General features: G+C 41.5%; 3 protein-coding genes across 5 annotated transcripts; 1 reads left to right on the top strand and 2 right to left on the bottom strand.

Annotated features, from left to right (window-relative positions):
- Positions 1–31143: 31143 nt before the first annotated feature.
- On the bottom strand, positions 31144–53493 carry efnb2a (ephrin-B2a). 3 transcript variants are annotated; one of them, XM_029530944.1, is made up of 5 exons: positions 53361–53493; positions 45466–45749; positions 36715–36807; positions 36076–36186; positions 31144–34701 (listed from the first exon to the last, which is right to left on the bottom strand). In XM_029530944.1, exons 1-5 carry the CDS (start codon positions 53471–53473, stop codon positions 34301–34303), a joined length of 1002 nt encoding a protein of 333 aa, XP_029386804.1. In that variant the 5' UTR covers positions 53474–53493; the 3' UTR covers positions 31144–34300. The 3 variants fall into 3 exon arrangements, with proteins under 3 accessions (XP_029386804.1, XP_029386802.1, XP_029386803.1); XM_029530942.1 differs by having other exon boundaries at positions 31144–34707; XM_029530943.1 differs by having other exon boundaries at positions 31144–34694; positions 36057–36186.
- A 4317-nt stretch (positions 53494–57810) lies between these two features.
- Positions 57811–65475, bottom strand: arglu1a (arginine and glutamate rich 1a). The gene is made up of 4 exons (XM_029530640.1): positions 64920–65475; positions 62245–62470; positions 59353–59436; positions 57811–59073 (listed from the first exon to the last, which is right to left on the bottom strand). The coding sequence occupies exons 1-4, from the start codon at positions 65249–65251 to the stop codon at positions 58909–58911; spliced, it is 807 nt and encodes a 268-aa protein (XP_029386500.1). The 5' UTR covers positions 65252–65475; the 3' UTR covers positions 57811–58908.
- A 46877-nt stretch (positions 65476–112352) lies between these two features.
- On the top strand, positions 112353–115574 carry LOC115061440 (uncharacterized). The gene has a single exon (XM_029529749.1). It carries the CDS (start codon positions 112353–112355, stop codon positions 115572–115574), a length of 3222 nt encoding a protein of 1073 aa, XP_029385609.1.
- The last annotated feature ends 28605 nt before the right edge of the window (positions 115575–144179 follow it).

The following is a 144179-nucleotide window of genomic DNA, read 5'->3' on the forward strand; positions in this document are numbered from 1 at the left end:
GTCCCCCGACCACCTAAATTTAGAAAAGTTAAAAAACCCAAATTAAACAGAACAGGAGCTAAAAACAAAAACCTAACTGTAATTAAAACAGGCACAAATTTAGTCTCAAATAACACTGCGATCAAATGTGGACTGTTGAACATTCGATCATTTTCATCAAAATCTCTACTAGTTAACGATCTCATAGCTGATCACCATATTGATTTATTTTGTATAACTGAAACGTGGCTGCAGCAGGATGAGTATGTTAGCATTAATGAAGCTACACCCCCAACTCATGTTAACTTCCATATCCCTCGTACCGCAGGTCGAGGAGGAGGGGTGGCTGCAATATTTCAGTCAAGCCTATTAATCAACCCCAGACCAAAATCTGGCTGCAGGTCTTTTGAAAGCCTCACTCTTAGTCTCTCCCACTCGGACTGGAAAGGTGAAAAACCAGTTCTGTTAGTTACAGTATACCGTCCACCTGGTCCGTACTCAGAATTCCTATCAGAGTTTTCTGAGTTTATATCAGAGTTAGTACTTAGTACAGATAAAATCATTATTCTGGGAGATTTCAATATACATGTTGATGTAGAAAGCGACAGCCTTAGTTCTGGGTTTCTTTCCCTACTAGACTCAATTGGCTTTTCCTAGCATGTGAATGAACCCACTCACTTTTACAATCATATCCTTGATCTTGTTCTAACTTATGGCATTGAAATTGACAAGCTAACAATTCTTCCCCAAAATTCTCTCCTGTCTGACCATTACCTTATTACATTGAGTTTACTTTAATGGGCTCCACAGCATTGAGGAATAAATTCAGCTATAGAAGATGTTTATCTGAAGCTGCTGTGGCTAAATTTAAAGAGAACATTTGGTCATCATTCCCAACAATGCCATATCTAAATTTAAATGAGGACTTCTCCCATACGCAGGTTGATGACCTTGTGACTAGCACTATGGCCACACTGCGTTCGAATCTTGATAATGCCGCCCCTCTCAAAAAGAAAGTATTCAATCTGAGGAGGATGGCTCCCTGGTATAGTTACCAAATCCGTACCTTGAAGCAGACATCGAGGAAATTAGAAAGAAACTGGCGTTCCAGTAAGTCAGAAGAGTCTCACAGAGCCTGGAAAGACAGCCTAAAAACTTATACAACCCCAGGTTTCTCTTCAGCACTGTAGCCAGGCTGACAGAGAGCCATAGCTCAGTTGAACCAGTGATCCCCTTAGCTCTAAGCAGTAATGATTTTATTAGTTTTTTTTCAGACAAAATTCTCATGATCAGAGAAAGAATTTATCAGCTCTTGCCTACGTTAGATAAAAATCCCCTTCTGAAGACGGCAACTGCTGAATCAGCTGCGGCGCCTCATTTACATCTGGAATCATTCTCACCTCTAAATCTCTCAGAGCTAGCTTCTATAGTTTCATCATCCAGACCGTCAACCTGTCTATTAGACCCAGTACCAACTAGCCTCTTTAAAGAGATCTTTTATGTAATTGAGCCGTTCATTCTAGATTTGGTTAATCTGATTTTATTTCTGGGTTATGTACCTCAGGCACTTAAGACTGCGGTCATCAAACCCCAGCTTAAAAAGCCTAATCTTGATCCAGATGTTTTGGCAAACTATAGACCCATATCGAACCTTCCATTTATTTCGAAAATCATTGAGAAAGCGGTAGCAAAACAACTACACGAGCATCTGGATGGGAACAGTTTGTTTGAAGAGTTTCAGTCAGGATTTAGAGCCCATCATAGCACAGAAACAGCACTGGTTAAAGTCTCCAATGACATTCTAATGGCCTCAGACAATGATCAGCCTCCATACTTCTCCTTCTAGATCTTAGTGCTGCATTCGACACCATAGATCATAATATTTTACTACAGAGACTGGAACATGAAATTGGAATTAAAGGAACTGCACTAAAGTGGTTCAAATCCTACTTATCAGATAGACATCAGTTTGTTCATGTAAACAACAGCTCCTCCTCATGTACTGTAGTCAGTCACGGAGTCCCGCAGGGTTCGGTACTTGGACCAATCCTCTTTACGCTTTATCTGCTTCCTCTAGGCAACATTATCAGGAAACATAGCATCAATTTCCACTGCTACGCAGACGATACTCAGCTGTACCTATCAATGAAGCCAAATGAAGTCAGTCAGATAGTCAGACTGCAGGCATGTCTTGAAGACATAAAAGTCTGGATGACTGGAAATGTTTTACTTCTCAACTCTGACAAAACAGAAGTTATTGTACTCGGTCCTAAGCACCTCAGAAAAATACTATCTAATCATCTCATCAGTTTGGACGGCATTACTTTGGCCTCCAGCTCCACTGTAAGAAACCTTGGAGTAATTTTTGACCAGGACATGTCCTTTGTCCCTCACATAAAGCAAGTTAGTCGGGCAGCTTTCTTCCACCTGAGAAACATTAGGAAAATCAGAAACATCCTTTCTCAGGATGATGCAGAAAAACTAGTCCCTGCATTTGTAACTTCTAGGCTGGACTACTGTAACTCATTACTATCTGGATGTCCAAACAAATCTCTAAAAGGCCTTCAGTTAATTCAGAACGCTGCTGCACGAATATTAACAGGAACTAGGAAAAGAGATCACATCTCTCCCGTGTTAGCTGCTCTTCATTGGCTGCCAGTAGAATATAGAGTAGAATTCAAAATCCTTCTTTTAACGTATAAAGCTCTTAATGGCCAAGCTCCATCGTATCTCAGAGAGCTCATAGTTCCTTACTGTCCTAGCAGGCCACTCCGCTCTCTAGATGGAGGTTTACTTGTGGTTCCTAGAGTCTCCAAGAGTAAATCTGGAGGCAGATCGTTCAGTTATCAGGCTCCTCTTCTACTGAACCAACTCCCAGCATCGGTCCGGGAGGCGGACTCTTTAGTAACTTTCAAGACCAGGCTTAAAACTTTCCTGTATGACAGAGCGTACAGTTAAAAAGTCCTCTACTCTTTAGGTATGCTGCTATAGGCCTAGGCTGCTGGGGGAAGGACTGAGCTTCTCTCTCTCTCTCTCTCTCTCTCTCTCTCTGTCTCTCCCTGTCACCCTCTCTCCCTCTTTCTCTCTAACTCCCTCCTTGCGTGCGCTGATAAAAACCATCCTTCTTAAAAAAAAAACAAAACAGTTTCACCCAGTTCTAAGCATTTATACTGCATTTACTAACCATGTTCTGCCAAAGTCTCTGTCTCTCCCAGTTCCTCTCCTCTCTCTCCCTGTCCTCATCCTGCAGGTGGTGACTCATCTCCATCCCATGTTGTTGCAACACCTGCTGGTCCCATATAGCATGAATTCTGTATTACAGCTCAACTCCATGAACTTCATGCAACAACATGTTCCTGCCTACACCCCCCCCCCTCCAATGCCTGCCTGCCTGTCTCTCTCTCTCTCTCTCTCTCTCTCAACCCAACCGGTCGAGGCAGATGGCCGCCCCCCCTGAGCCTGGTTCTGCTCAAGGTTTCTGCCTCTTAAAGGAAGTTTTTCCTTGCCACTGTTGCCAAGTGCTTGCTCATCGGGGGATCTGTTGGGTCTCTTTAAATAAATTTATAAAGAGTTTGGTCTAGACCTGCTCTATATGTAAAGTGCCTTTATGTAACTTTGTTATGATTTGGCGCTATACAAATAAATCTGATTTGATTTGATTTGATTTGATTTTTCCCCACTTTTAGATACAGTCTATGCTTGTCTTTTCACTCACATTATCTTTTTTTTTTTGTATAGTTTTTGTTAATAACACATTAATTTACGAAATATAAAATAATGTCATATTTTCTGAGAGCTTTGGAATATAATTTGTTAAATGCCCAGCTAGCGTGAGCAACAGTGACTATGAAAAAAGAGATAGATAGATGTGATAGATTGATTTTAAATTCATATTGCAGTGAAAACAGTCATTAAAAACAGTTAATTGGATCGGTCATGGGAGAAAGAGTAAAAAGATAATGCATTTCTACATAGATGAGCTTTAAATGTGAAGTTATACTCCATTAAGTGTTAAAGTGTGATATAAAAGGGTAAAATGGCTAAAAACAATGTTAAAACAGTTATGAATATACCTACCTTATGAGTTGATTTGTGATCTCTCTTGAACTCTTGAACCTTAAAAAGGCGTTTGGGATTGATTAGTTTTGTCTGCAGAAGTTGGAAGGGGCAGCTCATGTCTATGATGCTTAACTCCTGATGAAACTGCCAGGAGGAAGCGTTGTGTCTTTGTCTCATTTATATTTCCACCCCTGGAGGTATAAGTATTTATGTTCTTGAACATAAACAGATCATTTATAACTAGTTTTATATGATATGATTGTTTTACAACTATGTATATAATTTATGAAGGAATACACTCCAGGGGAAGCCTTAGGTCCAAGTCTCATTTAACACCTATCAAGTTACAGACTGGACGAATACAATGGAGTTGTTGGGGATCAGGCAGGCTCAGTGGTTGTTTATTTGGAAGCAGAGTCGAAACCAGGTCAGATAATCAAGCAGAGGCACAAAGTGGGCAAAATCAGGCAACAGGAAACGGGCAGAAATCACAACAGGGGGTCACTAGGACAAACAATGCTGGAACACTTCTGATTATCAAAAAGATGACAAAACAAAACAGGAAGTGACACAACAAAGACAGAAACTCCACTTAAACCCTAATGGCACTGAACACTAAGTGCCATTAGAACCTTAGAACATTAATTTTACCCCGACTTGGCCCTCCCGACAATTGGGCCCGACTTTGTATTCGGACCAAAATTGGGCCCGAATGTCAGGCCAGATTATCTTCTAATGTGAGTGGGTGACAGATCAATCTTAAGCCCCACGATCAGCCTTCCCGACAATCTGAGGTGCCCCAATAATTTTTAAACATGTTTGATTTTTATCGGGGTGATTACGCCACTCATTTTCACTGATGATGATAATAGCCAATCAGAGAGAGCCGAGGGATTGGAAATGATCATCGGAAGTAAAATGGACAACCCATGTTGTCCATGACTCCCCAACCACTTTTTCATCCAGATTCTTTTGGCCTTTTTCCATTTTTCACTGCAAATAATAGTGACAGCCAGCAGCAGCGCACTAGGGTCCATTTTTTGTGTTTTTGTTTACATTTGCTTCCTTGTGAGATGATCTAGGGTCACATGGTGCATCGCTCTCTGGTCCGATAATCTTGATGAAATCCTAGAGTGTGTTGGTAATTATTTTAAAATCTTGTAGAGTGTGTGTGTTTAAGATTTAAGAGAAGATAGTCTTATAAGATTCTCCTGTTGTAGTGAAATATCTCTTTGATGCAAGCCTTTGATGCAAAGGGTGGCTCTGCCTGCCAAAGATCTGTCCACATGATCTTTCTCTCCACCGCTTGCTCACATCTAGTCCAGGCGCCTTGCTGCCTCATTCCCACTGCTCTGCTGGGGTTTGTCTGTCCCAGCCTGACCGCTCGATTTCAGAATCTTATAAGGTTTTGAAAATCCTGTATGAGCCAGTCTTTACAAACCTTGGCAACATTCAGTGTTCACAATAGCCAATTCCATCCTTTTTGCAAAATCCACTATCCAATCCAATCTACTTATCACTGTCAGGCTGGGACAGACAAACTGGGACCCACAGAGCAGACCAGAGGCAACAAGTAGCAAGAAGTAGTTTATGAACAGTCCAGGTTTGGTACACAGGCAGGCAGAATAAGCAGTAGCACGAAAACATAAGGATGGCTAGGAAGTCCAAAAGCAGGCGAAGGTCAGAACCAGAAGATCAAAAACACAGGCAAAGGCACAAAAATGCAAGGCAAACAGGAGGCATAAGAGAAACAAAAACTAGTCGAACACTGGATATCAATACACAAGTAAAAACATACCTGAAAGCTACTCACAAATAATTAAGACAATCTGACAAGGACATGGAGGAAGACACTAGGTATATATACGCAGGGGAACAGCCAATAACTTCTCCATCAATGATCCGGGCTGGAGGAGGGGGCCTGGCAGGCAGGCTAGTCCTGACATGCTGGGGTAGCAAACATGAAAAGTATAGTTCACTCACAGGGACCTATGAAGGCTGAGTCTCACAGACACAGGGTTATTCACCTTAGAACTAGAGAATGGGCTGACAAAGTGGGGGACCACCTCCATAGACTCTACCTTGAAGGGCAGTTGTCAGGTGGATATCCACACCTGCTGTCCAGCTTGTCCAGCTTCTTTTGCGGTTGGCAAATCGCTCCAGGGATGCAATGATGAGCCATGGCCAAGGTGGATGGGACTCTGACCTTCTTCTCCAGAGCAGGAAACAGGGGGTTAATATCCAAAGACACTGGAACGGGGACATGTCTATGGAAGTGTGTTGTGGGCGTACTCCACCCACAACAACCTTGCTCCAAGAGGTGGGGTTCCAGGAGGCAAGGCAGCGGAGTCCAGCTCCTGGTTCAGCCTTCGTCTGCCCATTGGTCTAAGGGTGCTGGCCAGGGTTCAGACTGACAGTGACACCGATGAGCTGGCAAAACGCCCTCCAAAATAGTGCCACAAACTGTGGACCCCGGTAGGAGAGGGCATTCCTGGAGAAACCAAAGACTCAACAGACCTGTGACATGAGCACCTCCACCGTATCCAAGGTGGAGGGAATCTTAAGAAATGGTGTGAACCACGCCATTTTGGAGAAACGCTCAACTACCATGAAAGCCACAATGTTGGCATCGGGTGGTGGTAGACTGGTCATGAAGACATGTCCAACCAGGGCTGCTGTGGTACAGGGAGGGGTTGGAGGAGCCCAGAGCCGGGGGTGTTCTTGCTCTTATTTTGCTCGCGGGTGCTGCACGCCACCAAAATTTTATTGACATCACTGGTAACACAACCTACCACACAGATCTCGGGGATAATGGTCTCTGAGTCTCTAGGAGTCAAGGCACAGGGGTAGAGTTTGTTGGGTTAGAGACGTCCACCTCCACCAGCGACTATTGCTTTGGGGTCAGGAAGGGTCAGTACAGGTGCGGCAGCAAAACTGTACTTGAGGCAATAGAATGTGGCCTCAGCCTGAGGGGACCAGTGAAATTTTACCTTGGAGGAGATGAGTGCATGTAAAGGGGAAGCCATCTGGCTGAAGTTTTGGATAAACTTTCAATAAAAATTTGCAAACCCTAGGAAGCGCTGGACCGCCTTTCTGGAGGTGTGGGCCACTCCTGCACCCTCCCCTCAGACATCACAAACCCCGGAAAGGACACAGTCGAAACACGAAATTCACATTTTTCAGCTTTGACAAACAGTTGGTTAGCTAACAGCAGTTTCAAGATCTGACAAACATGTTCCTTGTGGGAAACAAACACAAACTTATTCAAGCAGTCTCGGATGATATCATTCACCATGCCCTGGAAAACAGCCGGGGATTTGGTGAGTCAAAACGGCATCACTAAATACTCATAGTGTCTTGAGGGGGTGTTAAAGACTGTTTTCCACTCACTCGAAGTGGAGCTTGTGTTGGGTGATGAACGGCCGACAATCCCCTGACTTCCCGGACAACCTCTCAGGACTGGACAGCTGGAGGTGAGATGGGGAGAAAGCACCCTCGCCAGGGGGTGTGTTAGTCCTCCCATGCTGTAGACCAATAGTCAGATGGCTCAGGTGGGATGACAGTAGGGAGATGGCTGGAACCTGGCGCTTTTTGGATTCTGCAACTTCCCACCTCAGGGAAGCCATCTGTTCCTTGTGTTGGCAAAGCCACCGGCCTTGGTTTTTCAGGGCTTTGTGGACGGGCACTGGATCTGCATGGTCCATGGTAGTGGTCAGATTGTACTGTCAGGCTGGGACTGACAAACTGGGACTCACAGAGCAGACCAGAGGCAGCAAGTAGCGAGAATAGTTTATGAACATACCAGGTTCGGTACAAAGTGAGGCAGTCAGAATAAGCAGCAGTACAACAACACAAGGCTGGCTAGAACGTCCAAAAGCAGGCGAGAGTCAAAACCGGGAGATCAAAAACATGTGCAAAGGCACAAAAATGCGAGACAAAAGGGAGGAACAAGAGAGGCAAAACTGGTTGAGCACTGGACATCAAACATGTGGAAATAATGCCGGAAAGCTACTCACAAGTGATGCAGACAATCTAACAGAGACATGGGGGAAGATACCGGGTATATATACACAGGGGAAATGAGACAGATGAATGGCATGAGGGCAGGGACAGTAATCGGGGAGCAAGGAAGTAAAACAAATGAATAAAACGTGCAGACTTAAATGGACATGTAAGCAAAGGGAACAGAGGGGATGAGTAAGTGATTGTCAGGTCCTAGGGGTTTTGTTTTGTTTGTCACTTCCTAACACTACTCTCCTCCCTCGGAAAATTCTCCACTACCTAATTTCATTTACTCCAGAATTCCTCTTTCTCTTCTACCTGGCATCCTACTTGTGTGGCGTAGACATAGATCACATTTAACATTATGCCATCAATTTCTACTTTTGAGCACATGATCTTGTCACACTCCCTCTTCACCTCCAGAACCCTTCCTTCAATTTCACACCTACAGCATTTCTCTTTCAATACACCATGATATAACGGTTTACATCCAGCTCCAGTGTTCCTGGCCTTTCCTTAATACACATCTACCTTTCTTCTCTCCATCACATCAGCTACCTCTCTCCCTTTACCTGTCATAGTCCCTACATTTGGTGTCCCTACTCTCACCTCTACTCTCTTATACTTCCTTCTCTCTCTGACTCCTCACACGTCTTCATCCTCTTCCCTGTCCAGCCATCAGTATCACAATGCTAATATTGCCCTGCCAGCTAACATCACCAATGGCAGTCATTTTTATTTTAGTTCTCGACTAATCCAGTATAGAGGAAGCATCTATGACATGGTGTGGGTACTTATTTGGGTACCCACACCATTTATCTGGGCTTGGGCCCGGCACAAGGATGAAATGGTTCCACTCCATTCCACTTTGCACCATCAACTACTATCATTTAACTGGTAACATAAGTAATGGAAAGAAGTATTATGGAAACGAAATAGATAAATACATCGTCCAGGGTATGGGGAAGCTGGAGCCCAGCTGACATTACCCATGCCCCCCTAACCCCTGTGTCTGTGGTGGGGAATGTGGGGTGACTCTGAAATACAGTCAAACAACCACTCACATTCAACTCTGGGCTACTTTTAGTAACCAATTAAAATGCATGTCTTTGGACTGAAGATTGAAGTTGAAGTGCCTAGAGAGAATCTACACAGACACAGTGAGAGCAAACTACACAAAAAGTACGCAGGCCGAGGATTTAAACCTAAAAACCCATTTGCTATGAGGGAACAATGTTAACCACCGGACCATTGTGCCATTCCCATACACATTTACAATAGGGGGAATAAAACACTACATCGCTGGCTGCTTCTGTAATGGTAAGCAAAAGAATTGAGATGCTCAAAGGTATACATTGTTTAAGCCTGCACTGGCCAATATAATCACCATGAATCAAATGAAAATTCAGAGCGCACTAACTCACTCACTCACCTTCCTACCACTTAAGCATTTCCAGGTTACAGGGGGTGATGAAGGCAATCCAAGCCAACTTGGACACCCTGGACATGTCGCCAGTCCATAGCAGGGTCAACACATAGAGACGTACAGAGACAACCACTCACACTCCAGCTTTGCATGTTTTTGCACTGTGGGAAGAAACTGGAGCACCCAGAGGAAACCCACGCAGGCTCAGAGGGAACATGCAAACTCCACACAGAAAGCCCCCAGGCCTGGGAATCGAACCCACGACCTTCTTGCTGTGAGGCAACAGCGCTGGATGTAGAGCTTTTTAGTCTTTTTCATGTTGTTGTAAGTAAAAAAGCTCTGAAACCCACTACAAATTATTTAGCAAAGTTAGTGATTAACTTCTGAACACTGAGGTGTGTTAAGCAGCTTATTTTATATTATTGTTCCATATCTGCTGTATGTGTTTGCATAGAAGCAAGAACAACTTTACAATATCAACAACTTTTTAAAGTAGTGAGAACATCTTTTGATGTAGCTTAAAGTGCATGCAGCTGAAAATAGCCAATTGTATTATCCATAGGAGAAATTAAGACAGCTTGTCAACTTAAGGGCCAAACAGCTGAGTTCATATTTGAATAAAATGATAATTAAGGAGGTGCGCATGTCATCCCCATGTCAGAGCACAGGGAATCCGAACTGGTTCACGCTCTCCATTTTGTTTTGTCGCTCTCCCTCTGTGTTTCTCTCGCTCTCACTGGCCAGGCTTCTGAGAGCTGGGGCAGACAGACTGGGTCTTTGACTGGAGTAGTGATGCTATCTCTGTGAGTTGCACAGGCCTGGCATTGTTTTCTTCCTCCTCTCTCCTCTCCTTTTTCTTGCCAGGTTTTCCTGTTTTTCGTGCAATTTCAAAACATGGAGTAGTATGAGGTGGAAAGACAGAGAGAATCAACAGTTGTGATTCTCAGTGGAAGTCAATGAACATAAAGGCAATGTACAATGTAGAATACAATGTAAATCTATCAGCATATTTCATCAGTTGGAACATACACCAATCAACCATGAGATTTTGAAATCTAACAGGTGAAGCAAAAAGGACTGATGGTCTGGTTACCTTGGCACCTATCAGTGGATGGCATGTATTAACTGAACATTCAGTCCTGAAGTTTATGTGTTGAATCAGGACAATCAGGACCTACCAGAAGTGATCCAATGAAGGAGAACCACTGAACCACACAGTCATGTATCATTAATGGTCATTGTGAGCTAGACCATTTCGTCTGATTCAAGACCTGTTGGTAATCAAATGAGTGTTCATGTTAATTCCACTTGCAGGATAACAAATCATTATATTTAGGTCTGTATGTATAATGGATTCCTATTGGTAAGCAGGCATATAAAGTCTGGCTCTGACGTCAGCACTTTACCGGTTTTTACAGCTCATTCAGTTAAAACATTGTATAACATGAATCTCTGAATGCAACAAGCTAGTGTGTCAGTAAAAACATAGACATAGCTTTAAGAATTGGAACAGATGAGCAACAGTAAACGCTGATTACATTTAATACTTTCCACTTATCATACGTGCTATGTCCATGGTACACATGGTTTTCCTATTGAAAGCTAATCTGACAAAATTTCTTTGACAGAACACATTTCAGCAACGTTGCTGAAATCCTAGCTCTTATTTTAGTCAGTATCATGTTATAATAATTAAGAGGATCCTAGTCACCATATGAACGTTGGTTACATTGGCAGGTACCACCAAAACTCACGCAACTGCCCCAACTGAAACCTTGTGGTTGATGTCTCTTTGCCCAGAGATGATTTACTGTAGAAACATTTTGTAACAAGAATCTGTAATGTCTTTCTGATAAATCTGTCACCCCACATATTTTGGTTCATTTCACCTATCCACCCATTTTCCTTTGGCTTAGTCTGTCTTATTGGCTTGGACAAAACTCTCACAGTTTTTCCCAGAAATCAACTGAAATAAACATTAGCAGCTGTCTGGGAGCAGTTATCCAAAAGGAACTTTGTACTTTATATACTAGCTATAATAGCCTTGGTGTAAACACTGCACAACACTCCAGTCTGCCTCTAAATTATTCTCAGTGGAGCACCATGTTTCATCTCATGGGTGATATCACAAATCAACTTTTGGTCTTGTTGTGTATGTATTTAATAAAAAAGCTCAACTCAACAGAGTAATGTATGCAAACCCTGTTTTAGCCTGGATTATTTTCACTTTAATGTCACACAGTCAGGGAAAGTGATTTTTCTCTGCACAGACTTTGGGGATTTTGACACATCACTTTATGAGCTTACCATCCCTGAGATACGACACACATTACTGAGGATGATATTTATAGTCAGCTACATATATGAGCATATAATGTGATGGATATATTTTTAAGTGCTTATTAGAAAAGATGTAGCCTCCAGCAATGGGAACTATGCTGTGCACAAAGTTATTATCACATATATGCAATAATATACAGATAAATCCGTGATCCTTTTTGTTTCTCTTCTTGTAGCATTCTGTTGTGTCCATTGTTTTTCTGTTGTTTTCTGTCTTTCAATATTTCTGTTTTGGTTCTGTCTGTGGATGGATAATTTGATTAATATCAGATTTCATTCGCAAAACATCGATTATCAAGTGCCATTATTTTGTAGATGACATGTCAAAATCTAGTTTGTATTTTGCCAATATAAAACACCTTAACAAAACAACTAAAATGAAAAAGAGTAACATTCAAGTTCCTGCAAGCTTTTCATCACTATTTAATTTTTAGAGATCATATGGAATCCGTTTTACTATTGACTGGGGAAAAAAGTCAGAAGGAGCAGACAAGACAGGAATAATCATCACAGTGGGTCAGTTTTCATATGTGCAGATTTTATATGAATACATGCCTTTCTTTTTAGAGGGGGGGGCATAAAAATAGTCCCCACGACCCGGAAATGGAAAAACAGTAGATGATAAAAAATTGTTCTGTTCTCTTTTTTCATTCTTTTATGGCTGCTCTTACCAGAACAGCATGTGTGTAGCTCAGCCATTAAAAAAAATACTTTTCATTTGCACCTTCTACACTGGTGAGATTGTACACACTGCCTGGTATGAGACATGCATGTGATGTAGAGATTTAGCATCTCATTCATGATGCCTGTGACTTCCAGGTGAAATAGAGAATAGGGAAAAGACTTGCAATTACATAATAATTATAGTTTTCTCTACAGTTTCAATGTTCAGGCGGATTCCATGTATGGCAGACATTAAAAACAGACAGACAGTAGTAATTTTGTGACATATGCTACCAAAAACAAATCAAATCACTAATTTTGAAAAATATACAGTATATCTAACATCCAGGTAACCACTCACACATAAACTGGTTCAGCTTACACTGTAATGCATGTAAACTCTGGAAACCATTGGTGAGGCGACGTAAACCTGTATACTATTTAAAGACCATCAGGGAGCAAGTCCAACTCATTGTAAAAAGATATCAGATTGCATTGAAATCTGTGTAAAAGTGTGCCTATTTCTAGCATAATTGATAAGCTCAGTAAATGTTGACCTAATGAGTTTATGGTCTCAGCCTGTAGACTAAGTCATTCATTCATTCTACCACCATTCAGTCTTCTACCACTTATCCATCTCCAGGTCGCAAGGGGTGCTGGAGCCAATGCAAACTTGTACTGTGTGAGGGCAGGCTGGTGGAGATGCCAGTCTATGACAGGACCAACATACAGAGACCAACAACCACTCACCCTCAGGATTTTAGAGTATCGAATCAACCTAAACATGCATGTCTTTGGATGGTGGGAGGAAACCAACACAAAGACAGGGAGAACATACAAACTCCACACAGAAAGACCCCAGGGCAGGAATTGAGCCCGCCACCTTGTTGCTGGCATACTGGAGCCTTAGTAGCCACCATGTAAAACATAATGTTAAAACTGGATTTGTATAAGTTGGCAGAGCTTCTTCAATGAGAAATCACAGTAGTAAACATATTGATCAAGATTCAACTTCGAGAAACTATTAAAAATTGTCTGAAATTTTAAATAATTAACCAGGTTGTAGTTTAATTTTTGAATGACAAGATATCCATCTCCAACATCCAATTGTTTATTACTCTTCTTATGGTTTGTGCTAAATTTCAGTTCTGTCTTTCTGTGTATGTGCATGTAGCACTATCAACATGCATATCTGTACCAAAGAGGAAATTAAAGCAAGCTATTGTTTTTGGATGTGCTATTCATTTGCCTGTCACCAAAATGATCCAAAACTGTTGCAGAGTCCAAAACAGATACATCATCTCTTTATATTTATGCAGGTGAAATCTATTCCACTCGGCCATTGTTAAGCTGTCATTTCTCAACGTACCCTGAACCCTGAGAAAAGATGAGAATCTGTACCTTTGTGCTGCAGTCAAACACCAGTGAACATGAGTTCATGGCAAAACCAATATGGACTAACAAGACTGAAAACCAAAAATAATCCCTTGCTCTGAAATTGACACCTTCAAGATTGACTGAAAATTGCAGCTGCCTACATTGTCAAACCAAATGCCTCATGGAGAAAAGTTCTTTGGTCAGACGAGATAAAGTTTGAGCTATTTGGCCACAATGACAAGAAGTGTATTTGGAGGATTCAAGGTGAGGGTTTCAAATCTAAGAGCACTGCAACAGTTGCCAAGCATGGTGGTGATAGCATCATGCTCTCGGGCTGTTTTGTTGCCATTTGTACTGGTGCATTGCACAAAGTAGATGGAATAATGAAGAAGGAGGATTCCCTCCAAATTCTTCAAATTCGCCTCGAATCAACAGCTAGATGACTGAAAGTTAGACACAATTGGATGTTTCAATAGAAATTATCCCAAACATCCATCAAAACCGGCTTTGGAACAGATAAAGCAGGCTAATGTTAAACTTATGGAATGGCCTTCAAATGCCCCAACCTCAACCCAATCTAACATTTGTGGACAATGCTTAAAAGCCAGGTCCTTGCCTGGAAACCAAGCATTTTACACTAACTCTCCCAATTTAGCCAAGAAAAGTAGTCAAATATCCAGCCAGAGTTATGCCAGATGTTGAGTACAAAAAGTGTCTGGTAGAAGTGAAAATCGCTAAGGACATTTAAGCAAAATTAGTGGGGCTGTGTGTAAATATTGTAGCCTGTATGAGTGAGAGCACATGTGTCAAACTCAAGCCCCAGGGTCCACATCCGGCCCAGGATACAATCATAATCAGTCTGTAAGATCGTTTCAGTTATTGAATTTTTAACATTAGAAAACCCAGGGTTTTCTTACCCCTGTCACAATGCCCAGAGGACAGCCAAAAGGCTTTCTGCTTAAAATTTACAAGTCAATGACCAACAATTAGCCACCTCTCTCATGTAAATGCAGCCATTACATCGGAATGTGGTGGACCACCATTACCACCTGAATGCTCAGATCTGGAGGAGGGTATGCTTGAATACAGCCTGGAAGCTTCAAACATCTACTGAGAGTTTCTGGTGTTGGGCTGTAGGACTGTAGGGCAATTGTAGCTGTAAATATATGTGATATGATTAGAAATACTATTTCTTATGTAGTCCATATTCAAGTGGCCTTGTTCAAAACTGCCATTGAGTTTTTAGTTTACATTTTTATTTGATTGTATTTTTATTTCATTTTATTTATTTTGAAGTGTTTTATTGCCATACTCCTGTTATATTCTTCTTGATAGAAATATGCTTATGTGTATATGAATGATATGTATATATTATATGTTATGTTATATATACATACTTTTTTTATAACCATGCAGCACTTTGTGCGACTTCTCTGTGTCCATAAATTTAGGTTCACACATCATAAGTGCGTACATATGCATTCCTGGTGTCACCTAAAGACCTAACTTTGAAGACGTGTATTACATCAACAATTACATCAACAAAAATTCCAACAAAAATCCAGTGTTATTGCAAAGTTTGACCCTCTGAAAGCCTGAATACAAGAGTGTTGTGCAGCACATCTCAAGTGTGCAAAGTTGACACAGGGGCTTAGAGTAGTTTAATTAAGGTTTAAATTGTTGACCTTTATTGCTAACAAACACAGAAAGTCTGGTGAAAACAACAAAGTAAGAAAATAAATAAATAAAAAGTAAAGATTGAAGGAAAATGTAAAAGCAGGCCAACTGGGTGTGTGTAGTGGAAGGTTGGGCAATGACTATACTAGGGACCAGAGGTGGATAAATAGCTCATTCATGGCACATAATAGTTCACTGACTCAGGCAACTAAGGAACAAAGATGCTGACGGTCTACAGCACTGAGCAAGCTTTGGACATGATCCTGAATGAGGTCAACCCCTGTGACTCCAATGGAGAAGAAATAACCCTTCAGCTGACTTCAGACTCTGAAATTTGCTCTGGTAAGATAAACATCCTATTTTCATTTGATGATTATGGCAGTTGTGTTTTAGAAAAAGATGAAAACAATCCAAAATCAATACAGAGGAGCTATACCTGAGATGTTTTGGAATTATAATTCAAATTATATCTTTGTGTAGATTTCTAACCTCGGTTGAGGTTTTCATTGCTCGCATCATTTGGATATTTCCTTGCTCACATCTCAAAATTATGATCACCCTACAGGTGAGGAGACTTCACTGCCACCAGAAAAGTAAGGTCGACTGGAGACCGACAGTTGGCCAAGAGAGAGCGCAAAAGACAGCACATTGTGGCATGAGGAACACCTTGGAAGGCCTCTCCATCACAGACCAATTGAATCCTATGCCACAGATGGAGAGCCAACTGCTTTGGTCAGAAAAATGGTGTTGAGTCGCTTACAGAGTTTCCTCTGCTTCGTCACTCTTGACATGCTTCAAACCTGTTCAGCATGGACTGTTCAGCATGGACACCGGACAGAGAATGGCAATTAGCTCAGGGCCCTCCCTGAACTAATTGCCATCGTCCTCCTGTGGGGAGTGATCAAATTTCCATCGCTGCGAAACTGGGACACCCCACTGATCATCAGCATTATGGCCCGAAACTGCATCCAAGACATCATGAAACAACTACACTTCGATGACAAGGACACACGCATTGAACGGGTTGAGACCAACAGGTTTGCTGCAGTCTCTGATGTTTGGGGGTCTTTTGTTGCCAACTGCATCAAATTTTACAACTCAGGAAGGCACATCACCATTGATGAGCAACTTTTTCCAACAAAGACTCGCTGCTGTTTCCTGCAGTACATTGCAACAAAACCTGACAAGTTTGGCATCAAGTTCTTGGTGGCATGTGATTTGGAATCCAAGCGCATGTGCAATATTATCCCATATCTTGGCAAAAACTCCAGTCGTCCCACGAGGGAGAGACTATGAGAAAATGTGGTGATGAAGCTAATGGAACCGTTTATGGACAAAGGAACAGTTACCACAGACAACTTCTTCACATCGTCACTTGCGCAACAACTGCTCAGCCAGAAGACCACCCTCCTTGGCACAGTCAACAAGATTTGTCAGGAGCTTCCAGAATCAGCCAGAAAGGCTTTGGACCACAATGAATGCAGCACACAGGTGTTTCCAACCTCTGGTCCCACACTGATGGTTTATGTGCCCAAACTGAAGAAGAGCGTTTGCATCCTCAGCAGTATGCACATTGTGGTGGAGATTGGGGACACCCAGATAAAAAAGCCAAACAGTCACCAACTACAACAGCAGGAAGTGCGGTGTGAATGTGATGGACCAGATGGTGCGAGAGTACTGTGTGCTCAGGAACGTGGCGATGGCCTGTCGCTGTATTTTACAACTTGATTGACATTGCAGTGCTGAATGCACGTACTTTATCAGGCATGCACTGGGTTCAAGGAGAGACGAGTGGACTTCCTTGTGGAGCTTACAAGTGAGCTTGCTCAGTCGCATGTGGGAGGCAAGAAGGTGAGTAATGAAAACCTTCTTCGTCAACAGCCTCCCACACCTGGCAAAGGAAAAAGGGCAATGTGCCAGGTGAACTGTTGGTGCAAGAACAGTAACGCCACTGTTCACTGCGTTGATTGCTAGTATACTTGTGGCAAACAATGTGACAGTGCCAAATATGCTCAGACATTGCAGAGGGTTGAAGCGCTGAAACTGAGATTTTTGTTGCCTAAATGAACTGGGTGTTTTTATTCTTTACTATGATCCACACGCTGCACAGAATATTGTGTTTGTATTTTACATTTCCAATGTAGACATATACTAACAGACATTTCACTTACATAACACTTATACTACACTTCATTCATACAGTAGCTCTTATTCTCTCTTGATTGTTGAAAAAGAAACCAATACATTAATAAAGATGAAGAAAGAAAAGTGAAAAGACGACAAAACACATTTATCTACGGGATCACTAGAAAACATAATCTATCAGAGAGAAGTGAACTTAATTTCAGTAAGAAGGGAGTGTGATCACAAAAGTGAAAATATCATTACTAATTGTAGCCTGTTGAACAATGAAGTGATAAAATATTTTACTCTAGTTCTAAACCTCAGCCTCTCTCTCATTATATTAAAACACACTGATTTATTCAAGTAAAGGCAAAGCAAGAGCAGTTCCCTTTCAGCTATTGAGTAGAGTAGTTGCCTCATTTACAGAACAAGGTGACAAGCTAGGCTGTTCACACTTCAGTTAGGATATTAGTTCCAGACTAATCCAGCCATTTGGCTGCCCTTTGGGCTTTGGAGGTATAAAAGCCAAATGGCTGGGCTGTGGTAGTTCTAGTAAATGGCCCAGCTGTACAGGTATGAGGTGCACATGGGCCGCTCCGTCCTGGAGGAAGCGTGCAACAGAGCAGTACGGGCAATCTCCTCCTCCTAATCTGGGAACAGAGGGGATTCATAACCGAGAGAACAGAGAAATGGGGACATACCAGATGAGGCGTTGGGGAGTGTGTTATGGGCGTACTCCACCCAGGGCAGCCTAGCACTCCAGGTTGAAGGTTCAGCTGCAGAGATGCAGCCGAGCGCAGCCTCCATCTCCTGATTGACCCGCGCCATTGTTCTGTGTATGGTATCCAGAGGACAAGCTGCCAATAGCCCCAATGGTCTGACAGAAAGCCTTCCAGACCAGAGAGGTAAATTGTGGACCCCTGTCGGACACAATATCTGAATGCCGACCATGTACACAGAACATGTGTTGCACCAACAAATCAGCAGTTTCCTGTGCCGAGGGGAGTTTGGGCAGGGCAATAAAATGTGCTAAATGTCCTTCAAGAAGCGATCAATTACAATTATAACAGTAGTATTTCCTCCAGATGGAGGAAGGTCAGTCACAAAGTCCAGGGTGATGTGGGACTACGGCCAACTGGGAATGGGAAGACGCCAGAGAAGACCAGAACTGAGCTTGGTAGTGGTTTTATTTCGAGCACAGATGGAACAAGCTGCCACAAATGACCTGGTGTCTGCATCCATCGTTGGCCACCAGAAGCATCGCTTGAGATATGAGATGGTCCGATGGGCCCCCCAGATGACAGGTAAGGGGGGAAGAGTGGGCCCATTGCAGGACCTGAGAATGGGACAAAGAGACAATTAGGAGGTTCGTTACCTGGATCGGACTGTGTTGACTGGGCCTGGCGGACCTTGTCCTCTATTCCCCAAGTGAGAGCTGCTATGATGCAAGAGGGAGGCACGATGGGCTCTGGATCAGCAGGGGTCTCCTCTGCAGAAAACGTGCGAGACAGGGTGTCCGGCTTCCCGTTACGGGAACCTGGACGGTAGGTAATGGTGAAATTGAATCTCCCTACCAAGAGGGCCCACCTTGCTTGCCGAGCATTGAGACGCTGGGCCGTCTGGGTGTAGCAGAGGTTTTTATGGTCTGTCTACACTATGAAGGGATGCTCCGTGCCCTCCAGCCAGTGCCGCCATTCTAACGCCAGAACCACAGCCAGCAGCTCCCAGTTAGCGCCGTCATAGTTCCACTCTGGGTTCCAGTTTATGGGAGAAAAGGCACAGGGATGCAACTTATTATCACAGGGTGAGTGCTGTGAGAGGATAGCACCTACCCCGGTGTCAGATACGTCCACCAGTGACCAGTCAGGATGGATAAGGATGGGAGAGGAGATGAACTGGCACTTGAGCTCTGAGAAGGTTGCCTCGGCTTCAGGTGTCTAGCGGAATGGAACAGAGCACTGTTATAGTTTTTCACAAACCTGCGATAGAAGTTGGCAAATCCATTGAATCGTTGCAGCTGCTTGCAATTGGTGGGAGTCAGCCAGTTCGCAACAGCTTAGACCTTGGCTGGGTCCATCCTGAACTCCCCCTGTGAGATAATACAGCTGAGAAAGGAGGCAAAGGTGGCATGAAACTTATATTTCTTGGCCTTGACGAACAGCTTGTTCTCCAGTAGGCGCTGTAGCACAGCGCGGGCATGCTTCTGATGTTCCTGGAGAGAGTGAGACTAAATAGAAAAATACAAACCGGCCAAGCATGTCGCGGAGCACATCATTCACCAGAGCCTGGAAGACTGCTGGAGAATTAGACAAACCGAAGGACATGACCAAATATTCAAAATGACCCAAAGGGGTGTTGAAAGCAGTCTTCCATTCATCACCCTCCTTGATGTGCTTTTATGCAGGGTTCTGTAGCAGGCACACGGACTAATGTGGAGGTTAGAGCAGAGCGGAGGCAGTGGGATTGACAATATGAACTCCAGGACAGGACTTTTCCTAAGGACTAATAAATATGAAGGTTATGAAGTTGGGACAATTGGCAATAAAATGATCAGCTTGGCCACAGTACAGACAGGATTGGGTTTTCCTTCTATGAGCTTTTTCCTCAGGTGACAGATGGATGCTGCCTATTTGCATGGGCTCAGTCTCCTGGTGAACCTCGCGAGGATTTGACACATCACGGCGTGGACCGGGGAAAGTTCACTGCTCAGAGTGGTAGGTGGAGGGAACAGCAGATTCAGCACGTCACAAAGAAAGTTGATATCTTACTTTAATAGCTGATTTTATGACCTAATCCAAAGTACTAACCACAGAGTGCTATCTCCCTCCCGATGTCATGGTTGAGCCTGTTCTGGAAGGCGGTGATGGGTGCTGCATTGTTCCAGCCGGATTCCACTCCTGCACTTTGGAACTGACTCACAAACTCCCAAACAGTAAGCCGTCCTTGGCAGATCCTGGACAGCTGCTGGCCAGCTTGCTGACCCCGTATGGGATGGTCATACACCCGTCTTAGCTCCGTGGCAAAGGCATGGACATGGCAAAAAGCCAGAATGTTGCTCAAAGAGGGCATTATAGAAGTTAAGAGGAGGACCCTCTAACAAGTTAACCAGATAAGCTAATTTAGCTGCTTCACTGGCATAACGACTGGGCTTAGCGCTGAATGTTAACTGGTATTGTGTGAGGAATTGATTACATGTGTTGGGATTACCCAACACATGAGTATTTTGCTGGAGGGGGAATGTGAGATTCCGGGCCAGCAGAGCCATTAATTGGTCCAAATGAGGCAGCTGGAGGGGCTTGTTGTGCAGCAGGTGTCAGATCAGCGAGGGCAGGAGTGATTTTAAGCCGATTGGTGAGTGTAGTCAGGGCAGCGGTGACTTGAGCCAATCATTTTGTCACCTCCTGGAGAGCTTTGTTGTGGTGTTTCAAATGTGCTCTCTGGATGGTTACTTCCTGCTTGAGTGCCTCCTTATCTGCAGAGTCCATAGTGGCTGTATTGTACTGTTGCGGACCAGGTTCGTGGACTCTAAGGCAGAGACAGAAGGCAGATGCCGGGTATATAGAGTTTTATTATGAAGGGGCAGATGATGGGCAGAAGATGGTTGGAGGAGTGTGGCAGGCAGGAGGGCAGAGCCGAGCTGGGTGCAGGTGGCTGGAGTCAGGTGACGGATGCAGGTGATCTGTTGCAGAGTCTGACTGGAGCAAGGAGCTTAAGTAGGCTGGGGCTTATCACCAAACAGTGACACCTGGGAACTCCAGCACAGCAGACCGGCATCAGTAATAAGCGGCATCCTGCAGGGAGGGGGAAAAGACTAGGAGGCAGAGGGCATGACAGAAATGTTAAAATACTTCAGGTTATCCAGTACAGATATGGCAATTTTGACGAGTATGAGTACCATATGAGTAATACAAGTCAATATCTGTGATGCGCAATGCGTCATTCTCTGAAAGCAATGCCCACCGGAGGGGAAAACAATCGGTGGTACAATTTAAAATACAGTAGTCATATTAGAACATTATTTCAACATGTCAGATGCTTATTTTAACACATTTGCTGTGTGATGGGACAGGGCTGCATGCAACCTTTCTCATTCTCGCTTTTTCTTCACAGTCAGGTCAGGTCAGGGTATTTTTTTCCGTCAGCTCGCTCTTCTTACCTTGGTGTAATACAAATTAAGCTGTAAATAAAAATATATTGAGGCTTACAATGAAAACAGCAACTTCTGAGAGATTCTCAATCAGATTCAAGTCAGGACTCTGGCTGGGCCACTGCAAAACGTTAATGTTTTGGTCTGCTAACCATTTCTTCACCACTTTTGCTGTGTGTTTTGGGTCATTGTCGTGTTGAAATGTCCACTGGTGTCCAAGGCCAAGTTTCTCTGCAGACTGCCTTATGTTGTTTTGGAGAATATTGATATATTGTTCTTTTTTATGATGCCGTTTACTGTGATTAGGTTCCCTGTTCCATTGGCTGAAAAACAACCCCAAAGTATGATGTGCCCACCACCATGTTTGACAGTGGGGACAGTGTCCTTAGGGTTGAAGGCTTCTCCTTTTTTACGCCATATGAAGGATACATCTTTGTGGCCAAATAATCAAATTTTTGTTTCATCTGACCATAAAACAGAAAACCAGAAGTCTTCTTCTTTGTCCAGATGAGCTTTTGCAAAGGCCAAATGTGCTTTTGTGTGCCTTATCTGGAGAAGTAATGTCTTCCTTGGTCTGCGCCCATGTGCAGTGTCCGTTGGACAGTCTGCCTTGAGATGTTGCCATCAGCAGAGCCAAGATTCACCAGGATTGCCTTGGTGTTGATCCTTGGATTCTTTTTTACCTCTCTCACTAGCCTCCTGGCCAGCAAAGGTGTCACTTTTGGCTTCCGACCATGTGTGCTGAGATTTTCCACAGTATGGAATGTCTTGTATTTGCACTGTAGCCACAGGAACTTGAAAACGCTTAGATATGGCCTTATAGCCCTTTCCTGACTTGTGAGCAGCCACAATGTGCAGCCGTAGGTCCTCATTGAGCTCTTTTGTCTGAACCATTACTGTCCACAAACTTTTCACTTGAGTTGATTAAAACAGCTGTTTCCAATGAATCAGGGTAATTAGGATGCTTTAGAACAGCTTGGACTATTTGGAATGGTGCAGAACTTTGGATTTTCCCATAGACTGTGACAATTTGCAAAAGGTATGAATAATTTTGGACATGCCATGTTTTGTTAAAATGTAAATAATAGCTGTGAATTTTTTTTTCCCAAAATGAAGCCTCTTGTGCATTGTCTTATTATCTTCTGGGAGATGCCTTTTCATTTTCAATCAAGAAAAAACTTTCTGGTTGAATAAAAGTAACTTTAAGTCAAAATTTGCTAGGGGTATGAATAATTTTGGGCTTGACTGTAGATGGTTGAACAGATACAGATACAAATAGTGTTGTACTTGCTCATCCCTAATGATCACTAAGGTACAATAAAGGGTGATGGTATTGCTTTGTGGAATCTTATCATACTAAAACATGGAAACAGTAGTTTGAAAGAGGAAAGGCTATTTGAAAAGATACAATTCCTTTCTTACTTTGGCTCTGATTAAGCCTGAATAACACATGCAAATACCTTGCATTCATCCACACAATAGAAAGGGTGAGGCTAGGTGTGCAACAGGTTATGGAGGTTGTCCCAAGAGAGGAATAGAAACACCTTTGATGGTGTGTACATATGTGGTTTGGCAGCTCTGTGATTAGTTGAAGGTGTTGGCTGTATTTACATAACATAGCTTCATGTCAACAAAGTCACCACCCAAAGTTCACGATTAAGAGCAGTCAGGTTTGTAATAATCCAACACCTTCAATTTAAACTGAAACTGTCTCAATGGATTATAGTGATTCATAGTGATTAAACAGTGATCCATCTACATTACAGTGATTTGTCATGCTACTAGCAAGTATTATGATTGTATTGAAAGGTTGATACACCTTGTGCTTGTGTGCCAAAGAGGTCTGTCTTCATTCATGACCATAAAGTCTATTTTGAGTCAGTTCCACATCATAGTCCACTGTTCTTATTCTTATTATAAGATATAGACACATCCTGATGATTATGTGTTTACGCTCTCCACATAACAGAAACAAGGATTGAATTCCACACTCATAGTCATAAGTACAGTTGTATTACATATACAATGGGGCTCTGAACAATTCTAAACTACAGATATGTTGAGAGAGGTTAAGGCCCTAAAAATCGGACTACTCTGCAATGATAAACTCCTCAGTTTCCTCATAACGAAAAACCCATTACACACCCACGATGCCTCGTCGCCTCTCTCTGCAGTGCAAGACATAAAAGGCAGAAAGATAAAACAGAAACGTTAAATAGGAAAACATAAGGACCCCCTCCACAGCCCCACACCCCATCCCTTCCAATCAAGAGCGAGTAAGTAATGGAAGCTTCACATTTCTTTTTTCTTTTCTCTTTTTATTTCATGCTTTTTCCCTAATAAACAATGATGAGCTGAGCTCCAGCACTGTGGAGATTGTTTCATTTTCTGATGTTGCTCATAAACACAAGATTGTGAAAGACAATGTGGTTAGAAATGATGAATAAATAACCAGTGGCTTTAAAATCTTGCTACTTGCTGCAACTATTAGACAATAATGAAAAAAAGAAAAAATATGGTAAGTGCTTTTCAACTCTGAGGTTACATGCTCAATTACTGCAGGGCTGTGACACAATGCTTCTCTCAGGACTAACTAGGTGGCTGTTCACAGCTATAGCTTCATTGTTTCCAGCCATTGCATATCACATACTGGAGTCATTGAAAGAATAGAACCTGTGCAATCCATGTTTGTGATGCAGTAGCTCAGTAAATTTCATAAGCCTGAAAGGAATTGTGAAAATATTCTTGATACCTGATGCAGTGTCAAACTGGCAGTTTTTATTTTATTTCATTTATTTAGGGGAGATTGGGGCAGTTAAATGCTGCATGGTGATGCAGTGCATTGTTGTCTCAGGTTCCGGTTTGAAAGCCAAAGCTATATTCAAAGTGTACATAGCATGTGTGTCTCGATATGTGTACCCCACTGTCAGGTTGAATTCCCTCCATCCTCCCACAAGCCTCCAGCCGTACACATAATGAATGGAGGGATGCTCAGTAAAAGTAAAATGGACGATTGCTTTTGTATGTTTAGTATGGATGGCACAGAGGTGCAGTGGTTCGGGCTAGGATTGTCAGGACACTTGCACCTTTCTGTATGGAGTTTGCATGTTCTCTCTGTACATACATGTTCTCTCCAGGTAGCTATACGTATATATTGGCCATTTAAAAAGGAAAATGTTTAATTATGATACAACTTAACAGTTAAAACCTTCTCCACTCTAGCAACCATTACAACAGGTTTATGCTAGGTAGTTACACTGACGTTGACAGCTTCACACATGTTAAGTGTAAAATTGGCAAATACATCACACTCTTCTTGTCTGATTGACCACTCTGAGTTCTAGGTAAAGCCATACTCACCTACACCTACTTAACCAACACACACACACATTCACAAATTGCAAATTATATTAGCATGCTGCTAGCTTTAGCTTCTCTCTAGCTGTTAAAAATAGTCCTTTGCAAAAAAGCACAAAAATCAAAAATATCAAGGTCTGTTTTTGTAGGATTCCATTATTATTTTGATATTGTAAACGTTTCTATATTTGATCCATATTTATCTTCAATATTTGTTTAAACATATAGGCATCTGGGCAGTACAGCAGCATAGTGGGTAGTGTAGGCATAGTGGCGATGGACTGGCCACCTATCCAGGGTGTATCATCACCCAATGTGAGCTGGGATTGAGTCCAGCACCCCCTTGACCCAGAAATGGATAAGCAGTTGAAGATGATTTATGAATGAAAATATGAATATAGGCACCATGGAGCTTCCTTCAAACAACATTCGACAAATTCATCAGTAAAATTGAAAATTTAATCATGACAAGTAGTTTCATTAGCAGCACCCAGAAGAGTGGTGTGGCCTGAGGGCCAAGTTTAAAAAGAAATATCTCACATTAAGGAAATTTAAATAGCTTCTAATCACAAGAAAAGGAAGCTCTGATAACAGCTAGACATCTTTTACCTTGTTGGAAGGTTTTAATCACAAATACAGCAGAACAACTTTCTCTAAAGCAAAAAAAAAACCCAGTGACTTTGTGCTGATGCTAAAATAAAGCAAAGAATTTAAGCACCCTAATCTAGATTTGGCTAAGAAATTTGGCAAGATGGATGCTTGGCTATAACAGCTACAATCTTGCCTTTTGCTTGAAAGCCTGGTCTGCAGATCCTCTGGCTGAACAGTCAGAGAGCTGTGGTGGCCAGCTGATGGGCTACAGGAGCTGATTTGCTGACTGTCTGACTGGTATTAGTCAGTATAGTAAAGGAGATGTCTATCTGATTTTGGCTCTCTCTTTGCCGGTCTGTATTTTGGAACCCTGACTCATTAGCAGCACGGCTGGTTGTCTAGGCTGGCTGCCTGGATATATTGACCGACAAAACAACAAGACTGAATCACCAGCTAAGTGACTATTTGACAATATGCTGGTTCTGTGTCAGAGAGCGCTCATCATCCCATTGATAGGTAACAGGATCCATTAATCACTGCTCCTACTCAGTAGACACTCGGTGCTGTGTCTGCTGTAGACACAGCACCGAGTGTCTACTGAGTGAGCCTGGATCACTCTACACGTGGCAGATACATCTTTGCCTCTCTGTTTCTTCTGTTCACAAGGTGTCGTAAGACTGAATAAATTACCAAATCAAATTGCTTTTATTGTCATTATACCAGAAACTATACAACAAAATTTTTATTCCGTCCATACCAATCAAGATGTGTTAATCAGTCCATGAGTGAAGAGACAACCACACTTCACATTGATCACTGCAAACCCATGACTCATTTATGAATAGCACAAGGGACTGTTTTTGTCAAAAATTTGGCTATTTGAAAACTATAATTAAGATACAGTTAGAACCGCAAGGATGTATTGGGTTTGACCCAATACATCATTGGGATTACCTGGCTTTAGGCCAGGTCATCTGAGTGACTGCAGCTTCATGTATATGGCAGAAAATACACATGGAAAGTTCAAACTGTAAAACATTCTGCACTTGGATGTAGGCTGTTTTGTAATGTAGAGGATTAAACCTGAAATATAGCATGCCAGGCTGCCGAAAAAGGGGTCTCGTCCACAAGATCCAATTGCCTCCTGGGTTACTAATGTGTAATACAATCACTGTAGTGGAGAATAGTAGCTCTTACCTTAATACAGGGAATCAGCTGCCTTTGCTGTTCATCCAGAAAACTCTAGCTTTCTTGTTTTCTTTTGGCTCATATTTCAAACTAATAGTTAACTGCATAAAACAGAAATATTGAATATTTTCTTGCAGATTCACTGGATTCTAAGATGTCTTTATTCTACTCATGTCGTCATCTTTATTAAAGGGCAACAGCAATAAACCAGCCTTGTGTATGAATGATACATTTACAAAGCATGTTTTCAGGTGACCAAAGATTCCACCAGCTCTCTGATCTCTCTCTCTCTCTTTCTGTAACTCAGTAGTGGAAGCCAGCTAATAGGTTGTACAGGATAAGCTTATTTGGTGGCGTACTGGTTTTGGCAAGGTCCACTGTTACTTCAAAATGGCAACACCCAAAGCACATCCATAAGAACTGGACTATACCACTGACTATAAGGGAGTTCAACAGAATAATATATTCCTTGACAAATGTAGTGGGGAGAAATATGGAGACTCGCAAAATGGAAACTACTCAACTACAAATACCTCAAATTTGCACTTAACTACAATAAAATTACTTAATTGTCACCACTCCTAATACAATGTCCCAGGCTTCAGGCTTTAATATTGTTGAATTTCTTAAAAAAATTAAATCATATCATCCAGTGCCACCAGATGATTAACCCTCTTGTTGTGTTCCAGTCGAATCTGACTGAAGTTTGCACTCTAAAATAGTGTAGTAAATTTCATCCGTTTGTCATGAGGTTCCATGACTTTGTTCACACATGGCATTTGAACGCATTAAATAAATCTGAAATATTTTTTTTATAAAAATTTGTGTGTCTTATGGAACTTGTATACACCCATGGTGTTCCCGGTCAAAAATGATCGGCCATTGGAAAGGAATGGGTAAGCCTACGATTAGTGTATAAAACAAGCACATATCTACTCTCTATTCTCACACCTCAACACGCAGGTGTCTTTGAGCAGACACACACACATACACGCACACACATCTTATGCCCCTTTATGGCAACCCTCAGCAACATCCACACCAACCAGAGAAGGTGGAGTCAAAAGACAGAGGTGCCACTGTGTTCACTACAAAATAAAAAGACAGGCTGTGTGCCATAGATACAGTGGATACATTTCCAAAGAACATGCAACGACCTCAGCATATTGCCTACGATGTGCATGAGAGGGCAAAACTGAGGACCATGGACATGACACTATGGCACTGTGTTTTCAGAGCTACAATAGAACTGCAAATGTGTTCAAGCAGTGTATGGTTCAAGCTATTTGTAGCTTACTTTTGTAGTATAGTTGTAGTTTTCCCTGTGTTGTTTGTTTTCAATAAATAAATCATACCGGTCAGTTTTGCCCGAGAACACAAAAGTTGTTTTTTTGTGCCACAGTTTAGATAATTTAACTGGTTTCAAAAAGTGACTTTGGTAAACATTTCACTGAAGTACTCTGATAAAAAGTACAACAGGTTTCATCTTAGTATTATAGTCCAACTAATTTGTATATAATGTTTTTTTCCTTAAGAAAGACGAGTGGTATGAGCTCAGGTAAATGGGGCCTGTAGGACATACACAGCAAATACAAGTTCAAAACTTGTAATGCTTAGAAGAGCTGAAGTTGATAAAAATATAGAATACAACATTAGGTAATAATATATGTATTATTATGGATTTAAAATGGAATAAAATGATCCTGGTCAAAAGTGACTGGGAACACTATGAGGTGGTGGAGTTTTTTAACCCTGTTGTTGTGTTCGTTTTCACCCAATGTCCACCTCTCCTCATTCACTGGATACACAGTTTCCTTAGAAACCAACCTCAGTCTACCAGAGTGGACAGCACCACCTCCTCACCCTCCATCACCAACATAGGTGCTCCACAAGGGTGTGTCCTGAGCCCTTTCTTCTTTACCCTCTGCACTGATGACTGCATCAGCCCCTCACCCAATACTAGTACTCAGTACTCAGATGACACTGCAATAGTCTCACCGCTCAACAACAAAACCCTATATAATAGTATATCAAAGATCCATCTCCCGTCTCACAGAACGGTGCACAGACAATCATCTGAAGTTAAATGTAGCAAAAACAATGCAACTGGTTTTTAACTCCACCCATAAGTCTGTCAACATAGCTGGTTAAGTAGTTGAGACAGTGGAAAGCCACAAGTACCTTAGTCTCACCCTGGACAATAAACTGAGCTTTGAACTACACACCACTGACATTTATAAACGCTGCCAACAAAGACGCTCTTGCCATCTGTACACTCAGAGCACATTCAGCTGTCCCCCACCCCCTTCTGCAACTACTCTATAAAAGCATTGTCCAGCCCATCCTCCTTTACTGCTCTCCTTGCTTCTTCGCCATGCTGTCAGGCCCCCAACAAGAACAGACTCATCCAGATCACAGATAAAGCTGCTAAAATCATTGAACTCCCCAACCCCCAACCTCTCGGATCTCAATAGCGCAGCCACTGCACACAGAGCACACACCATTGCACCATCCCAGCCACCCCCTTAATCCATATTTTGTACTGCTTCCCTTTGGTCACTGCTAAAGGTCAACAAACTGGAAAAAAGTAAAATTCAGCAAAAGTTTCATTCTGAATACAATAACACAACTGAAAAAAATCACTAAAGAGACTATAATGTGTTAGATATGTGTGGTGGCGTGTACATGGTACTAACCCTGACCCCTGGGATCACAAGGTTTGCTGTGATAAGAGTAAGTGACATCAAGACATGTTTTGATCTGTTTATGCCATTGTCAATAAAGAATGCATTGTTGCTACGACAAACCTTGAAGGAAAAAAAGTCCTCCGCAACATGAATCCAGGTATTCCTAATCAATATCATTACATTGTGTTTTACAACATCTTGGCACTGGAATCTTTCTTTGACCTTGCAGATCTACACTTTGTCTTTTTTTTTTTTCTATACCTATGGTTGTTGCTGCAACAAGGAATTCCCAATACATGGGATAAATAAAGTTCTCATGACTTATTATTGGTTCTGCTATTCATTTTGTATTTGTATTAAAGTTCTAATTTTGAAAAAAAAGTCTTGATTTTGGCCTTTTTCTTGAAGTAAATATATATGAGTCGAAATTATCCCTGAACACCATAGATGTTACTATAGTTAATAGTATTAAAATAAAAACATTTAATTGATGTGTTCAAATACATCTCAGTAATAGTGAGATAAAAGAACAGCCTTTTGTTTATTTATATAATTCTCTTGAGGTTCATTTGACAATTTTTCTATGTTGAAATCATAGTATTGTTACATCAAGGCACTTTAAGAGGCAGAAACCTGGGGCAGAAGGTTGGTGTTTGGTGCTTGGTGTACTTTCACATAGAGCACATTTATAAGATAGAAATTATATATCTTGACTCTCATTTTGGGTGTTATTAAAGACCTGAAATGTTTAGCTTCTGCAAATATGGATCATTTATGACATTGGTTCTCAAATGGGGGTATGTGAGGTTTGAAAAAATATATGTTAAATGTAGCAATCAGTTCAAAAGCCCTTAAAAATGGTTTAGGGTATTTTTTAGCTGACAACCCCCTAAACGTTAGGGGGTACTCAGCAGAGAATAATATTTACAGGGGGCACTTCATCGATAAAAGGTTGAGAACCACAGATTTATCTCATCAGTGACTCTATACAGTTCAGGCCAAAAGTTTGGACACACCTTCTCATTCAAATGAAAAGGAAAGTGTATGTCCAAACTTTTGGCCTGTACTGTATAATAAGTGAATTTCACTCTGAGGTTTTTTGGAACAATGAAAAATTATTTCTTGATACTGCATGAAAACAGAGCAACAAAGACAGTCAGCGCGTCCATAGGAAAAACATTTTATTGAAAAACATTTCAGTTTGTAACAGACTGGTGGAATGTGTGTCATTTATCCTCACTTTGAATTGGTTTAGATTTTGAAAGTTAAAATCATTTTTAATAGCCTGGCCATCTCATACTGCAAAGAAGGGAAAAAGAGCTCTACAGCCAACCAGTAACCATGACATAACTAAAGAAAACCAGGTGTAGACATACAAACAATACAAATATAATACTGTGTTACTTACAAAGTGGACTGAAATTAAATGATAAAAAGAACAAAGAAAAAGAGAAACTAATTCAATAAATATTTATGGTCCACACTTATGGCACAAACTTGCAGCAGTCGGTTTGGCAACTCTCATCTTTTTTTTTTTTTTTTCAACCAAATTTCCATGGAAACAGTGCAAAAGGAGAGGGAGTGGGGAGGACATGGGCTTTCCCTTGCGCGCTAGCTAAAATACATAGCAAAAAATTCAAATTTTATACAAAACATCTTACTTTAAGAGATTATAAAAATTGTTTTATTGGGTTGTGGTCAATATTTACATAAGCTATTTACCAAAAAAGTAGTATGCTCTGTTTAACTGAAGTGTATTCTGGACTTTTTTCCCATTTACTTCTCTAAAAAGGTGAATAAGGCTATTGTAACAACCCAGGATCCATATACAATACAAACATTAATGTATTTACAGTTTCTTACCTACAGAAGTACGGTGCAAATTTACTGTGTCAAGTGACCAAGGGTTGACCATACGAGCAAGGCATTTACAGTAGCCTGAGGTGCTTCTCCTAGCCCATGTGCTAAGACTCCCACAGTATGATGTTTCATAACAAGTGGAACCAGTCTCGGTCACTGTTCAGAGAGCATTAGTCAAGCGGCTACTAAGAAAAGGACGTCAGATTTAAAGAAACTAATAAGATTGTCATATTCTGCCACAGACAGACAGCAACTAAACAGCAACATTTCTTTGTTGTATAAGTGTTTCGCTTTTCTCCTTTCCTCAATACAGTTCAGCTGTGATATACGCATATATGAATTTTAATGGTTTCATTTTTCACAGTTTACCTTTGTATTATATATGGTTAAGAGAGAAAGATTAAAATAACACTACAAATAATGCAGGAAATAAAATTTAACAGCAGGCTTGTGTGAAATACTTTGCTAGTTTTGTGTCATTTCTTTGTCGTTATGTCATTCAGTGGTTAAGAACACTTTCCATAGGTGTTTTTTTTTTTTTCTCATTATTGATTAAAAAAATAAATAAGAATTGCATATTTGCAGATTTTGTAGCCTTTGAGGCACAAACCTCAGATCATACAAGGCCTGGCTTTTCGGTGCAATTTGATGTTCTTTATGAACACATAACGTTAATAATGGCCAGATATATGTGGGTGACTGGCTGAAATCAGAATCATGATTCTAAGCCAATGATATAAATTAATGTGAAATCACTGAAATACACACTTGTTCAACAGGCACATACACACACACACACACACACACACACGTACAAATATGCACAGGGAATATGAAAGGTGAATATGAGGAGAAATGGGAGCACTGAGTGTTCATGAGAAATATCCTTTGGGAGATGCTACACAGAGTGAGTGTGGGAGGCACAGCCACTCTGTCCTTGTGTACATAATCTGAGCTATTTTGGGTCAGATAAATCTACTCCCCTTGGGGCCAGGGCCCATGCCAGTTCTCCCCTGGTCCTCCTTCGCAGGACTGAGCATTGTGTCTGTGGACAAGAGTTCATGAAATATGGTCCTCTCAGGTCTGAGAGATATCAAAAATTTAAAACCTAGATTGCATACTGTGCATTTATACCATAATATATTAACATGACTTCTCCTTCCTCTCCATTCTGCCTGTCCTGTGCTCAATGTGTATATCATAAATACATTTTGCTTTTTTTTCATGTTTGCAATGTTTCTTTTTTAAAAGTACATCTATTTTGTAACAAAACAGAAATCAAAAACTCACAATGTGGAAATGCTAGTGGTAACTGAGAAACAGTGAAAAAATTATTAGATGTCCCTGTGCTTTTTTTTTTTTGTTTTTGTTTTTGTTTTTGTTTTCAATGAGTATAGGAGAGCACCAGTCACACTGATTTTGGGCAAGCATAGCCATCAGTGGACTCCTACAATACAGTACCTGGAGCTGTTCAAGCCAGACATTCTAACCTCAACTAGATCTCAAACATGTTTTTCACCTGATGCGAAACAATGGCAGTAAGGCGAATGGAATTTTCTTTATTGCCCCGAACACTTTCCTGTGGAATAAGTTCAGGTTCCAGAGACATTGAGGCAAGCTCTTGCTACTAAATCTGAAAAGATACAGCTGCTCTCCCAACTCCAGCTTTAACTGTGTCTTTTTGGATCTCTGAGAGGAATGGAGGTACCAAAAAGGGGGTTAAAAGTGCTGTTCTATGTATAGGAAATTCCTCCACTCTTCCCAGGAGCCACCCAGACAGATGGTTTTACACCTTCTCAGGGTTGTAGGGCACAAATTCTAAAAATTGTCACTCCTTCTTTTAATGCTATCACCACTGCTTGCCACTTGTGTTTACATGCCACATATGGCATGTCACTTAAGGAAAAGAAAACCACATATGAAAACAAGATATGATAAGAAAACAAGCAAAAAAATCTGTCCACAAAACCTTCAAGTAATATTCCAAGTGTTGAGCAGTGAGTGATTTGCTGAAATTATCTGGAAATGAGGAAAAATGGTGCAATCTACACTTAGGCCCAAAGCGTTTACATCTACTGGTGGGACAGTGTGTCTGCAAGTGTGGGTGAATGTGTGCAAATGTGATGGTGAGCATGTGGGTAGCACGGTGAATGGGTGATCTCAGAGAGTCAGTCAGAAATGTCCCAGAGAAGACTGGTGTGAGAATCTCTCTTCTTTCTCCAGGTAAATCCAAACAGTCTCTCTAGTAAGCATTAAGGGAGGACGGGCATATTTTTGAGTTCATGGATAGCCCATTTCCTCCTTTACATCTCCTCCTCATAAATGTTTTTCTCTCTTTGCTTCTCCTTTTCCAAGCAGTAGTTTCTCTTAAGGGGAGCTCAAAAAATCCTTTTCCTCCTTGCATCTCAGGAAACCTTCAGATCCTTACATCCTTTCATCCTTCCCAAGGAAAACACGCTGTGTATATGTCTAATTTTCTGCTTCCAACAGCAGACAGTTCCCCAAAAACAGGGAGTGACACCAGGGAAAAAAAGAGACTTTTCTCTCTCCTTCCCAGAACTCCCAGAGAGTAGCAGCAGTGACAGCAGCAGGCTCCCCTCTGGGCCTGCACTCGACCCATCCAAAATGTGATGGCAAAGTATCAGCACAACTATGAGAAATTTAGAAATTGTGGCAAAACATTAGAGGATAGGAGGAGGAGCTGACAGAATGGGGGATAGAGGAAGAGAAAGAGAACGTTTATTTGTGGGTGTGCCAGCGGTGCCAACCAGAACCAAAAACTTGCTGTCTGGGGAATGCTCCAGTTTGTCTCCTGCTTCTACCTCAGACCTTGTAATAGATGTTGGCTGGACTCTGAGGTGGCATCTCCTGAACTATGTAGACTGGGTGGCCATAATCACCACTGACCTTCTCGTAGTGTGGGCAGAAGACGCTGTCAGCAGTCCTGAGCGGGATGATGATGTCACTGGGCTCTGAGCCATTATTGTTCCCACCACCCCCACTCCGTTTGGGTGTGGCCAGCGTGCTTAGAGACAATGTGGTGGCATGCTGGGGCGAGTGCTTGCGGTGCCGTCGTCGATACTTGAGCAGCAGCAGGACCAGCATGATGATGATGATGATGAAGATGACGCTGCCTGAGGCAATGCCAACAAAAATCGCCACATCAGAGCCAATGATGCTGGAGGATTTTTCATTGTTGTTACTTTCGGTGCTTTCTCTTGGTGCTACATCTGGCAGACAGAAGGAAGAGGAAGTGAGTAAAATGGTGACTTGACAGGTTTAGTTCCTATGATCTGAATGCTGCCACAGCCACGTTTAGGCTACACTGACGTGACTAGGTTTTCTTTTTAAAACCTGCATTTAGTCAGCAATGATGATTTGTGGGGTTAATGGAACCAGTATCTCTTCAAGGGTCTCTTACTATTCTTCATCATCTTTTGATAGTAACCTTGAAACTAGGCAAGCAGAACCTTATAGATTGACCTCCAAATGAATGGCACATACATATAATGTTCAAATACAAAATGACAAAAATGACCCAGAATCTTGCAAATAACAGCCCCAACCGAGTAGGAATTTATAATCCTATCATGAAATATTAATTATGAAAGCCAAGCTATGCCCTGACTCCCAGTGACTACAGTGACATCCAACACTTGTTTTTCTCTTGTCCCCAAACAGGAGTGTGTTCCCTCAGCAGGGGGGATTACCGGATGTCTGCTGTTATTCTTCTCGGCCTAAAAGTGCTGTGCTGTGGGAAGGGGTGTGCACACAGGATGGTAGGAAACCCAAAGAAAGGACCCTTCCATTGTATTGCAAGGAGATTAAGATACATCAAGTATTCTGCCCACAGCAATGATGTGCTCCTTGCTAGTGGCCGACATGGATGAGATAAAAAAAAGAAGAATGCTGAAAATGCTGAAAGAAGCTATTCTGGATGGAGGTTAAACAGCAGGGTGGCAGCTGCAGCTACATGCTCAATGTCAGATTGCAAAGTGTCATGCCACACCCACAGTGAATCAGGACGCAGGAAGAAGGAGCAGGAAACTGTTTATATAGGTCAGTTTGTTTTTGTTCTCAGGCCCTTCCGGTTTCTTTTTTTTTTTCTAGCTCAGTGCAGATTTTGCCACTGATTTTCTTCTTGGGAGGTTTTTAACTGCAATGTAACAGCAGAGATAAGAGTAGTCTGCATGTAGTTGCATGTGCGTCTATGTTATGATTCAGTGAAAGAAGAGGTCATCATTAAAAAGATGGCAGACAGCGATCAGATAATTTTCCTGAAAATGTCACTTAAGAGGCAGGTTCAGGCTGGAATGCAGCCAGTGTGGAGATACCTTATAGGTCCTTGAGAGGCTAGAGATTTGTATCATTTTCAACAATCAATTACAGACTGATGAATCACTGACCTTTCGTTCCTTAATTTTAACATACACACATGCACACACTCACCTCAGTGCTTCCTTCAACCACACAATCTCACTATGTAATCTGCTCTTAGCTGGGAGAACAATTGCATGCACAAATGCTAAATTGTTTCAATAAATCCTCCATTACTTTACTGCCATCACCTGATTTCAGCTCAGAGTTGGTGATCTCACCTGGTTTTTCCAGTACATCATTTGGATTGTAGGTGTCCTTGCTATCCGAGTGCTTGGGAGAGTAGGGCACTCTGGTGGGGTTTTCTTTGGGTGACAGAGGGTCAGAGGGATCTGAAAAAAAAAACAAAAACACACACACACACACACACACACACACACATGATTTTCATGTGTTTAGGAGCTGTTGGTGTTGTGTCTTAGTAACAACAAACCAATAATAAAAATGACTATATACTCAACTTGTTTTATGCTGAACCTCCATGCAGTTTTGCACTGACCCAGGATTGAATTTCTAATGACACTAGGGTATGTGTCACAAATTCAGGGTCATTGATCATAAGCATTACGCTATTTTGTGCATCCACTGCCTCTCTGATTTGCATGTCTGGAAAATCTTCTTGATCAAAGAACATACATATTTTTAGTGTATGTGAGTCACTCATCTTGTGCTAGATTAAATCTACAGCCCCTAACAGCCCCAGGTGTTGTTGAGACAATGGAGCTATGTCACACATCATCTCTCATTACCTTATTAGGGTGTTTTCAGTGTCTTGCAGAATGTTTGCAATAAATATGAACTACATTATGACTGCCATCTCACATAGGTACTCACAGTGGGTATTCAATTAGAGTACTCACTTTGTCCCACTTTCATGATTATTTTCATGGACTTTGTTTTGCACACTCCACCCTCCTGGTTGTCAATGCCCTCCATGGTGCCATTAGAAGTGGCTACAGCAGAAGAGAGAGAAAGAAACAAAGTTAGAATTAACTCACTGTTAAGCATAAAGGGGACCAACTCAGGACAAAGGCGCTGGATTAAGACATTTCTGCCTCTGTGAGCAAAAGTAATGGTGGGACAGAGTTGGCAAGTTATAAGTTACGCCTATATTGCCAGAATGGCATGCATGCACAATGTGCAGGCATTGCTATGTACAGTGTAAACAAGCCAAGGCAGCAAAATGAGGTGGGCCTTTTAACAGCAATGTTGTGGGATCTCCATTTAAAGGTGGCTGGTGTTAGCATCTGTTGCACAAAAGATGTGATGGAGAAATGATGTTGCCATACATGCCTGAAGCCTATCCAGTTCCCAAAGAGAACAGAGGCATTGTAAGCCCTCCAGCGAGCAAGGATAAGACTCATATGCTTTCATAAATTCACAGTTCATCATGTCAGTCGCACTCTAGCAGAATATTTCACATGCCCACAGTCAATTAGTTTGAGTAATTTTGATTGTAATATCTCTAACTGTGCTGATGGGCCTCATGAAGGAGGCAGTTAAATTGAGTAAGAAGAGGGGAGAGACTGAAAGATGGAGGCTACAATGACAATGGCCATCTTGGTAAAGCTACTAATGATGCTCCAGAGAGTGGTAGCCAGTTATTAAAACTGACTTTTGGATTTTAGAAGCCTCAAAATTCTCAGATCTCAAAGCCAAATTTGCTGCTACAGAGTAAGATAGATCAGCTGTCAACATGAAAAACATTCTGCAGTGAAAACAGGTAGATGAAATATGATTTTAAAAAACAGGCACTTTTCCAGAAGAGCTGGTAGAATTAAGGGATCAGAGGGAGTTGATAAATCCTTCGATAACCCGTTGATGGAAACTGCTTAAGTGCCTACACAAATTCAAACACCGGATAAAACAGAAGTAAACCCCTAAACACTTATGGGACAGTAGCAGATGTTGGGAGATGTTGGGACGAGCACATGCTAGAAATCAAGCATAACAAAAGCAGTTAATAAATGGGCTCCATAAGGTGATGCTGTATAGACCATTCAGAAATAGGCACTGCCCTTCTAATAAAATATATCTCTGTCATACTTACACAGATGTGGGCCACATACACACACAAGCGTCCTTGCCAAGTTTTAAAGCCCATAGGCTGGTTCTCTGGCTTTGTGCTTGTCTGCTTTTATCTGGACTGCCTCCAGAGGATGTTGGGCAGAACTGCAGCTAGCTCAGATCATGAGCAGGACAAGGGACAGGCTAGGAGGGATGCAGGGAAATGGAAGGAGGGGGTAGCAGGGCTTGTGGTCTATCAGGTCGGTAACACTGAGGCTAACGAGCTGCCAGGGCTTAGTGGCTTGGCTTCCCGCCATTGCACAGTGGCCCACATTCACTATGACTGCTTCTACCACACCAACTCCACTCCCCTCCCCTCTGCTTCCCCCTAAACCTATCCTGGTCTTTCCCCTCACAAGAACAACATCACATCATCTCCTATTTCCTCCTCCCTAGTGTGGCTGCCACTTTCTTCTCTGAATTACTTCAACCCCTGACAGACTTGCTGCTTGAGAGTGTTCCACTCCCTCTCCTCCCGCACCTGAAGCGTCTGTCTTCACCCGATGTGGAATTTAAAGGCAGGTGTTTTGCAAGGTCCCAGTTAAAATTGCCTCGGAAATTTCAGCTCTGCTTTGTTTTGCCACTTTCTTTGCCTACCAATTGTTACTTTTCTTTTATCCTACTCTTTCTCCCTCTAATTTACGAATAATTTTTGTACGAATCACCCTGCTTCAATAAGACGGTGATGGGAGTGGACACAAAGAGCATGTTAACAAGCACTTCCTGCCTCCCTCCCTCCTCCTTACCCACCATCTTGTCTCCTCTCTCCCCCATCTCTTTCTCTAGCTGACCTATGGCTTCCTAGTGGGGACTGAAAAGCACATTACAGACAAAGCTCCTTAAAGGATTGTGCTTCTGTGCCTGTGTTTGTACGCAGATGTGCGTGCATGTTCATTGAATAAACCTGTCAGAGAAACATACAAGAATTTTACAGTCCCGCAAAAGAACAATAACCATCTTAACATGATACTGACTGCTGTTCTATTTGCACACTGATAGAGTGTCTGTGTGCTTGAATGTTGGCATGCTCAAATACACGTGCTTGATAGGTCAAAGTTGACAAGGTGAGAAGGACAGTGACCCTCAAAGAAGATGAATATGGTACACATATAGCCACCCTCCTTCCCTCTTTCCTTTTGGCCTATTTAAGCATTTAACATATCCATACTCATGTAGAGGATAGATAAAAAAAAATAAAAAATTATTCTTGCCTTGCCTCAAAATACAGATCTTTTTCAAACTGGGGTTTAACATTTCCTTTGCATTTAAAATAAATCAGGATCTTTCATTATAAAGTTATCTTAAATCTTTAAATTATTCTTCCCCTTTAAATGCAGAGCAAAACACACACTCTCTATGCCAAGGCTGCAATCCAGGCAAGCCTGACTTGGATTTAAACAGAATTTGATTGTCAAATCTGCTAAGGCTGCCTGAATGAGTCTGCCCTCCTTTGGACCAGCCAGACAAGGCCACACTGACAGACTAGCTGGCTAGAGTTAACCAGCTAATCTATATTGCTGGGGGAACACAGCAGCAGGAGGGTAGGTGTGCAGTGGTGGGGGTTCGGCGGGGGGGGGGGGATTTTAAAACCTGCTTCATACAGCTCATCAACTACCCCTGGCTTTAAAGCACCCAAATATATGACTACCGTAATTTCCATATTATAAGACGCTACTTTTTTCACACACTTTGAACCCTGCGGCTTAAACAACTATGCAGCTAATTTATGGATTTTTATGGGTAACGAGCTTCATGCCGCCAATATATTTATGAGAGATATCAGACCAATGAAATTACACAACAGATCACAGTGGACCAACGAAAGTGTTCAAAATAAATTCAAAATAAAAAGCCCCGGCAAGAAATTCTTCAGATCAGTCATTTACTTTGTGTTTTATGCACACACATATCATGGAAAACACACAAAGCAATTCATATGATGCAGCTTTTAAGTTAAAGGCATTGAATATGGCGAAAAGGGGAAATCTTTCTGTGCAACATAATTCCTGCCATATTCAATTTCCTTCCATATTTCTGACACGCTTATAAACAAGTGCGGCCTATATATGTACAAAACTTTTTTTCTCTTTGAATTTGGCGTATATTCAGGTACGCTCTATAGTCCGGAAATTACGGTAATTGCCAGGGACCCTCTACTTCAGTTTGTGTGGGTCTTGCAGCAAACAAACAGGGAAGAGAGCGAGAAGAAAAAGTGCTACATCTGATTTTCACCAATTATCCCAGCTTAAATGTGAATTAGTAGGTTTTCATCCTACTTTCATTACTGGCAATGGTTGGGCTGAGGTTCCCGTTCACAATGAAGAGAAAAAGAAAAACTGGCAACTTTCATAGACAAGTGTCTGAATATTTAATACTGCATCTTAGCAGCATACACATACACATGTAGCTCAAACAAATGGTAGAAATGTGTCAGAGAATTTTGGTTACTTTGAGTGTTAATCCTTATGGTCCTGTGTTAAATCAACCATCCCCCCCCCCCCCACACACACACACACAATCTTTAACTGAATTTAATCACCTTAACTTAGTTTTCGTTTGTTTATGAAATCAAGAGGGTGGAAAATCAGCCAGTGTTTAATGAGTCAGTCAATACTGAGCTGTAATCAAGTAATCAAGATAACAACTGAGCATTAACTCTGCTTCCTTCTTTGTCCCAATGCAATTCTCCAAATGAGACATACCTTCAGCGTTTCAGAAAATGGTCTACATTTACATACAACAATGTGTAAGTTTCATTTACAACAGAACAATTAATAGAAATACATAACAGACCTTTGGACTGCAGTCCAAGAAAAACTCAGAAGAACTATACTTTGACAACTATTTGGCTCGTTTTCCCATGTTCTGTGGGCATAATTAATGCACAATGAAAGATTCATCAACACTGGAAGAGAGCAAAGACATGACAAATAGAGAGGCATCTCAGACAAACAGATAGAAGGTGAGATTGTCATTGGAGAATGACTGATCAAATGGATAGAATGAGAAAGGCAGAAAAGGGATTGACAAAGGCAGCTATAATCTAAATTCTAAGTGTAATTGGATGATCATTATCACAATGTCAATGTTATGAACCAGTTAGCATCCATGAAAGGGGCCCTCAGAAACCAGGCCAATGTTGGTCACCAAAATATCTTGCTACCAATAACCACTGCATTCTTTAAAAGCATTCATTTTATATCCAGTTTTTATGTCAACGAAAGTGTAAGTCGCATTGTTCACCTGCAGTTGTTACAGTGGTGAAAGTTTGATTAAAATTCATTAATCGAAAGCTAATCTGATAAGAAGACTAAAAGAGGGTGGCAAAACCACATTTATATGATTTTTTTATAAATTAATCCACAAATATATCTAGATATTAACTGTTCAGATAAAATCACAGCTCACATATGAAATATGGAATCCTTAAAGACCAAAGTTTAGCTGCTTTTAGTTTTTTTTTCCCCCTCGATTTGGTTCTCATACAGAGACATACTGCTGATGAATTCTGCTCTGAATTTTCTGTAATAATCATAATAGTGCCGTGACCAATTAAATACTGTAAACCTGGCCATAATTACATGAAAAAAGACCTGATCATATCAGACAGAAAGCTCTGTCACAATTAAGAGAAAAAATTCTCCTATTTTTATTGTGACTAACAGAAAAGGCAATTTAAGTCTTGATGAAATTCTGCTGTCTGCTCTGACAGTGAATTCAGCCATGTCCTTCTCTTGCCCTCTTCAGTTCATCTCTCTCGTTGCTATGCCTCTACTCTCTTGCTTACTATTCTCTCTCTCTCTGTTTCTTTTTCCCTGTCTCTCTCCCTCATTTCCCTTTACTCCCTCATTAGCTATCTTTCATTTTTTTGTTACTTTTGCTGCCCCTTTCCCTCCTCATTCAGCTGTCTCTCCTTACTCTTTCTCTGCTTTTCCCAATCTCCCATAACCTCTCCCTCTTTAGCTCATGTAATCATCTAGCTCACTTGGTTCTGGACCGCAGGCCCTTCTGCCACAAACAATCACATCACACTCATTCATTGTGCATATCCACTATGAAAAGGCAAAAAACTATCGTGCACACACACGCGCAAATACACTCACAAACACACACACATACAAGTGTGCACTCGGACACACACATATGTGCCTGAATGAACACAAAACTGTGCACTTGTAAGTGTGGTGACAGAAATCTACACAATACAGCTGTCCCCTCTAAGCATTCATGCGAACAGAAGAATAGTACGTTCATGCACACATGCATTCATTCGTTTATTCATGTTATCCCCTTATCCATTTGCAGGTTGCAGAGGATGCTGGAGCCAATCCAGGGCGGTAAACCCTGAACAGTTTGCCAGTCCATTGCCGGCCAACACGCAGAGACAGACAGAGACAACTACTTACACTGAGACCTATGGACAATTTAGAGCTACCAATTAACCCAAATATGCATGTCTTAGGGCGGTGGGAGGAAACCAGAGTACCGGGAGGAAATGCACACAGGCACGGGGAACATGCAAACTGCACAGAAAAAAGCCCCAGAGCCAGAAACCGAAATCCACAACCTTCAAATCAGATTTATTTGTATTGCACCAAATCATAACAAAGTTACATCAAGGCACTTTACATATAGAGCAGGTCTAGAATAAACTCTTTATAAAATGATTTAAAGAGACCCAACAGATCCCCCAGTGAGCAAGCACTTGGCATCAGTGGCAAGGAAAAACTTCCTTTAAGAGGCAGAAACCTTGGGCAGAACCAAGCTCAGGGAGGCGGCCATCTGCCTCGACCTTCTTGTTGTGGGGCAACAGTGCAAACCACTATGCCACTGTGCTGCCCCTTTGAACAAATGCACACACACCATATTCAAGCAGGCGATATAATGGACAAAAATGTAATAATATCAGCTGCACAGGAAACAGATCTGATCACCTGTCTTTGCTACAGGGCAGTCCAGTGAAATACTGAGGCCTTTTGTCCCAGTCATTTTGCTCTATCAGGGTGTTGTGGGGGTTAGCATCTAATCTAGGTCTAGCCATGGCACAATACTCAACACAAGGAAGCATTAATTAATTGGTTTAGACAGTGATCTGTCGCAATGATGAGGAGGTCTTGGTAACTGTGAGAAGAAACCAAGGATTAAATGCTGGTTAATTCATTACATAGCGAGTGCTGACTCCACACAGCTCATAAAATCCTTGCTGTTAACTTTTTGAGGTGGCATCACACTGATGGATTTTGGACAACAGTAGTGGAGACCTCAGACATATACAAAACAAGATGGAGATGCTTTCCTGCGAAAGTACACATAGAGTGTATCTACCTTTTAATCCTCACACATTGTGTGGCTCACTCCAACACTATGAGGAGAAAACAACCATGAATCTGTGTGGACTAAAACCTCTGTGCATTTCTCTGATTCCATTCATCTTTTTTTCACTTGTTTTTTTGTGCTTTGCTCTCAGTGTTTATGCATGGAAATCTGGAGTTTACCCAAGCAGCCAATTCAAAAAAGAAAAGGAAAAAAAGGAGACCTAAACACGCATCATAGCAGTGGACTGTTGAAGCTACAGAACTGGGGACAGAGCTGGCCAAAAAGCAGCAATTAACAGTAGAACATGACACACTTCAATGAAGACCACGCTAGCATTTTGTGGGAGCTGCAAAAGGAGGTGATGGCTGCAGGGGGATTAGGGTTGGAGGATCAGCAATGGTGGTGAAGGAAAGTTCGTAAAAACTACAATATTGTATTTTCCCTAGCCTCTTTTTAAAGTTCTGAATTGAACTTTCCCACCATTCTTACTTGTTGTCTGAGCAAGCCAACGAAGAGGACAGGTATTGGCATGGGTAAGTGGGAGAGTCTTTTAAATATTCCTGACTGCACAGGTCACAGTGGAGACCCATAGAAAAATACATGGCTTAATGAAGTGATGAGGACTCATTGCCATCACTGGATGTCTGTTGAAGCTGCTCCCAGCTGCCTCCTGAAGGATTCGCGCGCAAGCATGTGTTTTATCAGCCAGTTTGCACTGGCATTCAGGTCCTTCCTGTCTTTTCATAACATGTTCCCATACTTGCAATCAAGTACTTTCTATTTTTCTCATCCATTTTTTTCATTGACCTGAATTTAACCCCAATCTTCCAGATTCTGCTCCACCACAGTGTGATCACATTGAGCTACATGATCACAAGCAAAACACCGGGAGAATCAGGAGAAGTAAACATCAGCATCAGCTCATCAATAATTCAATACTGTGTTTCGGTGGAAGAACCAAGAAGGGGGTGAGTGTTTGTGTCTCAGCTAAAAGACTTTATAGTCCTTGAGGACACAGACAAACCACATATAAAGGTTGCTTTTTTTCTTCTGTGAATGCTCAAACACAGGCCTTCCTACAGAAATGTACCTGGGTCTGGATATTCTGAAAGAACTTTTTTGCCACCAAATTTAATTTAAAATTTAAACTAAATGTGAAGTGCAGCGTCACCTATTACACAGTTTCAGGTACTTGACCTGCTTTGTTTGCTGTAGCCTGATTTTCAGGATCACTGTCAGATGTACAAGGCCAGAAAATTAGACTGGAATGCAGGAAATCATGCTCAACCATAAAAATATCCTGCAGCCATGACATATTAGTGTCAGAGAAGCCATATTTACCTGTTTGGTTTTGCATTAACTGAACTGAATAAGCATATTTTGTTGGTGGTAAACTGTTTTTCTGAAAGAACTACTGAACAGATCTTGCTGTAGGACCTCTTGAGTACTGTGCTACAGGGAAAATTCTTATTCTGACTATTTTAACAGGGCTTTACACTGCAGACAGCACTGTATAATAAATTTTTACCCTCCACGTGTGATTTTCAAAATTTTACATCTACAACTACAATGCACAGTTTGGAAGGGTCGTAGAATTATCTGCTTCTCTTTCCTCCTCTCTTCACTTTGAATTCTTCCCCTTCCTTCTACTCACTCAGAATTATGGCCTTCTCTTATTGTGACAGATCACAGATGGCTGTAACAGAGCCTCACAGATGGCCCTATCCGCGGCACAACCCCCATCAGTGCCACACAGATGGTTCAGTCCAACTCCAATTTTTCTAACCAGGGGGCCATCAATAAATCCCATCAGAACTTCCTCCCAGAATGGCATTAGCATATCCTAGGTGATTGACAGGGTGGCCACACCTGCACTGAGGGACTGAATGGTCACACACTAAGTCAGACAAAAGGATGAAGACTGTGGACGGACTAAAAGGGATCTCGAAGTTTGTCTCGAACCCTAACCCTAATCCAGGTATAGGGACTAAGTGACAAGGGTGTAGGAGAGACAGTTTCATGATCTAACTGTAGAAATTATCCTTCATACTCAGTCTGTGACAATGAAGTTCTCTTTCATCAGAACCTCATTTTAATTTACTTTAGTGTATATCCTACATTTCCCAAAAGAGCCTTCAATAACCTTTAGCAAAGGCTGTATTAGCCCTTAAATTATTGCAGTAGTTAATTTATTACGTCTTCGCTGATGATAATAAACAAGTGCTTACAGATGATGTAGTAGTCTTTCCCCCTGAAGAACTCTAGGCCCCATAGGTTGGGGCTGAACTCCTGAAACTTGAGGGTGAACTTAACATCCTGGTCAGGTTTCACACAGTTGAGCAGTGGTGTGTCAGCCTTGGTGATGGTGCAGCTCTCCAGCTGTTCCCTGGGAACCATGTACACCTTGTAATACTCCACTCCATCACCCACCCCACCATCCACGCGTGGGCATACAATGTCCAATTTATCCCCAATCTGGGGGTATAACACCACGCCTTGGCCTGGCACAAATCTGAAAGGAGAGAAAAAATAATGGAAGGATGTTAGTTAGCTGCAGAAAGACTGATGATCACTCATTCATTGTGTATTATGGGATGGAGTTTTCTCTATATCAAGATAAAAAAGTTGCCTCAGTAATTAGTTTGTCAATTTGTGTCAATTAATTTTAGATGCTCAAGAATAAAAGAATAAAATGTTTGTGTGTGTGTGTATGAGCCCCATGATTTGAAGCTTGCTTCACTGTTATGGCAGCAAGCAACAATGGAACAAGTGAATATTTTACTCAACAAAGGAACAGACCCAGCATGAGGGATGTGAGGGACATGGCAGAACAGTGTTAGTAAACACAACAGAAAATTAACGATCTATAAAAACCCTGATTGTTAATCCACAACAAGAGCAGCGGAGACACACACAGCCAGACAGCCTGGGGTTTGCCTGGGAGAGCAGTTGAATTTCCTTAAATTGTTCCCAAAAGTCAAATTATTTTGCTATTTACACTCCAAGTGCTGAGAATTCCTGCAGCATTCTTGCACACATTCACAGTTGGAAATTAGGTAAAGATGAAACCTTCTATTTAAGAGACATTTTATGTTACGCTGTGAGAAGTAACGCATTGTGAATTGGAGTTGAAATAATAAAATTAGTCAATTATCTGATTCATGTAAAGTTAATTGGCATCACCTTTCAAGCACAAACAATGTATATTTCAACGCTGAATTGTGATAATTTGTTCCTCACATTTGAGAGGCTGAAGCTAAAACATGCCACTTGATTTATTTTATTATTAATTAATAAATTATCAAATGAACTATTAATAAACCTTCAACGATCCATGGATCAACTAATTGTTAATTATTACTCCTAATATGTATGTAGGTGCAAGAGGCATATGTACATATGCCTCCTAGTAAGCGAGCATCGTCATCTTTGCTAGAGGCAGGAGCACGAGCACAAGCACAAGTGACATAAATTTGTACAGACACACAGACACACACACATGCACATACAACGCTACTAGTCCACTAACTAGGCTGAGCAAATATTTTTTCTGCCCCCTGGGGACACATTCAGTTATGGTATCGTGTGTCAAGTGATGGACATGGAGAGAGAAAGCGAGGGGGGGTGCACTCTTATGCTTTTATGCTTTATTATACCATTTGGTATCATCAAGAGGAAAAAGCGATGTGTGTGTGTAGGTGGGGGAGCTGTACGTATGTGCATTAACCTCATGTGGCTGGGAGCACTCTTTCATGTGTATACAATGGGGATGAAAGCATGTATTAATTCATGTTCTTATTTTAAATGTCTGTGTTTGTGTGTATGCAAGCTATAGTTTGTTCGTATGTGTGTTACTAATATAAAAAGGTTAATATCAATGTACTTTATTACTTGCTTTCGCAGTGACAACCCAAGGAGCTGAGCAGCAGACCTCTGTCCCACAGCTCCATGATCTTATCCCTTCATCCCATGATGGTCCGCTAATCACAGGTGTCCACTCCTCTCTCTGACATGCACACATTGTGCATGTGTTGTATGTGTATGTGTATTTAATGTTCAGGATCATATGCTGCTTTAAACCTGGGGCACAAAAGCAGGCCTATAACACCATCTTCTCAAGTTACACTTTTTTTTCCAGCTGATTTACAGCGAAAGTTGTATCCCAAGCATTCAATAAACTTTAGAATGAAATTAGTTGGATGTGGGTTTCAAGATAAACTGCCCAGAGGCCAATTAAGGGCAAATATAAACTAGTTCTGGGAGGAGGAAAAACAGCAAGGAGGCAAGGAAGTGCTGAATAAAGAGACATTGTTGGGCCAGGTGCTCAATCATTAGTTCTGTGTCTCCCTCCTGTGCTCACCTCTGCTGCCCATTTTTTATAGTGGATAAATGTATGTGTCAGACAGCAGACACCTGGCCCAATGGCAGCCATTAGAACAAAACAAGGTCAGACAGCGGCAGAGAGAAAAGAGTGAAGGGAGGGACAGAGGATGGAAAAGATGAGAAACAACAAAAAGATTTCACTGATTAAAATAGGCCCACTCACATACATTCTGCAAATAATTTCCCAGCCTCTCCCTAAATTCACCCTCAATACTAAAGTGTATTACACTTCAAAATAATTAGTAGAACGGTTAAAATCTTTCTCAAGCCTTTTAAGCAGTTTGTCCAACAAAGTCATAAATCTGTGACAACGGCTTTACAAGTAAAACAGATGATATTTCTAAAGTACAACATGTGGAATTCATATTTGACTAGATAATAAAAGCTACTGATGCTGTATTTGCAGATGTTTGCATGTTGTTGTACTCACAAAACAGTGATGGGCTCACATCAGCACTGATGCAAAACCTGCTCAACAACAACCTCTGTGGTAGTTCCTGCTACAATGGGTGACAATCTGCCAAGATCACTCATGTCTATACAGACACACACACACAGCTGGTAAAAATGTAAAAAGGCATTTTAATGTGTAAAAGTAAGAACACAAAGACTGCAATTCCTGCTTGATATAGTACTGCTTTAAACTTCATTTTAACTGTTTCATAAGGCAGAAGTAAATTAAAACTGTGGAATTTGTATATATCTATTTAATGATTTCAATATAAAAACAGGATACCTTGAGTCATCACTTGTTTTTATTTTGTGGACTTAACTATGAAACAAAGATTTAAAAATAGGAGATTAACAAAGAAAAATAACCATCCAGTCTTCTGTCATGTCATTCCCCATTGTTTCTTTCCCACGAGGGAAAGTTGTGACCCAGAATTTATAATCGCAGGAGGTGGGAAAACAAAAGGCAGAGGACGTACATTAGCATTACCCCTGCTCCTTTTCTGATCAGTCTCATTATCTGTCCTCCAATTCTTCTTCAAGCACTGACAAAACTAGCAGCTCCACCAGCCGGCCTCATTTACCTCATCCCCACTCATTGGCTGGGAAGGTGAGAACAGGCTAAATTCACTCCTGATAATCTCCATGTCTCTGGTAAAATAAATCTTCTATTTTCTCTTAACAATAAGTCTGCTTCAATTCCCTTGCTGTGCTACCTGCCAGTATGTTTCAATATGGTCTGGTCTACATCAACAGCGTTAAAACCAAGTGAAAGTGAAATTAATGCAGTCTGTTTCCGACACATGACAAACACTGACGCAGATACACAGGTGAATGACATGATCCCATAGGGAGTCACTTTCCAACAGCCTTTCTCAACCTTTTTATTTCGTGTCTTTTTCAGTTTAGGTATATGTATTGGAGGGTAGGCAACGCAAACTAAAGGTGAGGGAAGAGGAGGAAGGAAGGAGAGGATATAGCTGTGTAGGCCTGCGTCCTGAGGTTAGAGCCCCTCCTTGCTGCACATTTCTATATCGCCCCCTTTCTTCTTATCTATCTTCCAGCCTTCTTTTTTAAACCTTTGGATTGTTGGCTTTGTATGTGACACAACAGAGTCGCAGTAACTGCCCTGATATATTCTTCATTTCTGAATCTCCCCTCTATTTTATCCCTGTGGCCCTGAAGTTTTGAGAAAACAGAGTAAAGTGAGGGATCAAAAGCAACTGTTTGACTGAATCTCAGCTGCAAAGCAAAGATTCATTATAGCAGCAGACAAAAAAGTTGGGGTATAGTAGGGGTTAATCCACGAACAGTTCTTTGCAGCGCCCTGGCTTTCGCCCTCTGTCGGCTGAGAGGACATAGGTCTTATGGCTCGCTGTCACCCTATCACCCCTTTGTCCTCTCTCTGGTTCTCTCTGTGCGCCATGCATTTGGCCCCATCTTTCATCCTGTAATCCAGGGCTATGGGATCTGAGCAAGCCTAGATGTAATTATCCTCCTCACCCAAAGGGGCCCCAATGCTTTCTTCTCTCCCATTCTGTTTGATTTCTCTCATTTTTCCAGCATAAACCTTTCTCTTGGCAATAATCAGAAAAGCACCATACAACCTAGCAGTGTAAACTCTCTGTCTAACATGGCAGGATTTCAGTTTCCCTTCTTTAATTTTCGACTCAGCCCTGTTGCTGGTCGATGTAGCTGAATTAAAATAACCGCTCTTTCTCTCTCTCACACACGCACAGCTCCAGAAAGAAATTGAGAAAAAAGAAAAGCACTGTGGTGACTTTTGGAAGGAGGGAAGGTAGTGGAAGAAGGAGGGGATCGTTACAACATTCAGCACAAGGCCTAATCAGTCATTCATGATGGAGCTGCATTTCTATGACCATATCTCCCTCTCTCCCACTTCCTCCAACTCTGTCTTAACCCCCCCCCACCACCACCCCTCCAACTCCTACATTCACAAAAGTACCCATAGAGGTGCCCCTGGGACTGCTCAGTCACAAAGGGCCTTTCGGCTTCGATGTAATCTCTTAATGAACTGCAGTGGAGGAGCAGAAGCGTTCCTTTTACATACACCATGTAAAGCAGTCCTCTCTTTTGTTTCTCCCTCCCAACTACAAAATGGATTACTAGAAGAGGGAGGTGTGTGTGGTGCTATGTGATTTTCCTGAGTGTGTGTGTTGGGGAGTTGGGGTGAGGGGAAGTGGTGGTGGGGGAAGGTGGAGGGGTCATTCCCCTTTTTATCTTCCTTAGGAGTTTCATGCATAAGGGTCATAGCAAAGCACAAGCAATAATGGCATTTAATTGACGTGGCCATAGACCCTGTTTAAGAAGCTCTGTTTTTTTCTCTTTTTTTGAAATAGATGCACACACACTTCATGAACAATCAAACAAAGTGAGACAGAGACGAGAGAATGAGAAAGAAAGAGAGCTAGCTATTTCTTTATCCTTGCCCCCTGCTCAAACATACAAAGGCATTAGACTAGTCAGAAGTATTCACATTTCTAGCATTAATCTTTCCTTGAATACTCAAAGAGAAGGACTAAGAAAAACTAAGGGAGAGACAGGAGCGACTGGGTCTGTTGAGAATATTACTGACCTGCAGGATCTTCAACTGGCTGTGAAATATGGAGGATAAAATAGTTTGACTTTCGTTTACTCAACTTATATTAAGTTATTTATCAGACTAGCACTGTAAGTAGAAAAGGGAGAAATCTCAATGGTTTAAAATTCTACTAATTTGTCTGCTTTTCCTCCTCATTATAATTATTATCGCTGTCTCCTCTGTGGTAAACGAGTAAAGACGGAAATCAATATGAGAAAAGAAAGTATTTCAGCTTCATGTGAAATATATTCTGTAAAAGAGCACTCTCTCTTCCGGGAGGTGTGTGTGTGTGGGTGGAGAGGGGGGTTGTTCTGCTCCTAAAACAAAGAGCCAAAGGCTCACAGAGACAGAGGTGTCTAAGCACACATTGATATCACTCTCTGAAGCCTTCACCCAGATTGAACGCAAGGAATGTGCAAATGAACAGTTAATTCTGTGGAATGCCTGCTGCATTTGCTTAAAGCTTTGACACCCTTTTTTTTTCTTTCCAAAAGTTGTAAGATCGATGAAATTGCCCACTCGTGCAGGGATGGTTTTAGACCCTAAGGTTGCCTATGTCACTTGTTAGATGATCTGTGAAGAAAAAACACTAGACTGTAGCAGGTAAATCGAAAACAATAAATAATTTGCAGTGCATTCTTTCTTGTTGTTATATGCTTCTTTGCTTTGATTTTTGACTAATATTTCCCTACACATCGCACTATAGAGAACCCTGCTACCCTGCTAAAACCTCTCATCACTAAGGTCAAACAGTGACCAAATGGCGCTGTAGGCGGCAGTCAGTGGTCTACAAGAAACATCACACCGAGTTGAAATACAGCGGGAGTCAGTCGGGAGTTCTATCTCAGACTAGGCCGCAGTGGGCTGCGATTTTCATAAAGCATTGAAGGCTGAGCGTGCCGCAAGTGGAAGCCCGGAGCCTAGTCCCTCAGACCTCGCATCAAATGCTTTCCCGGCCCACACTGAGACACATGCACGACGGACTGAGCGTCACGGGTTCCAGGTGCAATACTGACGCTTTTGAGAGCCATAACATCTCTTTTGTCGGTCATCCACCAATAAGAGACGGGATACAGACAGGGAGAGAGCGGGGGACTGTGTCGGTGCCAAATTCTGAATAATTGAGTGACATGAAGTTTGGCCGTGACGAAACGGCCACAAAGAGGGGCACCCCCCGTCGGGTTGCGGCCGGGGGTCTAGATGAGGTGAAACACACCTTTTTTAATTGAATAAAATAGTTTAACCGCGCTTCTTGGCCTGTAGGATTACGAAGCAAACGGCTGGTCAGAATTAACCAATCTCATATCAGTATATGTGATAGAAGAGTAGCACAGGTAAGGAGAATTAAGGAAAATGGGCTGTGTTTACCAATATTATATATATATATATATATATATATATATATACATATATGTGTATATATATATATATATATATATATATATATATTCCTGAAAAGCCCAGCGAAAAGAAGGCAGGCTGGAGGTGCAAGACGAAAAACTTTGACTACACATTTTCCACTATAATTGCCTAAAGAAATCCCAACCTACTGAATTTATTGCTGAATTCCTCCATCGTATACTGCTTGATCCGCCCAGGAGCAGCTGAAGTGTCCCGCCAACTCCACTGACCCAGCGGCTTGACATGCTAAGGCACTACTAAGATCTGTTTATCTCATTGATATAATGTTTATTGTGGAGAATAAAAAAGACCCATTATTTTACCGAAAGGACAAAACGGGGGGATAGATTGCCCCGCAGCTTTGGGTATCAGCCCCGTCAGACGTTATTAGACCTGTTAAAATATGTAATACACCGAAGCCCAAGTTATTATTGAGCGAGGAAGCGATGCGTAAAATTACCTTAAAATTTTAATTTTACCCCCTTTGCACACAACCAAAATCAGCCACACATTTCACCAAGCCAACAGAAATATACAAACAAACAACACATAATAGACGAATCCCACAGAGTACGGAGCAGCCTGCGGCTGGTTTCTGTGCTGGTGCCTCAAAGAGCGCACTGCCAAGCGGCCAGCCGCTGTCCGCTGAGCGTAATGGTCCACTGCGGCACCAGGACGCCAACAAAATTTATCCGTTAAAAATCAAACTAAAAAGGCGAGAGCCGAGCAGTTTCTGCTACCTTGCCAGGTGTTGGGATCAGTGCAATGACCTGATCGTTTTTTCCTATATTGCCGTGTGTGCTCAACCCTGATATTCTTCAGAAATAAAAAGATCAACTCGGGCGGAATCCCTGCAAAGCGGAAAGGGATTTTATTATTATTATTACTATTATTATTTTTTATGGCTCATTGAGGTTCAGTGTGACAGTTGGCAAATATGAAAAATCAGTCTGTATTTCGTAACACAAAATTCACAGTGTCGACAACTGTCAATGTGCATTGTGGAAGACTGGATAGGTACGGACAACAGGGGAAAATTTTAAATGTTTAATCACGCTGTTCTAATGACTCTTTTTTCCACAGACTGTGTGCTGAGCTCCTGAAGGTTAACACCTGTTAATTTCCGTATGTAAAGCGAATAGGGGCGGTATCTAAACAGTGTGTAGAGGCGAACAAGAAACACAAGATTGTCTTATTTTATCTGTTCCACTGTGGAATAGTGTCCATCCACGGATTGATTGCGGCACAACAGGGGCCGGAGATCTGAGCTACCAGTGTCCCACTTACTTGATATTTGTTGTGTTCCAGTAGATTGACTCCAGAATGAGTGCCCGGCACAATACCACTTTAAAGGCAATAAACAAAACTCCAAAATAGTATCTCCACATCGAATCCCCCATGGCTAACTCTTCGTGTCTCCGGGCGGGTGCACAATCCGTCTCTACAAGAACCAAATATGTAAGTAAAAAAAAAAAAAAAAAAAAAAAAAAATATATATATATATATATATATATATATAAAAAAATCAGAGGACAAGCGCTCCACAAAGGGCTGGTCGCGACAAATGTCTTCGCTTTATATCCCAAAGCAGAAAGGGTGCGCACGGAGCACAAACCCCGGTCAGAGCATCTCCAGATGAGAGACTTGCTACAAAAGGCAAAGGCGCACGGCGGCAGTTCATAAAACACACGATGTGTTAATATTTTCCCCTGCTCAGAGCGCACTGCAATACATCCCTCAGAGAGAAAAGGTGTTGGTGTCCGCTGCGGATAGAAATCAATAGAAAAATAAATCCCCTTGCGTTTAAGTCCAGCAGAAAATCCAAAGCAGCAGCAGCAGCAGCAGAGAAAGGGGCAGTGGTCGTTGGTGGCTAAATGGTGAGATATTTCCCTTCTCAGTTGGAGCTAGTGGTGGAGGTGGCGGTGAGCAACAAACTGTGGATGACAGCAGCCGAAAAATGAGAAAGGCTCAATAATGGGGCCGGATGGTGGAAATTAAGAAAATGATCAAATATGAAAATGAAGGAAATCAAAGGCGCTAAGATGCAAATGCTCATACTATATGCCCCCAAAATGAAGTGCTGCGGCTGAATCCTGCAGATCCGTCCCAGACGCCCGCAGAAAGACGCAGAGATGAAGACTCGGCGACGCTCCGAAACCTGGATGGAAAGTAACTGCAAAGAACCAAGACTGAGAATATTTGGTGGAGTTGGTTATACATAGGCCCCGCCCCTAGCTGTCGCTGATTGGTCCCTGGGCGGTAAAGTCAATAGGAACTCTGCTGTCAGTCAAAGGAGGCAACTGGTTCAGTAGTGACTAAATGGTGAGCTAAACGAGGAGAAAATACAACCGACTCCTGCTTCTGTAAAATTAAAGTGGATTTGACTCTAACTTGAATAGATGCCATTGTCTAATTGCGACACAATAAGAGTCACAGCCTATGCGCAACTAAAATTGTCGATACGTCGCAAAAGTAATTATAATAATAATAGTACCAGAAAAGTGATAGTAAATGCAAATAACATTACGATTACATTAGTGTATATTTGTATTTGTACGATGACAGCAGATAGACTACAACCTCTTTATGAATTCAATTTTATTCCCCAGGACCCTCACTCCCCTCTCACGGGTCAGTTTGTGTGAATGTGCCCATTATGAAGGCAACGGGCCAACGTTTTATCACCCACTAGGCTTATACACAGGGCGGTATGGAGCCACACTGCTGGGATTCTTATTTCAGTGCAACTTTGAGCTCCAGTTTTTCCGTGGTGCACGAGCGCCCACTAGCGGATAAACTGCGTCAAAGATAGCTGAGTCAAGTCAAAAAATGCAATCATACTCAAATTGCACATTGAAACTAAACTTTAACATAAATAAATATGGCAACCCTCAGCAACATCCATGCCAACCAGAGAAGGAGAAGTCAAAAGAAAGAGGTGCCAACTGTGTGCACCAAGACATAAAATACCAGCTGTGTGCCATAGAAAAGGTGAATACATTTCCAAAGAACATGCAACGACCTCAGCATATTGCCTAATATGTGCATGAAAGGGCAAAACTGAGGCCCATGGACATGACACTATGGCACTGTGTTTTCAGAGCTACAATAGAAAACTGAAAATGTGTTTGAGCAGTGTATGGTTCAAGCTATTTGTAGCTTACTTTTGTAGTATAGTTGTAGTTTTCCCTGTGGTGTTTGTTTTCAATAAATAAATCATACCGTTCAGTTTTTCCCGAGAACACAAAAGCTGTTATTTGGTACCACAGTTTAGAAAATTTAACTGGTTTCAAAAAGTGACTTTTGTAAACATTTCCCTGAAGTACTCTGATAAAAAGTAAAACAGGTTTCATCTTAGTATTATAGTCCAAATAATTTGTATATAATGTTTTTTCCTTAAAAAAATGAGTGGTATGCGCACAGGTGAATGAGGCCTGTAGGACATACACAGGCAATACACAGCAAATATGAGTTCAAAACTTGTAATGCTTACAAGAACTGAAGTTGATAAAAAAAAAAAGCTCTAATACAACATTAGGTGCTAATATGTGTATTATTATTTAAGTATTTAAAATAGCATGAAATGATCCTTGTTAAAAGTGACCGGGAACACTATGGGTGTTAGCCAGAACGAACACAACAGCAGGATTAAAACAGTTTCTTTAAAAGGGGAATTCACATTTAGTGGAGGCTTTGGTCAAGACAATGATTTGTATTTTTATTTTAAACTGGATTTTGCAACTTTACATATTATTTACATCAAATGGTTCTGCATTCTTATAGAGCTCATGACTGCCTGAAGTGATGAGATGTTGTTCTACCTTCTCTAAATTTCCTTAAAAGACTAATTTAAATGACGCACAGTCACACCTAATGCAAATGCTGGATTTTTAGTTAATGGTCTCTAATTTGATGAGCTCAAACAGACAGACACTCGGTTGTCGATTAGAGCACTCCCTTTGTGTGACGTTTTAACAACTTTTAAGGACTTAATTTGACCAAGCCGGTTTGAAGGCAGCCACCGTGGGCTTGGCTGTTTGTTCACCCGATAATCAGGCTGGTGTGACACCGGGGGAGAGAGTGGGGTGCTTGGGCCCACCTCTCTACTCTGCAGGCCTGGAATGAACACCGAGAGGGGCTCGGCTTCCAGCTCACACCCAATGTTTATTAGAGTTTCGCGGACAATGGATTAATTTGATTAATTTAGACTCGGGTTAAACGGATGCCAGCTAAAGACATTTAGTCTATACATTGGCATATGCGACTCAATGAATAGGCCTAATAGACCAAGTAAACATTTACTGGCTGCAGAGCAGCAGGAAATCAGAATTTCTGTGTAAACTTAAAAATAGTGGAATAAATTTAATAATGAGATTTGAACGGGAGTATAGTTTATGTTCACCTATTGCCTTCTTCACATTGTATATCTATAACCAGTTTTTTGATGAGCCTTTGTGCCTGTGACAGTTTGAGAAATTAAATAGAAATTGTTACTCCACACTTTAAAATCAGTTGAACTTAGCAGCAAAAATATCCCATCGCATCAGTTTTGAACGGCTCTCGGTTGGTTACAAAAAAAAAATGCCAAGAATTTTTGTTACTTTAGTATATCTCAAAAAGTTTTTCGGTAGGCTAGGCCTATCGGTCCTTGAGAATCCATGAATCGTTTTCTCCGTAATTCCTAAAAACATAGATATGGTTTGTAGGAGGAAAAACTGATGTCTGTTTTTAGTTGCTGAAATAATTTATTTCTTTGAATGGAGGAGACCGGCCGCGGTGGTAGAGAGCAACACCACGGGCCGCTACCCCCCACTCAGCATTGCACGGGAGACTCTGGTTTCAGCGGGTCGAAACTCCCTAACCCCCTCACCCGCTCCCATAGACTTCCTACTTAATCGGCATTTCACAACTTCTGCAGTTCACTGAGAACAGTGATGTTTTCGAGAAACTTTACGTGGCCAGGTGGAATGACTAATTTATCAAAGTAATGGCAGTATAAACACGGTCGGCACTGAGAAGTGGATCATTAGAACCGGGGTTTTGCCAATTAGACCAGTTTGCGAGTAGACAAGCCGACTAACTCGAGTGTATTTGCTGAGGTAATGGTGGACATTATCCAATGAAGAGGATGAGTTTTTGTTTTTTTTTTTTTTTACCGATTTTATTCCTTGTCACAGGAGTGGACACTGGAGACAAAAACCAAACATGTCCAATGTTTATTTTTTTTATCCTGGTGGTGTAAGGTAGTGTGACCAGGTTGAACTACTGTTTCTTTGTAATTACCTTCTGGACTGACTGCACAGCAAAACAGCACAAGATATAGCTTATTTTAAGTTCAGTCACCTTGGTCAAATTCAGTGAATGAAAAACATCACACAAACAGCAGCGTGTGTATTTGATGAATTTACTCAACTGTTCAGCCCCTTGACAACTGAGGGGAAATTGCATGACAAATTCAAAATCCCATAAAAAGTCAGTATACCCAACTGAGGTCAACCCTAGTCACCATCACACTCACACTTACTCATTCACTCACTCACACACACTTAACATTAACCTCAAACCTGATCTTACCTGAACTTGTCCTTCCACTACAAATCAAGACTTACCAAGAGAAGCGCATGACCAAGTTCATTTACCACAACAAAATTAAGGGACAGCACATCAAGTATATGGTCAAGAGTTTTCGTGCAATTCACCATTTTTCCAAAGAGTCTGCTAAAACAAAGCTCAAGTATTTACTTTGTCATTTTTTTCCTTTGTTTGTTTTTTTTTTTTTTTTTTTTGTAATTGTGAATCACTTCCGTCACAACTTTAACTTTGGGAGCAGCAAGAGTGGGAGTCAGCACATCACAACAAGGCTAAATAACATTACATCATACAGGAAATGTCCTCTCTCCTACATTACCCACAGACCCCCTTATCACACACCAGTGACATATCCTGTTGAAGGTTTGTGGTTCAGTCATGGGCAGCTTGGGAGTTCAGATTGAGTTTTCTTGTACTAAAACAATTGGAAATCTAACAAAATCCTTACAATTCCTTCCTGGACACCAAGCTGAAATGTCATTTAAAAATAATAATATACACAGCAGACAGAGACAAAGTGGAAAGAAAGAAAGAAAAAAAATAAAAATAAATAAAAAAAAAATCTAGATTTATATGATGAGCGTAACATATGGCCACAGGAAGCAGGTGGAAGACACAAACCTGTCAGCTGGATGGGAAGTTCACTGCACTCCTTGATCCACCTTAGAAATCGTATTTGGACCAAAAAAACAAAAAAAAAACAAAAACAAAACATGAACAGGAAAACCATACGCTAACTCCCAGGCTGCACATTAGCTTTTACAGTAAGCTTAACTAGACAAAGTAGACAATATTTTTCTATATCAGGGACTGGCATTCTATTGTAGTTGGTTGGCTGTCACATGTAAGAGCAAAGGTGTTCAGTTGGCTTGCTGTGACACCAGAGTTAAGACTTACAGGGCAAGGGACATGTTGTAGCATTCTAAATCGAGACTTTCAAGTTTTCTAAAAGTGAAAATAAAAACAGAAAAAATGAAAACAAGTCATCTGTGCAGTCAGGATGAGAAGGATGGAGGGAGCAGTCAGGTGTTCTGCGGGTGAAAAGCTGCCTCCTCTTCAAGGCTAGAGAGAAATAAGGGCCTTCATAAGGATGAGCAAGTTTGCTTTGCACCCCTATCCTCTGCCTTCCTTTAGCACTTCCAAAACGAAGCGAGCGTTCAACAGAGGAGTTGGGTTGGATGATGAGGAGGGAGAGCAGGATGGGGATGAAGGCAGAGCATGAAATATGGATGAAGGGAGAGCAGTATCATTCAGTAGCTTTGAGGGAGAAGGAGAGCTTGGGCCTGGATTTGCCCTTGCCGAGGATTATTTTCTGCTCTTCCTTCTGCTGCTTCTGGCGGTCCTGTTCCAGCTTCATGCGTTCCTCATGAATCTTTCTCTGCTCCTCCACAATTCGTAACTGCTCTTCAGCCTGTCAGAGACAAAAGAAAAAGAGGACAGAGGAAAAACAATAAGATCAGAATCAGAAAAAGTCCTTCAATCCAAGAGCCCAGAAACTGCAGGTATTTGTCATCTCCCTGAAAATGTCTACTTTTACTTTTAATATGTGTAGCTGTTTACACTTATCTTATGTACATCACATTTGAAGAACACGCAAAAACAATAAGCTAAATAAAGAATATAAAATTTGACAGAAATATTCAAAAAGGCAAGAAAGCAGCAGCTCCACTCTTCACAGAGAAGGGCGTACCAGCTTGGCCTGAGCCTCTGCGATCTTGCGGTTATTCTCCTCCAGGATTTTTTCCAGCTCCTCTCGCTTAGATTTTTCTTCTTCCTAAACGGATGACACAGTGCCATGTTAGCACACGAAGAGGCTACAGCCACAAAGCACTTACTCTACATACGTACACACACTTGCCTTCTAGTTGTAAAAGACACCCACCACCAGCACGCACTTGTTCACATTCACATTCACTCACACACTTAACTCATCACACCAGAGAGTACTTTGTTTAGCCTCTCGCACAGGACCAATGTGGCATTCTTTGCAGCCTGACTTGTTTTAAAAATACATAATGGAAGGCAGAATACATAAAGTGTGGGTGAAAAATGGGCCTGCTATATTTTTCCCCTCTACAGCTGTTAATATCCTCCTGGAAAAAATAAAAAACTAAGCCACACCTAGGGCTCTCACTGCATTAACTGTGAAAAGCATCAAAATTTACACTGAAATTCAAAAAAGGGGGGAAACCCACTCATCACACTCATAAACAGAAGACAGATATAAACTGACAGACAATACAATCTAGAAGAAAATAGAATTGCTATTTTTAACATCTTTATAAGCAAGAAAAAAAGGATTTATATAAAGGAGGGAATAGTTGGCTCACCAATGCATGAATACCTACGCATTTTCCTTGCCTGTGTACCTACACAACTGGTGAAACCATTCGGCATTTAACAGTTGAATTTTTACTGTCTCGTCCGGACTGTGTGGCCCCTGCAGAGACAGAGAAGCGCTCCTGGGGTGGAAGGGAGGATAAGTAGGTATGGGGGCTTCTGCCATACTGCGCCCATGGTATTCCACTTTATTTCTCTGATCTCTGTACTGCTAAGCCTGTGCCTGCAGCTCTTTTTTATATTCCTTTTCTTTAGAGTTGTTCAGCCCCCACTGAGATGACAGCAGAGTGAAGGAGAGGACAGTACAAAATTATGTCTGTGTGTGTTCGAAAAGGACCGGACCACGGTACACTTACAGTACAGGACACAAGTCACAGGTAAGCTGAAAGGCTGCAGGCCAGCTCAGGTCATGTGCTAGTTAGGAAGGTGGTGAGTTGTTTCCAAAATAAAAACAATACAAATGTATTTACAAATAACAATATGAAATTTGGCAGCAGCCCTAAAGGAGAAGCAAGTCATGAATTAAAAAAAAAAAAAAAAAAAAGCACAGTACATTAGTTTTTCTAGGGAGAAAAGGCTCTTTATCTGCATAAAATAATGAAAATCGGAAAGAATATATATATAAACAGATGAAGATTAGATCAGATATTTAAAGTTGTCAAATAGGAAACAGAAAATATAGTGGCCCATCGCTATCTATCCTAGAAAAGGGTTAGGGTCTATATAACAGAGGACTATCAATATAATTGTTAAATAGAAAGTACTGGACTAGAAAATAAACTATGTGAATTAAACAATTATGCTAAACATTCCTACATGGTAAAATTAACTTGAATGTGAGAGTAATATGAATAGGAACTGTCACCACATCAAAATGGTGTTTTGTTATAGAATAGCACTGCTAAAACTAGTGGCTAGTTCGGTAAACATTGTTTAGGATTGAGAGTAGGAGATGAACAAATAACACTGTGGAAGCCGCAGCACCTAAGGCTGGATTTCCATGATTGAATAAGTCCAAGTAGGTAAAGACTACATTTCTCACCCTATTAGTATTGAGCCACTGTAATTTAGCTGTCCTCCTCATCTACATTTCATTGTTAATGTTGTGTAAACAGTCCTTCTTTTCTTAATTGCACCTGGTGAATTTGGGCACAATGTCAGTCAACAGTTATTTTCCCTAGTGATGAAAAGAAAGCAAAGATGCTTTTATCAAGGAAGCCTAGGAAGCCTTTTGTCATGTGTAATGTAAGGGACTGACTTTCTTCTGAGAAACTGAACTAAAGGCTGGTTAATCTGATACACAAAAACTTAAATGTGCTAAAAAAATATATAAAAATAAAAAAAGACCTCTTCGAACAGGAATTTAAGAAACTTTTTTAAAACGGCTAGGGGTGGACAGAAAAAAAGATACCTCTTATTTACAAACATTGGTGAAACTTACAAGCACTTAAATTGAAATCAGAGGGGGAAAAATGTAGTGAAAAATAATTAAAGTCAGTCATTTGTGTAACCCTGCCATGGCAAATTCTCTCCTAAATCATGAAATGCCCATGAGTCTCTAAAATAGTGGCCATGTCAACATACATATTTCAAGTGAGAAGCAAGTCTCCTGCTAATAAACTGCAAGCTTCCCATACTTCTAGCCTTCAGGTGGGTGCCAGAATTAAGGAGCACAGGCTGATCTTGTTGTATAAAGTTTGGTTATTTTGTAAAACTGGCAGCCTTGCTTGGCAGAAAGTTTCTAAGCTTGCATGCTTGAAATTACGAGAGATTAGTATGAACACATATCTGTGTCAAACACACACACACAAACACCTTTTGAATAACACTGACACAAAGTTCAGTTTTTACATCCACAACTTATTAGACGCAACTAACAATTCTAAACAACTACTGGCTGTACTCTGTCCTGCAGAGATTCTCAAACTAACATGATTCCAATTTTTATTCTACTAAACTTTGAACGAATTACGAATTTTAACAGATGAATAGATAATCTCCTTGTAGGATGCAACTTTTAGGCTCTGTATCTTCCCTTGCTGCAGTGACACTTGTGCCATGGCTGGGTTACATTCAGAAGTTAACTGGAAGGGGTGGGCTGGTCCCTCCACCAACCCTGCATGTCTTATTGAGAGGCACCAATCATAGTAGATGATTGGGGAAAGGATGGATACAGGTAAGTAAGGGATTGTAGGGGTATGGAGGGAAAGGTGGGACTGCGTTCCAAACGACCAAGCGTTACCTCTCTAGCCTTCTGTGCTGCCAGTTCAGCCTGCCGCTGCCTCTCTAACTCCTCTAGAAGCTGCCGCTCCATAATGCGTTTAGCCTCCTCAACACGCCGTAGCACTTCCCTCTCGATCTCGTCCTTCCTCTTCTCCAACTCCTCCTCAACCCGCTTGGCCACCAGTTCTTCTACTCGTCGCGCTGTCTCCTCCTCAATTAGCTTCTCCTCGATCTCCTGCTGCCGACTGGAACACAGAGGAAGTGGAAAACTGACATTGCCTCTGAATATAATACAGTACAAATACAACACAAATGAAATGGAGCAGATGCCAAAATAGAGAAAAGTTTATATAAACTGTCAATGGTTGTGAGCTCCAGGTACACAACATAAGAGAGCAAAAGTTATTTCAATGCTAACAATATAACTGGATAAAGTGCGTATAAAAATATTTATATATATATATACATATATATATATATATATATATATATTAAATGTGCCAAATTAAACTTAGTTGAAAAGGTGAAAAATACACAACTACTTAGACAGAAAATTCATTATAAAGATAAAATGGAAACACTGACTGAGGAGGACATGCTACTCTGTGGAGATAATACTGTTGAAACAAAGACAAGGTAAAAGAACATGCAGCCTCGGTGAACTGGGTCAATGAAAAGCTGCAGTGGACAAGGGGCTAACCCCATTTATCATACTTGGATGACTGATGTAATTTCATGCACATTGTGCCCAAGTTCAAGGATGGCTGCTTACATCAAAACATAGTCATGGTATTTCAAATGTGAGAAATTTTGACATTCTAAACCCTGGCACATTACCCCTGTGGGAGTGAATGACGCAGCACACTCAGGGGTTAAGTTAAACTGGGTGTGACTCACAAGTGAAAATGCTTTCAAATTGTTATAGATATTACTCAAACTGTCTTAATGAAGAGGAGGCTATTATGAATTTGAGGGTGTGTTCTCAAATTGCTTCTGACAACTGTAAACACAAAACTTATATTCCCTGGTCCTGCCATCCAATGGGAAAGGAAAAATCATGCCAAACACAGGACAAAGTTCTTCCTTCCCCAAACAAGTTTCTGGTTTTTGTCATTTACATTGGTGTTCCTGTTTAGGTGGCCCTGTGGCTACTATGCAGTAATAATAAAACAAAAGAGCCACCTGGTGTGGAGATAGTTGCTCAGATCTCAGGTGTCTCAGTGCCTCTGGCTACCACACACATACATAATGGCAACTTCGTTGTGCAACAATAGAAGGGCAGTGGTCATATGTGGCAACCACTTCTGTCTGTAGATGCCGATTTGTGACATTAAAGACAGCACAAAAGAAATGGAGCAGAAGTTTTCACTGCGCTGAATGAGCACCAAATAAACCTACTAAAATTCATATTTCACAGTGCATACATGCATTTATGTTTATTTTAGTTTTTGGTCTTTTAACTTATATTTGATATCTACTTAATATCACATGAAGATGTCAAATTGGCTACCTAAGATACAACCTAACAAGCCACCAATGCATGAAAAAAAATTATGGTATAAAATAATCTCTGGGATTCAGTTGAACAATCATTGTTGAACCATTTTACACCTTGACAAGACCATGCTGAGATGAAAATACTAATAAATTCCTTAGTAATGAAGAAACATGTTTTACTCTATCGGTCAGCTGGCGGAGTACCAGACTTTCTCCATTGCTAGTTGCTCATTAAAAATGATTTAATGCAAAGAATTTCTATTACATTATTGCATGGTCTTCACAGACCAACTACAGTTTAACTACTAAAGTACAGACCAGGGCCTTGCTTTACCTTTACTTTAAAAATGAATATTGGATTGCATTAAAAGGCCTTTCTTCAGACACTTTTGTTTGTATTATTTTCTTACACCAACTTTCGATCTTGTTGAGGTTACCAATTATGATGTACTTTCACAAAACTCAGTATTATCTTAATCATGTTAAAAATTGAAATCCCTTCTCCATCTAGTGAGCAACATTTGAGTATTTTAAGAATATTTTGTATTTGTTTAGAATGTATCTGAAGTGGCTTCACAAGCCTGACCAAAACAGAAAGAGGAAGAGTTGTGTGGGTTTAAAAGGGGGTAGTCTGATTTAATTTTTGGGGTGACGTTGTGTTGCCCCTCTGAAGAAGGGACGTGGTGCTCTGAATAATTAAGGAGATTTAACCCGAACTAGTGGATGACATTATTTTAAGTGAAAACTGATTTTAGAAATACACCAAGTTTATTCATGGTTTTGTTTTATTTTTTTATGTATTCTCTCAACAAAGTATTCTCAGTCGGCAAGTTGTGGTATCCGTGGAGGTTGCAAATCATTAGGTAAAACTATTTTAATTTTGTTGAGTGATTGCGTTCCACATTTCTTATGCTTAACGGTTAAGATGCAATGAAACGTAGGGAGTGAGTTCCTGCCAGCTCACACAGGGTTAGTTTTAGCATTGGACGGGGATAATACGCTTGTGTCAGTCGTAAGGAGCCTCTGCAGCCTAAATGCCACTAGCATACCCGCTCGTTAGCATTAACATGCTAGTGTAACGTAACCTATACAAGTGAACGCAACCTACCTAGCATTAAGCTAAACTCACGTTGAAGTTTAATGCTGGGGATGTTATGTAACGTTTTAATTACAGAGTCTTCAGCCATGTGTACTCACATCTTCCTTTGTCTTTCCATTTCTGCCTTTCTTTCCTCCTCTTCCTTCCTCTGCTTCTCGTCCAGGGCATTCCTCTTGCTTAGAGTTCTGCCGAAGATGTCGATGCGTTCCGGGGGCGAAGCTGCTCTGTCTCTGCGGGACGAAGTTGTGGTGGACCGAGAACGGGAACGGGAATCTCTGCGCCGGTTCCTTTTAGATTCTCGAGACTTGGACCGTTTCTTTGATCGCTCTCTGTCTCTGGACCGAGACCGAGATCGGCTCCGTTTCTTGCTGTGCTTACTGCTTTTGGAGTGTTTGGACCGAGAGGAGCTTCGGCTCCGAGAGCGGCCCATGTTGACCACCACTAGTCGAGGGCTAACACCAAACTGCAAAGTATTGTAGCTCAGATGTGAATAGTATCTGAAATTCCGTTCCACGAAATCCTCTTTAACTGTCTTATTTATATCGCTGATAGAATGTATTTGCGTTAGCTATTCTGTTTTTTGGAGAATAATCGTTCGAAAGTGGTTAGTGTTTTGCCCTAATAACTTGCTATAAATAAAGATGGCGGTTTGTCGAGTTCCTAGTTTCCCAGAAGGCACCGCGAATTTCGTGATTTTCCGCCAGTCTTCGGGTTCGACCCCAGATTAGCCGTTAATTTCTCAGTACTACTGTCCTTGGTTAATGGTCAGTAAACAATATTAAACAATGCCTGTGTTAAAGCATGTGTTCAATGTATGACTTAAACATCTCTATAGTCTATTCTATGCCGTATACCTTCACCACTGAGATTTTGTCATTTTTTTCCCCTGAAGTTCAGGTCAGGTTACTAATGATATAGCTTTACTGAATATATGTTGCTCTTACTGAGCAAAGAGTTATGAAGAACCACACATGACATATTACTTTTATAGAATTAATTAATTGTTCACACAAATTGCAAATTAGAGCAGAACCCTACACTGACAAATTTGTGAGCCTTTGTACTATCACAGGCTAAAATTATATTTTATTCTGAGCTTGTACATTTAGTGGCAGAAGTAGTAATCAACAAGAGGATAGAGTAAGGAGAAAAAAATACCACGGCACAGTCTTGCACAAAAATATTGCTTCCTCCTTCTGCCATTGTGAAAACTCTCCCCAGGCTTCTTAGCTCAAAATAAAGAAGCATAACTACTTTTGAAAAACACAAAACTCAAAAGCCTAGTGATTCAACTTTTAAAAAGGCCACCCCCCTCAACCTAAAAATGAAAGTATTCTAATTTCAGAAGGGTTTTTTTGTCTTCTTTTTTATTTCATCTGCTGCTTAGGAGTTCTTTGAGTCCAATTTTTTGATGAAAGAAAAAAATTGTTCACATGGAGATATGCTGTATGTAGCTTCAATTGTATATCAGGAATAATTTTAGTTGCTTTGAATTGTTGTCAGATGAGTAACTTTCATGTCAGCACAGATGAAAAGCCCTATTTTGTGTTGAGTAACTGAATATTCATCTGTGAGCCTGTATTGGCAGAATCACCACAACATAAATATTTTCTCTGAATTAAAGCAGGGAAAATTGAGTGGTTTTATTGCCAGTCACTGTGGGAAGGTCTCGGTTCATCTATCAAGGAACAGCTTACCCTGCCTGCCCTGTAATATTTCACTGCTAGAAGCTAAAGAATTGATTTTATGTAACTTGTGTTTTTCTTCCATTCTAATGATCCACAATTTCTGGAGATGAGAGGGATTGGTATTAAAGAGCCAGAGATGTCTTGTTTTTCAGTAGTGTAATGGGGAGGTAGAAATGCTTAAAGCCCATTAATAATATAAAATGTTTCTTGGAGGTAAAAAGTAAAAGAGTTCTACTCCACTGGTAGAAAAAAATAATCCAAATTGGAGAAGCCATGGATGCGTAGGTGAGGGAATTTACAAGTATTTGAAGAAGAGGTTTGTATTTCACTAATCCGAATTTGAAAGGGGGCAGCACAGCAGCATGGTGGTTAGCGCTATTGCCCACAATAAGAAGATAGCAAGTTTGATGAGTGTGCGTGTGAGTGGTTGTTTTCTCTGTCTGTCTCTATGTGTTAGCCGTATGATGGACTGGCGACCTGACCAGGGTATGCTATGCCCTCACCTGAGCTGGGATTGGCTCCAGCACCCCCTGCGATCCAGAAACGGTTAAGTGATAGAAGATGAATGAATTAATGACTGATCTACAGTTATGTTCAAAATAATGAATGAATGAATGAATTTGAGAGTGTATCATGCAAATATCATCTCAGGAGAAACACTCTGGATATGTCACTCATAATTACATGCACTATATTATAGTGTATAAGTATTTGCTCACCTGCCTTGTCTCGCATATGAATTTAAGTGACATCCCATTCTTCAACCATAGGGTTTAATATGTCCACCTTTTGACGATATAACAGCTTCAACTCTTCTGTGAAGGTTTTCCACAAGGTTTAGTGTGTTTATGGGAATTTTTTAGCTTTCTTCCACAAGTGCATTTGTAAGGTCACACACTGATGTGAATGAGAAGGCCTGGCTCTCAGTCTCCACTCTAATTCATCCCAAAGGTGTTCGGGTTGAGGTCGGGACTCTGTGCAGGCCAGTCGAGTTCATTCACATCAAATTCTCTCATCCATGTTTTTATGGACCTTGCTGTGTGCACAGTCATGTTGGAACAGGAAGGGGCCATCCCTAAACTGTTTCCACAAAGTTAAGAGCATGGAATTGTCAAAAATCTCTTACATGCCATAAGGTATGGTATCCACCCCAACCTCATCCATATGGTATGGTATGATAGTATACCAAGAGATTTGAATATGAATATTTTTCAGAAAAAAATTAAAAATGAGCATCTGGGTTGTCTGTGTACTAGGTTATTCTGACCAATTTGTGTTTTGTTTAGTTTAGTCTTTTTTTCTTTGTTGTTGTTTGTTTGTTTGTCTGTAGGCAGTAAAAGACAAATGTTAATGAAAGATTTGAGCAGGGCCTTAAACACAAAGTTCACTTTTGCTTGTTCTAGAGGAGGAATTGCAGAATTGACCTCTTTATTGAATGTAGCCACCACTAATCTGTGATTAGTATCCTTGTCACTTTAACTACTTTTTTATATCAGAGTCCACAACTTTCCATAACTCCTGCCAGTGGCAAATTGAACAGTTTGGACCTAGTTTACAAAGGCTCACACCGATATGAAATATCACAGAATTCAAAATGTAGGCCAATCAAAAAGCAAGGAATACTCTGCAATTTCAGTGTCCCCAGGAATTCAGTGATCTTATTGTGAGATGGATGCTTGGAACCACATCATAGACATGAAAGAGAGGACATGGTTGAAGAGGAACCAAGAACCCAACATTCAGCTGTTAAGTGTTCTTAAGACAATCATTCCAACAATTTTCCATCAGTCAGTCAGTGGCTAGAGGGTGACAGAAATTTAATAGCCTGCCTGGTGATTATTGAACAGCATACAATGTTTTCACAAAAACCCAAATGTATCAAATTGGCAATTTCTATCACTCTCAAATGTAATTTATTTGTACATGTCAAAGATCACCTATTTGTACAGGATTTCGACATTTCAAAGTTCAGATGTTATCCATTTGATGAATTATATAATATATTTACACATCAGATTTACCCTACCCAACCCTAATTATACCGCCAAACATATATATATATATATATATATTTTTTTTTTCTCTTTTAAAGTTTGCTCTCCTCCTCCAGGTCCACTAACCCTGCCCCCGTGGCTCTCTGGAAGTAAAAACATTTCACACGGGATCTGCTGTATTGTTGCATTGTCATGAGGCTCAGAGGTTCTAACTTAAAGATCCTCCCCCTCCCAATGCGAACAGTCGACTCCTTCATTCAAACGGGTGAGGCGGAGATGGAGACAAAAGAGGGGAAGGGTGGAGGTAGATTTTCAAGGAGATATTCAAAGAGAGTTCAAAGACTGCATATGTGTAGGAAAGGAGGGATGCCAGTATTTAAGGAGCCCACTGGAGTGGCAGGGAATGTTCCTGGGTTGTAGCACTGACCAATGATAGCTGAGATAGCTATGATTAGTTAGTTAGTTAATTCATTAGCTGTGATTAGTTTTCATTAGTTTCTCTGAGTCCTGTAAAGGGTGGAGTAATTATATTTTAAATACTATGCATAATGAATTTAGGTGGTTTATCCACAGGGCAATATTGTAACTGTCCTTAATAGTCCCAAAAAGATACAGCACACAAGCTGATAACTGTTGAAGTTAACTTGCATTGATGGTAATACAAATAAATAAATAAATAAATAAATAAATAAATAAATAAATAAATAAATAAATAAATAAATAAATAAATAAGAAGTTAAACCACATCCATATCATATTTTCAACTGATACCAACCATCCCCTGAAGCAATAAAAACCTACTAGTCTACAGAATGTTTCCGTAAAATTCTCAGAAGTTTCTTACTGCCCTACCCATAGTTATAGTTATGAATACTTAAACATGACAATTGAATCTTCTTCTGGGCAGGAAAGACCTTATGAGGGCTCCAATAGGAATCAGTCAAAGGCAGGGGTGTCTGGTATCGGTACACAGACATGATTCCTCCTGTTCTTTTTTAAATTATGATAAAATTCTTGAAAAAATACTACAAGACACTGTCTTGGTGAATTGGTTGTGCATTTTACAGTCCAATATGGTGGCATCAACTTACATTTATGGTTGTAGTGTCTTAGTGTTACTTTGGATGCACATTCTCCTGATTTAGTTATTAATTAGGCCACAGTCATAAATCACCTCTCTGACTTTTAACCAATGAGTCTGTAAACAATTTGTACAGTGAGCTCCTTCTTTTGTTGTTCTTGGAATGGAGAGGCAGGGGGGGTCCAACCACAGCCATAGAGTTGTTAGCATGAACAAGCTGGGTTTTTTTGTTTGTTTGGTTTTTTTTAATCCATTTTCACATGACTCAGACCCAGCAGGGAAAGGAAACATTTATCACTGGTCACATTACCTCTGACCAGTGATGACCTACTGATTTGAGCTGCCACTTTCCTCTCAACCCTAACAGCCAATGAACCACTGAACAGATGTCCATCACATGAATGACCATTAGACAGGATCCCACACTCCTGATGACACACTCAATTCAAAAACACTAACCCTTTAAACAGTTCCTCACTCACTGCAACAACATATGCCTGCTGTCTCTCTCCTCCTTGTTTGTGTTAGGGCTGGTAAAGTTTTGGAGTTCCACCTCACATATGACTGCCATGTGCCCTTCAGAGATGTAATTAAATGTTAGAGGAGCTTCAGAGATAACTTCTTGGACCAAACACTCTGTGGAAATTTGGCTGTCACCACCTGACTGACAAGCAATAGCCAGTGTGCCGAAGATCACATTTCTTAAGAGGTCTTGATAAGAAGACAAAAAGGAGGATGGGGGATTCCACAGGCCAAACAGAGGGGTCAAGGGTGAGATTTGAAGTACTGGCCAGGAGGCAAATTTATTTTGTTAAGTTCTTGTCTCTGTCTTTATTTGAAACAAGCAGTGTCTCCTGTTTTCTGTCTCTATGGTGCAGTACCCTGGAGGTTTCAGCTCTTCTGCCACTCATACCTGAAAAGAACAGAGATTTGGTATCAGAGCAAATGTCAGTTGCAATTAAAAACTATGTTTGCTCAACTGAAAAGATTAATGAAAGAGCAAATGATTTACAGCGACATGAGATGCACTATTTGTTGGTGCATGATGTTCATTGTAGAGCTTGCAGTTTGTTGTCAAAACATGGGGAAATAAAGAATTTATCTTAAAAGTCTTGCCCTCTGTCTGTTGCTTGCTCATCAGTGGATCTGTTGTGTCTCTTTAAATAATTTAATAAAGAGTTTGTTCTAGACCTGCTCTATTAATAAAGTGTCTTGCTGTAACTTTGTTATGATTGGGTGCTATAAAATATAAATAAATTTGATTTGGTTTGTTGCATGTTTTGGTCTGATGGGGATTTATTCTTGCAATTCTTTTATCTCCCTCTACACTCTTCTTGCACTGGCTTTTCTCCCACAGTATGCACAGATAACGCTGGCGGCACATGAGTGTGTGTGAGTGAGTGTCTCCAATTCACAGCATGGGAAAAAGTGTACTCCTGAGAAACTGCAAACAGGATGAGACACACATCCATCACAAGCCCCTGCCTCCCACCAAATACACACAGTTCACAAATTCTCTCTCCTTGCTTACTGCCGGTCTCCTCTGTAACAATGGATGTTTCCTGAACACCAGGGTCACTGTGTGTGAAAGCTCAAAAGTGGAGAAGAGGAAGGAGCCAGAGTCTTTCTCAACAACCAACCTTCACTCAAGAAAGTTTTTTTTAATGCACTGTAACAACAAGAGAAGTGTCATATGCATACACTTTTCCTTAGCATAACAGAAAAGGAAGGAGTAGCTCACTGCTCTGGAATACGGCATGACTCAGTTCAAGTAAGAAGATTGTGGGGTAGATTCCCAGGCCTGGGGCCTTTCGAGAAGTTTCCGTGTTCTCCCAGGTATCCTGGTTACCTCCCACAGTCCAAAGACTGTCTATGTCTAATGTCTAGGCTGATTGGTGACTCTAAATTGCTGATAGGTATGAGCGTGAGTCTGAGTGTGAGCAACCCAGAAACAGTTGAAGGTGAGTGTGGGAGTGTGCGATACACAGCTTTGCCTCTCAGATATGGAAACTCTGACTACTGTTCAGGAGCAATTTCCTTCTGCCAGGCTTTAGCGGTTATTTCATTCTCATACTCGGGGACAAATACTTTTTAAGAGTAAAGTATCAAATCTGAAGACTTAATGTTTTGGATTGATATCTTAAGATCGGCAACAGGTACCTCTGGGTGAACAAGTTGTTGTGCCAGGCTTTGTCAGGCCTATGCTTCTCTGTCACACTAGTTCACATTTATATCAACCAAAAGTAAAACAAAAATGCTCTGCTCTTTTACAAAATAATACTGCATATACAGTACAGGCCAAAAGTTTGGACACACTTTCCTATTCATTTGAATAAGAAGGTGTGTCCAAACTTTTGGCCTGTACTGTACAAGACAACATTTATTTAGGCAATAAAACAACAAAATCACAGCTCACACGCAATCAACGAAGACTGGGCAAGCTCCTGACTTACACTAGGAAAATGGATGTAATTCCCCTCACATTTGTAACTTTCCTGCTGGTGGCACTGGGTTTGACAGTGGTCTTTCTCTCTATGTGTGGTCGAGGGCTCTGCCCCGATGGGGCCTAGGATTAGCTCGTGGGAGTCTCCACTTTTCTGCAACTTTTTCACCTTTTTCCACAGCAGGAAATGATGCCAGTACAAATGATCTCGGTTGATCTTCAAATTAACCATGAAATATGAAATCAATAAGAAATAGTTTTCCTGTCCCAAAATTAGAAAAAAACATCTATTTGTTCCTTTTATTTGATGGAAATTGACTATATATTTAGGGGTCACTTTACTTTGTACCACTTGATGCCCACAAAAGCAATTACACATATAAAGTAACACATTTCAAAAAACAATTTATGAGCATGTTGATGCTTTAGGGCTAGATATTCTCCAATTCTTCAGTATTGATAACAACAGTGTGCATACATGCTGGTCTGTTAATGTTCTTTTAACATTTACAGGTGAAATCTTTGGTCAACTTTTTGGATCAAATTAGAGTTTGTGTTTAGGTAACAATGTTTCACTGTTACACTGTAAAGATAAGATAAGATAAGATAGACTTTATTAATCCCTTGGGAGGTCTCCGTAAATTCAAAGCTCTGGAGATGTACTGAACAAGATTAAACAATATACCTTATAAGTGAGACCTGAGACCACAGGTGGATGGAATAAAACAACAGGAAGGAGGACAAAACATATAAGGGCACCTGGGAGCAAATTTGTAATCAAATTAAGACTTTTTTTTACCTGTCCTGAGTACCAGATGGGGGGGTGGGGTGGGGTTTCTGAAAAAAAAAAAAAAAAAAAAAAAAAAAAATAGAAGACAAAGCAAGTGCCAAGCCTTTGAACAATCACAGGAAATCAATTGAAAGCCATTTTGCCAGCTTTGCAGTGACCACCCATGAGTTATCCTAATGCTGAACTCCTTAGTCATCCAATGTACCCAGAAGGTTATATTGTGTTAGATGAAAGGGAAATAAGATAAGATAGTTATGTATTAGACTCTCAGTGGGGAAATTTGCATGTCACAGCAACATCGAACATATGAGGGAAATAATATAGCCCAGAGGGATAAGTAGAATATATATATACATATATAAAAGAAATATAACAAGAATTTAACCAACAGCTATGTACAAGGCCAACAGATGTATCCAAGGCCGCCAGATATGTACAAGACAATTGGCAGATGAATGACGCATCTTTTATTGAGCAGAGGGGTTTGCGGTGTGCAGACCACTAGTTGCATTGCTCATTTGGGGTCTGACTACTGAAGCCAGGAAGGACCAACGGTAGTGTTCCTCCATGGACTTTGGGTGGAGCATCCTCTCACTGAAAGAGTTCACTGAGAGTTGTTCAACAGTATGGATGAGAGGTTTGCCCTCACCCTCCTCTCATCCACTGCCACCCACCAGTGAGTCGAAATGGCATCCTAAGAGAGAGATGGCCTTCTTGATCAGTTTGTCGAGTCTTTTCCTTTCTGCTGCTAAGATGCCACCACAGTGTCTCAGAAGGTCTTCAGGGGTGCCCCCTTCACTCCAAAAGACCTCAGTCTCCAGATACTTATAAGATGTCACCATCTCAATGTCCATTCCCTGGATTGGGAAATAAATGACTCTGGAGATTTTGGGAAACACGGGTAGATATAAGGACTTATTAGTGGGTTCCCTAAGACTGCAGAGTGCAGAACAACAGGGACAGATGTAGAGGCAGAGAGAACGGACAGCACTTCGACAGCAAAAGAATGATGAGGAAAACTTTTAAAAACATGTTTGATAATGATGATGATAGTTCACCTTCAAGTCTTTTGTTCAGATCTCAGATTGATTTTCAATGTCATATCATCAGAGGTGGAAAGACCAATGAAAATTTGTACTCAAGAACAAGTACTGTTAAATTAGTTAAATTGTACCCAATTACAAGTAAAAGTACTGGTGTTTAAACAAATAGTTAAGTAAAAGCAGAAAATACTCTTCTCAAAAACTACTCAGAGTATCAATTACTTTTTAACTAACCAATGTTTTATTGTGTCGTCAATAGATTTGATTCATGGGTATAAAGTATCTCCATTCAAAGCACATTTATCTGACAAATAATGTATAGAAAAATTACATTTGTAAGCAAATGTAGCTATAAAGCAGGAATTTTGTTTGACAAAAATGTTTTTGAACCTTCACAGAACAGTTCAAATTTTTCCCAATACACTGCGAACAACAGGTGTCTTCAATTCTTAGACATAATTGCATTTCTATCACACTTCAGTTTCTGAACCTTTTGATCAGTTTTAGTAGGAGCAGGTTTTCTAAGATAACAGAGTCTATTCGGCTTCGTTTGGTATGACTATTATGAGGAGCGTAAAGAGTGACACATGGCACACACTGACACATGAATAGCTCTCTGACTCCACAAGTCACACCATTCCAGTCAGCCTCAATTTATCCAGCCGCAATACTGTTAAAGGACCCCAATAAGCAGGAATAATAAAATAGAATAGGCAAAATTACATAAATAACCGTGTGGGTTTTGCACAAAACTGCAAGAGATTAGAGTGAAGTGGATGCATCTGTAAAGGATTAGACCTGATGCTAATCATACAAATAAATTTTCATTCAGGTATCTTGAAGAAAGAGAAAAAAGGACCCCTAGCTTGTTAGCCTATTGTTGCACTATTTACTGACAAGCTAACATAACAATTTTCAAAGGATGCTTTCTGTCTCATTTTAAGATTAGGCTAACCCAGTGGTTCATCAAACTTTTTTGGTCATTCCCCACTTTGAACAAGGGGGGATTTTGAAGCCCTACTCTGTCGCCCCAACAAAAATCTTGACAAATTACATTTCATTTTATAAAACATCAACACCAAGTTCAAAAACAAAATAAGAGTGCACAAGAGAACTTTCCCTGTATTGGTGGCTGCAATGTGCCTGTTTTGCACTGCACATCCTCTCAAAATGGGGTTGTAGGCATGAAACTGCCACTCTCAAGTCAAGCTCAATGTTCAGCTGAGATCTGTATTTCGTTTTCAGAGAAGCAACAGTCTGTCTTGTGTGTGTGTGTGTGATGGTGCTGGATCTTTTGTGGTCTGCGTCACAACTTTATCCATGTTGCTCACTGCTACTTGTTACCTTGTTGTCCCGCTGCAATTATCATCCCATCTCCATTCTTCACCGGTATGTTTAAGAAGCATTGGGCTAACCAATGGCAGTGACAATATCTTTGCGGGCTTATTTTAGCCAAACTAATAACCTTAACACCTCCTCCGAGATCCCAGTTGTTGCCTCCATCCCCTTCATGGCAAGCAGAAAAGAGCTGATGTCCGTGTGATGTCTGACACTGCAGGTCGCAAGGGCCAATTAGATATACAATCAGATTCTGGTTTTGCTTATTTTTACTCTTTAATGGCGGTTATTTAAAATGTCAGAAGAAAGTATACTCAAGTAAAAGTAAAATTACTGATTTTTTAAATTGCTCAAAAATTACAAATTATACAGAAATGCTACTCAATTACAGTAACAAGAGTAAATGTAATTCGTTGCTTTCCACCCCTGCATACCATTACAACACAGCTACTGCGCATTCACTTTTAACTTCCTCCCTGCTGCGGGAGACACATCATCAATGTTGACACCCAGAGTTCCAGTGGGCTATTGAATTAGGACATTAACAACAATTTATGCATTATACAGACTTAATACAGGAGGATGTGTGTCTGTTGCAAGTCATATTCACCAAGGAGCTTGCTTGCTCCTGCAAGACAGGGCTTCTTCTGTTAAAGTCTGGATAAACACTTACTCACGCTCTCTCAGGCACAACTAAACTTAGCTGGCACTTAACTCAGAATGTAAAACCCCAGTGATAAATAATGACCATTCTTGTATTGTTAATTGAAAGTGGCACAGAAAGTGAAGATCTCTAAAGTGCACCGATTTTCCTGGGGCAATTTCAAAAACTCTGTTTTAAATTTTTAACTCGAACATTTATAATGTATAACCACAGTTTTGACTATTAAGGGAAATTTCAACCAACACAATTTTTTTAGAGGGAGAGCAATGTCAGACTTCTGGGAACAAAGACATGCTTGTACAGTACAGGCCAAAAGTTTGGACACACTTTTCTATTCATTGAATGAGAAGGTGTGTCCAAACTTTTGGCCTGTACTGTGTATTAAATTAAGCCCCACTAAAATATGAATTGTAATCACTGTTTTTTGGCTGAATCGTTTCTTAACCATGAGGTTAAGGTTGGATACAGGGCTGAAATGCACATGGACACGCACATGCACATGTAATTGAATCCATTCAAATGTAAACTGTTATGTTTTAACATTTGAAAGTGTGTGTACTATTACATATTAGAATGGGAGGCTGCATTTGAATGAGAAAATTGATGATGATGCACACTTATGATAGTCCTTAATTCGTCTTGATATCAACTATTTATTCTGACACCTAGGTCTGAATAGCTACCTCATGTTTGCTGACCCAAATGTTGCTTTAGAACATGGAGAAAACCAACATTGTTTGGTTATCCATAGATTTATTATCATTAAGAGAGTGTCAGTGACACACTTTTCTCACACACTCCCATGTTTACTTGTCATTTCTTTTCCCTGAAATTTACATTATTTGAATTGCAAAACAAGTTTCTTGGTGCATTTAATAACAGGTAGTCTCACCCAAATTCCCTTTCACTATCTGGGTGAAAGTGACTGTATATCCCTGTTTTCTCTGTAACATCAGATAGCTGTGCTTGTCTGTCATTACAAAACCAGGCCCCAAAATCAGCCATTTTAAAATTACTTTTATTTCTGTCATTGGGGAAAACTACAGTTCTGCCAATTTGCCATTTAATTCACACTACTTTATTCCTTGTTGATGATTCTTACTCTCTCTTTTTTTCACTTTGCCCTCACTGTTTTACTCACTACACTACAATCTCACACCTCACACAATTCAGCCTTCCTCCTGCAGTAGGATGGACTGTGTGTATTCTTTCATGCTGGACACACTACTGTGTGATCTTATCCTGACCCTTTAGCCACTTTCATGTTCCAGGCTATATGTTCAGCCTCTGGGAAATGTCCAGCACCCAGCTCTCCCGTAGCCTCCAGCACCTAAGACCCTATTTTCCTCCAGCCAGCACGCTCAATGTGAGTTAAGAGAAAATTTCATCAGCTCTCTCATAGTAGTTTCTGAAAATAATGTTATAAACCAAGCTGGTTTCCTCTGTTGCCTTGAGTGTATCTGATGAGGTGAGTCAGTCTATCATGCGATGCTCAGTGCACAAAGGTAAAGGGCTATAACTTTGGCTTGGAGTGAAAAACATATTTTTGATAATACAGTCAACATGAGGTCAAAATCAATCTGGACTCACCTCCCCTGACAACATATTCTCAGGAAAAAAAAGTCTTTGTACAACATATCTTCCTGAGACAGCAATTTCTCAGTTTCATGAATGTTTGCTGCATTTTGAAAGGTTACTCTGTGGCATGTCCAGAAGAGAACTATCAGGCTGTAATTACATGACCATCAGCTGTTACCACAGTTCCAGGATTGTTTTCAATCATTCAAATACATGTCGTGCAGTCCTCATTGATGTCTGTGCTAACCAATAGAACTGTAGCCCTATAGACAGGAAATCTTATCTTCCTGTGCCAGTGCTAGTGTGGCAGGATAAAAACTACCAAAGAATGGTGACAAGCCTGGAGGATGGACAAGAGTATACTCTAGCTCTATAAATTAATAAAACTGGAAGCATGGCGGCATAGTGGTTGGCGCTCTTTCCCCACAGCAAGAAGGTTGCAGGTTTGGTTTCTGGGCCTTGGGTCTTTCTCCAAGGAGTTTGAGAAAAAACGCATTGTCCCAAGACATGCATTTTTAGGCTGATTGGCGAATCTAAATTGCCCCTAGGTCTGAGTGTGAGTGGTTGTTCATCTTTGTCTGTCTCTGTATTTAAGACTTGCAATGGGCCCTTCTCACATGCCCAGGGTGTACTCTGCCCTCTCTCAATGTAAACTGAGAGACCAAGGGAGTCTCAGGAGACCAAGGGAGTCTCAAGAGTTTTAAGAGGGACCAAGGGAGTCTCGTGAGACGAAGGGAGTCTCTGCAGAGGACGACGGAGTCCTGGTGTGCACCCTTAAATTCCGAGTAGGAGAGTGAATGTGAGTGTGAAAGGAGAATGACATACCACAAGGTATTTTGTCTCATATAAAACAGTGGGATTTGTAAATAGTCAACTGGTGTGGATGCAAAGGCAAGAATTCTCCACTCGAAAGAGTTGAAGTGAGAATTACCACAACAGGAAATTGAGAGACTACCCCACTGATAAAAATCGACCTCTAGAATACCCTAGGTGTTGCAAAGGTTGAACCAAATTATTAAAATGGGGAAGGGGTTGAGTAAAGAAAAACCAAGAGATAAATTGCAATGTCAAGATTGGAAATTCATAGAACAACAGGATCCATGTAAAAATAAAAAGTTAGACAGATGGATCGTAAAAAACAATTTTGACGAAAAATTAAATACACAAAAGATACGTGTATTACAAGAAAGTATTACAAGAAAAACTAAGAAAAATAAAAAAAATGAAGCAGGAAGGTTATGAAGAAAGAGTACTGGATGAAAGTAGCAGAACAAAGAGAAAGAGGAGAGAGAAAGAAAAAACAGAAAGAGTGGGAATGCAGACAGAAAGATAAAGACGAAGACCGTGAAAAAGACTTAATGTATCAGAGAAAAGAAGATAATGAGACAGGACCTAGCAGACAACCTAGAGATGACTGAGATTTAGGCCAAGAGGCCGAAGGGGGAGCTGCAGGTCCAGCTCCCTCAGGACCAGGACGAGGACTTTACCCAGACTTAAGTGAGTTACCACCATATGATGGACCAACAGAAACCCCTAGAAGTACTCGATCTAGGGGAAGAGTAGGAGACTGGTCCAAAATAATGGGAAAACTCTTTTCCCCGGGAGAGAAATCTCCGCCGGTAATACAGCAGGATGAGATAGGGACTTATCCAATGATTGAGGTAGCAAATCCAAATGTTGAAGATCAGGCCAACAACCCTGTTATTCTAGTTTATAGGACAAAGACCAAAGATGATGTAAAGAAAGCTATAGAAGGAGTGACCTCCCATAAGGAGGATGTCACACAATTCGTTCAAGATATGGAGAACTTGAGACATTCCTACCATTTAAACGGGCAGGGAGTGCAGCAGGTCTGGATGCAGGTGCTAGGACCAGACTGGCATTATATGAGAGGTCCATGGAACCCCAGGAGAGGAGATCATGTTCTGGGTCATGATGACCCTGAGTTAAATAACCGTGTACGAGACCTGAATGACAGAGTTACTCTACGGTTTAGACATAGAGCTAACTACACCGAGATAGGTAGAGTAAAACAAAAGGATGAACCCTTTGAAGAATATAAGATAAGAATGACAACTAAATTCAAAACCCACAGTGGATTGCAAGATGATGGAAATGTAAATGGGGCATTCCAGCAACAATTAAAAAATGCTCTCCATGCAGGATCAAAAGATGGAATACGTTGCTGGGTTAATAAACATTACATAGGATTTGCTACAGGGACCACGGAGGACTATGTTAACCATGCCCTCCATGCAGAAAAAGTAATTAAGGAGAAAAAAGGTGGAAAGACAGGGGGAGTGTTTTATCAGGAGAAAGAAGAGGAAAAAGAGGGAGAGGTGTTCTACCAAGATAGCGGCAGAGGCCAAGGACGTGGTGGATACAGAGGAAGAGGAGGTTTTAGAGGCAGAGGCTGAGGAGGAAGTTACAGAGGAGGATATCAACAAAACCCTAGAGAGTGTTGGTATTGTGGAAGAGAGGAACATATTGCCAGAAACTGTCCACAAAAAAATCAGGCAATTTGAAATGACTAGGCCAGTCAGCTAAACAAAAAAAAAAATTGATGAGGAGGACTCATTAGGAGCTGAGGAGATCCTAAATCTCCAAGACCTACTAGCATTAAACACAGTAAAACCCGAGGTAACTTTATATGTGAATGGCAAAAGCATCGTTTTCCCGTGTGATATGGAAACATGCAGAACAGACACACTAGCCCTGTTAAAACATTTAGCGGAAGAAGGGCATAAAGTAAATAAAAACAAACTCCAAATATGTAAGACGCAAGTGAAATACTTAGGAAACAATTTGAGTGCTGGAGGAAGAACAATAGTGGAAGACAGAAAAGCCGCTATCCTCCAAGCTCCTAAACCATTAACAAAAAGGCAAATGATGTCATTTTTAGGCCTAACAAATTACTGCAGAAACTGGGTGCCAAATGTTAGAATAAATGTACATAAAGTGATTATCACAGTATTGCTCTACTTTTATTAACCCTGCAAGAATGCAGAAACTTGTGTTTTTCTTACAGGAGCTGAGATCATACCTCCGAAGATAAGCAACGACCTTCGAAGAGGAACATGAAGACAGGGAGGAGGCAGAAACAAGATTACTTCGGTTATGAACTAGCTTCTCACAGTGTTTGGTGTGTCATGTTTCAAAGTCGTATCTTGAATATGATTATACAATAAGCATCTATCCACTACGTTGCAGCTGTGTGTTCCCCACCCTTTAGAGCTGCAACGTCATGTAACTAGGGACCACCCTAAGGAAATAAAGATGGGAGAACAGAAGAGATACGTCAGAGATATGTTCAGTTACACTCTCCATCCATCCTATCCGTTCTCCTTGCAAGTAAAATGAGCGCCGTTGTCCCTTGTCTTTCTTCCCTGTGTGTTTAATAATGTTCTAGGTGGCTTAAACCTGACATTTATAATCTGAAGTCATCCTCTACTGTAATCGCAGAGATGGTGTTTTGATGGCTAAGGTAGAAGAAAATCCTCCCAAATATTAAATTTAAAACTGAATAATGAAGTAAAAATTTATTTTCAATTGGATGTCATTACTAGCTACATACTGTACTGCATGTTATACTGTCAACTAATTAAACTACAATTAAATCAGTTTTGGGGGGAAAAACAAAACAACAACAATAAAACACAAACCCAGTAAAGAAAGCAAGAAAGCACCCCAGTGCTCTTGCTGCCATTCTCAAAATTGTGTGAAATAAAATCATACAGTTTCAACATTATTAACATTATCTTTGATTAGAAACATGCATTAGTGTCAGAAACATTCAGAAATAAATCAGAAATCAGACTTTTTATTAGTTTACAGAAAGTCAAGAGAAAGGAATTACAGGCTGTGAAAAAAATAGAATTTTTCTTTACAAACATATTTACTGCATAAAACTGAAAACTGCTTGTGAATCACTGAACTAATATTTTCTTATATAGCCACAGTTTCTGACAACTTCTGACATCTGTGTGGCATGGAATTGACCAACGTCTGGCACATGTGATTGGGTATTCAAGCCCAGGACGACTGGTCTTCTGCACTTGTTTTTTTTGCCTCAGAAACAGAATTTTTTATGTCACCCCACAAATTTGCTATTGGATTAAAATCCAGGGATTGTGTTGGCCATTAGATAACATCAATCTTGTTTGTGTGGAACCAAGATGCTGCTCACTTACTGATGTGTTTGGTGTGGTTGTCTTGTTGAAAACATCTATTTCAAGGGCATTTCATCTTTGGAATAATGCAACATGACTTCTTCAAGTATTTTGATATATTCAACACCGTAGTATGAAAAACATCCTCATTTCATGGTGCACCATGCTTCACTGTCTTCACAGTGTATTATGGCTTGAATTCAGTGTTTGGGGGTTGTCTGACAAACTGTCTGTGGCCCCTGGACACCAAAGGATTCTTACTTTCATCAGTCCACAAAATACTGTGCCATTTCTCTTGAGGCCAGTCAATGTATTCTTTGGTAAATTGCACTCTTCAGCACATCTTTTTTTCCAACTTTGCAGGGGCTTCTTGCTGATAGCGTGGCTTCACATTAGACATCTTCCAATTGTTACAATATTCACATCTATCATTGCACTTCTTTGTATTGTATTTTCTCCCCTCTCTTATTAAATTTTTAAGCAAAACATGCTGTTCTTCTGAACAATGTCTGGAACAACCCATTTTAAGTCAAATGAATAGGCAAGTGTGTCCAAACCTTTGGCCTGTACTGTAGATAATCAGCCTTCATTGATCAGCCATAGCATTATGACCAATGGCACATACTCCCGACCTTCCTTTATTCATTTCTCCCCACTATCAACAGGATAATGCTCTCTTCTTAATGATTTGACTCCAAATTCCCCAGCTTGCAAACCCAATCTGTGGAAAGAGCTGGACAAACAAAGTCCTGGAATTTTTTAGGTCAGGCCTTTGTACATTAGACTTAAGAAGTCACCTTGGTCCAGATACCACAGCACACCTTCAGTGGCCTACTGGAGTCGAGGATTCCAAGTGTCAGAACTGTTTTGGTGGTAAAAGCGTAACCACTGCAATATTAGGGAAGCTGTCATAATGTTGTGGCTGGTTGGTGTATTGTGTCTTTAACTAAATGATGACTTCAGATTTCACTGAAGATGATTGATAGTGCTTGGGATGTCTTGATGTTCCAATCTGATTATTTGAGACTATAAACTGGTCCAGAAAAGGTTAGCAATGTGCTGTCCCCAGTGTAGTCCAGGGGAATGGGATCAACAAAGTAAAAATAGGCTAGAGAAAGGACAATGACAGGAGCAGGACTAGTTGTCAGGCCAAAGCCCAGAACAGAGTTTATTAGCCACAGCACTGGAAATTATAACAAAGCCTATCAAAAAGGTAGGCTGAAGGCTAAAGAAGCCAACAAAACTGAAATTTGGTCACAAGGTCACCCTCTCTAGTAGGAGAGTAACAAGAAAGCCCAGGCGACAGCTGGTGAGCAGCACTCTACTCTGGTGAATGTCCGCTTAGCCCTCCACCTCAGCCTTTATACCCAGCTCGATTGTGATTGAGTACAGATTTGCACTAACCCTAACCCTCTAAATTGCCTGTAAGGTTGAGTGTGCATGGTTGTTTGATTTTCTCAGTCTCTGGGATTGGCTCCAGCAACCGCAAATGTAGAAGATAAATGAATGGAAAGCCTGATTCGACATTGTAGCAGGATAGATGTCTCCCCTGCTTGGGTACTTGGGTCCACTGAGTTGTTTCCCCAGGCCCAATCATAGTGGGATAGCACCCTATAAAGAGTGGCAGTGTCATTCTCTCGCTCTCTCTACAACATCCCACTGCTTGCAGGTAAGCATGTAGTGGCTGCACTGCTGAAGCTTTATTTCAGTTGCTTGGCTAGTGCTTCATCACTTTCGCCATGTTAGATACCTGGTGCGTTATGGTTTATTTTCCATTAGTTGCCCTATATAATTGTATGATTTTGACCATTTATGTCAATATATTGTTTACTTTAGTATTGAGTTAAATTTGGTTTTATTTGTTTTATTATTATTATTATTATTATTGTGCTTTGATTTATAGTTTGAATCCGTTCTGCCTTTGTTTGGTGTGTATTGGCTTACTGTCTTTTGTAAATCTTAATTTGATTAGGTTAAAACTCAATTTTTCCTTCTTGGGATGTTTTTTTTCTTCCTTTACCTTTTCTGGTTATCTTGTCTAATTGCACTTTGGTTTTCTATCATGTTTTCTTTGTTCCTTTTGTTGTGAACATTTGCGGTTTGAGTGTTTTTGATTTAGTCACCCTATTAATTTTTCTTTCACTTTCCGGTGCTGCTGGTGGCGGTCCCTGGTGTCCCAGTGGTGGTTTCTCTTTTTTGTGTGTACCGAGCATCCCCTTTTAGTTTTGTATTATTTTCACAAATGATTGGGGAGCTTTGTTTTCGACTGGGATTCCTCACACCCCTCTCTTTGACTTGCATCCCCCGACTGGTAAGCTTTGGCACTGCAACCCAGGTAATTCTTATGGTGAAACTCCCAGGTGGCACTGGTAAATACATTTATCTGGAAAATAAAAATAAAAAATAAGCGGTTTCCCAGTTTGTTCAGCTTTTGAATTAGTTTCCTAGATCCCTAAGTTTTGCATCCAGAAGCCCCCAGTTAAACCCCAACCAATAGGGTTTAACCAGTGGTACCAGCTTGTCCTGGTCCCAAACCTGGATGAATGGGGAGGGTTGCAGAATGAAAGGCATCCAGCGTAAAAATTGTAACCAAATCAATCATGCAAGTCACAGAGCTGACTTTCTGTGGTGACCCCAAATAGGGAAAAGCTGAAAAAGAAAGAAAAAACCCAAAATAAACTTACAACTGACAGCATCTCCAATGATGCACTGTGAACCCTGAGAAATGATAGTTTTAGGCCCTGAGCCCTGTGTTAACATTGTATGTTGTTAGTTCAAGTTGAAAAATTCAACTAATTAATTTTTTTCTGTTTTCCAATGGGATGAATTGGGGCACAGCAGCATGGAGGAGCAGCTAGTGGTGACTGCTGCTAGATCAGCTGGTCTGGAGGCCTGTGTCCAGCATATGATTTTGGAAGTGCTTTGATCTTCAGTTAGACAATGAACAAGTGCTGCCTCCAACATTGTGGGTTTTAAATTTAATTTAAACAAAAGCTGAAGACAAAAGGCAACTTTGTCAATAGTACAATAAGAAGCTGGTGACCAATTGTAAAAATATTCCAGGTTTAAACCTGCAGCTATAGTAATATAAATAATAAATAAATAAAAAAATAAAATAAAATAAATAAATAATATAATAAACACCATCATTTTTATAAACTGTTTGGATGGTTAAAGAAAATAACTCAAAATTAAGTTGGAATTTTGCTTTCGAGCTTGAAGCAGCATTGTGCACACAGCTGTTTTTACTCACATTAACTGGCCCTAAGTCACATTATTGATTTCTTTTGTGTTGCTGATGGGGTTTTTGCTGCTGGATCATCAACTCTCTGACTTTGGCCTAAAGACAGAGAAAAACAGGGGGGAAGAAGAGAAAAAGTGAAGAGATAGGGTTAGAAGAGAATAAAGAGGGTGAGAAAAAGGGGAGAGATGGGAGAAAGCAACCAACGCAGAAAGGCAGTAATAGAAGGGAATGATATGAGGTGAAAAAACAAAAAACTAAGAAGAAAGTTAGATAGAGAAGGAATTTGTGACAGTTGATGCAAAGAGGGTAACTTTGTGGGTAAAGAAGGATGAGCAGAGGAAGAAAACAGCAATTGATTGTATCAAGACTAGGTCATGATGAATCCTCCCTTTAACCTGATCAATCTCCTCCTTGGGATAGCATATTGATTCCCTTCTCAAACACATACACACCATGGCATAGACAAAGAGATGAACGTAGATTCTCAGGTATATCATCAGAACATTAGATCTCTAGTTTATTATTTAGGCAACAAATATATGTGTGTCCAAAGGAACCCAAACCCCTTTAGTTCTCCTGATGCTTCTATTTTCTTAATTATCAACAACCTCACAAACAATCAACCAGTTAAGTTTACTAGATACAAGAGAATGCTCGCCTACCACATCATCTCAGCGTTGATCTCTGTGGAAACTTGACCTTGAGACACATACTTGTGTCTAAGCTCATGCAGCATTGAGGTGGTTGGCCACCAATACACATAACAGCTTTTTAAGTAATTTATGTTATGTTAAGTTATGTTAGAATGCCAAATAGGTATAGCCAAAAGGGTCAGCTAATACATTTTTAAATACATGTGTACACTCCTGTTTACCCTCCCCGTAGAACCATCACCTTATCATGGTGGGGAGGTTTATGTGCCCCTGTGGGGGCTGGGGGCTGTGTTGTCTGGGGCCAAGTGCCCCTGGTAGGGTCTCCTAGGGCAAATTTGTCCCAGGTGAGGGAGCAGACAAAGAGTGGTTCAAAAGATCTCATGGCACAATGAGGGAAGAAAACAGTGACCCTGCCTGGAGGAAGCCCGGGGCCCCCTTCTGGAGCCAGGCCTGGAAGGAGGGCCTGTCAGGGAAGGCTCTGGGTGTTGAGGGGCTGTCGTGGTTGACACGCCTTTTCAATATTGCATGGAAGTCTGGAAGTACCAAAGGATTGGCAGACCGGGGTGGTGGTTTCCTTGTTTGTTTTGTATGTTGTGGGAGGTGCTGCGGGACTATGGGGTGAGGGGGTCTCTGCTGAGGGCCATCCAATCTCTGTATTCCCAAAGCATGAGCTGAGTCCAGGTTCTTTGCAATAAATCAGAATTGTTTCAGGTTGGGGTTGGCGTCCGCCAGGGCTGTGCTTTGTCACCAATCTTGTTTGTTATTTTCATGGACAGGATATCAAGGGGTAGTTGTGGGGGAGGAGGGCTGCAGTTCGGGGAGCTGAGGGTTACATCTCTGCTTTTTGCGGATGATGTGGTCCTATTGGCTCCATCGGCCTGTGACCTCCAGTGCTCACTGGACAATCTGAGCCAGAAGGCAAAGCTCTCTATCTACTGGTCAGTCTTTGTTCCTACCATCACCTATAGTCATGAGCGATGGGTCACAAAATGGGTTTCCTCAGGAGGGTGGCTGGAGTCTCCCGTAGAGATAGGGTGAGAAGTTCGGCCAGCTGGGAGAGACTAAGACTAGAGCCACTACTCCTTTGCGGAAAGGAGCCAGTTGAGGTGGTTCGGACATCTGATAAGGATGCCACCGGGACACCTCCCAAGGGAGGTTTTCCTGGCATGTCCAGCTGGGAGGAGGCCACGGGACAGGCCAAGGACCAGATTATATCTCAACACTGGCCTGGGAGTGCCTTGGGATCCCCCAGTCAGAGCTGGCCAATGTGGCCGGGGAAAAGGAAGTTTGGGGTCATCTGCTGGAGCTGCTACCCCCACGACTCAGCCTCAGATAAGTGGATGAAGATGATGATGATGATGATGACTACTGTTTACTCCCACACACAGCACATTAATACTGATTAGTTTGGCAGCATGCTGGCATAGTGGTTAGCGCTGTTGCCTCATAGCAAGAAGGTCATGGGTTTGATTCCCAGGTCTGGGGCCTTTCTGGAGGAGTTTTCATGTTCTTATGGTTGCTTGGGTTTATTCCAGGTATTCCAGTTTCCTCCCACAATCCAAAGACATGCATGTTTGGGTTAATGGATGACTCTAAATTGCCTGTAGGTCTGAATATGAGTGGTTGTTCATCTCTGATTATCTCCATGTGTTGGCCCTGCAATGGGCTGGCAACCTGTCCCCCCCTCACCCAATGGGAGCTGGGATTGGCTCCAGCAACCCCTGTGACCCGGACACAGATAAGTATTGTAAGTATAAGTAAGTATAAGATGAATGAATTAATGAGTTCCTCTCTTTGCACTCAAAGAACCCAAGTTCTTCATAATATACATTTAAATGATGTTGGGAATTTTTGTCTAGGTTATGCTCTCTGTTGTCAGCTACACATTCATGGTCAGACACATTGATGCAGTGGATAGCCCTTTTACTGCACAGGAAGAAGTTTCTGGGTTCAAGTGAATTGGACCTTTGTGTGTGGAGTTAGAATGGTTTTTCAATGCCTATGTGGGCTCCCTCCGGGTTCTTTGTCTTCCTCCCACAATCCCAAGACATGCAGGTTAGTTGGTTACTCTCAAAGTGCAAGAGTGAGAGTGTGAGAGTGTGAAAGGAGCTGCAGCAGCGTACTCACAGGGAAACTTTTTCAAGAGATGTCAAGCTTGGACAGACAAACTGGGATCCACAGAGCAGACAAGAGGCAGCAAGTAGTTTATTATCAGTCCAGGTTCGGTACACAGGTACACAGTCAGAACAAGCGGCAGTACAAAGACACAAGGCAGGATCAGACATTCAAAAGCCAGGGAAGGGTCAAAACCAGGAGATCAAAAAACACAGGCAAAGGCACATAAATGCGAGGCTAAACGGAGGAAAAATGCCAGAAAGCTACTCACAAGTGATGCAGACAATTTGACAGAGACATGGGGAAAAACACAGGATATTTTTACACAGGGGAAATGAGACGCAGGTGAATGACATTAGGGTTGGGACAGTAATCAGGGAAGGAGGAAAACAGAAAGTAAAACAACTGAAGACAAGACAGCACGGGACATCAAAATAAAACAGTGTGTGAATTGTGAAGTGACACACACAACAAAACCCCGAGTACCTGACAGTACCTGCCCCTCTATCGCTGGCCCCTGTTGACCGGCCTACCATCAATGATCCAGGCGAGAGGAGGGGGCCTGGCAGGCAGGACCAAAGAGCTAGTCCTGACAGGCTGAACCCTGCTGGCATTGAAGGTGGTGTACACCTGCAGGGACCTGTCGAGGTTGAGCCTCACAGACACTGGATTATTCACCTTTGAAATGGGAATTGGGCTGACAAAGCGGGGAGACAGCGTCCTAGACTCTACCTTAAGGGGCAGATGTTGGGTGGATAACCACACCGGCTACCCGGCTTGTTATGCAGGTGTGGCTCTTGTGGTTTGCAAATTTTTTTATGTTCCAGAGACATCCAGGAGAGGTTCTGCTGGGCCTGGGGTCAAGTCCATTGGCTATGGCAAACCATGGGCAAGGTGGACAGGACTCTGACCTCCTCTTCCAGGATGGAGAACAGAGGTGGTTGATACCTGAATACACACTGGAACGGGGACATGCCCAAGGAGGTGCAAGGACCGTGTTGTGGACATACTCTACCCACATGACAAACTTGTTCCATGAGGTGGGATTCCGGGAGGTGAGGCAGCGGAGTCCCTTCTGCCTGCCTGCACCTTCTCTGGATCCGTGCTCACCCTCCCCTCTGACACCACAAAACTGAGAGAGGACACAGCAAAGAGAAGAATTTTAAATTTTTCAGCTTTGATAAACAGTTGGTTGGCTAATAGTTCTATGACCTGATGAACATGTCTCTTGTGTGTCTCAATGTCAGGAGAGGAGAAGATCAGAATATAATCCAAGTACATGAAAACAAACTTATTCAAGCACTCTCTGAATCTCATTAAACAACCCTTGGTGGTGTTGGTGAGTCCAAAAGGCATGGCTAGCTATTCATAGTGTCCGTTGAGGGTGTTGAATACTGTTTTCCATTCGTCCCCCTCCCTGATATGGACCAGATGGTAAGCGTTGTGTAGATCTAATTCAGTGATAACTTTGGCCCTGTGAAGGAGCTCAAGCCGATAAAAGATCAGTGGGAGAGGGTACCTGTTTTTGATGGTAGTGCTGTTAAGTCTACTGTAGACAATGCAGGGACGGAGAGATTTGTCCTTTTTCCCCAAAGAGAAAAACCCCGCCCCCACTGGCGATGAAGAAAGCTTTAATTGCCCCTCCAATGGACTCCTCCATGGCTTGGTGCTCAGGCGCTGACACGGAGTACAGGCAACCACGAAGGGGTGAAGTGCCAGGGAGAAGATCTATGGCACAGTTGTAGAGATGGTGTGGTGGGAGTGAGGTGGCTTTGGGCTTGTTAAATACCTAATTTAAGTCAGAATAACAGGATGCCACCACAGAGAGAGCTGGAAACTTCCTCTCATCTGCCTCCTCAGTCAAGGTGGTAACACCCTCAGAGGGAAACGCTGAGGGGACCAGGAGGCACCGTGACTTACAGTTGCTCCCCCAAACAATAATCTTGCTGGAGGACCAGTCTGTGTGGGTTGTGCAAAGTGAACCAGGGGTAACCAGACTAATGGGTTCTCGGGTGCCTCGAAGAGAAAGAAGGTGATGTGTTCTGAGTGTGTGTCAGGTTAACCAGGGATGTGCAGTGAGTGACCAGATGTATGCATATGGCTGTGTAAGGCAGTGGTGGGTACAGGGATCCCTAGGAGAAAAAACGAGATTGACTGTCTGGGCTAGTTTAATGTTCATAAGATTGGCATAAGCACCAGAGTCTATGAGGACCGAGTGCGAGAGAGAAAGGGAGTAAGTAGAGAGGGTGATCTGAGAACATTGCTGACTGTTTTTACTGAGGGAGGTGCTTGTCAACACAGGTGCTGTCCGGGTGGGTCCGCTGCAACATATGGGGCAATTTTCCAGGAAGTGACCCAGCTCAGTGCAGTAGGTGCACTGGCCCTTGCCCACCATCAATGTTCAGGTGAGAGGAGGAGGCCTGGCAGGCAGGACCAATGGGCTACTCAAAAATCTAATCAAATCAGATTTATTTGTATAGCGCCAAATCATAACAAAATTACACCTTTACATATCCAGCAGGTCTAGAACAAACTCTTTATAAAATTATTTAAAGAAACTCAACAGATCCCCTAATGATGTCCAAACAAATATCTAAAAGGCCTTCAGTTAATTCAGAATGCTGCTGCACGAATATTAACAGGAACTAGGAAAAGAGATCATATCTCTCCTGTGTAGCTGCTCTTCATTGGCTGCCAGTAAAATATAGAGTAGAATTCAAAATTGTATAAAGAGTTTGGTCTAGACCTGCTCTATATGTAAAGTGCCTTGATGTAACTTTGTTATGATTTGGCGCTATACAAATAAATCTGATTTGATTTGATTTGATTAATGAGCAAGCACTTGGCAACAGTGGCAAGGAAAAACTTCCTTTAAGAGGCAGAAACCTCGGGCAGAACCATGCTCAGCCTCTACATCCTAATTCCATTGGACATATCCTCACCTTCCATCCTTGCTGCTCAGTATGCTTATCTAGATCTGCATACCTGAGCTTTTTCCTTTCATATGCTTCTACAACTGAATCCTCCCATGGCACAGTCAGCTCTATGAAATATCCTCTCATTCTACTCTTAGACCACAAAATTAGATCAGGCCTTAGCTTTGTACAGGATATTTCCTGGGGAACAACAAGCTTTCCCCCAAATACATCATATTTTCCCCCTATCAAAAATCTAATACTACTTTCCTCCATACTCCACAGATCTTTCCAACTAAGCTTTTTCTTTTCTACACCTTCCCAGTCCCTGCTTAGCCTGAGCCACTGCCTTTGCACTCCTTAATATTTCCTCCTGTCTACGAATCTGCTCCACAACTAGATTCCTCTTCTCTTTGGGACCTGCTCTACTCCACATTGGTTTGCCTGGACCAAGTCCCAAGCCTCCCCGGCGTATTTGTACATTACTCACAATCGCTGTATTCCTAAGAGTTCCTTTTGCTTCCTGCACTGCCATTCTTGGATTCCATTTTCTCCCCTTGGTTGGGTTTGGAACCACTTTCCTCCCAGATAACAGGAGCTCTGTCCTAACCTTAGTACATTTAAACTCCTCCACTAGACTAGATACTGGGAGCTGAAGTATGCCTTTCCCATACAGTGCCACAGTGCTTAAACATCTCAGAACACCTAGCCACTTCCTAATGTAAAAGCTTACTAGTCTTTCAATTTTCTCTCCAGCAGATATTTAAATCTCACACACTGACAGTGGCCATACCAACCTGGGAAATAATCCAAACTACAAACACCACAGCTTCAACTTGATTTGTCTATTCTATCCAGTCCCCCAGCAACATCCTTCCGAAACTGCACTACCTGTTCTCCGCCATGGAAATCTACCTTGTACACTTACGTAGACTCTTTACTGGTTTTTCCCTAATTATTGGAATCTATTACAAATCATTTAATCTCCGTCTACTTATTGAGATACATTTAAACTTACTAGGCTTGATTTTCATACTAGCCCACTTTAAGTTTTTATTAAATCGTGGCACCGTTGTAGTTATCAACGTGTATGCCCTAATTGGTCTAAAGTGCATCCCATCCTGCTGCCTCTCTCCATCTACAACCTACCTAGAAGCTCTAATAATTACCTACATTGCCATTGTAAATGCTAATGGAGAAATTGTACACCCTACCATAATACCTATCTCTAGCCTCTGTCTAAGCATAGTCTGTTATCCTGGAAATATGCCCTTACTAAATTAACAACTACTCCAGGCATTCTAAAATAGTCAAACACCTCCCAAATAAGGCTATGTGGCACTGACCCAAATGCATTTGCTAAGTCCAAGAATATCACATGCAACTCTCTTTTCTCACTCTTGTCTGCCTAAATCTGGTGCCAAATCATGCTAGAATACTATAAACACCCTGCAAAACCTGGTATTCCTGCCTTCTGTACTGAAGTATTTATTATTTGCCTTCACAAAAATTTTAGGATGTCAGGTGCGCTTTTATAAACCTGGTAGGGGACTCCATTTGGCCCTGGGGCCAAAGAAGCCTTCACACGCCTGACTACCTCCTCAATCTCCTACCATCTCGGTGGTCTAACAACAATTTCCTGATCTATCTCCCCTAATAGTGGCATGTCAGGTGGAAGCCCTACTACTCTAGTCTGTTCAGAATCTGAATATGTATTTCTCAGGTATTGAGAAGGTACTGGTTGCTTTAAGCTGCCCTCCCTTTTCCTGGTTAAACAATCCTTTAATAAGCTTGAATGGGTCACTGTAAAACACTGTCCTTACATATTCCTTCTTTTTCTTCTTTTTACTAAGATATTTGGGCCGTCTAAGTACTGATAGCCTACTTCTCAATTCCTTTTGCAACACATTAATATCCTCCCTCTCTTCTTCTGTAGCTCTTTTCCATTGCTTTCATAATTGCCTTCTTTCTTTAACTAATTTCTCAATTTCTCTTTGCCGTCTAGACTTAGCGACCTGTACTCTTTCAACCCTCTTTCTATCTTGCAGCCCAAATCTTTCTACACCATAGGAGTAAATTATGTCTCCCATGTGTCTAATCTATTGCTTGTGTTTCCTCCTGGTCTGCTCAAAATTATAGAAGTCCCTGTTGACTGTCTCCCATTCTTTGCTACTATTTGCCCTAGGCCATTTAACTCTAGCTTTCTGCTCCATATTTCTCTCTTTGACTGGCCTATTCACCTCAGTATCAGCTACATTCCTGAAGAAAAGTGTTAGCTGCTCTTCATTGGCTGCTGGTAAAATATTGAGTAGAATTAAAAATCCTTCTGTTAACATATAAAGCTCTTCATGACCAAGCTCCATCATATCTCAGAGAGCTCATAGTTACTTATTGTCCTAGTAGGCCACTCTGCTCTACAGATGGAGATTTATTTGTAGAGTAAATCGGGAGGCAGATCTTTCAGTTATCAGGGTCATCTTCAGCATTGGTCTGTGGGTCGGACTTCTTAGTAATTTTCAAGACCAGGCTTAAAACTTTTCTGTATGACAGAGCTTATAGTTAAAAAGTTAAAGTCTACTACTCTTTAGCTATGCTGCTATAGGCCTAGGCTGCTGGGGAAAGGACTGAGCATTTTTCACTCTCTCTCTCTCTCTCTCTCTCTCTTCCTCTCCCTCTCCCTCTCCCACCCCTGCATACGCTGACAATAACCATGCTTGTTAGAAATCCCTTTTTCTCCCAGCTCAAAGCATGTGTACTGCATTTACTAACGATTTTCTCCCAAAGTCTCTGTCTTTCCCAGTTCCTCTCCTGTCTCTCCCTATCCTCATCGTGCAGGTAATGACTCATCACCATCCCATCCTGCAACACCTGCTGCTCCCTTATCCTCATGAATCCCATACAGCATCATCTCCATAAACTCCATGCATCATCATGTTCCTGCCTACACCTGTTTGAAAATCCCCCCCTCCTCCCTCTCTCAACCCAACCAGTCAAGGCAAAATGGCCGTCCCCCCAAGCCTGTTTCTTCGAAGTTTCTGCCTCTTAAAGGAAGTTTTTCCTTGCCACTTGTATGTGCTTGCTCGTTGGGGGATCTGTTGGGTCTCTCTAAATCATTTTATAGGGTATAGGGTATAAGAGTTTGGTCTAGACCTGCTTTATATGTAAAGTGCCTTGATGTAACTCTTGATGCTATACAAATAAATCCAATTTGAGCTGATTGGATATGCTCTTTAAGATAAAAAATTGCATGTTCTTTAGTGGGAGGTCACTGGGACCGACAAAGATGCAATGAAGCTGCATAACAGAAAATGTAGCACAGATCCCTTTTTGCAGATTTGACCTACGCTATATTAGGGTCTAGCTATTACAACTTTTGCAATTACCAAATTTAAAAAATAGCTAAATTGAACAACAAACATAAATTTTATAGTTACCAAGAACTATAATATTATTTTTATAACAAATACAAACATATAATATGCAAAGTAACATTATACACAATATTGCCACCTTGACAACAAATATTGTCTAATGTTGGGAAGTATTTATTTTAACTCCAATTGCTATCTCTTCCTAAACGTAACTAAGCTATGATATGAGCATCATGATAGTAACCATGGCAACACATGTATGTGTGATGCTTTCTGCACAGTGTGCATCTGTCTCTCAGTAACCTTGGTAACAAAGGTCTGGTAAGCCTGCTGCAATGGGAGGAATATTACTAATTCAAGGATTTCTGTGGGTTGAAAAAAAAAAAACAAACAAAAAAAAAAACTACCTGTATTTGCAGATTTTTTTTTTTTTTTTTTTTTTTTTTTTACTGTGAGAAAGACATTAAGGGGACATCATAACACATTTTACACATATAAACAAAAATACATGTTAATGTCTGCATGCATCTTCCCAGCCATTGTTATGTTGCTTATAAGTGTTTTGTTTATCAATCTGTTTAGTGAGCCATGGTGGGAATCTCACTCAAGAAAACAAAAGACAAAGAAAAAGTTGCTGTTGTCATCTCTGTCCTCTGTGGTCATCCTTTGGTAATGCTATTTTCATTACTGGACTTTTGCCAGCTGGCCAGCATATGACAGTAATACACACCAATTGGACACACATACAAACTGGACATATCCACAGAAACAAGAGGGCGCTCCCTGTCCAAAACAATAGACATAAATATAGCAGCCTCTGGGAAAAAGAATACAAATGGCCTGTTCATCCCTGCACTGAGAAGCAACACCCAGTCCTGCATTTCCTGTTCTGTGAACCTTGTGGAGAGTAATGCACACTTTCCTATTCCCCACACTATGAGATAGAAGTGGACCACCTATATGTGGTATACTAATAGATGATCATTCCTTGGAACACTATTGCTTAATATATAAATGGTATGTTAATTTGTTATATTTGTAGAGCTGTTTCTTAGGTACAAAAAAGTAGGTACAAAGAGCCTGTTTCTGCAGGTATTTCCTTCAGGCATTTGACCATTGTCCACCACCAAACGCTCCTACAATGGGCCCATGAACATCAGAGTTGGACCACAGAGAGAAAAGGTGATTTCGTCTGATGTGCCTTATTCACCTGGGGAAAAGGGTAAAAACATATGTGTACCAGGATAACAGGATGCATTATGGAAAAAGACAGCTGCAATGATTTGAAAATGTTCACCTGGGAAAAATTTGGTCCTTGATTCGTGTGGAAGTTGCTTTGACATGTAGCACTGATCTAAACCTCGTTCAAACCATTTCAGCTGTTCATGCAAACAGTATTCAGTGGCTTCTTTCAGCAGAATCATGATCACTACAACACTGCAACAATGGTTCGGGAATGGCTTGAGGAACAACAACCTTTTTTTTAATGTACTTTATTTAACCTTTATTTAACCAGGTCACCAGATACAGACCTCTTTTTCAGGGGAAGCCTGGTCAAGATAGCAGCAGGTTAAGAAGTTAACTTAAGAAGTTAAGAATGCATCATAACAAGGACAGACAATAAAACATGAACATACAGTAAATATGAGCAACACACACAACGTATTAAAATAGGTATGGGCAGTGCAGGATCATAAAAGCATAAAAAGCAAGTACAAATGCTATACGAGTCTGCTTCAAGGTCTCAAGAGTTTTTAAAAGATTTGACTATAATATAAGTATAGTATATAAGTAAATAAGGTATAATATAATATAATATATTATACCTTAATATAATATAAGGTGTTGTAGATGTAGGCATGTCGATTTAGATTTAGGATGTAGTTCCAGGCTGAGGAAGGTCAATACACAAAAGCCTGTTTACCAAGTTCAATGTGGACTTTGGGAACAGTTAACCGGTATGTGTTGTTAGAATGAAAACTGTAATTGTTATGGGTTTTGATAATATAGCCACACAGGTATGTGGGGAGTAAACCCAGAATGGCCTTGTAAATGAATAAATGCCAGTGAGTGAGCCTATGTGCCTCTAAGGATGGCCACTCAACCATATCAAGCATATAAGGAATAGTGATGTGTGAGAGCTTTGCAGTCTGTAACAAACCTCAGAGCACCATGGTACACAGTGTCAAGGGATTGCAGACATTCCTTGCAGCAATGGAGAAACATGACTTGTTCCTAAATAAGAAACACGGCTTTATTTTCAGCTTTTTGATAAGGGTCTCGATGTGAAGTGTTGGTTAAAAGTTATATGGTCATCATTGAAAATACCCAAATACCTAAAATGTGTAACCAACTCAATCTGGTTTCCCTGCAAAGAAAATTTGCTGGGTGGAGGATCACAGACCTTCCCGCCGTTGGAGAACATCATAAGATTAGTTTTAGAAACATTCATAACAAGTTTCAGGTTCAGTTCAACGTGTTGAATTAGTTTCAAATTCACCAGATCTCAGTCCTTTAAATCAATCCTACAGCATCTTTGATTTCTGATTGACAAACAAGTCAGATACCCAAATCACTATATATAGTGTAATAAATATCAACAAAATCCCAGTGACAGTCTATGCAGGGCTGATCACGTCACATAAAAGGAAATACTCTTTGAACACTCATTCTTGCTGCAGTTTTAATGCAACCAAAGGCTCCATTTAAACAGATGAAAAGATCGTGTTGGTTTTTTAGGTCTACTTTTGATCTTGTATAAAAATTGTATGTCTATGTGGGCTTATTTCTGTGTATACGTGTACATCTGTCAAGTCAGTTATTGGTGTTAATGAAGTTGAGGATGTAATTTGAGCTTGTTTGACTGTGTGTGTGACTGTCCCTCTATGTCTCAGTCAGAGGAAGATCATTGTGGTTTAAAATAGTCCCCTTGTTGCCTGAGGAGGAAGTGATATTGTAGTGCAGGGGGCTGAGAAAAGACTGAGGTCATGAGGAGGAGAAATGACCATGGAGGCTATCACACATGAAGGCTCCCACTTCCCCACACACAGCAGGACACACACTGCCATACTCTTCGCTTACTACACACACAAAGATTCTCCAATAAATCAAAACATGGCCACTAACTAGTAGGGAACAGCAGTGATCATCCTGTTACCATGATATTTGTGATTGGATGAGATATATTAGGCAAAAAGAGAAAAATTTTGTCTCGAAATTAATGTTGTGAAGCTGGGTGAGAGGGTGAGAGGTGAATGAGAGCTACTCGAGAGAAACAAACTCTGATGTGTAGATGATTGAGTCAAAGCATCTTCAACACTGCAGCTCTGATGATTCTGGTCTGCAGTGGTCAAGACCAACCAAAAGAGAAAAGATTGTGGGTTGATGAACAAGGTTTTCCTTGACATCATGAGAATGGTTTGTTGCAGAGAAGCAAACTCAACAAGGGTGAAAAACAGTGAACTTTTTCACCATGGCGAACTGACCAGGGTGCACCCCGGCCTCACCTAGAACGTTGGCTGGGATCGGCTCCAGCAACAACTCCCCCCACCCCCCCCAAGGGTGAAAAGGTTCACCCTTTTTTGTCCATCACAGGGCCAACACACAAAGACAAACAGAAACAAACAACCACTTATGCTCGCATTCACACCTACAGACAAGTTAGTTTCACCAGTTAACCTAAACATACATGTCTTAGGATGGTTCTGCACAGAGAGGATCCAGGCCAAAACCTTTTTTTTATCATCGGGGTGTCGGGGTACCAAAACTTTATATCCTAAGGTTGTTCTGTGGAAAAAGACAGCGGGCAGTTTTAGCTGATGATCTTACTGAGATAATTTGTTTGTTGTTTTTCCTGTAAAAAGCCAAGCAACTTTTCCTGAGTATCATCACACTTTGCCTCTTAGTATTTCCATCAACGTCTTTTCTTTCTTTCTTTCCCCAAAAAACAAGATATTGAAGCTGCTGGCTGTAAATTCATATTTTGTGACTGACAAAAGGGGCTATGCTTCTCACCCTGTAGGGCTGTGAGCTGGAGGCGTGGTTTAAATTCCTGAGCTCTCTGGTGCAAGGTTGTTCCTGTATCAGTTTGGTGTTGGAGCTGAGGAGTAAAGTTCAAACTCGCCTTCATCTACTGTGTTTTTCTTCATCCTGCCAAAATGTCTCATAATTCTGATTTCACACTAGAACATTACAACTATATTTGAAGTCACTGTAACATGGCTGAACACACTTGTGTCACTGGATTTGTTATAACAATAATATTTTTTTTTTTATATGGCGCCTTTCAGGTCAACCAAGATCGCCTAAATGTATTTGCACTTTAGTGTGAGGTAGGAAGGAAGTTGATATTACTCTTCAGGATGAGGGAATATCTGTCACTATTGTCTTACTGGCACCGCCTCCTACCCATGTTACCAAATTTGGAGACCAGCTACCTGCTGTGATGTCACCATCTGCAATTAATTTACCTGTCAGCACGCATACACATACAAACCCACATAGGCAGGTATTGCTGAGAGGATACTGGTGCATTTATTGCAGGAAGATATCTAATCTGAAAATTTATTCAAACTGATCTCATTTGCATTGTAACAAAAACATATTTAAGATTCAAGATTCAAGAGTCTTTATTGTCATTATGAACAAGCATAATTAAATTTTGAACATTCAACATAAAGAAGGCACACATAAATAACACACACAACACACATTTTTAAATAACATAATAAAATAACATAGAACACTTAACAAACCCCACATGCATAAAGGTAAACCTTCATGTGTTCTTTGATAATACAGCAGTTCATGGTTAGCCATACTTTTATATTCAGGAGATATTCCAGAAATCCACAAAATGTTCATCAATCACTAAGAAAGGCAGTCCATCACTGATCTGATGTTACTAGAGCTCCAGAGAGAGAACTCTGAGAGGAAATGTAAAACTAAACTGAGATTGTTAATGTTTCTTAAAACAACAGCTTTATTTTCCTATACCATCACTATGTAACAAACAAATATGGGATCTTCTAAGATAGTCATGTTGGTAAAAAACAGGAAAACACAATAACACCTTTCACATTCACACTTACACAAGTACTCACACAGGTAGGAATCAGTGACATAGTAGTGATGATAAGGGGGAAGGATTCACACTAAAGTGGTCTGACAGCTTCATCAGTTCCACTGTGGTGAGGACAGATGGCTCAACCATCTCACCACTCAATGTAAACAGAAACCCAAATAGAAGAGGACACCTTTAAAGGTAAATTTGTTGTAAGTTTATACAGGCTTACACAGCTTAACCACACTCTTTACATCAAGACATTCTGTCTATTAGATGTGCAAAAAAGGAAAGGGCAGGAACAAATCCTGTTGCTGCCCACATGATCTATGCCATAGTTTTTGAATAATTAACTTCATATGGAAATTAACTCCAATGTGCAACCAATGTGCAACAGTGACCTTGAGGATACCATGCACTGCCTTTCCTTCACTTTCATTTGTGGATATCAGAAAATGAATTAACATCTGTGCCCTTTTTTCAGGAAATGTTGAAGTAACAAATTACAGTTGAATGAGGAGATAGGTGATACAATCTTAACTTGTATTACACAAGCTCAGATTGTAGAGTGAGTTACAATTAAACATAGTCCACTGAATTGCTGACAAAATGGCCCTTCATCATGTTGTCGTTGCTTGTTTGAGCCTAACAGATGGCCATGCTAGATAACAGAAAGTGTGACATGTAACACATCTAGCAACATCTGTCCTACTATATCAGATCTCCCTTTTTCCACAAAATTTAACTGTAGGGCTACAGTTTACATATCCAAACCTTGGTCAGATATACAGAGTGGTTGGTATGATTGGTGTAAATATTTGGGTTACAATCATGCTTCAGCTCACCATGATGTCACGCACTGGTGTCTGAGCTGCCATTTTGAAGCCTCCAGTTTGTAATTCATCCATAACCAGCTTGTTTTTTGAACCACAAGAAACCATATTTTGAGGAGAGGGTGCAGCCGAAGAACAGAGAAAGAAATAATAATAAAATATAAAAAAAATTGAAGAATAATCTTGAAGAAGATTCGAAACTAGAGTGTGAGACCATAAAATCATTGAGAAAACATTAACTGTGCTAAGAAGTCAAATAACAAGAAGAGACATTTTCATGTAGACCTCAAATCAATCAATTATTTTTATAAACAGTAAAGCAACACCCCCCTGCCCACCACTAATGGGCATCCACTAAAATCCACATTTAAGGCTCTTTGTATGATATCATATTAGCACAGATATTTGCAAATCTTACGTCTCTTAGATAATTTAATTTAGCTGCAGCTGCCACTTTCATTTTACTATAAACCAGTGAAATAAGATGCATTACAAGTTAGTGTATAATAGATTATGATCCCAGCTTAGAACAACCTTCCACTTTATTTATTCGCTAAAGGGGAAATTTAAATTACTCCGGCTGTGGACTGATTGGAGCAATAATATATATTTTTAAAGTAATTATCCAAACTTACCTTAATATCTTTTATTGTGTGTGTGTGTGTGTGTATGTGCATGAATAACTGGAATAAAAAGGTGTTTTTGTCGGGTTGTATATTTTTGTATTATATTCCATATTTCAGTTGAGTGTGTATATGTCTGCACTTTAGGATGTGTGTGTCTGCTCCTCATGTGTGACAGACGTGCTTAAACCAGCTTTTAGTAATAGGTGGGAAGTCAAATGAGAGGACTTCTTCCCTGTTTTCTTAACACAAGTGATTACCAGCCACGGAAATGCTGATAGCTGTTTTAATAGCTGTGAGCAGGGGCTGAACCATTTGTTTTACTATGAAATCCTTGTCTAGCCAACATAGCCCCAAGTCTGGTGATTTTAAATCAGAAGGGAACTTTACAAAAGGTACATTCACCAGAACAACCCCATTAATTTCACTGAGTGAATGCAATGAAGAAACCTCCCTCACTTTAACATTGACTAGAAAAACCCTTATTTATGTTTACAGTCATATCATCATTATTAAAAAGCACTTGTGGAGGCACAAAGCCAACTAGTGTGTTTTTTCTGCCACTAAATTGCGCTATAATCAGGACTTGAAGAGGACTGAAAAACATGCTGTCTGTGTTGATGTGGTTATCTAGGGGAATCTCCACTATGTTAACATGAATTTCCTCTACAGGTCAAAGGTGACTTTGGGCCAATGACAGCCAGAGCTGGAAGCATTATCAGGCTGTCTGTCTGTCCTTTTTATTTTCATGAGCTCAATGTGTCAGTGATGCCTTGAGGGAACTTTTTTTCAAATTGGACAGAAATGTCCACTGGGATTGAAAGATGAACTGCTTAGATTTTGATGGTATAAAGTCAAAGGTCAATTTCACTGTGACATTATGGTCTGAAATAGCACATCTGGCCATCATTCAATGGTGTAACACAGGAAGCCACTGAGGCTAGGTTAAGAAGGAGTAGACCTACAATGTTTTTCCTACTTTTCCGCTGTCCACATATGGCATATGCTTAAGCCCACAGTCTTACCCCTGGGTTATTTAGCAACCTTTGTTCACACTGTGTCCTCTAATCTTATGTCAACCAGTTCTGAGACGCATCAAACTATGATTTTTGGTCTGTGCACATGTGAATCAGTTCAATTAAGTGCCTGTATTACACCATAAGGGAATGATTTGGTCAAGTGGACGCTGTTAGAGGACTTTGAAATGGGCTGTAGCTGGAGGCCATGGAGTGTGGATTCCCACACTCTGGCTGGGTATTGGTAGAAATACATCAGTCTGTGTGCTGAAAGGTCAGAGCTTGGTGATGAGTGACATAATATAGTTAATGCGGTGTGATGACCCTGGGAAGTTGTTCTGTGCTTTGGTCTGTATTTTCTTCTGAGTGCCTGTAGGTGGAAGATCGTCAGTGGAGATGAGGCACACCTGCAGTTAAAGATGGCTGCTGGCCCCAGCTGACAGTCTTTCTGCCATCATGCTGCTGATGGGGTCCCTCTAGCTCTCCTCAATTTAGCCTTTTATTTGCTTATTCTCCACACACACACACACACACACACACACACACAAATCCACACACTCATGACACCCCTGATACTGCTGATTTAGAACTTGCAAAGAGAGCTGTTATGAAATAGTGGTAGAAATTAATCTCAAATTCACTAAGAACTGCCCTCTTCTCACTCCCTCTAATGCGATAGGCAAAAAATGTGTAAAGACATTTTTTATTTAAAAAATAGAAATTAAGAGGAATCACTATGAAGCAATGTTGGTCATCAATCAGATCAAATTCCGTTAGAACTGCCTCTTTCTGATTCAGCTTACATTGTTTGGTTTGAAAAAAATGGTGCAATGTTTTTGCCACTTGCTGGCTGGTTTGGTATATTTTTCATCTGATTTTTAAAACTTAAATGAATTTCCTTCTCTTTCACTTTCCATGCTCTAGTCAGGACACTACGCTGCCTGTCTGTGCTGACACATGTCCCCTTGCCTTCTCATGGTGAGATTGGTAAAAAAAAAAAAAAAACAGGAAATGGGGGGACGCATCCCCACATATATTATGCCCTTGGTTTTTTCCAAGCCAAGGTGATCTTGCTGACTTCTGAACACATCATTTGAGGGTTTTCAATGTGATAAATCTTTGTTTGTTTGGAGTGTATATGTAAACAAAAACAAACACTATTTGAATCCAGTGAAAAGTAAACAATTGTGATCAGATAAGCACTTTGATATTCAAGTTAAATGAAAAGTGCAATATAATTACATACATTACAAATGGAAAGTGACTTAAACCTCTGTTCTATCTACTGACCATCAGAGTGCAAACTCCACAGTAGATGGTTCCCAGTTAATTTACGGTCTCAGTCTCGTGTTTCAAGTTTTCTTCAATACAACATGATGATTTTTTTTAAGGATCCCATTTAATATAAAATTGACCATGAAGCAGAGTATTTTGTAGGACATGGCTATTGTTAGACTGACAGATGAGAAAACTGTAACATTGCCAAGTCCAGGAGAGATGGCAAAGCTGCAGTTTAGTGCCTGCCTAGAATAGAATAGAAGCGATGTCTATAGAAACTGTCTGTCCCCTCAACCTCCTAAATTTAGTAGATCTGTTAAACCAAAAGTAAGCAAAAAAGGAGCTCAAAACGTATACTTAATTGAAAATAAAATTACCATCAATTGGGACCTAAATATTACATAAATTAAATGTGGAATATTGAATATTAGATCAGTATCATCCAAATCCCTGTTAGTTAATGATCAAATCAAATCAAATCAAATCAAAATCAAATCAGATTTATTTGTATAGCGCCAAATCATCACAAAGTTACATCAAGGCACTTTACATATAGAGCAGGTCTAGACCAAACTCTTTCTAAATTTATTTAAAGATACCCAACAGATCCCCCGATGAGCAAGCACTTGGCAACAGTGGCAAGGAAAAGAGAGAGAGTGAGAGACAGGCATTGGAGGTGGGGGGTGTAGGCAGGAACATGTTGTTGCATGAAGTTCATGGAGTTGAGCTGTAATACAGAATTCATGCTATATGGGACCAGCAGGTGTTGCAGGAACATGGGATGGAGTCACCACCTGCGGGATAAGGACAGGGAGAGAGAGGAGAGGGACTGGGAGAGACAGAGAGAGAGAGAGAAGCTCAGTCCTTCCCCCAGCAGCCTAGGCCTATAGCAGCATACCTAAAGAGTAGAGGACTTTTTAACTGTACGCTCTGTCATACAGGAAAGTTTTAAGCCTGGTCTTGAAAGTTACTCAAGAGTCCGCCCCCCGGACCGATGCTGGGAGTTGGTTCCATAGAAGAGGAGCCTGATAACTGAATGATCTGCCTCCAGATTTACTCTTGGAGACTCTAGGAACCACAAGTAAACCTCCATCTAGAGAGCGGAGTGGCCTGCTAGGACAGTAAGGAACTATGAGCTCTCTGAGATACGATGGAGCTTGGCCATTAAGAGCTTTATACGTTAAAAGAAGGATTTTGAATTCTACTCTATATTTTACTGGCAGCCAATGAAGAGCAGCTAACACGGGAGAGATGTGATCTCTTTTCCTAGTTCCTGTTAATATTCGTGCAGCAGCGTTCTGAATTAACTGAAGGCCTTTTATAGATTTGTTTGGACATCCAGATAGTAATGAGTTACAGTAGTCCAGCCTAGAAGTTACAAATGCACGGACTAGTTTTTCTGCATCATCCTGAGAAAGGATGTTTCTGATTTTCCTAATGTTTCTCAGGTGGAAGAAAGCTGCCCGACTAACTTGTTTTATGTGAGGAACAAAGGACATGTCCTGGTCAAAAATTACTCCAAGGTTTCTTACAGTGGAGCTGGAAGCCAAAGTAATGCCGTCCAAACTGATGAGATGATTAGATAGTATTTTTCTGAGGTGCTTAGGACCGAGTACAATAACTTCTGTTTTGTCAGAGTTGAGAAGTAAAACATTTCCAGTCATCCAGACTTTTATGTCAAGACATGCCTGCAGTCTGACTATCTGACTGACTTCATTTGGCTTCATTGATAGGTACAGCTGAGTATCGTCTGCGTAGCAGTGGAAATTGATGCTGTGTTTCCTGATAATGTTGCCTAGAGGAAGCAGATAAAGCGTAAAGAGGATTGGTCCAAGAACCGAACCCTGCGGGACTTATGAAGTATGGAGGCTGATCCATTGTCTAAGGCCATTAGAATGTCATTGGAGACTTTAACCAGCGCTGTTTCTGTGCTATGATGGGCTCTAAATCCTGACTGAAACTCTTCAAACAAACTGTTCCCATTCAGATGCTCGTGTAGTTGTTTTGCTACAGCTTTCTCAATGATTTTAGAAATAAATGGAAGGTTCGATATGGGTCTATAGTTTGCCAAAACATCTGGATCAAGATAAGGCTTTTTAAGCTGGGGTTTGATGACCGCAGTCGTAAGTGCCTGAGGTACATAACCCAGAAATAAAGTCAGATTAACCAAATCTAGAATGAATGTCTCAATTACATAAAATATCTCTTTAAAGAGGCTAGTTGGTACTGGGTCTAATAGACAGGTTGACGGTCTGGATGATGAAACTATAGAAGCTAGCTCTGAGAGATTCAGAGGTGAGAATGATTCCAGATGTAAAAGAGGCGCCACAGCTGATTCAGCAGCTGCCGTCTTCAGAAGGGGATTTTTATCTAACGTAGGCAAGAGCTGATAAATTCTTTCTCTGATCATGAGAATTTTGTCTGAAAAAAAACTAATAAAATCATTACTACTTAGAGCTAAGGGGATCACTGGTTCAACTGAGCTATGGCTCTCTGTCAGCCTGGCTACAGTGCTGAAGAGAAACCTGGGGTTGTTCTTGTTTTCTTCTATGAGTGCTGAGTAATATGAACTTCTAGCACTGCGGAGAGCTTTTTTATACGTTTTTAGGCTGTCTTTCCAGGCTCTGTGAGACTCTTCTGACTTATTGGAACGCCAGTTTCTTTCTAATTTCCTTGATGTCTGCTTCAAGGCACGGATTTGGTAACTATACCAGGGAGCCATCCTCCTCAGATTGAATACTTTCTTTTTGAGAGGGGCGGCATTATCAAGATTCGAACGCAGTGTGGCCATAGTGCTAGTCACAAGGTCATCAACCTGCGTATGGGAGAAATCCTCATTTGAATTTAGATATGGCATTGTTGGGAATGATGACCAAATGTTCTCTTTAAATTTAGCCACAGCAGCTTCAGATAAACATCTTCTGTAATAAGGTAATGGTCAGACAGGAGAGAATTTTGTGGAAGAATTGTTAGCTTGTCAGTTTCAATGCCATAAGTTAGAACAAGATCAAGGATATGATTGTAAAAGTGAGTGGGTTCATTCACACGCTGGGAAAAGCCAATTGAGTCTAGTAGGGAAAGAAACCCAGAACTAAGGCTGTCGCTTTCTACATCAACATGTATATTGAAATCTCCCAGAATAATGATTTTGTCTGTACTGAGTACTAACTCTGATATAAACTCAGAAAACTCTGATAGGAATTCTGAGTACGGACCAGGTGGACGGTATACTGTGACTAACAGAACTGGTTTTTCACCTTTCCAGTCCGAGTGGGAAAGACTAAGAGTGAGGCTTTCAAAAGACCTGCAGCCAGATTTTGGTCTGGGGTTGATTAATAGGCTTGACTGAAATATTACAGCCACCCCACCTCCTCGACCTGTGGTACGAGGGATATGAAAGTTAATGTGAGTTGGGGGTGTAGCTTCATTAATGCTAACATACTCATCCTGCTGCAGCCACGTTTCAGTTATACAAAATAAATCAATATGGTGATCAGCTATGAGATCGTTAACTAGTAGAGATTTTGATGATAATGATCGAATGTTCAACAGTCCACATTTGATCGCAGTGTTATTTGAGACTGAATTTGTGGCTGTTTTAATTACAGTTAGGTTTTTGTTTTTAGCTCCTGTTCTGTTTAATTTGGGTTTTTTAACTTTTCTAAATTTAGGTGGTCGGGGGACAGACACAGTTTCTATAAAGCTAAACATAGACAGAGACTCTATTCAATTCTCAGCAGGTGACCGCTCTGACTGAGGCGCAGAGGAGCGTGTTAAGCTGCGGCTCTGCCTCTTGGTCTCGACCCGGGATTGTCAGGGTTTTGGATTTCTAATAAAATCGGCCATATTTCCAGAAATGAGAGCGGCCCCGTCCACGGTGGGATGGACACCATCTCTCCTAATTAGACCAGGTCTCCCCCAGAAAGACTTCCAGTTATCTATGTAGCCCACGTTGTTTTCGGGACACCACCTCGACAGCCAGCGGTTAAATGACGACATGCGGCTGTACGTGTCATCACTGGTCCGATTGCGGAGGGGGCCGGAGAAAACTACAGTGTCCGACATCGTTTTAGCAAAAGTACACACCGATTCCACATTAATTTTTGTGACTTCCGACTGGCGAAGTCGGGTGTCGTTACTGCCGACGTGAATAACAATATTAGCATATTTACGTTTACCCTTAGCCAGCAGTTTCAGATAAGACTGGATGTCGCCTGCTCTGGCCCCCGGGATACACTTCACTATGGCCGCCGGTGTCGCTAACTTCACGTTCCTCAGAATAGAATCGCCAATCACTAGAGTCGGCTTTGCAGCGGGTGTGTCGCTGAGAGGGGAGAACCTGTTGGAAACGTGAACTGGTCGGTGGTGAACCAGGGGCTGCTGCCTACGACTATGCCTCTTGTCTCGGACAGTCACCCAGCCGCCCTGACTAGATCCCGGCTGCTCGGGAGCCACTGGGGGGGAGGAAACTATCTTAGCTGCCGTATGAGCTCGTCTAGGTTGGCCCGCACCGGCTACAGAGGGGGGGCTAGCTACACTAGCATAGGTTGGGCTAGCTAAAGTGCGGAGCCGGGATTCTAACTCATTAATCTTCGCCTCCATTTCTGCCATCATCCTACATCTATGACAAGAGGTGCTATCATAAAAGGAGGCAGAAGAATAACTACACATGAGTGATGGATATTAAAATGGATATGTAATGCACCAGAAAGAGCAAAATTTCAGTTGAACTAGTTTAACCCGTCTAAAATACATGCAGGTCACGCCGCCCTGGAATGTGGTAAACTAACTTTCTGTTTCTCACCAAAAACGAGACAAAACATAAGAGACTACGTCTTAGAAACGTAAGTTGAGAACTTGGCCGATAACTCACAACAGTAGATAGAGTTTACCAATCAGGAACAGGCCACGCTCAGGCTGGACCTCCTTCAAGGAGGAACAAACCAGTCAGTATACAAACTCAAACACAAACAACTTCAGATCAGATCACCCCTGGCTTTTCCTGGTGCACTGTTGAAGTGTATTATGTGATCTCCGCTCTCTGCAGACAGCGCTAAATAAAATACTCTTGTTGATTCAACATTCTGACTCCTCAGCGGTGTTTTGTCATCTCCCGGCCCGGCTGAGATAGCAACAAAAGTGCGTCTCAACAATTTGGGGGCTCGTCCGGGATGTGAGGGAGAACAGGCGAGGACGACTATTCGGATCTAACACTTTTCTTCACGAGTAGGGGATTCATAGACACAAGCCGGCACCACAAAAAGGTAAGCAGAAACCTGTTATAACAAAATTCTGCATATTGGCCACGATACAAAATGTGTCTTGTTCCATATACGTGAAAAGAAGGGTGAAACTAAAAGAATCAATACGAGTATGCAATTGTAAGTCCGCGGCCTGGCGTAGCGGTTAGATTCCCCGCCAGATAAGGTAATAAGGAATAAAAGTGAAGTGAAACCAAAGGTAAAAGGAAATAATATACCCTGAGAGTGGCGTAACTCCACCTGTCGGCCTGACGAGGTCCAGGAGCGGCTGATACCGCGGCTGGGTTGGAAGCCCGGGGGTGGGGTCCCTGAAATACCATTTGTTACTATAGTGTGTAAAGGTTCCTCGAAAAGCAGCTGGTACTTTGGTTGGTGCTTTATTGAAACTGTTGTGTAATGCAGATGGTTAGGTAGTCTTCCTATGGAAGGTGTTCCACTGCAGGGACAGACGGGGGTAGGTTTCACGGGATAATTCTACGTAATTTTCCTACAGAGAATAAAGTACTGTACTATCGGTTTAGAGCCCGCGAGAGAAAAGCCACTAACATCGGATGGTAACATCTACATGAAAAAGAAACCTTTGGTGTTAAAAGTAAAGAGATAAAAAACCGGTAAAAATTTTGAAATGTGTTCATTATTAATGTGTTAATTGTGTATGTGTGTGTTTTGAGAAGTATAGCAGGAGTATTGGGTTGTGGAGAGAATAAGACTCTGAGTCAATCGTTGTGTGAATACTCGCTGTGATCTGCGTCGGCGGCGACTGAAGTGACGGGATACCTAACGGTGTAAACGAACGTCCTTCATCAGCTGCGGTTTAGGACGGTGGAGAGAGGATAAAACCTCTCTAACGGTCCAGCAGAAACACAGGCGAGGGCTAAATCACCCAGTTGATAAACGGGACATTGTCACTGGAGTAAACGCTGTGGTTCCTGTGAAAAGACACCCAGTGAGAGACCGGACCGACTGTTAGAGTTGGCCTAGAAGCTTGTCTCTCAGGGAACTGCAGTGGGCTAACGTAGCTGTCTCCGGTGTTTTGTCGCCGTAATAAAACTGTGGAGCTCAGAGTCTAGTTAAGATGGACGGAGAATTTGACAGGGAGAAAGACGATAGCGGCTGGGGCCCAGCCGGCCCATATGTTATGTTGAGTACACAAATTGAATCTACAGCCAATGCCCTGGCCGCTACTACAAAACAATCTGATAAAGACAAAAAAGTAAAAAAGGCAATAAAGAAAATGGAAGACCTAGTCTGTGAAAAAGGAAAAACCCTAGAACACAGAGGGCCATTAGGACAACTCTTATTAGAAAAAGTAACAGCAGCCATAAACAAAAAGCAGGAAGCGGCAGAGCAGGGTCAGAGCGCAGGTATGTTGCAGAGACAGAGCTGGAAGAAGAAGGAGCAGGAGGGGGAGAAGGAGCGACAGGAGTGGTCTGAGCTGCTGGTTCACTGGCAAGGCACCAAACACCTGCATCAAAAGGAGCAACTCTCCGGACTGGTAACTGCGTCTGACACCTACACATGTCCCCCGCCATATGCACCTCCAGCGCTAGGAATGTATCCTGTGTCAACATTTTACATAGATAAAGGCATAATGAGCCTTGAAACACCCAACACACAAAACACTGAGACAGACGAAGACACTCGTTCTGCGTCCACTGTGCTGCAACCAACTACGTATAGCCCTCTTTCTATGTGCCTTACACAATCGACAGGACAGTCACCTAGTGCAACAGATAATACACACGCGTTGGCTCAATCCACCCCTGTAGCCGCAGTGCATTTAGGCCCTCAACCATCTCAATCTGGCCTATATCCTCGACTTGAGGTGATCCAAGCTCAGACAGTTGCTACAACTGCTTCTGGGCCTCCTCAAACAGAATTTATGGACAGGCAGCTAAGGGAGAGATTACAACAGGAGCAGGAACAGGCTAAACTACTAGCAGATGAGGCTGATCAAAACCAACTACTACAACTACAAAAACAAATAAATCAAGCTAAAAAAGAATTAGAGGCAACAAAATGCGAGCTAATGACGGAACGAGGTAAAAACAGATCAGCCCCAAAGAAAGCTTATCTTCAAGCTGAAGGACAGTGGGAGGCAGATAAGTCTCAAGGTCTACTGTTAAACTTGGAGGTTGAGCTGTCAGACATGGAGGTAGCCTCAGGGGAATACCGCCGACATCGTCACCAGTTATCCTCCCTGTCAGAGAAGGATATTGAAACAGTGACTAATGCTTATAAAGTTCCAGACCGACAGAAAGAGGAAAGAAAAGAGCGTCGTGTTTTGATCGAGCCGGTTGTTGATTTGTTAGGAGCGCCCATACCTCCATTAATACAGGAGGCACATACTGATAATATGTGTTTGCGGTCTGGTCGTACGTTGGGCGCGTCTCAATGTCCTCTTATAGCTGTGGCCTCTGGACAACCACCTAAATATAAACCTTTTGCATTTGGTGATGTACAGGCAATGGTAGATAAACTTCCACCTGTGACTGATGGCGGTAGCTTGTGGCTGTGTAAATTAGATGCCTTGACAGCCGGACACACTCTGGCTTTAGGGGATTTCCGGGCTGTTGCAGCACGCTGCATGACCCCGACTAACCTTAGAGACATAGAGACAGACGCGCACATTCACCATTTACCTAATAATAGCCCATTCTTAAACCACTGTACTGAAATTGGAGCTGCCATGCGTACTCACTTCCCTTTGCCCAACGCTACTGCTATACCTAAAATCACATGGGACCCAAAACAAAACCCTCGTCAATTTTTAAGTGCAGCAAAAGACATTTGGACCACTCAAACAGGACTGCATCCAGGAAATAGTGGCTCTCAGGCCGAGTGGTTCCGCCAAGCTGTTTTGAATGGAGTCCCTGAGTCAGTGCAACAGGCCATGAAAAACAATCCTGATATGCTGGGATGCCACCTGTGTGTGTGGGAAAAGCACCTCGTTCATCATCTCACTGCCGCCCAAGATAAAACACAACAAGATGAGAAGGAACACACTGACCTTCAAAATCAATTGCTCAAACTGCAACTAGCCAAGGTCAGGGAGGAAGTTAATGAAAAGAAAAAAGGCAAGAAAGAGCCAACTATGATAATGGCCCAGACAGTACAGTCTGGGGGAGGAGATATCACCCCGGCTTATCCGGATCTTTCTCACACTCCGCCATGGGAGCCGCACCATAGAAGGGGGGGAGGAATAAACAGAGGGTGGAGAGGTCCGCGGGGCGGGGGAAGGAGAGGGTTCTCAGGGGGATGGTCTTATGGACGAAACCGTGTCTGTTTCCTGTGTGGTGACTCCTCCCACTGGATGAAGGACTGTCCATACAACCCGGCCCCAGCACGTGGTGGATATCAACCGAGAGGAAGGGGAGGGGAGCAACAAAGAGGAGGCCATGGAGATGGCTCTCATCCTCCCTACCCACAGTCCCCCCTGTGGCAGGATGCTGAGTGACACACCCCACAGAGAAGCCCTGAACAGCACCTCACGGCAGAACCGGTGTTGTCAGTGGCAGTAAATCAAGACACACTGCCTTTCCTTGTGGATACAGGTGCCACCGTTTCCACCATCAAGACTGTACAAAAGAACTTGTTGTCAACTGAAGTCATAACAGTCATGGGTTTCTCTGGGGTTCCTACTACTCTGTCTTACACCAAGCCTCTCACTACCCGGTTGGGTAACCAGACTGTGTTGCACCCATTTGTGCATTCTCCTGAAGTGCCTTCCAATCTTCTAGGGAGAGATCTTCTGACTCGCTTGGGAGCAACCATCCTCTGCTCCCCGGACGGCCTCACAGTCTCTTTTCCTGATGGCACCTCTCTGCCATGTGACTGCGCCGGCGCCACACATTCGAGTCAATACCTCATCCAACCCATCGCTGAGAAAGCAGCTGACGTCTATTGGGGTTTATTGCACAGTGAAAAAGTAGACAAAGGTGGAATCTTGTCGGCCTATCTCACCTGGAAGCCCTGGATCTCCCAGATTCACCCCTACGTGGCCCCTCCTGACCCTCTCCATATGACTTTGTTTTATGACAGACAGGAAACTCAGTGGTATGAGGAACAGTTTAATAAAGACATAGAGGGACAAAATTGGGAACTACATTCATGTGCTATTTATGTGGCTCCTATTGGTGTTGCTGCAGAAGTAACACTCACCCCTGAACAACAAGAGTGGTACATGATGAGTGATGAAGCTGCTCCCCACATCTCCCTTGCTTTGCATCCCGAACATCAAGCTAAAGAATTAGGCTCGATTGTGAAAACGGCGCAGTTACTAACTGATTGGAAACCTCTTGCGTCGTCACTGTTGTATTCCCCCTCTGCTGAAATCTACAAAATACAGGTCTCTTGCACTGATCAGGCACTTATGGACCATGCCCAGGTTTCTCGACACCATGGACGCGAAAAAACTGATCATCCTGATGCGGCGCGTATGATCGATTCGCTGCCCGACTCGTTGTGGTCCTCTGGACCCACGGACGTGGGTCTTGTTGATTGTCCCCCGGTGTCCTTTAAACTAAAATCCGACACTCCGGTATGGATCCCACAATATCCGAGCAAAAGGGAAGCTGAGATAGGCATCGCAGACACCATCGAAGGTCTTCTCAAAAAGGGGGTGTTGATTGAAACGTCTTCTGACTGGAACACACCTATTTGGCCTGTTGAAAAGAAGAAGAAAAGTGTCTATCGCATGGTTCATGACCTTAGGGCTATTAATGCGGCCCTGAGCACTAACACGATCCCTGTCCCCAATCCTTACGTTGCACTAACCAATCTTGACCCCCGTCACCAATGGTTCACGTGTATTGATCTCGCAAACGCATTTTTCTGTATACCATTGGCAGAAGAGTGTAGACACTTTTTCTCCTTCACCTATCGCGGTGTTCAATTGACTTATTCTCGTCTACCCCAGGGTTTTGCGCTGTCTCCAGGACTGTTTAATCAAGTGCTAAAAGACATTTTGACTGACTGCAACCTTCCCCCTGACACGACCCTTGTACAGTATGTTGATGACTTACTCATAGCTGCACCCACTGCCACACTCTGTCTGAAAGCCACCGAACAGGTATTGCTACACTTAGCAAACCGCGGGTTTAAAGCCAGCAAGTCAAAACTACAAGTCGCCCGACGAGTAGTCTCGTTCCTGGGCAGACAAATCTCACAGGATGGGGCTGGTTTGTCCCCGGAACACAAAAACACAATCTTGCACCATCCTAAGCCTAAAACTGTCAAGGACATGCTTTCGTTCCTAGGTCTTACGGGCTACAGTCGTAACTATGTTGCTAACTACACGGGTCTTACCTCTCCCCTTAGGGATCTCGTGAGGGAGCATGGCATGCGAAATTTGTCGGCTCCCTTGAACTGGACGGCTCATGCTGAGGAGTCCTTCATCTCATTGAAACAACAACTCTCCTGTGCTGCCAGTCTAGCTGTCCCTGACTACTCTTCCACGTTTTATCTTGATGTTTCTGGCACAGCACATTGCGTGAATGGAGTGCTGTTCCAGAAAAAAGGGGGAGATAGGAAAGTATTGATGTACATCAGCACAATGCTAGATAACATGGAAAAACGTCATCCACTTTGTACACAACATGCAGCAGGGATAGCAAAAATCATACAAAAAACAGCACACATCGTCATGGACCACCCACTACACATTCTAACCACTCACAGTGTTGTTGCCTATGTCAATTCAACTACATTCACACTCACTGCATTGAGACAAAGGCGACTATCTAAAATACTAGAGGCACCTAATCTCACTTTCACACACGAAGGAATCAACATGGCAGATCACATGGGCACAGGGACACCACATCAGTGTGTAGACAGGGTTCAGAAAGAGGAGAAAGTCAGACCAGACTTACAGGCAGAACCCTTTGAGGGAGGCAGAGAGCTGTACACAGATGGGTGTTGTTTCCGCCATGAGGAACAAGGCCTCATTTCTGCATACGCAGTGGTAGAGAAGATAGAGCATGGGTTCACAACACTCAAAGCAGGGAAAATCGAGGGACCACAGTCGGCACAGAGGGCAGAAATATTGGCCGTTATCGAGGCTTTAAAAGCAGGTGAAAAGCAAACAGTCAACATCTACACTGATTCGGCCTATGCAGTAGGAGCAGTACACATAGAACTGCCGCAATGGCAAAGAACAGGATTTCTCACGGCCTCAAATAAACCCATCAAACATGAAACAGAAATGAGACAATTGACAGAAGCCCTGATGTTACCACAAAAGGTAGCAGTGATCAAATGCAAAGGACACGAAAAAACACATTCACCTACTAAAGAAGGTAATGATGCTGCAGACGCAGCTGCTAAAAAGGCAGCAGGATATGTACATAACATGATAATGCTTTGTTCAGACACTGAAAATGTATTAAAGACAAGTTCAGAAATTGTACATATAAAAACTGAACAAAACAAAGCTTCACCTGAGGAAAAATCCTTGTGGTTGGCCAGAGGTTGCACCAAGGTTGATGACCTATGGCGAAGTCCCGATGGCAGGATTGTGCTGCCACCGGGAATAAAACCACTAGTACTGACGGAGGCGCATGGAGTGGGGCATGTTGGGGCTACACAGATGCAGAGGAACCTGGAAAATTGGTGGCATCCATTTTTGAAAGAAATGTGTAAATATCATGTAAATACTTGTCATGAGTGTACAATGTATAATGCTCGACCAGCAGTCAAACCACATCCTGGACGTTTCCCTCTTGAGACAAAAGCAGGGAAAGAGATCATCATAGACTACACAGATATGGTGAATCCGGCCCAAGGATACAGGTATATGTTGGTATGTGTTGATGCGTATTCAGGATGGCCAGAAGCCATCCCCACAAAGCGGGAAGACAGTAAGTCTGTGGTAAAGTTTCTGGTGAACCATTACATTCCAAGACATGGTTTTCCAGAAAAGGTCCGGTCGGACAATGGCACTCACTTCAAAAATCACGATCTACAAAAGGTTGAAGAAATGCTCGGGTTAAAACATAACTTCGGTTCTGTTTACCATCCTCAATCTCAAGGGAAGGTTGAAAGAATGAATCAGACCCTAAAAACCAAAATAGCAAAAATCTGTGCACAAACAAAAATGAGTTGGGTAGATGCTTTACCTCTCGCTCTCATGTCAATCCGCAGCTCTGTAAATCAGAGCACAAAGTTCACTCCGTTTGAACTGACCACTGGCAGGAGGTTTCCAGGACCACAGTCCAAACTCATTGGACTTAAGGAAAACGATCAAGCACTAACCCACAAGCAATATTTTCATGCTCTGCAGACTCTTGTTTCAGAATACGCCAAACAAGTGGGAGAGAGAGCTGAAGGAGAACCAGAGGCCCCGCCAGACACGGATTGGGTACTACTGAGAGTGATCAAACGTAAGTGGACGGAGCCAAGGTGGACAGGCCCCTACCAGGTGACTGAACGCACCTCACACGCTGTTCGGCTGAACGGCAAAGGAGACACGTGGTTCCATTGGAGCCAATGTGCAGCAGCGGACGCTCCTGCACGCACGCTGGGAGAAACACGCACTGAGCTGCGTGAACAACAACAAAGGGAAAAGACCACCGATCAACAAGGGGCAGAATAATCCCCTGGTGGCATCAGGGTGAGGTAGTCTATCCAATACCCCTGAGGGAGAAGGTGAAATAGCGCTTCTCTCCAACACGTGGTGTGCCAAACCACCAACCAGGATCGTCGTGGAGCCTCGACAACGATGGAACTCAACCTCCTCATCTCCTGTTGGTTTGTGGTAGTTATTACATTTCTCTGGGCTCTCCTGCATCTACTGGTTACAGGAACAACAAAACTGTGATCCATGCCCAAGCTGATAACGCCTGAGCATTTAATTTTCATGTGAAGTAATTACTGACACAACCACGTTTAAATTTTCTATTTTATAAACAATTTTTTACTGTTGCATTTGCTGAATTTGTGTGACTGAAATAACTGAAGGTCTGAAGCTGCCTGGGGGGTAACCCTGCCTCAGGTTACATATGTTTAAACTCTCGTCACTGGAAGGTTTTATTGCTTGCTAAAATGTTGTACGGCCAATGGAAACCATTGTTGATCCTCGGATTTCTCTCCTTCATCATCGTAACTCTGATTTCCCTTTTGACCGAATCTGATTTTCCTTTTGGCCGAAGGGAAAACTGCACTTTGCGTAAGCAGCGACAATATCAAGGCCAGAATTCGTGTGACTCGTCTGATCGGGCCCGACATTATGCGTTGTATTATTATTATGTGTTTTGTTCCCCCGCAAATGACACCACTGCAATTTCAATTCCCTATTCGGCTCTCCGTGAGTCACATGGTATGACGGGGGGGGGCACATCATGATTATTATGTGTTGGCCGGGTCAGGGTGGGGTTCACTAATCGGGGAAACCACATACGACTGGAGTGGCTGGTCGAAGGGAATTTTTAAGACATATAGACGCAATTTCACTATAACTAAAACCAATCACGGACTCATACTTATGTACAACACTACAGTCAAAGTTTGTCTATCTGTCTCACTCTTTCAATACACATACGGAGTCCCTTTTGTCCCAATCGCGCTATGTTATGACCCCGCCCGATCAGCTCCAGACGTCTCTGTCAAAGCACGGGACCTACATGCTCAGATCATAGTGTTCCGCAGCAACACAAGTTTAGGGCCTGCAGATGAACTGTTCCAAGTTACCACCGGCATTTCTGCTAGTTACAACAATTGGCTGCTGTTGGCAGAACAAGCTGCCACCACTGTCAATTCCAGTTGTGTCGTTTGCCTTGGCGCCCGCCTGGTTTTGAGAGTTGTGCCGGCTGACATACCCCCATCATGCCTTATTGAGGTCATGAACAACACAGTGGTGAAAGATTCAAATTGTTCACTATGGGACACAATATTCCCAGTGTTTAGTACGGCTTCTAAAAAACCTATAATCTCAACAGGAGTAGCTCCCGGTAACTTCACGTGTATAACCTTTAATTCGACTGGCCCTAAAATAGGCTCGTTAAACCCCGCACTTTGTTCTTACAACATTACAGTTCCAACTGGGTTCTCTCCTGTTGCCCGAGCTGATATATGGTGGTGGTGTGGTGAGGACAGTATTTACGATGGCTTACCTCGCAATGTTACAGGCCATTGTGCCTTGATTACTCTTTTGCTCCCAGTGAAGGTATACCCCATCTCGGCTGATGACTTAATGACAAAGTCCAATACCCTCATGCCTACGGAGTGGGGCGATAGAGTTAAACGGTCAGCTAACAATCCTTGGTTACATGCTGACGACCCGACATACATAGATGCCATAGGTGTTCCACGCGGCGTCCCAGACGAGTATAAAATAGTTGATCAGGTTGCGGCAGGCTTTGAATCGTCTCTATGTTGGTGGTGCACAATCAACAAAAATGTGGACAGAATAAATTACATCCATTACAATGTCCAGCGCCTCGGCAACCAGACTGAGGAAGGTTTCCGTGCCGTACATGAGCAACTGAAAGCCTCATCTCTTATGGCATTCCAAAACAGAGTCGCCGTGGACATGCTCCTGGCCGAAAAGGGAGGAGTATGTGCCATTTTCGGAGAGCAGTGTTGCACGTTCATCCCCAATAACACCGCGCCGGACGGTCGCCTTACTAAAGCTATTGAAGGTTTACGAACTCTGAATAAGAAAATGAAGGACCACTCAGGTGTTGACACCTCGATGTGGGATAATTGGATGCAGGCGTTCGGTAAATATAAATCTCTTGTTTCCTCGATGCTAATTTCAATTGCTGTATTCGCCTCCATCCTCACCCTCTGTGGCTGTTGTTGTATCCCCTGCTTCCGTTCACTGGCTAACCGCGTCATTACAACGGCCATTGAAGGTAAATCTCCGCCTCATCAGATGATGCCCTTGTTACAGGCCTCATCGGATAGTTCCGAGGTTGAGGGAGAGAAAAGACTCACTGTTTCCATATTCAAAGTTTAAAATTCTACTGTTACCATGATGCCTACTGACACTAGACGACTTGCACCCACAGTGCCTTAGCTTTATCTCCTCAAACAATTACGTTGATTAACGGGCAAATGATGATTGAGACATTTTGTACTCCATGTCATGGTCCCCATATCCTCCCAGATAGCATGTGCGGCTCTACCAAGAGGTCTGGGATATGTTTGGAGTTTAGTTGATGGTGATGTGTGTACCTTTCGCTTATTAATTCAGGGTTTCTTTTTACTGAGTTTTTGTTTAATTTTCTGTATATCACTGGATTACGCTATTTACTATTTTTCTGTTTGTGATCTCTTTGAAGAGATCAAAAGGGGGATTGATGGATATTAAAATGGATATGTAATGCACCAGAAAGAGCAAAATTTCAGTTGAACTAGTTTAACCCGTCTAAAATACATGCAGGTCACGCCGCCCTGGAATGTGGTAAACTAACTTTCTGTTTCTCACCAAAAACGAGACAAAACATAAGAGACTACGTCTTAGAAACGTAAGTTGAGAACTTGGCCGATAACTCACAACAGTAGATAGAGTTTACCAATCAGGAACAGGCCACGCTCAGGCTGGACCTCCTTCAAGGAGGAACAAACCAGTCAGTATACAAACTCAAACACAAACAACTTCAGATCAGATCACCCCTGGCTTTTCCTGGTGCACTGTTGAAGTGTATTATGTGATCTCCGCTCTCTGCAGACAGCGCTAAATAAAATACTCTTGTTGATTCAACATTCTGACTCCTCAGCGGTGTTTTGTCATCTCCCGGCCCGGCTGAGATAGCAACAAAAGTGCGTCTCAACACAGAGAACAGGAGAGGAGAGGAGGAGGAGAAGGAGGAACAGAGAGTGGAGACAGAGAGCTAGAGGACATTGCTAATTGGGTAGTTTGATTAGCGGAGGAGCAGAAACGGTTATAACCTTTGGAGAAAGGGGAGATATTGACTTCTAAAACCTAGTGTTGGTGTGAAAATAATTTTCTGCCTGATTACTTGAGTGAATTAGGAAATAATAGCAGAAGAACAGTGGAAACAACGCAGAGATGACAAAGCAAATAGGGAACACAACCTCCAGTGACCGGAAATGACGCAACACGCTTACCGCCAGCACCACAGCCGATCATTTCATATATCATTTCATATCATTTCAGCTGATATTCAGCTTGCTTTTGTTGGAAGCATCAAAATGATCTGTTTACTCTTCTTATTATATTATTATCATTATTTATTCTGTATCACTGAAACCTAGCTTCAGCAAAATGAGTGCGTTAGTATAAATAAATCACACCCCCGACCCATGTTAAATATCATATTCCTCGTACCATAGGTCAAGGAGGAGGGGTGACTGGTCTAGGATTTGATCCACTCCTGGAGAAAATCTGTGATGACCTGGGCTGGTGGAACAATCTTCCCATCTGTCTTATGGGGTATTTGTCTGACTGTGCAAGTGTTGTGGTAAGCATGTTACGTAATTTCCTGAAGATAGTATGAAATGGAGGCAAAAATTAGCAAGTTAGAGTCGCAGCTCTGCACCTTAGCTATCCCAGCCTATGCTAGTGTAGCTAGCTGCCCCCTTTTAGCCAGGGCGGACTGGTCTGGACCAGCTCCTACGGCAGCCGAGAGCATTTCCTCACCCGCAGCAGCTCCCGAGTGGCGAGGGCGGCTGGGTGACTCTCCATTGTAGGCAACAGCCCTCGGCTCACCACCAATCAGTTCTCGTCGACAGGTTCACCCATCTCAGCGACACATCCCCTAAAAAGCCGTCTCTAGTGATTAGCGATTCTATTCTGAGGAACATGAAGTTAGTGACACTGGTGGTCATAGTTAAGTGTATTCTGGGGGGCAGATCAGACAACATCCAGTCTTATCTGAAACTGCTGGCTAAGGATAAATTTAAATATGCTAAAATTGTTATTCACGTCGGGAGTAACGAAACCCAACTTTGCCAGTTGGAAGTCACAAAAACTAATGTGGAATTGGTGTGCAAGTTGGCCAAGACACTGTAGTTTTCTCCGGTTCCCTCCCCAATTGGACCAGTGATGATATGTACAGCTTCATGTCATCATTTAACCGCTGGCTGTTGAGGTGGTGTCCTGAAAACGATCCCTACTAGCCAATGATCTCATAACTGATCATTGTATTGATTTATTTTATATAGCTGAAACCTGGCTGCAGCAGGATGAGTATGTTAGTCTTAATGAAGCAAAACCCTTACTCATGTTAATTTTCATATCCCTCGTACCATAGGTCGAGGAGGGGAGGTGGCTGCAATATTTCAATCAAGCCTATTAACCAACCCTAAACCAAAATCTGGCTGTAGGTCTTTCGAAAGCCTCATTCCCAGTCTTTCCCACGCAAATTGGAAAGGTGAAAACCAGTTCTGTTAGTTACAGTATACCGTCCACCTGGTCCATACTCAGAATTGCTATCAGGGTTTTCTGAGTTTATATCAAGGTAAGTACTCGTAAGAGAAAAAATCATTATGCTGGGAGATTTCAATATACATGTGGATGTAGATGTAGAAAGCGACAGCCTTAGTTCTGGGTTTGTTTCCCTACTAGATCCAATTGGCTTTTGCCAGCATGTGGATGAAACCACACACCACTACTATCATATCCTTGACCTTGTTCTAACATATGGCATTAAAATTGACAAGTTAACAATCTTCCCTCAAAACTCTCTTTTGACCAACCATTACCTGTGTTACATTTGAGTTTACTTTAATTGGCTGCACAACATCAAGGAATAAATTCAGCTATAGAAGATGTTTATCTGAAGATGCTATGGCTAAATTTAAAGAGAACACTCACTCATCTTCATCAGCGTTATCTGTATGCTGGAGCCAATCCTAGCTCACATTGGGCAAGGGGTGGGGTACACCCTGGACAGGTTGCCAGTCCATCGCAGGGCCAACACACAGAGGCAGACATAGACAACCAACCACTCACATTCACACCTACGGTCAATTTATAGTCTCTAGTTAACCTTTGGATGGTGGGAGGAAACCGGAATACCTGGAGGAAACCCACACAGACACGAGGAGAACATGCAAACTCCACACAGAAAGGGCCCAGGCCAGGAACCAAACCCGCAACTTTCTTATTGTGGGGCAACTAGCCACTATGCTGGCGTGCTGCCCCTTAAAGAGAACAATTGGTCATCATTTCCAACAATGCCATATCTATGCATCACTATGGCCACACTGTGTTCAAATCTTGATGATGCTGCCCCTCTCAAATAGAAAGTAATCAAACAGCGGAGGCTGGATCCCTGGTATAACTTCCAAATTCTTGTCTAGAACTAACACAGCCCAGCCATTTGGCTTTTCTACCTTGCAAGCCAAAAGGGCACCCAAATGGCTGGATTAGTTGGAACTAATATCCTAACTGAAGTGTGAACAGCCCAGCTTGTCACAATTGTTCTGTAAATGAGACAACTACTCCACTCAATAACTGAAAGGGAACTGATCTTGCTTCGCCTTTACCTGAATAAATCAGTGTGTTGTAATGTAACGAGAGAGAGGTTGAGGTTTAGAACTAGAGTAAAATATGTCATCCCTTCATTATGTGTTCAACAGGTTATAATTAGTAATGATATTTCCACTTTTGTGATGACAATGGAAAATTATTTTCCCCTCCCTTCTTACTGTAATTAAGTTCAGTTCTTTTCTCTGATGGATTATGTTTTCTAGTGATCCCTCAGATAAATTAATTTTTTTTGTCTCTTCACTTTTCTTTCTTCATCTTTATTTATGTATTAGTTTATTTTTCAATAATCAAGAGAGTAAGAGCTACTGTATGAATAAAGTGTGAGTGAGTGCCTCCGTTTGGGTGCATAAACCGTCAGTGTGGCACCAGAGGTTGAAAACACCTGAGTGCTGAATTCATCGCGGTCCAAAGTCTTTTTGGCTGATTCTGGAAGATCCCAGCGAATCTTGTTGACTTTGCCAAGGAGGGTGGTTTTCTGGCAGAGCAGTCGTTACACAAGTGACAATGATGTGAAGAAGAAGAAGTTGTCTGTGGTAACGGTTCTACCTTTGTCCATGAATGGTTCCATTAGCTACATCAACACATTTTCTGTTAGTCTCTCCCCCGTGGGATGACTGGGGTCTTCGCCAAGATATAGGATAATATTGCACACATACTTGAATTTCAAGTCACATGCCACCCAGAACTTGATGCTAAACTTGTTGGGTTGCTCATCAATGGTGATGTACCTGTCTGGATTGTAAGATTTGATGCAGTTGGCAACAAAAGACCCCCAAACGTTAGAGACTGCAGCAAACCTGTCAGTCTCAACTTGATCACTGCACGTGTCCTTGTCATCGAAGCGTAGGTGTTGCATGATGTCTTGGAAGCGGTTTCAGGCCATAAATTTCAGAGTGAAGGGTGAAGGATGTGCTGCACAACACTCTTGCAAAATTTCAGAGGGTCAAACTTTGTAATAACACTGGATTTTTGTCATGTAATACACGTCTTCAAAGGTCTTTAGGTGGCACCAGGAATGCACTTGTGATGTGTGAACGTAAATTTATGGAAACAGATAAGTTGCACGTAGGGCTGCATGGTTATAAAAGAATTATGTATATATTACATAACAACATATAAGTCATGGAACAGACGACGGCCATCTCCGTTTGATGGGCTTTACTTGCTGCGCCTTGCTTGTCCACCAGTGAGCACAGCTGCTGAAATTCCATTGAATCCATTTGTGGCCAGATTGTTTTGTCATGGACCAGAAGACTCAAGGCACAATGCCACTTGAATATGGATTACATAAGAAATAGTATTTTTAATCATATCACAGATATTTACAGCTACAATTGCCCTACAGTCCTACAGCCCAACATCAGAAACTCTCAGTAGATGTTTGAAGCTTCCAGGCTGTATTCAAGCATACCCCTCCCCCTGATCTGAGCATTCCGGTGGTTGTGGTGGTCCACCACATTCCAATGTAATGGCTGCATTTACAAAAGAAAGGTGGCTAATTTAAGCTAACAGCCTTTAAGCTGTCCTCTGGGCACTGTGGCAGGAGTAAGAAAACCCTGGGTTTTCTAGTGTTGAAGCAGACATCAAGGAAATTAGAAAGATGTTGGTGTTCCACTAACTCTGAGGAGTCTCTCAGAGCCTGGAAAGATAGCTTAAAAACGAATAAAAGAGCTCTCCGCAGTAGAAGCTCATATTACTCAGCACTCATAGAATAAAACAAGAACAACCCCAGGTTTCTCTTCAGCGCTGTAGCCAGGCTGACAGAGAGTCAGAGCTCAATTGAAACAGTGATCCCCTCAGCTCTCAGCAGTGATGAGTTGATGGACTTTTTAAAGATAAAATTCTCACAATCAGAGAAAGAATTCATCAGCTGTTACTTGCATTAGACAATAGTCTTCTACTGAATACAGCAACTCCTGAATCAACTGCAACGCGTATTGTCTGGAATCATTCTCACCTCTGAATCTCTCAGAGCTAGGTTCTTTTTAATCTCATCATCCAGATCATCAACTTGTCTGTTAGACCCAGTACCAACTAGCCTCTTTAAAGGTATTTTTTATTTAATTGAGACGTTCATTCTAGATCTGATTAATTTGACCTTATCTTTGGGTTATGTACCTCAGACTCTTAAGACCATAGTCATCAAACCCCCGCTTAAAAAGCCGAATCTTGATCCAGATGTTTGGGCCAGCTATAGACCCATATCAAACATCCATTAATTTCTAAAATCATTGAAAAAGCAGGAGCAAACAAATTATATGACCATCTGGATGGGAATACTTTGCTTGAAGAGTCCATCACAGCACAGAAACAGCACTGGTTAAAGTCTCCAGTGATATTCTAATGGCTTCAGACAATGGATCAGCCTCCATACTTCTCTGAGATCTCAGTGCTGCATTCGACACCATGGATCGTAACATTTTATTACAGAGACTGGAACATGAAATTGGCATTAAAGGACGTGCACTAAGGTGGTTCCAATCCTATTTATCAGATAGACATCAGTTTGTTCATGCTAACAACAGCTCCTCCTCATGCACTGTAGTCAGTTATGCAGTCCCACAGGGTTCAAGTAAAGGGACTCTTTACTCTTTATCTGCTTCCTCTAGGCCACATTATGAGGAAACACTGCGTCAACTTTCACTGTTATGCAGACGATACTCAGCTATACTTATCAATGAAGCCAAATGAAGTCCACTGTAAGAAACCTTGGAGTAACTTTTGACTAGGACATGTCCTTTGTCCCTCACATAAAATAAGTCAGTAGGGCAGCTTTCTTCTACCTGAGAAACATTAGGAAAATCAGAAACATTATCTCTTAAGATGACTAGTCCATGCATTCATAACTTCTAGGCTGGACTACTGTAACTCATTACTATCTGCATGTCCAAACAAATCTCTGAAAGGCCTTCAGTTGATTCAAAACGCTGCTGCACAAATAACAGAAACTAGGAAAAGAGATCGCATCTCTCCTATGTTAGCTGCTCTTCATTGGCTGCCGGTAAAATACAGAATAGAATTTAAAATCCTTTTGTTAACATATTAAGCTCTTAATAGCCAGGCTCCATCCTCTCTCAGAGAGCTCATAGTTCCTTATTGTCCTAGTAAGAGGTTTACTTGTGGTTCCTAGAGTCTCCAGATCTTTAAGTTATCAGGCTCCTCTTCTATGGAGCCAACTTCCAGTATGAGTCCGGGGGGCAGACTCCTTAGCAATTTTCAAGTCCAGGCTTAAAGCTTTTCTGTATGACAGAGCTTATAGTGAAAAAGTCCATCTACTCTTTAGCTATGCTGCGATAGGCCTAGATTGCTGGGGGAAGGACTGAGCACCCCCCCCCCTCCCTGTTTGTCCCAGTTCTAAGAATGTGTACTTCACTTCTAAATGATAAAAATTGGCAAACCCAAGAAAACTTTGGTCCTATTTGCAGTTATCTGGAGTAGGTCAGTTACCTACAAACCAAAAAAGGAGACAGAGGTTACATGAAATTCACAATGCTCAGCTTTTATGAGGAATTTGTTGTCTATTAATCCCTAGAGCATCAAACATACATCCTTGACATGGGCCTGCTCATCATGGGAAAAGATCAAAATGTCATTCAGATACCCAAAGCCAGAAATTTCAACAAATCCCATAGGACCTCATTCACTAGAGCCTGGACCGAGGAAGCTGAGTGTCTTGGTGTGTCCTTGCCTCAGATTGACTCAAGCAACTCAAGCTCAAGCAACTTCCTGGCCTGGTGTAACATGCTGGAAAATTTGGATAAGGGTACAAGAAAAGAGTGTGTGGGACTCACTGACTGGGGATCACCAGCTACACTCTGCAGAGGCCTAAGCATCAGCTGGCCCAGAGAGATGAGAGATGATATTGGCCACCTTGGTTCATTCAGTTGGGAAGGCTTACGCCTGAAGTTTGAAGTGCAGCTCAGTCTGTGGGATGAAAAGACCTGAAAACACGACTCTCAGACACAGGGATCAGTTGAATAGACTTTAATCAAGGGTTGGTCCACGAGTAGTCAGTCCAAATCTCAATTTCAAATCAAGGTTACCAAAGTGGTGTGGCAGAGTCCAAAACATGACAACAGAGTGCTGGAATGTGAGGCATGTGACAACAATTTGGGAAGCCTTAGCCTTAAATATATATATATATATATATATATATAGGTAGGGGGAGGTGACAGAAACAGGTTAGGCACATCAGCCTAGGCCCAGGAGCGTGAGCTGAAACAGGACAAAATGTGAGTATCAAAAAGAAATAGGAAGTGGCATGGAAACACAAACAGAACACAGGAGATATAACGGTGGTATGTCGTTTTGCTTGAGTGGAGAACTGATCAGAAATACAGATCTGATTATATAGTTATAAATCGTCCTCGCAGGCAGGGTCAAAGTTTTTTCCAAGTAGTAGAGATTCTTGTCCTGTTTCAGACAATGTGTGTCCTTTAACCCTCCTGTTGTGTTCAGGTCAAATCTGACCGATTTACAACTTAAAACACTCATAAATATTGTGTTTTACATCTGATTGCCTCAAGCCCTTATGATATCCTCAACACTATGCACTTGAACATATAAAAGTGATGATCACCTCTTTCATTGAATTTTGAGTGTTTTAATCAACCTTGTTACACCTGTGGTGTTCCCTGTCAAAAGTGATCGCCATAGGAAATGAATGGGTATCCAGACAACATTCATCCATCAGACAGAAAACATCCCCATACACACCACCCCAACTCACTCATTCACTCACACACAGATTTCAGACTGAACAATGTCTTTTGCGGGTACATCTCTTTTTGTGCCTATCCCCCACGTGAACCACACCTTCCAGACTAATCAATGTATCATCTTCACACAGACCCCATATATATAGCATGATGTTTGCCTTGCACTCCTTTTACTCTGAGCACAATGAGTACGCCACTGACCAAGCGGTTCTCTGTTGAAGAGGTCCTGGTCCAGGTTTTTGGACATGATGAAGAGGGCACTGAAATTGAACCAGAGATAGAGGAGGATTTCTCGGAAGTGGAAGACAACCTAGATTTTGATCCAGACTTTTAGGAGACTGACCAGTCAACAGATGGAGAAGGAGAGGCACTTGAAGAACAGGCACCTGAGGAGACATTCCAGTCCAAGAGTGGACACTTGCTCTGGTCTTCATCCCCCCAGGATAGAGGAAGTAGAACAAAAGTGGAAAACATCATGACGCCAGGGCCAACATGGTATGCCACATCTCGTGTGGATGACATCAAGTCCAGCTTCCAACTGTTTTAGATGACAAACCTGGAGGGGAAGCGTGTGTTTGAGGACACCTGGGGAAAGCTTTTGTGACTCCTCTTATTCAAAGGCACCAGCACATTCCCCGCACACCAGCCTCTGCCAGTCTGGTTAGGAGTGTGCAAGCCCCAGCCCCAGCCACTGCCCTGGCTGCTCTCCCCCAACAAGGACATGGGCAGAAAAGGAAGTGCTGTGAGCTCTGTGTCCCTAGAGACAACAAAACAAGCCTGAGATGCTGCAAATGTGAAGCCTATGTTTTCAAGGCCCACTCTGACCTGAGTATCACATGCCACTCATGTGCACAAATTCAAATGCACACATACAAACATACTCAACTTCATGTTGAGTTTGGTCTTGGTCTTTGGTCTTTTAGTTTTTAGTTTTTAATTTATTTTTTTTCATTACGTGTTAATTTTGTAATACATTTCCAGTGCCTATTTATATTTTCACGGCAGTTATTTTATGTCTAATTCTATAAATTCATGTTAAACACTACTTTGAGGCACTGTTCACAGCTAAAGAATGTTGAATAAAAATTTGGTGGTGAAAAAAGTTTTTTGTGCTAATTTAAGAGCAGTTAAAACAGACCGGTCAATTTTGACAGGGAACACTAAAGTAAGGGGCGGGAGGTGAACACAACCGGAGGGTTAACAGTGAAACAAACTGAATTTGATCTATGAGCTTCTTAAGGACATGTCCACCATCCATGTCTCCTATTCACTCAAATACAATACCTCAGCGGAACTATCTCTGTTTTTTACATCATTCTCAAGTCCACATTTTAGGTTCACCAAAAACCCTTCATTGCTTCAGGAACGTGTTTTCGCAATCAAGTGCCGATGAGGAGAGAGCAGAGGAGCATTCGGAGAAAGGCGGGTGGGTTGAAGTCGGGAGAACAGTCCAAGGAGGTGGAGGTACCGACAGGGAGCAGGCAGAGGATGAGCAGGGGACAGGTGGATCAGTCAGAGCCAGGAGAGCAGACAGAAGCCAAGGACGCTGAAGCAGAGTTTTTGGTCAGGTACGAAAAGCAGGTGGGTATACCGGTGAGCCGGTGTTAAAAAAAAAAAAAAAAAAGAAAGAAACACACAAAGACCCATCACACAGAGGGCACAAAAAAAGTTCTTCTCTCTTGGCACAACCAAGTAGGATAGATTTATCTGGCACTGGAGTGGTGTCTTAGGCTGGCCCATATGGCAATGACTAGTGGGCTAGGTGTGCCTCATTGCCATTCGGGGTAGACATGTCAGCCCCGCACTCTAAACCTGCCAGAGTAACAAAATCCAAACCATAATAGCAATATATTTCTTTAAACAAGATTATAATAATTAATTGGGTCAAAGTTTGCTTAGGGGTGCACACATCTTCCCGTCAAGTCTGTTTTTTATAGCTCACAAGTTTTAGGTCCTGTTTTGTGTGTACACAACGTTTATAAATGAGGCCCCATATGTTTATAGGAAGGCAACTAGGTGTCCAAACTACATTCACTGGCTCCTTCTAATGAAGTTGAAAATCTTCTCTGAGCTCACTGCCTTAACCTTTTCAGTCCCGATTTCACCACATCAGTCCAGAAAGTCTGAATTTCAGTCACTGTGTCAATCTTATGTCAATCTCTTACTTATCTTACCATAACTTGTAAACAAGACCTCAAGATTCTTGAACGTATTTCGCTGGGACAGCAACTCCCCAATGCTGTGGAAGAATTCCACCGTTTTCTGGCTAAGAGCCAAGGCTTCAGATTTGGAGGTGCAGAGTCTCTCACACTCAGCTAGAAAACATCCTAGTGAGCACTGGATCCTATGATCTGATCAAGCTCACAGAACATTCATTCATTCATTCACCATCTACCACTTATCTGGTTGCTGGGGGTGCTGGAGCCAATCCCAGCACCCATTGAGTGAGGGTGGGGTACACCTTAGACAGGTCACCAGTCCATCGCAAGACAGACAAAGAAGAACAACCATTCACTCCAACTCAGACCTACAGGCAATTTATAGTAGCCAATTAACCTAAACTTGCATGTCTTTGGACAGTGGGAGGAAACCCATGTAGACATGGGGCGAACAAGAACTCCACACAGAAAGGCCCCAGGCATGGGAACCAAACCTGTGAACTTATTGTGGGGCAATATAAACTATGCCATTGTGTTGCCTGTCAATGGAACAATGTCTGTAAAAAGATAGTTCTGAGGCTTCCAAACACCTGACATGCTGCTTACCTCAGGTGTTCCTTCAAATCCTAAAAGTTTGGATCAGAGACAAAAAATATCAGGCTCCATCAGTAAATAAATCATATTTTATACCATTTCAAAGGACAAAGCTTGTTAAAAATGAAACAACCTGGAGGGGAGGAAATGAGATTAGGGTTAGCTTGATATATCTCTGAAGACAATCTGCAGTACTGCAATGCTGATACAGAGAAGATTTCAAGAAATAGAGAGACATAGAGAAGAGCAAAGTGTCATTTAAATACTAATTTGACTAAGAGCCAATCTATACTTCCATTCTTTTCTCAATTTTCATTTCATATCCACCTTTTTATCTTATGCTGTTTATATTCTCTTTGCAGTCTAGTTTCTAATCAGGTTTGCTGTTTCACCTGGTTACATCTATGAGCAGATACCTAAGTCCAGAAATCTTAAATTGTTTCCTTATGCCCATCAAAATCTTCAAATTACACTCAAGAAAAGCAGGAAATGAAGGGGGAGAAAAAAAAAACCCTGATTGACACATTTTCTTGAATTGGAGCAGAGAATCCTATTTCATGGCATCATGGAATTCCACTACATAAAAACACTTCATCGGCTCCCTCATCTGACTTGCTGAGGGATTTTTTTTTTTTTTTTTTTAATCTAGCACTCCTTTTTCTTATTCTTATTCTTCATCTTCCTCTTTCAGCCATTCTCTTATGCTACATTTCAATAAAGCAATGGCAGCAGCAGGCACAAGTCTCAGGCATTCGTTTTTGATTTCCAGTCATTGAAAGTTTGGTATTGTGCCTTTAAGGATTGATTTGGGGATGATCGGGGATATTGAAACCACCCACCACTCTCATTTAATAGTCTTGCAGGGCCAGAGCATGTCCACTAGGCACTTGAATATTGATTACAGAAACAAATCTGATGTATAAATAGCTGATGACAGGCAATGTTTTTTACAAGTCTTCAGGTCTTCAGGTGTTTAATGATGTCACACGGTCTTATAAAATGAATAACAGGGATTTAATTTGGATGATGATGATGATAATGTTAGATAGAGTCATCTGGAGTCATCAAAACACAGGACAGAAGGTTATGACTCACAGGTGCAGGGAAAGTAGCAATTTATGATGCGTGTTTTAGACATTTTAAAAGATAAGTGGAAAACACATGATTAGCTCTATCAATTACAGGTGGGAGACATCTTCTGAATTCCAAGATGTCTGCACCACTTGAAATAGTAGTGTTCTTTCCAGATTTTTCAAAACTTTCTTTATTAGTGAAATCACATGAAAAACACGAAAAATTACAGATGACATGGCAAACTCAAATTTTATATATATATATATATATATATATATATATATTGACTGTGTGTTTGTGTGTTGTATGACAGCAAAAGAAGAACAGAAGATATGCAATAATTATAAGCACAACAACAATGCTTAATAATAATGCTAAATAATATTATTATCTATTATTGTTGTGCTTATAATTATTATAACTATAATGAAAGATGATAATATGTATCTACTATATATATGAATACTAGTTATATTTGTTATTATGTATAGCTTTCATTTAAATGTAAATGCAAATAATATTGACCAATAGTAGTGGAGACAGAGACTGGTGAACAGTTTCAGTATATTTAATGAACAGAGGAGGTTAGCAGGGTAAGGTGCAAACAAAAAGGGTCCAGCTCCTCAAAAAACTTGGTGGGGGGAGACAGGAGAGTGGCAGCTCGGCCACTGGTGACGGGAAAACACAAAAACTCAGCGAGGCACACACAGGAACAGGACAGGGACAGGAGACAAGTTAGTAATTCTTGAGCAACAAACACTCGGGGTTCTGGTGAAGCACTACCGAGCAGATCGGAATGATCTGGCAAAGTAGTGGAGAGATGACCAGGGTTTAATGGAGTGGTGGATTATTGACAATTGAGAACCAGGTGTGCCTCCACTGCAGACCAGGGAAGGTGGAGAGATGGTCAGCCCCGCCTCCTGCACACAAGCTGAACACAACACAAGGGGGAGGGAGACAGGGAAATGACAACACAAAGCAAAAGCAACAAAATCCAGTCCCTGACAAATATTTTCATAATATATGCAGCATTTAAAAGTTGAGACCATAGCTTTGCCCTTGTTTGACACCTGAGGATAAAATTGCATTTGCAAATATATCCCTGCCCTTGCCCAATGTGAGTTGGGATTCCCCACAACCCGGGGCAGCATGGTGGGCCTGAGGCTTTTCTGTCCAGAGTTTGCATGTTCTCCTCGTTCTTGCATGGGTTTCCTCCAATTTTCACCGGTTTCCTCTCACCATCCAAAGACATTCATGTTTAGATTAATTGGTGACTCTGACCGTAGATTTTAAATTACCCAAATGAGTGCAAGTGTGTGGTTGTTCATCTCTGTAATGAACTGGCAACCTGTCCAGGGTGTATCCCACCATCAACCAGTTGGGTCCCCCGACCCGGAAACAGATTAGCAATAGAAGATGTATGAAGGCATGACTTACTGCAAATATACATGACAGACCAGTGTTAGAAAGTCAAGAATAACAAGTCTTATTGGCCACTGGAAGGTTGTGATAAAAAAAATGGGTCAGTAGTTTTATGGCAACAAAAGAAACAGAGACATTTGGCCCAAACTTTAACCTTCTCGGAAATTAATGTGCAGTGATCAGCTGAACACACACAAGCCCAAATATAAAAACACACACATATAACACAACGCTCCTTTGTCCTCTGCCTGTCCTTTAGCTCCAGCGTAACCAATGACCCTGACTTTGAAGATGTTGCCCTGCCAATAATCCTGTCTCATTCTGAGCTCATTGTTTTATGCATGGTCATGCATAGCAGCACCAGCCACCTTACACTAACATGAAGCTTTTGTTCTCTGTCCATGTTGCACACTACTCTTAGTGGAGTGATTCTGCAGTCACAACTAAACTGGTGTTATTAAAGAGTTAAAGCATATTAAGTTTTCCTTGCACAAAAGGTTATATAAATTCAAGAGGACATTTGTTTCAGAAGCACTAATTTCATGAGGGCGAGATAATTTGAATTGAACCACAATCCAGAAAACATCATTTATTTTTTTGTAAAATTTCATCAGTGCCTAAAGAATTCAAATGTAACAGTCATTTAAACTAAATAATCAACAAGCTAAAACCTAAAATCTTTCCCTTCCCTTTGATGATATTTATTTCTCTCTTTTTGTGTTTCCATAAAATATATACTATTACATCAGAACCTCTGTTCTCTATCCCAGCCAGTATAGTCTCGAATGATCCAGCCTCCGTTTACACTTAATACTTGCATTTCAACCTTTCTCAAAGCAAATACTTTATTCTGGTATTCTGGTATTCAAGGTTCAGCAGATTGAAACAGACCAGAAGTTAAGTCAAAGTAACTGAGACGAGACTGAGAAGAAAACAAGCAATGATTGTAGGAGTCAGTCGTAAGGAGTGAGACAACATGCTACAGAAAAAAGAAAAATAGTAGAAAAAGGAAAGTATAAAGATGTTATCATTCTCCAAATCAAAATGTATTACTACAAGTCGCACAAAACTTATTCATTTGCCATCACATGTTTGCTCGCTGAGCCACATGAACAGGATAATGAGCTTAGGAACAGGAATCCAGAACAATTATATTTCTTTTCCAATTTTGTGGAGAAACATTGTTATGTGGCTGCAGTGTGATCACAGATTAGAATCAGAGTGTAGAGGATAGGATCATGCATGACACTGCACACATTCACAAAAGTCCAGGTCTTTTTTGATTTTGGTGGAGCATTTAGCTGTCTGTTAGAGAACTGCATTGCAGAAAAGACAGGAACGGAAGAGAGACAGACATTGTGAAAAACAGCAGCAAACACAAACTAGAGACACTGTTGTCAAATGTTGATGCCTAAACCCAAAATCACTAACCATGGTCATGGCAGCCCAACACATTGCAACTTAAGAAAACACATGGGAATAGACAAAACAGAACTGAATTTATAAAGCTTTTTTTCTTTTTCAATTTAGCAGCATGTTTCACTGCAAAATGCAAAAATGTGCTTGAAATATAATACAGTCGAGATATTTCCCAATGCATTGTGCAAGTAAATTCCTGTGCTGACATGAAGTCAGAGTTGTTTTTGTTTTTTTTTAATTGCTTGTTTGTTTGTTTGTTTTTTTTGTTTCGTTTTGGTTTGGGTGTTTTTTGCAGTTTTTTTTCCAAGTCGAACTGGAAAAGAACATTTTCTATGTATATTCAAAAACCGTTGTGCTATTGCCATGTTGTTTTTTTTATACATTTTGATTGATGTAAAGCATTCTGTTGGTTTGTCTTTCAGGCTGAAAAAGTTATCTCCAGTTCAGTATTTATGTCAATGTCAGTCAAACAAATATGTTTTTCCCCAACAGAGTTAACAGTTTGAATACATCTAGTTAGTGGATGTAATGAATAAATCTCAGATAATGACATGATAAAAACAGGACTTCAATTAAGAAGTAAAAAATTTGCACCATTGGAGCAATAACACTTTTCAGTTAATGTTTATATCTGAACTCTTCATTAAATTCTTGGGTGCTTCTATGATGAATCACTTCACATTCCACTTTAGATAATAACTCATTCCTCTACAAAACCAATATCAGGTACATTTATGGATATAACTAATGCTACAAGATGCTCACAAGATATCCTTCACTTTTACATTGGACTGTGAGGATGAACCTTTGCTGCTGCAATGCAGCTAATAATGCTTGTTGTTAAATTGTCATAGGTAATGCCATCAGGTTTCCCATCTGTGGACATTTTAGAAAAACCTTATATATGTGCCAACAAATAGGCTTGTTTATGTCTGTGGTTCTCAAAGTGTGGGGTATGCCCCACTGGTGGAGAATAGAGCCATGACAGGTGGGGCATGACAAACTGCAGGAAACAGGAAATTTTACTTCCCATCCCTTTCTTTATTGACAACAAAGATCCTACATTCATAACAAAACTCCCTCACACTAAGCAATCATTAATGGCTTGCATGTAACCGAAAGGAAAACAACATTAGATAGGAGACTGGGAAAAAAATGTAATCTGGAACCAAAGTGTGAAAATAATGATGATGTTAATTGCAACAATAAAGTAAAGAGCCAAGTAATATTGCCATGACAGACCTCTGGAAAGAAACAAATCACTGACTGTTTCAGAAAGAGGCTCACCTTGAAACATATCTTCAGCTGTCTAAAGACACAGAAACAAGTTCTAAGATTCATATCAAATCAAATCAGATTTATTTATATGGCACCAAATCATACCAAAGTTACATCAAGGCACTTTACATATAGAGCAGATCTAGACCATACTCTTTATAAAATTATTTAAAGAGACCCAACAGATCCCCCGATGAGCAAGCACTTGGCAACAGTGGCAAGGAAAAACTTCCTTTAAGAGGCAGAAACCTTGAGCAGAACCAGGCTCGAGGGGGGGGCGGGCATCTGCCTCGACCGGTTGGGTTGAGAGTGGGAGAAAGAGAGAGAGAGAGTGAGATAGGCCTTGGAGGGGGTGGGGGGTGTAGGCAGGAACATGTTGCTGCATGAAGTTCATGGAGTTGAGCTGTAGTACAGAATTCATAAAATATGGGACCAGCAGGTGTTGCAGGAACATGGGATGGCGATGACTCACCACCTGCAGGATGAGGACAGGGAGAGAGAGGAGAGGAACTGGGAGAGACAGAGACTTTGGCAGAACATGGTTAGTAAATGCAGTATAAATGCTTAGAACTGGGTGAAACTGTGTTTTTTAAGAAGGATGGTTCTTATCAACGCATGCAAGGGGGGAGGAAAGGAGAGCGAGTGAGAGGGAGGGAGAGAGAAAGAGGGAGAGGGGGAGAGAGGGTGACAGGGAGAGACAGGGAGAGACAGAGAGAGAGAGAGAGAGAGAAGTTCAGTCCTTCCCCCAGCAGCATAGCTAAAGAGTAAAGGACTTTAACTATAAGCTCTGTCATACAGGAAAGTTTTAAGCCTGGTCTTGAAAATTACTAAAGAGTCCGCCCCACGGACCGATACTGGAAGTTGGTTCCATAGAAGAGGAGCCTGATACCTGAACGATCTGCCTCCAGATTTACTCTTGGAGACTCTAGGAACCACAGGTAAACCTCCATCTAGAGAGCGGAATGGCCTGCTAGGACAGTAAGGAACTATGAGCTCTCTGAGATATGATGGAGCTTGGCCATGAAGAGCTTTATATGTTAAAAGAAGGATTTTGAATTCTACTCTATATTTTACTGGCAGCCAATGGAGAGCAGCTAACACAGGAGAGATATGATCTCTTTTCCTAGTTCCTGTTAATATTCGTGCAGCAGCGTTCTGAATTAACTGAAGGCCTTTTAGAGATTTGTTTGGACATCCAGATAGTAATGAGTTACAGTAGTCCAGCCTAGAAGTTACAAATGCATGGACTAGTTTTTCTGCATCATCCTGAGAAAGGATGTTTCTGATTTTCCTAATGTTTCTCAGGTGGAAGAAAGCTGCCCGACTAACTTTTATGTGAGGGACAAAGGACATGACCTGGTCAAAAATTACTCCAAGGTTTCTTACAGTGGAGCTGGAAGCCAAAGTGATGCCGTCCAGACTGATGAGATGATTAGATAGTATTTTTCTGAGGTGCTTAGGACCGAGTACAATAACTTCTGTTTTGTCAGAGTTGAGAAGTAAAAAAAATTGGGTCATCCAGACTTTTATGTCTTCAAGACATGCATGCAGTCTGACTATTTGAGTGACTTCATTTGGCTTCATTGACAGGTACAGCTGAGTATCGTCTGCATAGCAGTGGAAGTTGATGCTGTGTTTCCTGATAATGTTGCCTAGAGGAAGCAGATAAAGCGTAAAGAGGATTGGTCCAAGTACCGATCCCTGCGGGACTCCATGACTGACTACAGTACACGAGGAGGAGCTGTTGTCAACATGAACAAACTGATGTCTATCTGATAAATAGGATTTGAACCGCCTTAGTGCAGTTCCTTTAATTTCAATTTCATGTTCCAGTCTCTTTAGTGAGATATTATGATCTATGGCGTTGAATGCAGCACTAAGATCTAGAAGGAGAAGTATGGAGGCTGATCCATTGTCTGAGGCCATTAGAATGTCATTGGAGACTTTAATCAGCGCTGTTTTTTGTGCTATGATGGGCTCTAAATCCTGACTGAAACTCTTCAAACAAACTGTTCCCATCCAGATGCTCATGTAGTTGTTTTGCTACAGCTTTCTCAATGATTTTAGAAATAAATGGAAGGTTCAATATGGGTCTATAGTTTGCCAAAACATCTGGATCAAGATTAAGTTTAGGCTTAAGCTTAAGCTCAGTATTTGTATCTAACATAGGCAAGAGCTGATAAATTCTTTCTCTGATCGTGAGAATTTTATCTGTCAAAAAGTTAATAAAATCATCACTGCTTAGAGTTAAGGGGATCACTGGTTCAACTGAGCTATGGCTGTCTGTCAGCCTGCCTACAGTGCTGAAGAGAAAGTGTAATATGAACTTCTAGCACTGCGGAGAGCTTTTTTATATGTTTTTAGGCTATCTTTCCAGGCTCTGTGAGACTCTTCTGACTTACTGGAATGCCAATTTCTTTCTAATTTCCTTGATGTCTGCTTTAAGGCACGGATTTGGGAATTATACCAGGGAGCCAGCCTCCTCAGATTGAATACTTTCTTTTTGAGAGGGGCGGCATTATCAAGATTCGAACGCAGTGTGGCCATAGTGCTAGTCACAAGGTCATCAACCTGCGTATGGGAGAAATCCTCATTTGAATTTTGATATGGCATTGTTGGGAATGATGACCAAATGTTCTCTTTAAATTTAGTCACAGCAGCTTCAGATAAACATCTTCTATAGCTGAATTTATTCCTCAATGCTGTGGAGCCCATTAAAGTAAACTCAAATATTATAAGGTAATGGTCAGTCAGGAGAGAGTTTTGGGGAAGAATTGTTAGCTTGTCAATATCAATGCCATATGTTAGAACAAGATCAAGGATATGATTGTAGAAGTGAGTGGGTTTATTCACATGCTGGGAAAAGCCAATTGAGTCTAGTAGGGAAAGAAAACCAGAACTAAGGCTGTCGCTTTCTACATCAACATTTATATTGAAATCTCCCAGTATAATGATTTTATCTGTACTGAGTACTAACTCTGATATAAACTCAGAAAACTCTGATAGGAATTCTGAGTACGGACCTGTACTGAGTACACTGTAACTAACAGAACTGATTTTTCACCTTTCCAGTCTGAGTGGGAAAGACTAAGAGTGAGGCTTTCAAAAGACCTGCAGCCATATTTTGGTCTCGGGTTGATTAATAGGCTTGACTGAAATATCGCAGCCACCCCCCCTCCTCGACCTGTGGTACGAGGGATATGAAAGTTAACATTTGATCGCAGTGTTATTTGAGACTGAATTTGTGGCTGTTTTGTGAATTTGTCGCTGTTTTAATTTCAGTTTGGTTTTTCTTTTTAGCTCCTCTTCTGTTTAATTTGGGTTTATTAACTTTTCTAAATTTAGGTGGCCGGGGGACCACCTAAACATAGACAGAGACTCTATTCTATTCTCGGCAGGTGACTGAGGCGCAGAGGAGCGTGTTAAACTACGGCTCTGCCTACTGGTCTCAACCCGGGATTGTCAGGATTTTGGATTTCTAATAAAATCTGCCATATTCCTAGAAATGAGAGCGGCCCCGTCCACGGTGGGATGGACACCATCTCTCTTAATTAGACCAGGTCTCCCCCAGAAAGACTTCCAGTAATCTATGTAGCCCACGTTGTTTTCGGGACACCACCTCGACAGCCAGCGGTTGACGACATGCGGCTGTACATGTCATCACTGGTCTGATTGGGGAGGGGGCCGGAGAAAACTACAGTGTCCGACATCATTTTAGCAAAAGTACACACCGATTTCACATAAATTTTTGTGACTTCCGACTGGCGAAGTCGGGTGTCGTTACTGCCGACGTGAATAACAATATTAGCATATTTACGTTTACCCCTTAGCCAGCAGTTTCAGATAAGACTGGATGTCGCCTGCTCTGGCCCCCGGGATACACTTCACTATGGCCGCCGGTGTTGCTAACTTCACGTTCCTCAGAATAGAATCACCAATCACTAGAGTCGGCTTTTCAGTGGGTGTGTCGCTGAGATAGGAGAACCTGTTGGAAACGTGAACTGGTCGGTGGTGAACCGGGGGCTGGTGCCTACGACTATGCCTCTTGTCTTGGACAGTCACCTAGCCACCCTGACTAGATCCCGGCTGCTCGGGAGCCACTGGGGGGCAGGAAACTATCTTGGCTGCCGTATGAGCTTGTCTAGGTTGGCCCACACCGGCTACAGGGGGGAGGCTAGCTACACTAGCACAAGTTGGACGAGGAGAAGAGGAGCAGAAACGGTTATAATCTTTGGAGAAAGGGGAGATATTGACTTTTAAACCTAGTGTTGGTGTGAAAATAATTTGCTGTCAGATTAAACGAGTGAATTAGGAAATAGTAGCAGAAGAACAGTGGAAAAAAGACACCAGATGACACAGAGCACAGCAGAGAGCACAACCGCCAGTGACCAGAAATGACGCAGACAACAAACAACAAACTACCCAAACCTAGAAGACATTCAGGTCTTCCTCAAAAATCTAAATCTGCCTCAATTGATGGGATAACAAAGAAACTTCCTGGATGCCCCACTAACTATTGATTAACTGTTAACTGCATTGGAGAGAATGCCTGCAGGCAATGCTCCTGGAGCGGATGGCTTCCCTGCCGAATTTACAAGACATTACTCATCAGTGCTGGCACCTCTGTTCCTCAGGACAGTGACAGAGATCAAAAACACAGGATATATAAGAGCCCAAATGAATACAGCTGCAATTAAGTTGCTTTTAAAACCAGATAAAGATCTAACTCTCCCATCAAGAAGTTGCCCTCTGTCATTGATCAATACCGATAACAAAATTATTTAATAAAGCACTTGTGTCTAGATTGGACACAATAATCTCACTCAATAATACTCGATGAACAAACATGTTTTATCAAAGGATGGCGCTCCACAAATAACATTGGAAGGCTCCTTAATTTGATTAACATTTTAAATTGTCCTTTCTCTTTGCTACCCTTCAACAATTTGGCTTTGGAAAATCATTTATCCCCTGGGTGTCCACACTGTATAGCTCACCTAAGGCTTAACTCTGCAGTGGGGAACCAGACAAGGATGCCCCCTCTCTCCCTTACTGTTTGCAGTATTCATTGAACTAACCCTAACCCTAACCCACTGGCATCAGCAATATGTCAGATGACCAACATCAAAGGTGATTCTCCCAACTATTTCCAAACACAAAATCAATTTATATGCGGCTCTACTTGCAGTAACTTCAAAGATCATTACAGGAAGTTTATAACTGTATCTCAAATTTCTCATCCCTCTCTGACTACTTCATTAATTGGTCCAAATCAACAATATTACCAAAAACGGAGAATGCTTGGGATCCTACAGACCAATCTCCAACTTTCCTTCTCTGTCGACAATATTGTTAATAATTGTTAATTCTTGGGTATAAATATCTCACCTAAACTATCAGAGCTAGTCCACTTGAACTTTGATCCACTCCTGGAGGAAAAATTGTGGTGACCTGGGCCACTGGAACAATCTTCCCATTTCTGTGGTGTATAGCTACGGTTAAGATGAAAATTTTACAGCAAATGTATTTATTCTCCATGATCCCATTCAGACCCACAGCAAAGTGGTTCCAGAACTTAGATTCTGCTATGATAAAATTCTACTAAAAGAACAAAAAGACAAGAATTAGCCTGGCTACCCTTCAAAAAAATTAATCAGACAGAGGATTGGATGTACCATATTTAATGAATTACTACATGGCAAATCAGCTGCAATATATCACTAAATGGATAAATCCAAATGCAGATTATAACTCCTGACTTGAATTTGAACAGGCACACTGTAATAACATCAGTATCTCTGACCTCCCCTCACCATGACCCTTACGCGTCATAACTGCTAATCCCTAACTTTTGCCTAATTGGTGATGGTGGTGATGCTGGGGGGGGCATGCCCTGCTCTGGCATGTGCTTGCTTGGGTGGTCCGGTGGTGCTCGCTGTCGCCCGCTTGGAGTGCTGACACTTCTGACCCGACTCTGGGCCCTGGTGATGGTCCATTGGTATGTGCGGTGTCACTTGCTGTGTATGTTTGTTTGTTTTTGTACTGCTGCTCTTCCTGACCAGGTCTCATTGCACAAAATTAGGATCAGAGATTAAGATGGGATATGTTGGTTATCCTGGCTTAATTTAGCCTCAAGTCGGTTGCATGAAAGGAGGTCAGATTACTATGTTGATTTATTCTCTGCAACTAGCCTGCTCCAGACCAGGCTAACAACCAGGCTAAGATTAATCCTGGTGATTCATCTGGTAGTTCTGCAGTCAATTCTGTGAGAAATGAATGTGTTTTACAGCATTTCCATGGTCTTTCTAAATACGCTGCATCATTTTAATTATCCTGCATTAAAATATTACAGATATTTTGTCATTGGTCATTTCATTGAAGTCTGTTGATTGTTTGTTAACTGTTAACCAGATCTCTCCTTTCTCTCTCTCTGGCTTTTGACCAAATCTTTGGTGCCGTTCCCCAACCAAGGCAAGCCCTTCTGGGCTGCCGCACTCCAACAATCTCTCCATGCTTTAGACAAATGATGGCTTGGTTAACTTAGGCTGGGCTCCACTTACGGCTGGTGCAAACTTGGGCATTTGCATTACAGACCCAAGGACCTGGTGAGTCTCTCAGCTTGAACACGAGCCTCACCACTCACTCTTAAATCCTTTAAGGAGTCTGGAGGTAAAGGCTGCAGTTAGGAGAAGTGTGGTGACATTGTCCATGTAGCTCCTTATCACCAGGAGTCGAAGACCAGATTGGGACCTGACTGTTCCCCTAATCCGGATGATCTCAAAGGCTTCTGTGAAGAGGATGGCCGAGATGGAGCAGCCCATTACTGCCAATTTTCTTTAATACACATTGTCAAAGTATGTGAACATGTAGCTGTCCCGTTCATTTAATAATGATAACGTTAGATTTTTTTTTTTTTTTTTTAAGATGAACTGCTATGGTTACATTTACATAGAAATAACCATTTACATTTTTAAACAGTTTTCATACAAATATAATGCTGCGCAAAATAATTAAAAGGTAAATTAAAGGATTGTATCGGAATCCAAAGAAAGCCTGGCTCTGTTGAGCTTCCTTCGTAGTATACCCCTCAGGTCTATCGTTATTGTACTGTGGTGTAAGGTTAAACTGTGATGGACCGGCAACCTGTTCAGGCTGTACCCCACCCTCACCCAGTGTGAGCTGGGATTGGCTACAGCACACCCAGCAACCAGGACCTGTTGAAGATGTAAGCTTAGGGTTAGTTGTTTGTGTTTTTAGAATGTTGAGTTATGTGACTGAGGGAACAGGTGTTTTTGGTATAAAAAACATTTTGCATAATGACGCATGCAGTTGCATATTATATTAAAATTGAATAAACATTTATTCATTATCCTGTTGTTGAGACATATTTTGTCTGGGACAAACGTGGCAAGTGAATGGTGTGTCTTGGATCAGGTTTAGTTTAGGTTGAGGTCTGAGACCAATTCTAAAACTCGTCCGGGCTGGCTCTGGTCAAATAATGAGGACTTTAAATGGGCTACATATAGCCACATAGTGGCTACCAGATGTGGCCCAGTAATGGACCATAATTCGTTGTGGAATCCAGGCCAGTGTAAGTGGATGTGCGCGGCCAGTCATTGTGAGCATTGCTCTAAGTCTTGCTGTGTAACAAATTGATCTTGCTCAATTTTTACTGCAAGAAATGGCAAATTAAATTTGTTCCTTCTACCCTCCACAGCCCCTGAGGATTTCTAGCCTTTTTGTTGCACAAATACTCCCTTTCTCTAATTGTAATTGTAATTTCCCTGATCAGAGGTGAGACTTTCACCTTAAATTCTGATGCTCTTCTCCAGATGGTGTGTGAGTAGCTACTAGTGCCCTACCTACTTTCATTCACATCTCTGTTTTGTTTCTCACATTTCTGCTGCTTTAGCTGCTGTTATGATATCAGTGCTGACCTGACCTGGCCAGCTGGCCTCTTCTCCCCCTCCAAGTCTTCTCTGATGGGAACCTTTGGCCCATCGTTTTCTCTCTGTGGTCTGCTCCTCTCACTTCTACACCCAGATACTTGTTTTTTGTGCTTGATCAAACTGCAGTTTGAGTTATGCAGTCCTTGTTTATATACCTTGGATTTCAAAAAAGAACAAGTGCTTTTCTGCTTTAAGGTTAGGCTAAACACACAGTCTTACAGGTTGTAAGTGAAGCTCACTGCTATATGTTTGAGCAGCTAAGAAAGTGAAAAGATGTGTATGTCATTGAAGAAATTATTTATCCATTTATCTTCTACCACTTTTCCATTTCCGGGTAGCCGGGGGGGTGTTGGAGCCAATCCCAGGGTGGGGTACACCCTGGACCGGTCGCCGGTCCATCCCAGAACTTGCCTATGGGCATTTTTAGTCACCAATTAACCTAAACATGCCTGCCTTTCGACGGTGGGAAGAAACCCGTGGAGACACGGGGAGAACATGCAAACTCTGCACAGAAAGGCCCCAGGCTGGGAACTGAAGCTGCAACCTTCTTATTGTGGGGTAGTAGCCCTAACCTCTGTGCCACGCACTGCCCTTGAAGAAATTATGCATTTTCAAAATTAAGCTATTAAGCATCCTGACATAAAAGGCAATATGATTCTGAGCATTCTGCCTTTTTGTCCATGAGCAAAAAAGAAAAAACATTTTTCTGCTTGGTCGTGCCTAAATCATCTGGGTTTATTTGTCAAAACTCTGTGAATTACATCTCAAATGTACCATTGTCACGTCAAATTATGATGATATATTTGATATATGATATATTTTGTAAGTTTATCCTGGACCCAATCAGCATTCTGTTTGTCATCTCACTACCTGTACAAATGGCTTCATTAGAATAACATATTCCGAAATAATGATAAAGGAAAACAAAGTGGCCGTGACTATAAACCTTCCACAGTGGAACATAATCTTGAGCAACAACTTGGGGGGTTTGATTGTAAGGATATGAGTGAATGAAAATGCTAGTGAGTGTCAATATCTCTACGTGTCGCTCTGTGTGTGTGTGTGTGTTTCTGTTGACCAAACTGTAAATGACTGTTCAAATTAATTCTACTTAATTTCCATTAAGAATCATGAAACATGTAGTGTGCACGCGACAAAAAATCTGCTAAAAAGACAGAATATCAACATGTGACATCCCTGCTCTGTTTTTCTTTGTGTGATTGAAATACTGTACTTAAGTACAGATTTTGAGGATCAATACTTTACTTGAATGATTTATTTTTTGGGGAAACTTTGTACTTTTACTCCCATTACTTTTGAAAAGCAAATATTGTACTTGTGACTCCATTGCACTTCCATGAAGTACTTGTTACATTTGCATTAGAGAATTTCATAAACTCCATTCACATGCATCTCTTTATTCAATTGATATTGCTGTAGCTGTCCCTGGGGCATGTGCCACTCCAAACAGGAGAAGAAAGGTTATCTACTGCAGCTGTGCAAGCAGACAGTGTGTAAGTTCAGTTTACAGTCATGCCACTGAACCAAAAAGTTTATTATTTTATTTAGCATTTTGATTTTTACAGGGGTGGTTTTCTTTTAATGAAAAGAACAAGAAGATTAAAGTGTTGGCCCTTTTGTCAGTTTAAGTTTGTGTTGTGGTGAAAAGAAGTAGTTTAAACAAGGAATCAGATCGTCCAGACACAGATGTCAGATGAGGAATCACATTGGCCCTACTAACAACATAGAGACAAATCCGACATTACAGTATGTGAAATGCTTTTTTATAATAAAGACTAGCTATGTGTGTGTATTGTGTGGATAGCCTTCATCCCTATCTTAACCTTTGACGAAGATGTTTTCTACATATTGTTCTGACTTGTTCTGCACTAGTACAGGGTCATGGTGACCTGGCTCTCATGATGATGCATGAACAGAGACAAGGCATCTGGACCCTGTACTTCCCTACATATCCCCCGTGAAATCGCTATAGTGATTTAAACTAAATTTGCTGATTATAAATTATGCATAACATAGCACTGTAAAACTAAAACACAAAATTATATGATGTACTGCAATTACAACTTCAGAGATGCATGGGAGAGAAAACTCTTTCAGGAAAATTCT

This window comes from Echeneis naucrates, chromosome 21 (genome assembly GCF_900963305.1).
Source record: "Echeneis naucrates chromosome 21, fEcheNa1.1, whole genome shotgun sequence".
NCBI classification, from domain to species: domain Eukaryota; kingdom Metazoa; phylum Chordata; class Actinopteri; order Carangiformes; family Echeneidae; genus Echeneis; species Echeneis naucrates.

Coding starts and splice junctions, on each gene's coding strand:
- LOC115061440 (XM_029529749.1), top strand. CDS start 112,353: ATGGACCATGCCCAGGTTTCTCGACACCATGGACGCGAAAAAACTGAT.
- efnb2a (XM_029530943.1), bottom strand. CDS start 53,473: ATGGGGGATTCGATGTGGAGATACTATTTTGGAGTTTTGTTTATTGCC. Junction 45,750..53,360: donor TGGAACACAACAAATATCAA/GTAAGTGGGACA, acceptor CTCTCCTTTCAG/ATTTGTGCCAGGCCAAGGCG. Junction 36,187..36,714: donor AATCATGAAAGTGGGACAAA/GTGAGTACTCTA, acceptor TTTTTTTTTCAG/ATCCCTCTGACCCTCTGTCA.
- arglu1a (XM_029530640.1), bottom strand. CDS start 65,251: ATGGGCCGCTCTCGGAGCCGAAGCTCCTCTCGGTCCAAACACTCCAAA. Junction 62,471..64,919: donor ATGGAAAGACAAAGGAAGAT/GTGAGTACACAT, acceptor TCTGTGTTCCAG/TCGGCAGCAGGAGATCGAGG. Junction 59,437..62,244: donor CAGCACAGAAGGCTAGAGAG/GTAACGCTTGGT, acceptor TCATCCGTTTAG/GAAGAAGAAAAATCTAAGCG.